Below are 144,179 nucleotides of genomic sequence, written 5' to 3'. Positions count from 1 at the left end.
CAGCAGCAGCAGCAGTATGACTACAACAGAATGAGAAAGAGGGAAGTGTGATAGGTGGTAATTATATAGGTATCCAACCTGACCTAATTACCCAACCCTTTACCTCCTCTTTTAGGGCCTTCAGAGCAGTTTCCCTGCCTCCTTTGTAGAAATAGTCTTGTGATTTGAGTTTGAAGCAAAGGAATATGAGTGAACATGATATGTATAATCCCAGGTGAAGCCCCAAAATACTTCCACTTAGTAACACCCACATACTCCTTCAGGCTTGATACAGAGGAATTAACAAGCTAAGTTACATGCTTGAAAAAGTCAGAGCACAAGATGGCAGAAGCTTGGTTATGAATCATCACTTGGAAGAGAAATTCTCATTCATCCAGGATATCCGTTTTAAATCTGGATGAGTAAGGAATACATCATATTGTGCTAATTCACTAAAATTGGAAATTTCTCTGTCAGAACAGCTATTGCTATCAGAGTTAACACAGATAAGGTTACTGATTAACCAGCAAATTGTGTAGGAAACTTGGGCCATTGTAAAGATCTGGCTCTTTAACTGGAATAAGATAGAAGATCGTCAAAATTGTTAATACAATTTATGTTATGTTTTAAAGGGATTTCCTAGTTTTCAATCTGTTAACTATTATTTCACCATTTGAGTGAGTCCTACCCTTACCGAAATTAAAATCTTCACTTTCTAATCCTTCTTCAGATACCCTTCATCCTCCTGATACTGCTTTAAAATTCTTTTTCCACAGTGTTTTATCAGATTTCAAAATACATTTTTATGTTTGTTTGTATTATCTGTCTCTCCTGAGCAGAGTGTAAGCTCCATAGAAGTAGAAATCTATGTTTCATTGATACATCACAATTGCTGTTCATTATATATATAATCTATTCAGTAACTCTAGAGGAACTGATTAAATGTAAGTTATTAAAAGTAATACACATTAATCTCAGTTTGGGATTAACATATACACTCTGCTATATATAACACAGGTAAACATCAGAGATCTACGTACAGTAGAACACAGGAAACTCTACTCATTACCAAGTAATAACATATAATGGAAAAGATTCTGAAAAAGAATATAAACATATATGTATATAATTTAATTGGTTGTAAATTTGCTATACACTTCAATTAATGTAACATTGTAAATTAACTATACCTCAATTTAAAAATATACTTTACTAAAATAAGGCATTTACTTTTCAGTTCAGTTCAGTTCTGTCACTCAGTCATGTCCCATTCTTTGCAACCCGGTGAATTGCAGCACGCCAGGCCTCCCTGTCCATCACCAACTGCCAGAGTTCACCCAAACTCATGTCCATTGAGTCGGTGATGCCATCCAACCATCTCATCCTCTGTCGTCCCCTTCTCCTCCTGCCCCCAATCCCTCCCAGCATCAGAGTCTTTTCCAATGGGTCAACTCTTCACATGAGCTGGCCAAAGTATTGGAGTTTCAGCTTTAGCATCAGTCCTTCCAATGAACACCCAGGACTGATCTCCTTTAGAATGGACTGATTGGATCTCCTTGCAGTCCAAGGGACTCGCAAGAGTCTTCTCCAACATCATAGTTCAAAAGCATCAATTCTTCAGCTCTCAGCTTTTTTCACAGTCCAACTCTCACATCCATACATGACCACAGGAAAAACCATAGCCTTGACTAGATGGACCTTTGTTGACAAAGTAATGTCTCTGCTTTTGAATATGCTATCTAGGTTGGTCATAACTTTCCTTCCAAGGAGTAAGCATCTTTTAATTGCATGGCTGTAATCACCATCTGCAGTGATTTTGGAGCCCCAGAGAATAAAGTCAGACACTGTTTCCACTGTTTCCCCATCTATTTCCCATGAAGTGATGGGACCAGATGCCATGATCTTAGTTTTCTGAATGTTGAGCTTTAAGCCAACATTTTCACTCTCCTCTTTCACTTTCATCAATAGGCTCTTTAGTTCCTCTTCACTTTCTGCCATAAGGATGGTGTCATCTGCATATCTGAGGTTACTGATATTTCTCCCAGCAATCTTGATTCCAGCATGTGCTTCTTCCAGCCCAGCGTTTCTAATGATGTACTCTGCATATAAGTTAAATAAGCAGGGTGACAATATACAGCCTTGATGTACTCCTTTTCCTATTTGGAACCAGTCTGTTGTTCAATGTCCAGGTCTAACTGTTGCTTCCTGACCTGCATATAGGTTGCTCAAGAGGCAGGTCAGGTGGTCTGGTAGTCCCATTTATTTCAGAATTTTCCACAGTTTATTGTGATCCACACAGTCAAAGGCTTTGGCATAGTTAATAAAGCAGAAATAGATGTTTTTCTGGAACTCTCTTGCTTTTTCCATGATCCAGTGGATGTTTGCAATTTGATCTCTGCTTCCTCTGCCTTTTCTAAAACCAGCTTGTACATCTGGAAGTTCACAGTATCAAACCAAAGTAAAACCAAAGTGAAAACAGAAAACTTGCTGCCTTAAGCAGTGCTCTATTTTCACATATTATGCAAATATATTAAAAACTTGATAGATGGTAAGAAAACCTATAAAATATGCTTTTTTATTTTTATTAGGTGGCTTTACTTTTTACATCAGGTAGACTTAATGCCTAGTCACAAAATTTTTTCACATCACAAAGCACTGAAAATCAAATCATACATATCTTCACTTTCCTTTCTTGAGAAGCAAATAAGTTCTTGAGTTATGGAAAATAAGTTCTTGAGTTAACCCCATTATTTCTTATAGGGTCTTCCTAGGAGGAGCAGTGGGGAAATAATCCACCTGCTAATTCAGGAGATGCAAGAGACATGGGTTCGGTGTCTGAGTTGTGAAGATCCCTTGGAGAAGGAAATGGCAACCCACTCCAATATTGTTGCCTGGAAAATTCCACGGACAGAGGAGCCTGGTGGGCTACAATTCATGAGGTTGCAAAGAATCAGACATGACTGATTTAATGCCTGTGCTCAAAGGAAAGACTGATATCCAAGTATTATTGAAATTTATGACTTAAATTTGAAACTCACTAGAACATATGTTTCTAAAATCATATATTTCAAGAATTTTAAATGTTGTGTTCTGCATTTTTGAAAAGAAATTTTGAGTAAGAGAGTGAAGAGAAATGTTGTAGTTTTCAAAATATTACCTACAGTTGAAGGAGGAGGAGGAGGAAGACAAGCAACTTATAATTGCAGTATATTTCCTAAAGATTGATCCAAACTTATGAAAGAGTGTCAGAAATAGAAAATATTCTCTTAATAATATCTCCAAATTTTTACTTCCAATATTTTTTAAATGCCAGCATTTCCATGTCTTTGTCTTCTATCTATGTAATTTTATTCTCCTCAACATAGCTGTGATAGGAAGAACAGGTTGTTATTTACATGAGGGAAACCAGTAATTTGGGACAAAGATTTAATCTAATTTGCATTGCACACTTAAGCAAGACTGGAGCCTACATCATTTAGCTCCCAGTCTGGGGTCCATCCTATTCCTTTATATGCCTAACTTCTATGACAAAAAGGCTAAGAAATTGGTTGTAAAAAGCCAGGTGTTTAATAGATATTTATGCTGGCACCTATATGAAAGATAGACAGAAAGAAAGATGGAGGAAGGAAGAATGAATGCAGAAAAGAAGGGAGAGAAGAAAGGAAGGTGGAGAGAAAGGAAGGAAAAAGAAAGAAAATAAACATGAAAAAGAAATTGAAAGAAAGCTAAAGAGAATAACATGGAGTCTAGTTAGTATCAAATGATAGAATTATCATAGTATCATAGTATTTCAGGCAATAAGAAAATAGAAGAGACCATAGTTTGTGATCTTTTGTTAGCAAATATAACTTTTTTTTTTTTTTTAGTTTTACCATCTCATCACAATCTTTGCAATTTAAAATATGTCAATGTAGAATACTATAATTATTCATAATTTAAAACTAAAATTTTAAGTGTGGGAATTCATAAATGATTTGGGTAATAGTATTCTCTTTAAAATAAGGTAACTAGTTTTCTATGTCATGAAGAAAAAATATGAATCTATTTCATGTGTGTACCATAGGGTAGCTGGAGAAACCTCAGATGGATTAAAAAAAAAATGATGGAAATAAATTATGATTTTAAGCAATGGTCTTTAATTGGTCAAAATGTGTATGCTAACAGTGCTCAGAAACCATGAATTTTAATCCATGTGCTGTGCTTAGTTGCAAGCGACTCTTTGAGACCCCGTGGACTGCAGCCCACCAGGCTCCTTTGTCCATGGGGATTCTCTGGGCAAGAATACTGGAGTGAGTTGTCATGCCCTCCTCCAAGGGATCTTCCCCACCCAAGGATCGAACCCAGGTCTCCCGCATTGCAGGCGGATTCTTTACCCTCTGAGTGACCAGGGAAGCCCAAGAATACTGGAGTGGGTAGCCTATCCCTGCTCCAGAGGAACTTCTTGTCCCAGAAATCGAACCAGGGGTCTGCAACATTGCAGGTGGCCTCATTACGAGCTGAGCTATCAGGAAAGCCCATCTTAATCCGTAATATTTTCCTAAAGACTTTCTTAGCAGAAGTTTTTATTGACTTCCAAAAGAGAAGCCAGTATAGACTATTTGCCTTCTGAAATACCAATAATTATTTTCATGTATTCAGCTACCAAAATGTTTCCTTTGGATATAAATTTGGGATTTAGGAAATAAGAGAACTGAGTTCTACTCCCAACTACCCCATAGGCTAGCCCTGAGCCTCCAGCCCTTCACTTAACTCCTGTAGACTTAGTTTATCCAATGAGTAAAACAAGTAAGTTATGTTAATTACTATCTCTTGTTGCATGGGTTGACTAAGATAATAGATAGAAAAGTCTGAATTATAATAAATTTTCAATAAATGCTATCTACTGTTAATCACACTGGACCTACCATCTTGAACCTAATTGGTCACAGTTTATGCTTTTTACAAAAATAGGAAAATAGCAATGAAAATTTAAGTGCCACTATTTAACAGTTTGTATTTGAAGTGCTAATGAGTAGTTGGACATTCTTGTGTATAATTTCAAGAACATTGTTTAGTCTTTAGGAGATCACTAGAATGATTGTAGTCTGTGTCAGTAGTGGTCCCCCTAAGTAAGCTCAGCCAAAAGTGGTCTTTAAAACTGATGTGTTAAAAAATAAATTAAAAACACCAGTATGACATCAAAACTCTTTTACAATTCATTTTATATTCTTATTTACTTAGTTAAAATTTCAGAGCTTACAATTACTATAGAATTATGCTGCCCTAGTAATTTCAATCTATACATCTGTAAAATTATTTGCAAAGAGCTTCAAATGGTGCCTGGCATACACAGTACTCTCTCTGTGTGTCTCTTTTGCTCACATTTACACAAACACAATATACATAGCTTATATTATTTATCTAGCTATATACAATAGATGAGTTGATAGGTAATGACAAACATACAAATTTTTTTCTTAATGGGAATATTTACATAAGTAGAAGAACCTGGATTGAGAGGTCTTGATTCTGGTCTCCATAAGAATATAACAATAGCTTATTTCCTGAGCTTGCTTTTGATCCTAGAAAAGACAAATAAAAAGTTCCTTTTCAAGACAGCATATTTCTGTTTCTTGACCTATAAATGGAGACATACACAAATAAAATCACTGAAAAGCAATGAATTTTAGATAGTAAAACTTTTTACTGCCATTTTTTTCTCTTATGAAGTAATATTTTCATTTTAATATATATTATATTTTAAAACTTTTTGTTCTCTTACAAGATAAGTTAAATATTTAACTTTTTTATAGCTTAAATAACATTATGGCAAAAATTTATGAATACTCAGAAAACAACATAAAATGAAAAGATGAAAAAATTATGCCCCCATCTATGAATGCCAGCTTTGTTAACATTTTCCCAATTAATGACACTAGAACACATCTATCTTTCATAATTATTGTTTAATAATGAACAGGATATTTTAACAGAAGTAGTAGGAAGAGCATAATCCTGAAAATTTTGCTTCATGAAAAATTCACCAGAGAGTATTTTTGTTTTTCTTCCCATGCACCTAGCTTTTACCTAGCACTTGAGAAAGACTGGCTTAACTTTTTTCCCCATTTTTAAATACATAGCATAAAGGAAAATTTACCCTAGAAATAACAGAATCTTCATGAGTTCATAATTAAAGGAATGTAAATGAGAGTTATAGAATCTCAGCTAATGAAGATATATTATTGAAAATCTAATATTCCACTTGCTTCCTAAAACTACCATCAACAAGACTTTTTATCATTTCATTTTTTTTCAACAAAATCTAATGTCCACACTCATTTATTTACCCTACTTGTCTTCCTGTTACAATGAGTGATTTGACCCTGACACTCTCTCTAAGGCCAACATTTCCACTGTCCTACAAAATTACCTTCTGTGTCCTGATTTGCAGTTGGCCACCTGTCCTGCAACATCGTTTTCTGTTGGATAGCTCCTATCTTTAGGTAAAATAGTCTAGAGTTTTCTATCTTGAAAAATAGTTCTCTTTACTTCATAACTCTTCAAAATACAGGTGCTGTAGCAGCAGGACTTCACCCAAAAGCTGTCTCCAGTTCCTGCCAGTCTGCAAAGAAACTTCCCAAGGTCCTCACTGAATTATAATAAAGCTCAAATTACTTATGCAGTTTATAAGAGCCTAGTAGTCCCTATGGGTTGTCACACTCATCTTGATGACTCTGGATCCCTCAGTCTATATTCAACAGTACTAATCTTCCAGGTCCTCAAGCAGGCTGACAATTTTTCTTTATGGACCATTTGATTTGCTTTGCCCTCTTTCTAGAGTGTTCAGCTCTCAGACAACAGGATATCATTCAGGTCTCCACTCCAACACCACTCTGCCCTGAGTCCTACAGTACTCAAGCAACTTCAGTAACATTCCCCAGTACATTCACTCCCATCACCTATTTTACTTTCTTCTTACCACTATCTATAACTGACTTCGGCCTTTTTTATAAAGTTTTATTACCACTCTGATACATAAACACCATGAGAGTAGGGACAGGTTTGTTTTATTCACTACTACATCTGGTGTACATAAAACAGTTTCTGGCCCATAGTTGTAGACAATAGTATTTGCTCTTAATACACCCAAATGGTTAATTATGTATCAATGAATACTGCTCACATTCCAACACACTTATATTTTTACAGTTGTATTAATTAGCTTCTGCAGTAGATTCTTGAGATGTGACTGCTTTGTGATTACTCTGATAAGAAATGATACATAATTGCAAATATGATTCTTTATAATTTTCAAATAATTAGAACTTTAAGAAATCATATTGGTTATTGTGACTTGGACTAAAATTAGAGAAATGAGAAAAAGTCTCTAATTTTTACTATGATCAATAAACATCAGATTAAAAATACATTCATAAACATTAACATATTTGAAAATTTAAGAGACAATTTGGATTTTTTTATTGATAAGGGGCAATTTGTAAGATTTCTACTTTTTGAAATCAAGATTGTACCAATAGCTATTTATAGTCTTTCAGGAGCTTTTCCATCACAAATATGCACACAGGCTTAGTGGTAGGTGACTCTAAGATGGTCTACATGATTCCTGCCTCTTGGTTTTCAGGCCTCTTCTTATAGAGAGTATAAATAAAAAGGAAAGATAATAAGTCATTACTTTCATGGTTAGGTTACATAAAATTGTGGTTTCTGTAATGCTAGCAGACCATATTGTTCTCAACATGTTCTCAATAAGGCAAGTTGCCGTGTTGTAGACACCTCCATGCCAGTGCACTGAGGTAGACCTCTGGCTAAAAGCCAGAGGAAGTGTGGGGCTGAATCCTGCCCAAAGACATCAAAAGCAGACCCTTTTCCAGTTGTTTTCAGATGACTTCAGCCTACACTACACCTATGGCAGCCTATGAGACTTCCTGATGTAGAAGAGCCGGAATAGCTGTGCATGAATTCCTAACACAAAATAACTGTAAGATATTTTGACCTGCTAAATTATGAGACAATTTATGACACAGCAATAGATAATTAGACAAGCTCTTTTACATTGAGTCCATTTTAAAATATTCTTAGAGCTTTCACTTTATTATATGGTGCTCATTTTACATGAGTAATTTAAATGTTTTCCTCTGAAAGTTTGCTATTGTTCTAGTTGTTTTGTTTAAATTCTAAACCCATGTTTTCTTCTTTTTACATCTGGTGAAATCATACCATTTTATTTAATAATATAATTATCTGATAAATTTCAAGTTACTACAGGGAGAACTGAACATTATTGACCATCAAACCCTATATGTGCATCTGTTGCTGAACTTTTTGAAATTATAGAAACAGATGCTTGTTGGGGAACGAAGAGGAATGGCACACATTTCAGTGGCATATGGATTGAGGAGGAAGCAGAGCTCGGCATAAATAAATTGGAACTTCTCAAGAGTTGGGAGAGCTTGTCAAAAATAGTTTACCCTAATCATTTATTTTATTATGTTTCTGTCAAGCCATGCACACAGATATTTTTGAAATTGGATGCTGCAATTTGAAATCATCACATCTAGTTGCAAGAGTTAGTGAAATGCAGATGAAAATCAATATAGGCCCTTAAATTCCTGACAGCCAGTTACTCTAGGAAAATACCAGGTTTATTCTTTATAAGCATCTAATAAAGTTCAAGACATCATTTGAGGTGGCACACGGTAGGCATTCACAAATTTTTATACTTGAATTGGCAAGAAATGTTGGACTTCTATTTAAATGCTGTTGAGTTATAGAGGAATATGTGAACCATGAACTTCCAGATGTTCAAGCTCATTTTAGGAAAGGCAGAGGAACCAGAGATCAAATTGCTAACATCCGCTGGATCATCAAAAAAGCAAGAGGGTTCCAGAAAACCATCTATTTCTGCTTTATTGACTATGCCAAAGCATTTGACTGTGTGGATCACAATAAAATGTGGAAAATTCTGAAAGAGATGGGAATACCAGACCACCTGACCTGCCTCTTGAGAAACCTGTATGAAGCAAGAGTCAGAACTGGACATGGAACAACAGACTGATTCCAAATAGGAAAAGGAGTATGTCAAGGCTGTATATTGTCACCCTGCTTATTTAAATTATATGCAGAGTACATCATGAGAGATGCTGGACTGAAGGAAGCACAAGTTGGAATCAAGATTGATGGGAGGAATATCAATAACCTCAGATATGTAGATTACACCATCCTTATGGCAGAAAGTGAAGAAGAACTAGAGAGCCTCTTGATGAAGGTGAAAGAGGACAGTGAAAAAGTTGGCTTAAAGCTCAACATTCAAAAAACTAAGATTATGGCATCCGTTCCTATTACATCATGGCAAATAGATGGGGAAACAATGGAAACAGTGGCTGACTTTATTTTGGAGGGCTCTAATATCAGCAGATGGTGATTGCAGCCATGAAATTAAAAGATGCTTACTCCTTGGAAGAAAAGTTATGACCAACCTAGACAGCATGTTGAAAAGCAGAGACATTACTTTGCCAACAAAGGTCCATCTTGTCAAGGCTATGGTTTTTCAAGTAGTCAAGATAGATGTGATAGTTTGACTATAAAGAAAGCTGAGTGCCAAAGAATTGATGCTTTTGAACTGTTGTGTTGGAGAAGACTCTTGAGAGTCTATTGGACTGCAAGGAGATCCAACTAGTCCATCCTAAAGGAGATTAGTCCTGGGTGTTCATTGGAAGGACTGAGGTTGAAGCTGAAACTCCAATACTTTGGCCACCTGATGTGAAGAGCTGATTCATTTGAAAAGACCCTCATGTTGTGAAAGATTGAGGGTAGGAAGAGAACGGGACGACAGAGGATGACATGGTTGGATGGCATCACCGACTCAATGGACATGGGTTTCGGTGAACTCCAGGAGTAGATGATGGAGAAGGGGGCCTGGCATGCTGCAGTTCATGGGTTGCAAAGAGTTGGACATGACTGAGTGACTGAGCTGAACTGAACTGAGTTATACAGTGTGATAGTTACCATTCTAATTCAATGAAATTTATACTAAAATGTATTTATTTATTTATGTCTGTCTTTCTTGTAATGACAAGGACCATCTATTTTTTAAACACCATGTGTTTTTTATTAAAAAATGAGACAATACAAATACAATGTAGTCAATACATAATTTTTAATTAAAAAGATAAAAATTCCATCACATTTTAATGTTCGTTCTCACATTTATTATTTTTTATATAATGTGAAATTATTTTGATTTTTCTTAATACTCCTGTGTTCAACTTTCATTCCATTCAGTATCCAATCTGATGCTAGATTTCTGGTTTTATTGTTTTCAATATTTATGTGTATCTATGTGTTTAGATATGTGTCTCCAAAATCCAGTATAATCATGAACTTCAAGTATAATTATAACAAATCAATACTAGTGTATAAAATAAGACCTTAATACAACATACAAGTTCTTGCTAGTACAGAGCATGAACATATTGCAGATTTGAATCAAGTAGTTCTGTGAGCGATGCCATGGGCTTCCATTTATCAAATATAAGTGGCATTGGAAATTGTATTTTCTTTATTCTCAATTTCACTATTCATCAAGGTGAAGACAAGATTTCATACCTTGATGTTTATTGAGACGATTGAATGAACTGACATTTGGGAAGAAAGTATTCAGTTACATGATCTATAAAATCAGAGGGTAGCTGCCATCAACAACCTCCTTTCTTATTGACCTCACTTCCTTTTATCCCTCCAACCATGAGTTAAAGACATGCTAGGGTGTTTCACTTCACATAGTATTCTCAAGATCAATAAGTCTCTTTTTCCTATTTCCTCCCTGATAATTTCTAAATCTGTTTTTCAAAAGCATTTCAAATAACATAACGTATAGGTCATCTTCTCTACTATTCCTATAAACCTTACTGTTCTGTACATCTCTTTATTCAATTTTTAAAGTGTCACTTTACATATTATTTTTATCATTAATAAACTGTTAGAATTTCAAAACTGTAAAAAAGTCATATTTTATTTTATATTCTCTGCATTTAGCACAGCTCAAAGTAGGCACTTAATTCATCTGTGAGTAAGTAAATTTAATTAATCACTCAGAACCTATTTCTAGTTACTGAATTTGTGTTGGACATGTACTGCAAATAACAGCAAAATAAACAATTCAACAGCAAAATAAAAAATTCAATTTAAAAGTAAAAAATGCAACAAAATAAACAGTTGTTCACTTGCCATAAAATCAATTATATAAACTAAAAGTAGCAGAAGAGCTACCCTTGGCACAGTGGATTATAGATAATTCTTCTTCAGAAGCTTAATTGTATACATTATTGACTTCTTATCACATAAAAGAAATATAGGTCTCTCTTCTCTGATGGTAAGTTTTGTGTTCTTCTCATGGCCTCTAATTTACCTTCAATTAAATAGTCAAAAGAACAGTTAGATTTAAGGGATTTCTTTCTTGATTAGACCACTTGGCTCTCTCTATCCTTCCATTGGGAGCATTGATACAGTCTTAGATTACTTGGAAAAATTGATAATGAATTATGCTCCTCGAGGCTGTAGTTAATTAAATTGGCTACCCTTTTGTCTTCAGCATGGCAGCTGGGGCACTGGACTGCAGAGGACTAATGAATCCTACTTAAGGTAAGTCCTCAAGGGATTTGAATTCCTGCTGTCATGGAGGAATATGATTTAGATCACAAGGTTCTCCAATCTACTAAGTAGGTCAGACCCTCTATGGGAGAATTTAAAGCAATTTGGGGTCTGTTAAAATCAGAAACTGTACATTTAATCAATTATTATATCCAACAAACTTTAAAAAAATACCACATTGTAAAAAAGTGCTTAGGAAATCCTTTATGTTTAATAGGGAAGCCTTTGGATCAAAGAATAGTTCTGTTGGAAGCCACATGTCTCAGGATTCAAGGACTTTTAGCAAAAGACATATGCCTAAACAGGTCATCAGATTTATACTGAAATTTTTAAAGCACTAGTCAGAGAGGTGATTAAAAATACTGTACCTGATAACAAATTACATTGGATTATGCATTTTTTAAATGCTGTACATGTTATGCGTGCCTACCAGTTTGGTGCTAAGGATAAATAAATATGCTGTGACTTTCTAATTTTTCATTTGTATTTAGTCGATAAATTTTTAGCATAACCTAAGAGCATAGAGCACAATTAGATATTTCCACATGTATTAGTCACTTCAGTGAGAAATAATATTGAACTATTCTAATGTAGATCAAACTAGAAGTGAAAATTTCCGATTAACAGCATTAATGATAATAATGAGTTATTAAGAGCTCTGAAATGGCAGATACTATAATAATCATTTGTTGATTAATTTATTAAATATTTACAAAATGATATATTTTAATTATTATTATTACTATCATTTTAAAAACAAATTTAAAAAAACTGAGGCACAAAGGGAATAAGAAAGTTGGTCAAGGTTATGCAGTTAATCCACCATGAAGCAAGTTTTCAAGTCCATGGTTACAACAGTTCCCACCCTCTAATAGAAAAAGCAACATTGCCTCCCTTTGGCAATGAATTGAAAAGTTTCACAGAGTGATGTATTTTGGATATGGTGGCATGTTAAATAAATATAATATAATAATTTACTATTCAGTATGTACTATGAACCAGCAGCATCAGCATCATCTGGTAGATTGTTAGAACTGTAGAATCTTAGCCACAACCAGACACACTTAACCAGAATATATGTTTTGTCAGATTCCACAGTTGCTTTCAATACAATTTAAATTCAAAAATATGAGAAGCACTGTTCAAGCACAGTGTACACAACCATATGTGTACGCAAGTACAGTGTACACAGCCATATACTCATTTAGAATTACCTGGGAAAGGATATAATTGAGGTTGCCTAGAAATGAAATGAAGAAGGGGTTGAAAGGCCAGACTGTAAATCAGGTATGCCTGGTTTAAAATTTACTTCTGTCACATATTAATTTGTAAGCCTGGGCAAGATACTTATATGTGGCCTGCTTTACAAATCTTCACACCTACACAATAAATTTAATAATGTCAGTTTCATAAAGAGTTGTAAGGATAAAACCAAATGCACATAAATAACCAGAATATCATGTGATTGCTATCCTTGCTTAATCCATTATTTTAGCCAATTACTGACAAGAATGGAATGGGAACTCAAGCCTCTTTTAATTTTTCCCCTATGTCCCAATTGCATCACCTAGTATTAAACTGTATATTTCTAATTAATTTTATTTAGATAGATAGTACTAGTAAATAGAGGGAGCCAAACATATGGTGAGAGAAATGAAGAGTTTGAATTTTTTTCTTATAAGGTTAATTACCCAAATGCTAATTACAGTGGACAGTCTCACTCACAGACATATCTTGCATCTAATTGAAAAGTTTTATCTCTCTGGTTTTTTAAATATATCAGTGGTCAATAGTCCTATTACCACAAATAGAAGAATATTAAAAGGACTTCATAAATAGTATGTTTACTGTTGTTCTCCTTAGCTTTCATTATAAAATTCAACTTTCACCTTAGGTTCCAGAGCTATTTTATAAGCTAATTCCTGCATACCTCTTTTTTTAGGCCTCCTTCATTTCCCTCATACACAATTTTCACCTAAGCTTAAAGAAGGAACTTGAAAATTACTTATATCAAAATTTTATTTGAGCTATGTGGCTCCTTCACATTAATTTTCTACTGCATTTCCTGTTTTCCTTACTGATTCATCCTGTAAACCTGCAGCAGCCTATGTGATTGTCTGGAATGGACTAAGCACTGCATTGTGTTGAGATATATGGTGCACTTTCTATCTTCACAAGTTTTGAGGGAGGAGATCTTTATTATTTTCTTACATTTCCAAAGCTTCTCCAAAGTTTGTTGTATTGTAAACACTCGATAAACATTTGCTTAATGGACAAGGTAACAATGTCCTCCAGAGTGGGATAAACACTTCAAAACCAAGACAAATGAAAATATACAAGTGCCATACTGATAGTGCAAATATGACTTTATATCTGGTTTAATGAATTCAGATTGACTAGAGTTTTCAAAAATGGAGCAGGAAACATTGAAATTTGTAAGTAAAATAAAACTTGAGGTAAATAGCAATGTACTCTGCTCTTAGAAAAGTGAACTATTTCAATCCAATATGAAAAATAATCAAAACAATTTATTAATACATTTTTTGAGGCCAGAACTTTAAGGTGAAATAGTCTCCATGAAAATCACTGGATATGAATAATGAGAATGGAAGATAAAGAAAAATGTGTCTTATACTAATAAACATACTCTATCCTAAATGTGTTTAAAGTACATGAAATGAAAAAAACTTTAAAGGTATTTAAGTAGCAGTTCAAATTCATTTTATTTTAGATGAACATTGCAATTAGGGCAGCCAACAAGGTTATGAGGCAAGAAACATTTTATGAAATTGCAGAGGAAGCTGTGAATCTTGCTGTGCCAAAATAAATGAACCACAAGATAAAAATAACGTGGAAGTAGAACAAGCAAAAGAAACGTAAGACCAACTTTGACAATTGCTTTCCCTCAGGTGAAGCAAGGAGGCCATTTGCAAAGACATAATAGGACAAAAAGTAAATAAAGGAGAATATTAACACTAGCAACATAAATGCAATGTTAAAATATAACCATGAATATGTTCATTCTATTTTTGATCATCAAAAGAAGTAGCTATAACATAAGAGAGCAATTATTGGACTATGAATTGAATGCCTAAAGTATAAATTCATCTCTGAACTTATTGGTTAGGTGACCTTGAACATGGTATTTAACTTCTGAACTTCAGTCAATGAAAATCTCTAATCTGTGTGTGTGTTCACTGAACTAATAGACTTAAAACCCCCAATCCATTGTCTAAATACAGAGTACACTTAACCTACTTCTGTATTTGGCATGCAGTTCAGTTCAGTTCAGTTGCTGAGTTGTGTCCGACTCTGCGACCCCATGGACTGCAGCACACCAGGCCTCCCTGTCCTTCACCAACTCCCGGAGTTGAGTCAAACTCATGGCATTGAAGTATGTAACAAAAAATTTTTCAAATCTGTTTAGTATTTATTTCAGAGATAATAAATCCTTAAAAATGTAGCCCCTTAACAACAAAAAGTTTGCAAATATTAATAGCAGATGCCTGAAACTTTATATTTGAACTGTGATGTTGGAGAAGACTCTTGAGAGTCCCTTGGACTGCAAGAGATCCAACTAGTCCATTCTAAAGGAGATCAGCCCTGGGTGTTCATTGGAAGGACTGATGCTAAAGCTAGAACTCCAATAATTTGGCCACCTCATGCGAAGAGTTGACTCATTGGAAAAGACTCTGAAGCTGGGAGGGATTGGGGGCAGGAGGAGAAGGGGATGACAGAGGATGAAATGGCTGGATGGCATCACTGACTCGATGGACATAAGTTTGAGTGAACTCTGGGAGTTGGTGATGGACAGGAGGCCTGGCGTGCTGCGATTCATGGGGTCGCAGAGTCGGACACGACTGAGCGACTGAACTGAACTGAACTGAAACTTTATCTAGTGAATGTCTCTTTAAATAGTACCCCTTTTTACTTTTTTTCTTGAAAAATATCTACAGTATTGACAATCTTGTGCCACCAAATGAGAAAATTTGGCTTCTACTTCTTTGAAGCTCCTAGGTCTGGCCTCTTACTGAATCTTAGATATTCATTTTCAAGAGCAGTAATATCCTGACCTTCAGGGAAATGCAGAAGCAGCAACATTAAATGTAGTCATCCTCTTGGGGGAGGTGACATGAAAGCCCACTCTCTAAAGATTTTTTCAGCCCTTCTCTCCAGTTTTTACTGTGTGAGGTGCACATACCAAAGTCATCTTTTGCCATTGGTAGTAAAGTAATGCTAAAATTCTCCAAGCCAGGCTTCAGCAATACGTGAATCGTGAACTTCCAGATGTTCAAGCTGGTTTTAGAAAAGGCAGAGGAACCAGAGATCAAATTGCCAACATCTGCTGGATCATGGAAAAAGCAAGAGAGTTCCAGAAAACCATCTATTTCTGCTTTATTGACTATGCCAAAGCCTTTGACTGTGTGGATCACAATAAACTGTGGAAAATTCTGAAAGAGATGGGAATACCAGACCACCTGACCTGCCTCTTGAGAAATCTGTATGCAGGTCAGCAAGCAACAGTTAGAAATGGACATGGAACAGCAGACTGATTCCAAATAGGAAAAGGAGTACGTCAAGGCTGGATATTATCACCCTGCTTATTTAACTTATATGCAGAGTACATCATGAGAAACGCTGGACTGGAAGAAAACAAGCTGGAATCAAGATTGCTGGGAGAAATATCAATAACCTCAGATATGCAGATGACTCCACCATTATGGCAGAAAGTGAAGAGGAACTCAAAAGCCTCTTGATGAAAAGTGAAAGTGGAGAGTGAAAAAGTTGGCTTAAAGCTCAACATTCAGAAAACTAACATCATGGCATCTGGTCCCATCACTTCATGGGAAATAGATGGAGAAACAGTGGAAACAGTGTCAGACTTTATTTTTCTGGGCTCCAAAATCACTGCAGATGGTGACTGCAGCCATGAAATGAAAAGATGCTTACTCCTTGGAAGGAAAGTTATGACCAACCTAGACAGCATATTCAAAAGCAGAGACATTACTTTGCCAACAAAGGTCCGTCTAGTCAAGGCTATGGTTTTTCCTGTGGTCATGTATGGATGTGAGAGTTGGACTGTGAAGAAGGCTGAGTGCCGAAGAACTGATGTTTTTGAATTGTGGTGTTGGAGAAGACTCTTGAGAGTCCCTTGGACTGCAAGGAGATCCAACCAGTCCATTCTGAAGGAGATCAGCCCTGGGATTTCTTTGGAAGGAATGATGCTAAAGCTGAAACTCCAGTACTTTGGCCACCTCATGCAAAGAGCTGACTCATTGGAAAAGACTCTGATGCTGGGAGGGATTGGGGGCAGGAGGAGAAGGGGACGACAGAGGATGAGATGGCTGGATGGCATCACTGACTCGATGGACGTGAGTCTGAGTGAACTCCGGGAGTTGGTGACGGACAGGGAGGCCTGGCGTGCTGCGATTCATGGGGTCGCAAAGAGTTGGACACAACTAAGCGACTGAACTGAACTGAAAATAATTCAGAATCAGTTCTCAAGTCTCACCTTTTGTCCACTCAGCATTTGTAACAAAACAACCAAATTAAGCAAGGGATAGGAAGGGAGTTCATAAACTAAGCATCATCAACATTAACAATAATGAACATCAAAAAAACTTTGACAAGACTAAAATATTTTTAGATACACAGAAAATTATTATTATGTGAATTATTAAAGTAACCAAGCATTCAGATACATGTATTCCTAACAATACTGAATCAACACAGGTACAAATTTAAAATTCAGGATGGGGAACACATGTATACCCATGGTAGATTCATGTCAATATATGGCAAAACCAGTACAATTTTGTAAAGCAAAAAATTAATTAATTAAAAAACTATAAAAATAAAGTTTAAATCTTTGGTCTTTGTGAAAAGTTAAGATTTTCTTAGAAATAATGGAAAATCATTGTCAACAGTTGGACATAGCCTTAATAAATGTAGAATATCAGACTGAATTCATTATCAGTTCAGTTCAGTTCAGTTCATTCACTCAGTCATGTGTGACTCTTTGTGACCCCATGAACCGCAGCACGCCGGGCCTCCCTGTCCATCACCAACTCCCGGAGTTCACTCAGACTCACGTCCATCGAGTCAGTGATGCCATCCAGCCATCTCATCCTCTGTCGTCCCCTTCTCCTCCCACCCTCAATCTTTCCCAGCATCAGAGTCTTTTCCAATGAGTCAGCTCTTCGCATGAGGTGTCCAAAGTATTGGAGTTTCAGCTTCAACATCAGTCCTTCCAATGAACACCCAGGACTGATCTCCTTTAGGATGGGCTGGTTGGATCTCCTTGCAGTCCAAGGGACTCTCAAGAGTGTTTTCCAACACCACAGTTCAAAAGCATCGATTCTTTGGTGCTCAGCTTCCTTTATAGTCCAACTCTCACATCCATACATGATCACTGGAAAAACCACAGCCTTGACTAGGTGGACCTTTGTTGGCAAAGTAATGTCTCTGTTTCTTAATATGCTTTTTAGGTTTGTCATAACTTTCCTTCCAAGGAGAAAGCGTCTTTTAATTTATTGCTGCAATCACCGTCTGCAGTGATTTTGAAGCCCCCCAAAATAAAGTCAGCCTCTGTTTCCACTGTTTCCCCATCTATTTGCCATGAAGTAATAGGATCAGAAGCCATGATCTTAGTTTTCTGAATGTTGAGCTTTAAGCCTACTTTTGCACTCTCCTCTTTCACTTTCATCAACAGGCTCTTTAGTTCTTCTTAACTTTCTGCCATAAGGGTGATGTTATCTGCATATCTGAGGTTAGGGATATTTCTCCCAGCAATCTTGATTCCAGCTTGTGCTTCCTCCAAGCCAGCATTTCTCATGATGTACTCTGCATATAAGTTAAATAAGCAGTGTGACAATATACAGCCTTGACGTACTCCTTTTCCTATTTGGAACCAGTCTGTTGTTCCATGTCCAGTTCTAACTGTTGCTTCCTGACCTCATAAACATATAATTTATGAACCTCCTGCTACAATGATTTTCTATAAAAGTTTGGACACACCATTTTTCAATTTAAGAAAATTCCATTTAGTTAAACAGCCTTAGACCTTGATACTGAATTCTGCCACTATTTCACCAGATGGTTATTTATTATTTGCTTTCCCTTCTCTGAAAACCTTTTTTGTTAATGTACTACTTTATGAGAAAAGAGTATTCTTTTATTCTTAGTACTTGTTCCTGGAATACATTATATACCTTTCCTATGTTATATTTGAAAAACTGAAAGAATAATTGTAATATTGCTTTCAGAACACAGCATTAGAATAATCTTAATTTACTAATTTAATGAACATTTAATAAGCACTTGGGCATCCTAGGCAGTTCAGTGGTAAGGAATCCACCTGCCAATGCAGGAGCTACAAGAAATGTGGGTTTGATCTTTGAGTTGGGAAGATTCCCTGGAGGAGAAAATGGCAACGCACTCCAGTATTCTTATCTGGAAGATCCCACGGACAGAAGAGCCTGATGGGCTACAGTCCATGGGGTCGCAGAGTCTGACACAACTGAATGAACAGGAGCAGGAGGAGGAGGAATAACCACCTACTATTATCTGGGAACTATTTTAGGAGTATAACTGTATATGCTTGGGGGATAGAGGAACAGTTTTTGTTGCTGTTGTTCAGTCACCCAGTTGTGTCCCGAAGAACAAATGAACAGGAAAAAAAAAAAAAAGCAAACATGTCATCAGACAGTTTACCATCTGAGCCACCTGGGAAGCCTCTGTCTTATGTTAGAAAATAATAAATGTGACAGAGCAGAAGAGTCAGAGGAAGAAAATAAGCGTCTGGTAGCAGGGTGGGATGCTATTCACTGAAGCTGCATAATGAGGAGTGACCCAGGATAAATGAGACAGAAGCCACATTGCTTTCTAGGGAACAGTGTTGTAGGTAAAGGAAACAGCAAATGCAGAAACCCGAGTTACAGCCTGAAGCAGTGTGAATGGAGCAAGGGGACAAGAGGGAGAGTGGTAGGGGACAAGGGAAGATTGGTAAGAAAGGAACCAGAGTGAATAAGGACTTGCAGGCTGCTGCAAAGAAGGTCGACTTTTCTCTAAAATGAGAACCATTGGAGGGTTTATCACAGAAGAATGATACGATCTGACATTCATTTTAAAAGAATAGCTCTGATTGCTGCACTGAGTACAGCCTTGGCCTATTAGGAAGTTGTGACCATCTGCTCGGCTTATTGGATGAGTGGAAAGAATGAGAACTCGTCAAACTAGTTTGTTGATGGTCCAATATGTCCTCTGCAGGAAAATGAGGAACCAAGGATGACTCAATGTCATGTTGATGACAAGAGTCAGTGGACTCTTTTCAGTCCATTGATGAAGTCAATGTACACATCCCCCAGCCCCAGTATAGTTCTCGCCTGCACACCAGTTCCCCAGTCCTAGAGAAACACAGTCAAACATTTACTCTCTGCTTTTCCACTTATATGCATGGAAAAGTTCCATTTCTGCTCCCCTCTGATCAGGAAGTCATCATGACGGAGGAAGAACATCTATTGAGCACAAACCATGTGCTATGAATCACAATAAGCATGCTATGTTTGTGAATTCATTAACTTTCATAAAATTCCCATATGATAATTATACTTATAGATATATTTCTATGTAATTTATACTCACACTTTATAAATAAAGGATACAAACTCTATAAAGGGACTATATAATTTACCCAGGGTCTTCAAAATGGATATATTAAAGCTTTGAGTTCAGATCTGTATGCTTTCTGAAAAAGCCAACTAATCTCACTAATTGCATATTGCATGTATGTTCATTTTTAAAAGTGAATTACCAGAAGCTAGCTTTATTTTCAATTATCTGAACATAACACATTGCAGAGTTCTTATATAATTGCCTATATTACTGATGATATGTTAACCTGGAACTACTTATACTAAGCTTTGTTAAGCTCAGAACAGGTCCCAGGCACTGCAGTGAGAGTAAATCCACAGGTGTAGGTGAAGGAGTCCTACCTGGAGATTGTGGGGGACTTAGGGCAAAGGGCAGGAGCTGGATGTGTGTGTCAGAGCTTGTGTGTTTGCATACATATACATGTAAGACTTTGATTTAAATGGTGGACTTGACAAATATCATGTTTCCATTGCTAATTTGGCTTAGTCTTGTATCTAGGCCAAGCTTCAATTTTTCCTGTGATTCCTAGTTAGGTTTCCAAATATATATTTGTTAGCTACAGATCTGTACCATTCCTCTGCATATTTATTTCAACACTAACAATTTTGAATGTTACTGCTGTAGCATTGACTTTTAAAGAAGTACATAGTCAATATATCTTAATCTAGAGTGCCTTTGTTCTACTCTATAGCAGTCATATAGATTAAACACACCCTTAAAAGTGGGGAACAACTTAATATTAGACAATTAGAAGCAACAGTCAACTCCAAATGGAGACATATTTATTGTCTTCAACTTAATCATTAACCACCTTGTAAGCATTTCATTTTTGCTATTTAAATTTAGCACTAGTTTGAGATATTACTCTCTAGTTTTGTATTTTATATGATAATTTATAATACTTCATTTGTATTTATAATCATGGTTAGGATCAGCTGTGAATTCATTATGCATACAAAGTTTAAATAAATAGTTAGAAAATTACCTGAACAAATCAGCAGAACAACCAGGCACTTTGTAGTTTGCAATTAGTGGCAGATAAAGTTCTTAAAATCCAGTTTATTTTGCACAAGAAAAAAATGTATGTAATTATGAGAGCCCTTTCTAAGCTATCTAAATCACCCATGATTGGCAACTTAGTCTTTTGTATACAGTTTTATTTGGTTGATTTTGCATATTCTGTCAATTAAATGTGCAAGGAACTCCTCTCATAGGCACTTTAAATGAATAGCATTATAAAAGAAAGCCAGGCCTTAAACCTTAGGGCAAGAACACCAGTCCTTGTACCATGTTAATTGTTGAGTTTTGTTTGTTTGTTTGTTTTATTGGGGTGTAGTTGCCTTACAATACTGCATTCGTTTCTGTTTTACAACAAAGTGAATCAGCCATATGTATACATGTATCACTACCCCCTGGACCTCCCTCGCACCTTCCCCATCCCACCCTTTGAGGTCATCACAGAGCACCAAGCTGAACTCCTGTGCTTTGCAGCAGGTTCCCACTAGCTGTTTTATACATGGTGGGGTGTATGTCAATCCCAGTCTCCCAATTCATCCTACTCCCTGTTTCCCCCCTCTCCATGTCCACGAGTCCGTTCTCTACATCTGCATCTCTAGCCTTGCCCTGCAAATAGGTTTATCCATACCATTTTTCTAGATTCCATATATGTATTAATAGACAGTATTGCTTTTCTCTTTCTGACTTACTTTAGACATACCCTAGGTCCATCCATGACTCTAAAAGTGACCCAATTTTGTGTTTTACTTCAATTAGGGACTTGAATAGATTGGATTTCTGTTTTGAGTAGAATGTGCATATATTAGCTTACTGATAAAAATATCATAATGGGACAGAAATATCAATTCTGTTTATGGATGTTCAGTGTCTGTTAGACATGCCTTACTTTGCCCACCCTATAATCTCTTCAGCAATCTGCCCTGAGGGCTCCTATATAACAGAAAACTTCCAGGAGCCAATGTGTAACAGAAAGGGGTCAAAAGTAAAAGAATTAAAATCCTTCTAACCTGTCTTACTTAACAATGATGATGTTACTAACAACCTTCATGGCCAAATGCCTCCTCCATTTTAACAACCTTCCCATGAAGCCTATACTAGGTTTAGTTAGACTGTCTCAGGGGGTTAACCACATCACTTGCTGAAGGAAGATCTAAAGAAGAGTGTCATGCTAGTCTCTTCTTTCTATTTTTAATCCCTGCTGAAAGGGAAAACTCTGAAACTGCGCGTGTGTGTGATGGGTGTATATACATATATATGTATACATATGAATCCAAATTACTCAAATTGGAGGGAAAAGATTTTGCATATTACAACAATATGAAAATTATATTTTAAATTTATATACATATATAATGATTATATCCTTTTTTAAAAAATCTCTATGTTTTAAAAAGACACAGAGACTTTGGAAGTTTTATAGTAGTGCTGGGGACCTTACTTTCTGTTCTTATTTGATAAGATATCAAATATCTTCAATATCTATCATTAATATCTATCTACCTATATACAGATAGAGACAGAAATCATTTTAACCTTTAGGCTTCTCTGGTGGTTCAGACAGTAAAGAATCTGCCTATAATACAGGAGATCCAGGTTCAGTTCCTAGGTTGGGAAGATCCCCTGGAGGAGGGCATGGTAACTCACTCCAATATTCTTGCCTAGAGAGTCCCATGGACAGGGGAGCCTGGCGGGCTACAGTCCATGGGTTTGCAGAGTCAGACACAACTGAGTGACTAACACACACACACAGTAATATTAATTGTATATGAGTCAGTACCCAGGAAAGAGAAAAGTCCTGAATATATCTTGGGGGTGGGGAGAGCAGAATAGACACATTTTGAACAGTGACAGTATTAAACAATGAAAACTGAGTACCCAGAAATATGAACATATTAGTGGTTCTGGGGATAGATCTAGAACAAGTAAAGATTCTAAGAGATATCTTAATAAGAAAGACAGGATGAATGCTGCATATTTTATATTGTATTAGGATAGATACAGTTGTTTTGTGTTTGATGTAATAATATAGGCTCAAGGTTCAGATGGAGAAGGAAATGGCAACCCACTCCAGTATTCTAGCCTGGAGAATCCCAGGGACAGAGGAGCCTGGTGGGCTGCCATCTATGGGGTCGCACAGAGTCGGCACGACTGAAGCGACTTAGTAGCAGCAGCAAGGTTCAGAAAACAGCATTATAATGTTGACAGTCTTACTTAACGATCAAACAGGCCATTAAGGTTAGAGTACAAGTCACAGTTCTCACAGCAACACAGAACTAGCACTTTATGTAAAAGTAGAATAGGGACTCATCAATCACAACAATGATATCAGATGAGTTTCTGAAATTTAATATGAGCAAATGGATTGTATTTACTTTATTTTATTTTATTTACTTTATTGTGTTATCTGTAGAGTGAGTGTCTGTTTTATCTGCTCCTTTTTAAGTTGGGCTGACTCAGGAATGAGCCACGCTCCATACCAGCTATTTAAATAAATGTATAAATGCCAGCAGCTATTTCCAAAACTGAGCAGAATTTTCCTACTGCTTTCTATCTCACTCTCTCCTTAACCACTATGATCACAATCACATACAATACACACACACACACACACACACTTGCTCTTGTCCCATTCATGTATTGTCTTGTTCCGTAGGCCATAAAGCTGACTCTATAAATCAATTTTTAATATTAATTTTACTTCCATTCAATTTTGATGACTTTCCACTTCCTATGTCCTCAGAGTTGATTGAACTTCTGAAATTATTATGATTTTGTTCCATCTTTGGTTTCTGTGTCCTGTGTAGTATGTGCATGCCTGCTAAGTCACTAAGTCATGTCCGACTCTTTGCAACACCATGGATGGCAGCCTGCCAGACTCCCCTGTCTGTGGGATTTTCCAGGCAAGATTACTGGAGTGGTTTGTCATTTCCTCCTCCAGGTCCCCTGTAGTACTGTATGAAAGAAAGTGAGTGTTAGTTGTTCAGCTGTGTTGGACTCTTTGTGGTACCAGACCACGGCTTGTTAGGAACTGGGCTGCACAGCAGGAGATGATCAGCAGGCAAAACTAAAACCATCCCCCAGTGTCCCTATCTGTGGAAAAATTGTCTTCCACTAAGCCAGTCCCTGGTGCCAAAAAAGTTGGGGACTGCTACTATAGTTTATTAAATGTGCAATAGCATTATGTTAAATAAAACAATGACATAACTTCACGAATCACCAGTCCAGGTTCGATGCATGATACAGGATGCTTGGGGCTGGTGCACTGGGATGACCCAGAGGGATGGTACAGGGAGAGAGGTGGGAGGGGGTTCAGGATGGGGAACACATGTATACCCGTGGTGGATTCATGTTGATGTATGGCAAAACCAATACAATATTGTAAAGTAATTAGCCTCCAATTAAACTAAATAAATTTATATTAAAAAAATAAAAAATAAAACACTCTATTGCTAAAAAATACTATGATTTGAGTCTAAAGTGAATAATAATTTTTTTTTTCTGGTAGAGAATTTGAGATATTATGCCAATTACCACTGTGACACAGAAACAGGAAATGAGCAAATATTGTTGGAAGAAGGACCCAAACAAACTTGCTTGGCATAGGGTTCCTACAACCTTCAATTTTTACAAAACCAAACCAAATGAGAAAACAACAACAACAATAAAAATAACTGCTGCTCTCCCCCGCCCCACAAAAGAAAGTCCAGTAATATCTGTGAAGCACAATAAAGTGAAATGCAGTAAAATGCAGTTGGTTTGGATGGATAGGAGAACAACAAATGAGAGAACTTAGTGCATTCCAGGAATAGCCAAGTGTGCCTAGAGCCAAATGAACAAGAAGAGTTTTCTGTGTTTGCCATTGAACAATCAGATGACTGTGTATATCATTTTTTTTCCTCTTTGGAAGCCTTTAGTTCTAGTCTTTGTGCTTCATATGCTGAAGTTTCAAAGCAGGATAGTTTTCAATCCAAAAACATTAATCCCTCAATTATTGGGAAATTTGCTTTACAACATATATATACAGTCAACTCTCAGTATCCTCAGAGTTTGGTTCCAGTATCCACAAGTATCAAAACCCGTAGTTACTCAAGCCTCATACAGTTGTTACTGCGTATCCACGGGCTCTGTATCCACAGATTCAACCAAACAGAATCCACCACAGCTGGTTGAATCCAGGGAAGGGGAGGCAGAACCTGCAAATGCTGGGGGCTGACTGTACCGCTTTTAAAGTCTCCTGACCATATACACACTACTATACATAAAATAGACAACGAACAAGGACCTTCTGTACAGCACAATAGGAACTATACCCAATATTTGGTTGGATGGTTGGATGGTGTCACCGACTCAATGGAAACGAGTTTGAGCAGGTTCTGGGAGATAGTGTAAGACAGGAAAGCCTGGTGTGTTGCAGTCCATGGGGTCGCAAAGAGTCGGAACTGACTGAGCCACTGAACGCAAGAAAAAACCAATCTTTTGTAACACCTCTAAGAGAAAATAATCTGATAAAGAATATCTATGTATATATACATATATATATATAACTGAATCACTATTATATACCTGAAACTAATACAATATTGAAAATCAACTATTACTTCCATTAAAAAATCTAATATTATGCTCAATTTTATCTCAGTTATCTTTTTTATTCAATTCTTATTAGACAAATGTTAAATCTCCAATATTTATCCTTCAGTTTTCTTGTTTCTTATTTCCTGTTGTCCATGTTTTTGTATTTTTAATTTCCTGCAAGAATTTTTTTGTTTTAACTTCCAATGTTTTACTCACTATTAGAACATTCTGATTGTATTATCAGCTGCCAGTTATACTTTCTTATTCTCATCTGCTTCCTTTTGTAAAGCATTTCTTTCTTATTTCATTAGGGAAATAGTTTCCATCATCCCTCTGAAACAAAGTTTTTGGAAGTATTTCGCTCCACATTTCAGTCTGGTATTTTATCTCTATTCCATTTTGTGACTGCTGTCCCCAATGTCAGAGCCTCTTTTGTTCACATTTTCTTTGGAATAACCACCTAGTCTTTAGAGTTTGCAACTATATAATCTCTGTTGCCACTATTCTGCTCCATCACTGTAGCATAATAGCAGCCATAGTGAAAGTGAAAGTCGGTCAGTTGTGTCTGACTCTTTGTGACCCCATGGATTGTATAGTCCATGGAATTCTCCAGGCCAGAATACTGGAGTGGGTAGCCTTTCCCTTCTCCAGCGGATCTTCCCAACCCAGGGATTGAACCCAGGTCTCCCGCTTTGCAGCCCTACATACCTGTAGATGTCTGAGAATGGCTATGTTCCAAAATGGTATTTATGTTATGAACACTGAGATTTAAGTTTCATATATATTTTTAACTGTAATTAAAGTTTTCCAGCTCTTAAAAAATAATTAATAGCTTGTGGGTCACACAAAAACAAGCAGCAAGCTGAATTTGACCCACAGATCATAATAAATAATTGCCTACTGACATATAACTAGTTTGCTCCAGGGTTAAGCATAAATCCTTCACATCACAAAAGGCAATTCTCTTTCTATTTTAATTTCTATACGGTCCTACCGAAACCAAACATTTCTCAACTCTCTTTGCAAATCTCTAATTTAGTCTTTTTTTAAGAAGATAGAAATGCCAATGTAGAAGAAGACAGAAAACATCTGAAGCAGTTTTTATTCTTCTTTTGTTCCTTTTCAAAAGCAGTGTCAGTGGTATCCAGATATTGCTCACATTTTCCTGCCCTCTGTTCGAAGGTGAAATTCTTCAAATGTCTGACTGTCCAAAAGCCAACAACTGACAAGTTCACTGGTATAAGAGTACAGGCTGATTTTCTAAGGTAAGAAAATCATTATTTTCTTTTATTAAAAGAGATTTGTAGATATTGTAGTTCACTTTTGCTAAAAATATATGGTCATAAGAGACACAATGTCCTTGGCCTACTATAGTATTTATTACTGCTGTTTGTTAGATATATATACCTTCTTGTCATCTGATAGCATGTTATCCCCAGTTCCCTTGTACTTTGATGGGACCATGTAATCATTCTAGTCAATGAGTTGTGAAGAGAAAGCTAAGTGTGCCACTTCTAGGTTAACATTTAATTGTTTCTATAACACCTTCTGCTATATAACCTTGATCGGAACAAGTGGATATATTTTGGACTGTTGCTTCTCCATCACTTTAGGTCCCACAGTGAAAATGATGACAACATGGAAAGATATTTGGAGTGAACAACACATAAAGCAAATAAGAAATAAGTCTTTGTTGTTTTAGGCAACTAAAGTTTGTCATTGCTGGGGATGGGGTGGGGCGATATTCATTTATTACTGTCACATAAATTTCCCTTTCCTAACTGATGTATTTATTTGGCTTAAGTATAAAATCTGTTAACCCCAGTAGCCTTTGTAAGAAAGACAACCATTTCACAAAGAAAATTATACTGAGGACATTTACTTCCATATGTTATTTTCCAAGTGGATATGCACTATGCACGAGATTATGTTTGGTCTACTATGATCTTCCAGGTCTATTTGATCTACTTTATCATGGATTACCTAGTGGGATAGCCTTTGCTATAAAGAGCAAAGGAAAAGGCTTGAGCATATGATTCTTGATCTTGACTTCACAAGTTAAACTCTGGCAATATTCTTTGTTGGTTTGTAACATTTATTAATACTTGCTTCTTAGAAAGTAGTTTTTTTTTTTCTTTCTTTTTTTTGTACAAATTACAAAAAAAAAAAGTAAATATAAGGCAGACATCAGCTGAAATACTCTGTCTTTTGAGATTCAAATGCAAATGCCTCCCATCCCAAAAGTCATTGGGACGTTCCTCCCACTACTCAGGATGACAGATTATTGTGAGACATTTATATTGAAAATAATATTTGATGTTACCAAGAAGGAATAAGTGCTTTTTGTTGCTTTGTTTTTATTTTAAACATCTGTATAAAAAATCTATGTATGTATCAATTAAAAGCAAGTATCAACAAAGATGACCTGTTTAGATGATAATATGCTGTTAATAAAATCATAGAGTAGAAAAGAGCCACTGAATGCGGAAGTCAAATTTGAAGAGATGCCAAAAAATATAGCTGACATGATTGCAATAAGAAAAAAGGAAGGGTGACTTAGACACGCCTGAAGTATCACAACTAAGAATAGTGGATTTTCAAATAGTGAATGGTTCACATTTTATTCATTTTTGTAGTGTACAAATTAGGCTAGAAACTTTGTTTTTGCTACTGAATATTTAAGACCCTAATGAAAGCAGTCAGATTATGTAAAGTGACTAAATAATTTATGCACATAAGATATCTTTTCATGCCAGAGTTAAATCCCCAAAGCCAGACATGACAGGTAGACTTATGAGATTCCAGTGGGAGAAATTGCACACGATTCTTTCAGAGGTGCATCTGTGAGGTAAGGCATTTACACATGAGAATACAACAAATTCAGTACTGAAATAAAGAAGGAAACCAGTAGACCAGCAGTGACATTAAGCTAAACACTGGCTTAATAAATGTGAGATTATGGCACTACATATCATATGACTGTTCTTTAAATCTTTCTAGATTGTCATTTCCAAAATATTATTATACTCATTATTTTATTTATATTTTAAACATTTTATTAAATATACTTATGATTATATATTTTGTCTTTTGTCACTGGGTTGTAGTTTTAGCATTGTGCTCATGCTCAGTTACTAAGTCATGTTCTACTTTTTTGTGACCCAATGGATTGTAACCTACCAGGCTCCTCTATCCATAGGGTTTTTCCAGCAAGAATACTGGAGTGGGTTGCCATTTCCTCCTCCAGGGAATCTTCCTGACCCAAGAATCTAACCCGCATCTCCTGTATCACCTGCATTGGCAGGTGGGTTCTTTACCACTGAGCCACCATAGTAATAGTAAATACTTCTGTTTGCAGCTATAGAATTCCAGTCATAACATCTACTAACATCAAGAAAGCTTTTAGGGCTCCAAATCAATTTATTTGATTCAACTCAGATATCACACAAAATAAATCTATTATATGTGAATGGTGAGCCAATTATAGCAAGAAACTTGTTAAAAGATATGAAATCTTAAGAATTGGTACTTAAAAGAAAAATAAAAAAGAATTCAAATGTATCAAAATAGCAACAAAGGATGATACCATCTTGCATAAGTGAGGAATAAAATCTACTAGTACCTTTTGAATAATAAGCTTAACAGAAATAAACAGAACTTGTAAAGATATACTATTTTTTATATTCATGAAGCCTTGAAATGACTAAACAGAAACTAAGGGAAAATCATAGATATTTTACATAAGATAATTATTATACTATGCAGGTCATTTTAAAATAATAATACTGTCTCAGTTTCAAAGAAAGTGACCCTGTACTGTCACAAAACCAATACATGAAATTTCACTTTTGTACCTGATTTGTGAACAAATTTGTCCCATAAAAGTTCCCTTACCCATGAAGCTTATTTATGTTAATCCTAAATAAAAAGTCTTTTTCAATCCTAAAGAAAACAGTCATGATGCTTATCAAAATATTTTATAAGCAATTGAAGCATAAGAAACATACATTTAGATATGAAGATACATCTTTATTCTCTTCATATCCCCTTGCACACAGAAGAATGGGTATTTTTAATGGTTCAGGGAGGAAAAGGAATATTGTTTTACCATTAACTCTACCCTAAAATGTCCATTTGAGGAAAAACGACAACAGATAATAAGGAAGAGCAGTAAGAACAAACTTAGAGTCAGCTTTAGTTTGATTTGAATTTAATAGAACACTAATGAAGAAGCTGTGGAGCAAGTGGGAATAAAAACACTTTGAACACATAAACTTTATATGCATGCAAGATAAAAGTGTTTAAAATGTGGCTGATTGAATGCATATTAGTGAGCTTTCATATATTTGACGGAGACTGAAATTGGAGCAAGAAGTAAACTACAGTAGTAGCAACAACGATATCTGCCTTGGTTGGTTATAAATTCAAGAATACACACAAATTATGAGTTAAAAATACCTTTTTTCTGTCCAAACATATTGTAAACCAAACTTGTTGGCTTCTTAGTCGACAAGGAAATTTGTGAACATTGACGTTTTCTTTATATATTCATTAAAAGCTGTTATTGCTGTCAGCTCCTCACCAAAATCAAAGAATCATACAAATTTATCCTTAATTACCAACAAATGTGTTCACTAATGTTATACTTCTTTTGCAAACTTTGTTAGCAACCTATGGTAGGAAATAAAATGTTTTTAAAAAACCATAATATTCGGTTTTCCTTCAAGAAGGTATTTATTATCCCAATCATCAGGTAGATGTAGAGTGAGGCATGCATATATATATATATATATATATGCTGCTGCTGCTGCTGAGTCGCTTCAGTCGTGTCCGACTCTGTGCGACCCCATAGACGGCAGCCAACCAGGCTCCCCAGTCCCTGGGATTCTCCAGGCAAGAACACTGGAGTGGGTTGCCATTTCCTTCTCCAATGCATGAAAGTGAAAAGTGAAGTGAAGTTGTTCAGTCGTGTCCGACCCTTCGCGACCTCACGGACAGCAGCCTACCAGGCTCCTCTGCCCATGGGATTTTCCAGGCAAGAGTAGTGGAGTGGGGTGCCATTGCCTTTTCCGATATATATATATATATATATATATATATATATATATGCAAATAATGATACCAGTCAGGAAAGAGTTGAGTAGATACTGACGATGAAGTCTAATAAATACTAAAAAGCTATTTTCCTTCAGATAATCATTATTGACGATCTACAAATACTAGACTTTCAGGCAGTGTTACACTGTGTCAGTGTTAGTTAGCCCCACAGAGCAGTGAAAAGTTACAGACCCTGCCATACATAACTACTAGTTGTTCTTTAAAACGAAAATCAAAGGTAGACACAAATGATCTCATTGGAAACCAGAATTTATTATGGACAGCTCACCACCATATCAAAGGAATTCTTTTCTAAGATTTTTATCAGATGCTTTAAGAAAAACAAGGCTTTTCACCTATTTTTTAAAATATCAAATAGTTTAAATGATAGTAATTCAATAATTTAAGTGTAATTTATTCAAATAAATGTTGATTATTTGTTTATGAAAATGTTGCCCATTGGCACAAACATTCAATTAATTTTCAAGATTAGAATTATCCTGTTTATAAATTAAGGATTTGAAAACTCTCAAGCATTTATTAAGAATCACATTTATGCAAGCAGGTTTCTTACATTGGTCATTTATTTTTCATTTGGGCTTCCAATTTGTTGAAGAAGTAGGTTAATATAATATGGGAAAGGGATTTATTTGATGAGGTTAAATTTTGTAGGAAAAATATGAAATTAAACAAATATTGCTCATATTTCATGGCCTTAGGCTAAAATTGTAATACTTGAGAACCATCTTAAATCTTTTTCTCTCCCTTAAGTTAACCAGTTATACTATGTATGGGTGAAAAGATGACAAAATTCCATTTTGCATGCCTTATTGACGATAGCTCATTAGTGCAATGCTTAACAGAATACAAACTACTACTTGCATTTTCACATGTTAAAGGAGTTTTCATATGTTAAAAACTATAACTGTATAAAAAGAAACTCTTACATAAGTCAGAACAGCAGAGCGTCTGAGAAGGAGAGAGACATTCAACTTTGCTGGGGTATTAACATTCAGACCCTTGGAAGGAGCAGTATGTTAAAGAACATAGGGGGTTAAGGGAGCATTTGGCAGTAAGGGACTATAATTTGGCAAAGTTGGAGCACAATTCTGCCTGAGCTTGGAGGGAATAGAGGCTGGTTCAAAAGACTGTCTTATGAAGAACATTCTCGATAACTATATTTAGCCCATTAAGTGATAATCCATAAATCACATTTTATCATCGTGCCTTACTCACCTTTCTAGGGCACCAGCCATGAATAGCTGGTAGAATTGTAACTGGGACAAAATGTCCTGCTATTGGAAAGCGTTCAGATCTTGTTTAGAAAGAATATACAGGAGGGGGGACATGAAGCAAGGATTCTCTCTTAGTCTATAGAATAGGGGCTCCCTTGTGAGAAGAGAAAATTTAGAATGTACACAGGTCAAATCTCATTCTAGTGACAACTAGTGAGGGTTATGCCCTCCTTGTATTTGTGTTAAGATACCCAACCAAGGTTTTGGCTGCCTTTGTATTTTTAACCTTAGGAAGATATGAAGAAAGACTGAGAAAGGAAAGAATTTCCTGTGCTGAATAACTTTTGACAATGATTTTCATTCTAAATGATGTTTAAAAGCAGTGTTATTCTTGGCCATTATCTAGGATCCTAAAATACTTTCAGTGTAGTGCACTATTCATTGTAATGATGTTCCTTTTGTAATGAATTTAGAGCTTATTTGGTCAGAAATAGCACCAAATTGGATTGGATAAACACAAATTTTGCTGAAGTTATGAAAAAAGAATCATTATCTTAGAAGTTTCTAGGAGACAAAAAGTGTATCAAAGTGGCAACATAATAGCTTATATTGTTTGCTCCTTGGAAATGTCTCTGCTTTGAAAATTCAATTTAGAGTTTATATTGCCATAAGAAATATTCTGGATGGAATATCACTTGAAGCAAATATTATTTTTCTAGTAATTGTAGAAGAATGGAGGTCCCAAAACCAACTCATAAATGAGGACATATAAATTCAGACCAAGATCCTGTAAAATGTTTCAGTTTTATTACACATCTATGATAACTCATTAAAAATAAAAGAAATACATGTATTTGGGGCTTTCCATATAGAATTTCATTTTACCTCATTTTTATTTGCTATAATTTAATTTTTAGTGTAGCTTTCTTTTTGACTTTCTTTTTAAGGCAATTCTTCTTTTTTTATGTTTGCCCAAAATAATTGTTTTACAAAGAAAACATGTGCCATACCATAATAATGCATAGAAATATGATCCTCTTGTCAGAAATTTGTTTACTGATGAACAATCTCCTTATGTAGAGCCCTTTTATTTTTTAAATTTTATTTATTTATTTTTAATTTAAATGCATTTATTTTAATTGGAGGCTAATTACTTTACAATATTGTATTGGTTCTGCCACACATCAAAATTGTACTCGATAACTCAAACATTTGAACTTACTTCAAATGAAAATTTTTAACTTTAAAGACACTATACCTTAGTCTTACTATTTCATCACATTTCTTTCATTTTTAAACAATTTTATTTCACAATATTCTTCTAAGTGATAGCAAGTTTATCTTCTAATTAGCTAAAACATCATCTGTTGAATGATCTGTTTCATTCTTGTCTTTGAAAGATTAAAATTCTTTTTTTTTCTTTTCAGACAGTAAAATTCTTACCAATAACCTGTTTTTATGGTGTTGACTTAGTTAGTAATACACTGCAGCACTTTATAGTACACTGGACTAGGTGTCTTCCCCTTAAAAGAAAATTTTAAGTAAGGAAAGAGCATATTGCAAGACAATTTTTATCTTTACCACCATTTACATTTATCTTGTAAGCTTTTTATTAAAAAGTATGCTATCTTATTTTACACATTCTACTTTTAGAGCCTTCTACTACTTAGATTAAGTATCTTATTTAAATATATTTCATGTAAAACAAAAAGTTTAATATTCCAAGATTTATCTAGTTTTACACAGACTGCCTTCACATTCATCTCCTAAAATGGGAAGCTCCAGATTGTTGACATTTCATCATTATTTCTTATTTAATTTATTTATTTGTGTTGACCTCTGTGTTTTTTTTAAATATAAATTTATTTATTTTAATTGGAGGTTAATTACTTTACAATATTGTATTGCTTTTGCCATACATCAACATGAATCCGCCACAGGTATATACATGTTCCCCATCCCTAACCCCCTTCCTTCCTCCCTCCCCATACCATCCCTCTGGGTCATCCCTGTGCACCAGCCCCAAGAAACCAGTATCCTGCATCGAGCTTGGACTGCCGATTCTTTTTTATTTATTTATTTTAATTGGAGGCTAATTACTTTACAATATTGTATTGCTTTTGCCATACATCAACATGAATCCGCCACGGGTGTTCACGTGTTCCCACTCCTGAACCCCCCTCCCACCTCCCTCCTCGTACCATCCCTCTGGGTCATCCCAGCACACCAGCCCCAAACATCCTGTATCCTGCATCGAACCTGGACTGGCAATTCATTTCCCATATGATATTATACATGTTTCAATGCCATTCTCCCAAATCATCCCCCCACCCCCACCCACAGAGTCCAAAAGACTGTTCTATACATCTGTGTCTCTTTTGCTGTCTCGTATACAGGGTTATCGTTACCATCTTTCTAAACTCCATATATATGCGTTAGTATATGGGTGTTTTTCTTTCTGGCTTACTTCACTCTGTATAATCGGCTCCAGTTTCATCCACCTCATTAGAACTGACTCAAATGTATTCTTTTCAATGGCTAATACTCCATTGTGTATATGTACCACAGCGTTTTTATCTATTCATCAGCTGACGGACATCTAGGTTGCTTCCATGTCCTGGCTATTATAAACAGTGCTGCGATGAACATTGGGGTACACGTGTCTCTTTCAATTCTGGTTTCCTTGGTGTGTATGCCCAGCAGTGGGATTGCTGGGTCGAATGGCAGTTTGATTCTTATTTTTTATTTTAAAAGATTCTTGAAAGTAAAATGCTTATTCTGCCCGAAAACAATTTTTTCAACTGATTTCCTCATTTTTTACCTGCCCTGTTGATATGTTTTTAACATCAAGTACCAAAGAATCTGGAATCTAAATAACTTACTTCTACTTCTCTATTTTTAAAAGGCAGAGCTGAATTTGATGTTGACAGATCATTTTAGTTTCCTTTCATTGGACTTAACCTGACTGTAGAATACAAAGACTATATATACTATTTATACACAGTATATATAATGTTACATATTGTAAGTCAGAAGCAAATATGTTAACACTTCAATCTCATTAAATAATTAATGTTTTCAACAACTTAAAGTAAGAAATAATTATCCAATATCTCTTCACTGTGAATCCCACATATTTAATGTGGGAATCAAGGTCATTGTTTGCATTTTCTTATTCCACAGGCAATAATGATTATTTTACACAGCACTCAGCTTCTGTCAGACTAGAAGCAGGTTATAAGAAATGAAATACTGTGGAAAACACTTTTTCAAAATTACTGGAGTTCAGTTAAAATCATTTTTTTTCAAAATCACAGGTGTATTTTTTACTGTTGAGCAGAAACTAGTATTGCACAGAATCAATTTAATGGACCTACAAAGCAATGTTAATGACTAGCTTTCTTCAAGAACAAAAAAATTGCTTTTCTTAAAACACGAGCAAGCGCCAGTGACGTCCTAACAGAATTAATAAAACGATTTTTGGTGTACCATTACAACTTCCTTGTTTCAATTAATTGATGTTTTTGTTGTTATTTATACTGCAAACACAGGAGAAAAACACTAACAAGCAAATATTGTGATGTTTTCACAAAAGAAAAAGATGGAACTAGCTCTATATAAAATTGCTTCTATTACTGATTTTTATAAGAATGAGAAATTTTACAAGCTGTTTTTAATAAAATTTCAAAATAAGAATTTGCCAATTTATTTGTTCATTTTAAATATATAAATTCTACACACAACCTTGTTTTGCCATAGATATTATATAATGTATATGAAATATATGCTAATATTTAAAATAGATTAGAAAATTATTTTAAATATTTTAATATTAAATTAAAATATTTTCTTAATATTTTATTTTTTAGAACATTTTTAGATCACAGCAAAATTGAAGGGAAGGTTCAGAGATTTCACATATATTTCTGCCCCAATACATACAAATTCCTTATTTTTAATATCACTGGTTCTCTGGTGGCTCAGAGGTTAAAGTGTCTGCCTGCAATGTGGGAGACCTGGGTTCGATCCCTGGGTCAGGAAGGTCCCCTGGAGAAGGAAATGGCAACCCACTCCAGTATTCTTGCCTGGAGAATCCCATGGACGAAGGAGCCTGGTGGGCTACAGTCCACGGGGTTGAAAAGAGTTGGACATGACTGAGCAACTTCACTTCACAGGAATGATATATTTGTTACCAAGCATGAACCTACACCATACACTGTAATCCACCCAAAGTCCATACATAGTTTTCTTTTGGATTTACTTTTTGTGCTGTTCATTGCATGCTTTGACAAATGAATAATAATAACATGGGGGCTTCCCAGGTGGTGCCACTGGTAAAGAACCTGCCTGCCAATGCAGGAGATATAAGAGATGAGAGTTTGATCCCTGGTTTGGGAAGATCTTCTGGAGGAAAGCATGGCAACTGACTCCAGTATTCTTGCCTGGAGAATCCCATGGACAGAGGAGCCTAGTAGGCTATGTTCATAGGGTCACAGAGTCGAACAGGACTGAAGCGACTTAGCAGCAGCAGCAGCATAACATATATCCATCATTACAGTATTATAGAGATTATTTTCACTGCCCTAAAAATCCCCTATTCATCCCTCCCAAGCCCCCATCCTTGGCAACCAGTCATCTTTTTATTGTTTTCATAGTTTTACCTTTTCCAGAATGTCATATAGTTGAAATCATACAGTATGTAATCTCTTTAGATCAGCTTCTTAGTAAGATGTGATTAAGATTCCTCCATGTCTTCTCATGATTTATTAGCTCATTTCTTTTTCACGTGGAATAGCATTTTATAGTATGGATATACCACTGTTTTATTCATCCATTCACCCACTAAAATCCATTGTGGTTGTTTCCAAGTTTTGGTAATTATGAATAAAACTGTTGATCAGCATCCAAGCTAAGAGTTTCACATGGATGTAAGTTTTCACAAGCCATGCATTTTAAATCAACTTGACAAAATAGTTTGTCATCAAAATACATAAATATTTTATTATTAACTTGTTTGTATAATTGGCTTAAATTTGGGTCATAAAAGGCCAAGGAGAAATGTAAAGGAAATGCAGAAGTGAAGAAATCATCATTCCTTAGAGAATATATGAAGCTACTTGCTTATTTCAAAGAATAAGTAACAACTTGAAACTAATTTACCATTAATATGAGCTAACCATGTCCTATTAACTGAATTTTATTTGTTCTCCTATTTTCAAAGCCCCTGAAGGCACATTATATACAAATACATGTTTAGGTGATTGTCATGGTAATTAACAACAAAGAAAAGAAAACTTTATTCTAGAGATGATAGTCTCACATAACTTTGCATTAGTTTTCCTGGATGTGTAAAAGACTCTATGACTTGGCAGTTTAAAACAATACATATGTGTTATCTTACACTTTCTGAGGGTCAGAAGTCCAGGCACAGATTAGCTAGTTAGTTCTTCTGCTTAGTATTTCACAGGCTGCAGAGCCTCAGCCAAGGCTGTTCTCTCATTTACAGGCAGGGAATAGGAGTCTAGCAACTCCATTTTTGAATACATCTCCAAAGAGAATGAAAAGGCTAATGAAGGGATGCATGTACTCCCCAGTGTACTAGAGCTTTAAGCTCTTTTCACAATAACTAAGACATGGCAACAATCTAAGTGCCTATCAATGGATGAATAGAGAAAGATTGTGTGGTTTTTATATATATATATATATATATATATATATATATATATATATACAAAAACATATACACACAGTGGAATATTACTGAACCACGAGAAAGGAAACCCTGCCATTTGTGACATGGATGGACCTAATGATGTTACGCTAAGTGTGATGTCAGATATAGAAGTACAAATACTTAATGAATCACTTATACATGGAATCCAAAGAGGCAAACTCATACAAACAGAAAGTAAAATATTAATTTCAAAGGGTTGGGTGGTAGGAAAGATGTTGTTTAAGGTAAAAACTTGAAAGGAGTAGTAAATAAGTCCTAGAGAGCTAATGCTTAGTATAGTGAACATAGGCAATATTATATTATAATCATCAAACTTACTAAAATACTAAATTTTAATTATTCCAATGACAATTACATGATGTGATAGAAGTGCTAAGTATAGCTACGATGACAATCATATTACAATATGCTAAGTTGCTTCAGTCATGTCTGACTCTGTGCAATGCAAGGGACTGCAGCCTACCAGGCTTCTCTGTCCATGGGATTCTCCAGGGAGTATACTGGAGTGGGTTGCCATTTCCTTCTCCAGGGGATCTTCCTGACCCAGGGATAGAACCTGCATCTCTCATGTCTCCTTCATTGGCAGGTGGGTTCTTTACCACTAGCACCATCTAAGAAGAACATTACAATATATGAATGTACCAAATCAACATCTTTTCACGTTAAATTTACACAATATAATATCTCAAATACACTTCAACAGAGGTTGGGCAAGGGACGGATACACTTCCCTGGTCTTCGGTTTTATTCAGTTCCTTGTAATTAGATGATTCCTGGAAGCTTCTTCTTAAAAGCCAGATATGAAGGAGACAATCTCTAGATTGTGTCTGATTGCAAGACAGAGTCTTACAAAACATAATGTAATAATGGGAATTAAGTCTTGTCACCCTTGTGATATTTCACATTTAGAAGCAAGCCATAGGCCTTGACCACACTCAAGGAAATAACATGATACAGTGGGAAACACAAGCAGGTGGGGTCAAGGGAGTCCCTACATAAATTGCCTCCCATTCAGAGCCTAACTTAACCAAGCACTGGTAGGAAATGAACAAAACAGAGAGAGAAAGGCTAGCATTAAGTTTCCATCTTCTAGAAAAACATATACATAGTTTCTTAATTTAAAAGTCTGAATCTCACTATTTATTGACATAGAATGGAAAAAAGTTATGTGTCAAATCAAAGGCTATCTTTTGATGAATAATCATAAAAATGCAAGCTAAAAAAATTGTTCAAATAGACTAGACTTCAAACAGAAGTAATCTCTCACATATGTGGATGACATAAATGGTAAAATAAAATGCTATAACTACAACCAACTAGTTTTTAAACATACCAACCAATTTAGCTTTCTTAATCCATATGCTATTTCCTTTTATTTTAAAAGTACGGCATATGCATGGAACAAGATATGAAAATAAATTTTAATAAAGAACTGGAACAGTGGCACACGTTATTTCAGAATAATAAATTTTAATAAAGAACTAGACGATGGCAAAAAATATTTCATAATAATAAATTTTAAATAACCTCTTTCATAATTCTAAAATTGGACTCCAGAAATGCCTTTCTTTAGCTTTCAAATAGAATTATTGCCTTTATCCATATAAGCAAATTAGGTTTTCCATTTTTAATTCAAAGGTCATAGAAGGTATTATATCTAAATTTATTGCTGAATGAAAAATATACCCAGTTAAGATCATCTTTTCCATCTCTTAAGTTTATTAACTTTGAAATTTTTTAAATGATACAATATAAATCCTCTATTTGAAGAAAAAATAAAACACATAAACTTGTTTTCTATTAACTGTCTTCTTCTATTGCTTCCAAAAAAAATCTTTAAAAAAAATAAAACCAGGCAATTTTAGTTTTGAAAAAAAAAAAAAAAGACAATTAAATTAGCCCTTTCTAATAAACTCATGCAGATTAATGAATAAAGATAACATGTAAGAATTTGTTTTGAGTAGCTCAATTCTGTTTAAAATGCTAGCCTTGGCTTCCAACATCTGGTTTCACTCATGTGGCCTATTTAAGCTGTCCCTTACCATATTTTATCTTCTTTTCTGCTTTTTCCTTTTCTACCCTTTCTTTTTCCTTTCTTTGCTTTTATTTAGTGTCTTATTGCTTCCCAACAGAGACTGCTTGGATTCCTTTCAGTACTTTCCTTAGTTTCTAAATATCCTCTCACTACCTAATGTTGCTCTTTTACTAATCACCTCCAGGCTATGTCTCACACTGATTAGTGGTTTTGAAGATGTTACCACTTAACCAGTAAAGAAAGCACAGTTATGGGTAAACTCCTTTCTATATAAAGGCAATGAGAAGAAGTTCAACATGAGAACTTGGTGGAAGGAAAAACAATAATTCCTAAGGAAGATAACTAAACTCCTTAAATAGTTGCAAATTCTATTTATCAGTCTATTAAAAATATAAAATATCATATTATCAGTTGATTAGGTGCTGCTTTTATGGATGCAGTGAAAGCTAACAAATTAGGACTAATAATCCATTATGCAAATGAAGAATAAATAATCCATTCTACAAAAGTGCTGGTTCAGTGATCTGATCCACATCAATCTGGCCAACAGTCAAATGGGGAAAATGAATATTTGATTAGTATTAAGAAAAACACATCATATTGCAAAGCAAGATTTTAAAGAGGATGAATTGGTGAATATAGCTCAGTAAAGGACAAATCTATTCTAACAGTCTTTATAAAACTAATTATTGAATCTTATATGTTTGGAATGCTTTAGGGATATAATTCTGACTCCAGACCAGAAGCAGCGCCCTCTGCTCCATACAGCAACATAGTTGTAGGGATTCATTAAGAGATTAACTCTGGAGCTGCCAGGTGCAGACCCAGATAATTATCTTACTGGCTTACCTAAAGAAAAAGGAAAGTAAAAAGTTCCCTCAAGATGGACAGCATCTTCCAATGTCTATTAAAGAAAGTCTGATTTGTAGTATCTGAGTCATTGAAATAGCAATCTCTTTCTCTCTTCAAAGGAGATAATAATGAGAGTAGAAAAAGAGGTAATAATTCTCTTCGCTCCCCTGAGTTATGCAGTGCATCCTCAGTTGTGTTGACTATTTTCTCACCAGGCTTCTCAGTCCATGGAATTTTCCAGGCAAGAAAACTGAAATGGGCTGCAATTTCCTCCTTCAGGGCAATCTTCCCAATCCAGGCATTAAACCCGTGTCTCTGACATCTCCTGAATTGACAGGCAGATTCTTTACCACTAGTGCTACCTGGGAAGATACAAAAGTTTAAGCAGAAATAACACCTTCCCCAGAGGTTGAGATGTAAGGTAAAGGCAGAAAGTATTTCTTATTACCTATAATGCAAAACAATATTTTCCACCATTCTGGTCCAAGCGAGCAAGAGCAATGAATCTTGGCACTACTTTATAGACACAAGTCATCTCAACTTGAAATTACACATTTAGAACCAGATGACTCTAAAACAAAATGTATGGCACTTTAAGATCTCTTTGTTTCTCAAACTTTTTTATTGAACACAGCTCCTGTCACACCAGGACAAATTTGTTGACATTGTATCAGATTGCAAAAATAATTTTTATGTTGATGGCTTTCATGATAGCCTTGTATATACTCAGCATGTGTCAGTGAATACAGGGTGAATACATGGCTTAGATAAACATTTGAAAAATCATACACTGAATAGTGTGCATCTGTAAGCTCTGTGTGTTTTGTTGTGTTATTTACTTATTTATCTATTATCTTGCCTCATGGTGCTGAACATATGTTTCTTACCTCTCTTTTCACTTTTGCCATGTATTAGATAAGAAAAGCTCAGTTGAAGATCCACTCTTCCAAGAGCTCTGAACTATACTAAAGTTCAATTTACTCAAACTGTTATTGTTCTATACTACTGCAAATTTTCTCCATAAATGCTTTCAATAAATTTATTGAGATGACCCTTATTACTCTGATAACTTTTATAAACCTAAACTTTGATGCAGTGTAGTTTTTAACTGTTGTCTCATTTAATTTCACTTTCAGCACATAGTTACATTTCTGATGTAAAATTTTACAGGGAATTTCAAAAGAACAAAGAGTCCAAATATATGCTTTGCTGCTGCTGCTGCTGCTGCTAAGTCGCTTCAGTCGTGTCCGACTCTCTGCGACCCCATAGACGGCCTCCCACCAGGCTCCCCCGTCCCTGGGATTCTCCAGGCAAGAACACTGGACTGGGTTGCCATTTCCTTCTCCAATGCATGAGAGTGAAAAGCGAAAGGGAAGTCACTCAGCCGTGTCCGACTCAGCGACCTCATGGACTATAGCCCACCAGGCTCCTCCGTCCATGGGATTTTCCAGGCAAGACTACTAAATACATGCTTTAAATTCCCTTAAATATCAGTTTTAGGAACAAACATTATATGTTCCTTAAAGAAAATTGCATTTTAAATTGTTTAAATTGTCATCAATACTTCAATTCAACTAAACATAAAACAAAGTTTTATGAGATATATTTCACATTAATTTTGACCAAGAAAATTATTAAAATCATTTTGTGTTTAAAGTTATTAGAAACATTTATTTTTTCCCTTAGTGGGCATATAAAAATGTGTTGATTAACCACTTGTATACATTTTTAATTGAGAAAAAAACATAGTTAAGCACTTCAAAGCTTATTAAATAATTAACAGTTTTCAACAACAGAAAACAGAGTAATTACCAATATTTTGCTCAGTGAACCTTGCACCCTTTTTCTGAGAAGCAAGGTCATTTACTTATTCTTCAGGCACTGATGATTGCTTTTTATTCAGCACTCAACTTCTTTCCTCAGATTAGAAACACATTGCAAAAGACAATGAGGGCTTCCCTGGTACCTCATCTGACAAAAATTACACCTGGAATGCAGAAGACCCCAGTTCAATTCCTGGGTTGGGAAAATCCCCTGAGGATAGGATAGGCTACCCACTTCAGTATTCTGGCCTGGATAATTCCATGAACTGTATAGTACATGGGGCCCCAAAGACAGAAGACAAGGAGGGAATTATTTTTAAAATATGTAGTGATTGTACCAACACACACTTGAACGTTCTGATAAAGGGAAGATTTTTGTTAATCTGTTTTCTTTATATTCTGACACTATATATATTTTTTATGTTCTAGTGCTTCTAGAACTTATCAGAAATGTTGCTTTGGCATAGGTTTGTTATCCTAAAACAGGATTCTCTGAATAAAAAGTGCTGATTTTATGAGAATACTGTATCTGATAAAATTTTTATGAGAACAATTATCCTTAGCATAGGCGTTCCTGGTGGCTCATATGGTAAAGAGTCTGCCTACAATGTGGGAGACCTGGGTTCGATCCCTGGTTTGGGAAGACTCCATGGAGGAGGGCATGGCAACACACTCCAGTATTCTTTCCTAGAGAATTCCCCATGGACAGAGGAGCTTGCGGAGCTACAGCCCATGGGGTCACAAAGAGTGGTGCATGACTGAGCGACTAAGCACACACATCCTTAACATAGTTGTTTCTGATAGAAATTGTATATACATAAGAATATCAACTGTATTTTTCTCTTTATGGAAGCTGACTATAAAATATTTGACTATGTTTTCAGTCAGAAAAATAAAAAGACTTTTTTTTTTTTTTTGCCATGTAGAGCAACCTGAAAAATATAACAGAAAGATAAAAAGAAATTGTGTGTGTTAAGTCGCTTCAGTCGGTTCCAACTCTTTATGACCTTGTGGACAGTATCCAACCAGGCTCCTCTGTCCGTGGGATTCTCCAGGCAAGAATACTGGGGTTGGGGGGAGGGTGGCGTTGTCATGCCCTTTTCCAGGGGATCTTCCCAAGCCAGGGATTGAACCTGTGTTTCTTAGATGTCTCCTGCATTGGCAGCTGGATTCTTTACCACTAGCGCCACCTGGGAAGCCCCCAAAAGAAATCAAATATAAACAATTATATTTTTTAAATGATACTGTCTTATTAATAAGAAGAAATTAATTTATAGTACAATTCGGTGCAGGGATTAACTCCCTTTTAAGAAGATCATTGTGATTGTCTTCATAAAAATACATGCAAAGAAATTATGTACAGATTATCAGAGCATAAGTAAATTTCTTGGAAGCCCATCCAACCATCCAACTAGTGATTCACTTGGAGTTTGTGGAAGTTGGCCCAGGAAAGACATATTTCCTTTCTCAACACTTGAAATTCATTTTATTCCTCTGTTAGATGGCACACCTTTAGCTAAGTCCTTAACTCATTATTTAAATTACTTGATTCTATTCATAATAAATGACAAGGTATGTAATTATCATACAAATTAATTATTTTAAAGTACTTTTCTAATGATTTTGAAACAATCTAGAAAGAATATATCAATAAGATATTTTGTCATGACTCTATATCCTACATTATTAAATCTAGAGACAATACCCCCCACCCAAAACTGTTAAACTTCTCTTTATTTCATAGATGCTATTTTTCATGAGGATTTAACACTGTTTCTATCTGCTAAAAAAACTAGTACATAGTGCTAACTATTGGATATGAGAAGATAACAGAATGAGATGTAAATGTGTGTGTATGTGTGAGTGTGTGCATGTTCTGTCAAAGAAGAATTTCAAGGGAGTGCAACGTCAGAATCAAAATCTGTTTGGAGGCAGTTGAGCTAGTTTGGATACTATAGAAAACTGAAACATTGACATAGAAAACAAACTAGATGTACTCCTTGAAGAAGGAGAAAAGGTATGTAGCAGAGAACAAGCCTGACTCCATATTGTTTCCATTTCTTTAGCTTTAAACTTTGTGCTCTTTGCTTGTTCTTAGACATGCTGACTCACCTGTATTTCCCCAATTAGTAAAAGACCACTGCCTATACCCTGAAATATACATAATAGCCCTTTCTCATAGCTCTGCCTCCTAGGCTTGACCTTTAAAGCCACAATACTTATCATTCATATAGAGATAAAAAGTTGCAGAACAGAAAATCACACTCATCTTGTTGAAAGTTTACAAAATCACTGTGATCAGATCTATAAGGACAGCTGATAGAACAAAAGATTATCACATTGCCTCGGGGATCTGGCAGCACCAAGAATTCTGCAACAACCAGTCACACCTCCTCATATTTTAGTATAAAAGAAGGCTGAACTCTAACTTGGGTAAGATGGTTCTTTGGGAACCTAGACTTCCATCTTCCTGGTCTTCAGGCTTTTCAAATAAAGTTACTATTCCTTGCCCCAACACCTTGTCCTTTGATTTATTGGTCTATCATGTGGCAAGTATTACGAGCTTAAAGTAACAGTAGTACTCACTCAAAGACGAGATGGAAGAAGACTGTTATAAAGGATGATATATCATATGATTCCATTTTAAGACATCCTCAGAAAGGCAAATCTATAGAAACATAGTAAATTTGTGGTTTCCTGGGGCCAGTAGTTTTGGATAATGAGGGTGAACAGTAAATGGATTCTCAGTTGGTCAATTTAGAAAGTGTTCTAAAACTGATTTGTGGTAATTATTAAAGAACTTCATACCTTTATGAAGTATCATTGAATTATATACATGAAATGGGTGAGCTATATGATATGTGAAATATGTCTCCAAGGACATAAGAGAAAAGGAAATTTATAAGCAAATGAAGTAATACAAATATGAAAGAAGGAGAATGCTGATCTTATGTTCAAATTTATTTTATTCTATATTTTAAAAATGTCTAAAAGATAATAAATAGTAATTGATAAAATAATAAAAGAAGAAAGCTAAGTTGAAAGTACATTAGTTAAGGGATCACTGAATACCTGAAAAATAAATTGTAGACGATTGAATAAAAGAGAAAGAAAAAATTCTGTTGATGTGTAGACAGGGAATAAAAGTGAATTTGGGCACAGAAAACAAAGTGAGACAAAAACCGGGCTAATTCTTTCTTCCAGTGTTAAAAAGACAATAAGTTTGTGGTTTGAGAATTTTGAAAGAATTGTATCATTCAGAAATAAAAAGCCTAATAATTTTCCATATGTGAAATTATTATTTGCTTTAAACATACTAAACTTGAGAAAATACACTACCAAGATATTTTTTTTAGAAATACTATATTTATTCTAGTTCACCATAAAAATTAAAATTCATAATGGGAAATGATTTTTTAAAAATTTTTTCAAATTTTCTGCTGATTATTTTAGAACCAGAACTCAAGAGTTAATTTTTTAGATAGTTTATCAGACAAAGATGCAGTATTATCCTCTATTGCTTCCCTTAATTCTCTTTTTTATGTAGGCATATCTTTTAATTTTTAGATATTTATTTCTTATATAAGATCTGTCACCCTATTTGTTAAATATTTTACTATGTTTCATTTAAACCTGAAAAATAATGACTATCATCCTTTTCCTAATTTTTAAAATCAAATTACATTTATGCCAGAAGAATCAATGAACAAAATAATTCAGTCTCCCTTAGCATAAATATATTGCATTGAGATGACTTTTTAGATGTGAAAAGACTTGAATCACAATTTATTGCCTTTTTAAAAGACATAAAATTACTTTTTTTACTAAGTTGGAAAGCCCAATAAATTCACTAATGATTAATGTCACATTCATATTATAAATTTTATCTTATAACATAGTTGTGTATTATATATATATATATATATATATATATATATATATAAACTGTACAAAAAAGATCTTCACGACCCAGATAATCACGATGGTGTGATCACTGACCTAGAGCCAGACATCCTGAAATGTGAAGTCCAGTGGGCCTTAGAAAGCATCACTATGAACAAAGCTAGTGGAGGTGATGGAATTCCAGTTGAGCTATTTCAAATCCTGAAAGACGATGCTGTGAAAGTGCTGCACTCAATATGCCAGCAAATTTGGAAAACTCAGCAGTGGCCACAGGACTGGAAAAGGTCAGTTTTCATTCCAATCCCAAAGAAAGGCAATGCCAAAGAATGCTCAAACTACCACATAATTGCACTCATCTCACAGGCTAGTAAAGTAATGCTCAAAATTCTCCAAGCCAGGCTTCAGCAATATGTGAACCATGAACTTCCTGATGTTCAAGCTGGTATTAGAAAAGGCAGAGGAACCAGAGATCAAATTGCCAACATCCGCTGGATCATCAAAAAAGCAAGAGAGTTCCAGAAAAACATCTATTTCTGCTTTATCGACTATGCCAAAGCCTTTGACTGTGTGCATCACAATAAACTGTGGAAAATTCTGAAAGACAGGGGAATACCAGACCACCTGATCTGCCTCTTGAGAAATTTGTATGCAGGTCAGGAAGGAACAGTTAGAACTGGACATGGAACAACAGAGTGGTTCCAAATAGGAAAAGGAGTTCGTCAAGGCTGTATATTGTCACCCTGTTTATTTAACTTTTATGCAGAGTACATCATGAGAAACGCTGGACTGAAAGAAGCACAAGCTGGAATCAAGATTGCCAGGAGAAATATCAATAACCTCAGATATGCAGATGACACCACCCTTATGGCAGAAAGTGAAGAGGAACTCAAAAGCCTCTTGATGAAAGTGAAAGTGGAGAGTGAAAAAGTTGGCTTAAAGCTCAACATTCAGAAAACGAAGATCATGGCATCCGGTCCTACCACTTCATGGGAAATAGATGGAGAAACAGTGGAAACAGTGTCAGACTTTATTTTTCTGGGCTCCAAAATCACTACAGATGGTGACTGCAGCCATGAAATTAAAAGACGCTCACTTCTTGGAAGGAAGGTTATGACCAACCTAGATAGCATATTGAAAAGCAGAGACATTACTTTGCCAACAAGGTCCATCTAGTCAAGGCTATGGTTTTTCCTGTGGTCATGTATGGATGTGAGAGTTGGACTGTGAAGAAAGCTGAGCACTGAAGAATTGATGCTTTTGAACTGTAGTGTTGGAGAAGACTCTTGAGAGTCCCTTGGACTGCAAGGAGATCCAACCAGTCCATTCTGAAGGAGATCAGCTCTGGGATTTCTTTGGAAGGAATGATGCTAAAGCTGAAACTCCAGTACTTTGGCCACCTCATGTGAAGAGTTGACTCATTGGAAGAGACTCTGATGCTGAGAGGGATTGGGGGCAGGAGGAGAAGGGGACGACAGAGGATGAGATGGCTGGATGGCATCACTGACTCGAAGGATGTGGGTCTGAGTGAACTCCAGGAGTTGGTGATGGACAGGGAGGCCTGGCGTGCTGCGATTCATGGGGCCACAAAGTGTCGGACACGACTGAGCGACTGATCTCTGATCTGATATATATATATATATATATAGATAGATAGATAGATAGATAGGTAGATATATAGATATATATTCTACGCTCAATTCTCATTGAATATTTATGTGTAAAGTGTGTAAGGAAGTACATTCAAATGTTACAAGTACTCCTGCCTACATGTTAGAGTTCAGTTCAGTTCAGTTGCTCAGTCGTGTCCTACTCTTTGAGACCCCATGAATCACAGCACACCAGGCCTCCCTGTCCATCACCAACTCCTGGAGTTCACTCAAACTCATGTCCGTGGAGTCAGTGATGCCATCCAGCCATCTCATCCTCTGTCGTACACTTTTCCTCCTGCCCGCAATCCCTCCCAGCGTCAGAGTCTTTTCCAGTGAGTCAACTCTTCCAAATATAGGGGTCCCAGAAAAAGAAGAGAAAAAGAAAGGGTATGAAAAAAATTTTGAAGAGATTTTAGTTGAAAATTTCCCCAACAAGGAAAAGAAAATAGTCAATCAAGTCCAAGAGGCACAAAGAGTCCCATAAGGGATAAACCCAAGGAGAAACATGCCAAGACACATACTAATCAAACTAACAAAGACTAAATACAAAGAAAGAATATTAAAAGCAGAAATGGAGAAACAACAAGTAACATACAAGGGAAACCCCAAATGCTTAACAGCTGATCTTTCAGCAGAAACTCTGCAGGCCAGAAAGGAACAGCAGGATATATTTAAAGTATTGAAAGGGAAAACTCTACAACCAAGATTACTGTACCCAAGCAAGAATCTCATTCAAAATTGATGGAGAAATAAAAAGCTTTACAGACAAGCAAAAGTTAAGAGGATTCAATACCACCAAACCAGCTTTACAATAAATGCTAAAGGGACTTATATAGTCAAGAAATACAATAGAAGAAAAAAGACCTACAAAATCAACCCCAAACAATTAAGAAAATGGCAATAGTAACATATATATCAATAATTACTCTAAATGTAAATAAATTAAATGCTCCAAACAAAAGACACAGACTGGCTGAATGGATACAAAACAAGACATATATATATATATATATATATATATACACACATATATATATATAGTCTACTAGACAGCATATTAAAAAGCAGAGACATTACTTTGTCATCAAAGGTCCGTCTAGTCAAGGCTATGGTTTTTCAAGTAGTCATGTATGGATGTGAGAGTTGGACTATAAAGAAAGCTGAGTGCCAAAGAATTGATGCTTTTGAACTGTGGTGTTGGAGAAGACTCTTGAGAGTACCTTGGACTACAAGGAGATCCAACCAGTCCATCCTAAAGCAGATCAGTCCTGGATGTTCACTGGAAGGACTGATGTTGAAGTTGAAACTCCAATAGTTTGGCCACCAGATGTGAAGAGCTGACTCATTTGAAAAGACCCTGATGTTGGGAAAGATTGAAGGCAGAAGGAGAAGGGGACGACAGAGGATGAGATGGTTAGATGACATCATCGACTCCATGGACATGAGTTTGGGTAAACTCCAGGAGTTGGTGATGGACTGGGGGTACTGGAGTGCTGTGGTTCATGGGGTCGCAGAGTTGGACAAGACTGAGCAACTGAACTGAACTGAACAAGAAATTCATTTCAGACCTAAAGACACATACAGACTGAAAGTGAGAGGATGGAAAAGTATATTACATGCAAATGGGAAACAAAAGAAAGCTGGAGCAATAATCCTCAGATCAGACAAAATAGACCTTAAAGAAGATTACAAGAGATAAGAAAGGAGACTACATAATGATCAAGGGATCAATCCAAGAGGAAGACATAACAAATGTAAATACCTATGCACTCAGCATAGCACCACCTCAGTACACAAGACAAACACTAAAAGACATAAAAGGAGGAATTTACAGGAACACAATAATAGTAGGAGACTTTAAAACCCTGATACCAAACCCAGACACAGACAAGACACAAAAAAACTACAGACCAATATCACTGATGACCATAGGCGTGAAAATCCTTAACAAAATTTTAGCAAACAGAATTCAGCAACACATCAAAAAGCTCACACACCGTGATCAAGTTAGGTTTATTCCAGAGATGCAAGATTTCTTCAACATATGCAAATCAAACAATGTGATAACCCATATTAACAAATTGAAAGATAAAAATCATATGATCATCTCAATAGGTGCAGAAAAAGCCTTTGACAAAATTCAGCACACATTTATGATTAAAATTCTTCAAAAAATTGGCATAGAAGGAACCTACCTCAAACATAGTAAAAGCCATATATGATAAGCCTATAGCAAACATTAATCTCAATGTTGAAAACCTGAAAGAATTCCTCTTATGATCAGGAACAAGACAAATGTGTCCACTTTCACCACTATTATTCAGCATAATTCTGGAAGCCCTAGCTAGAGCAATCAGAGAAGAAAAAGAAGTAAAAGGAATTCAGATCAGAAAAAAAGAAGTAAAGCTCTCATTGTTTGCAGATGGCATGATACTGTACATAGAAAACCCTAAAGTTCATATCAGAAAATTACTAGAGCTAATAAGTGAATTTAGAAAGGTGCAGGATACAAAATCAATACACAGAAATCACTTGCATTTCTATATACTAACAATGAAAAACCAGAAAGAGAGTTAAGGAATAAATCCCATTCACCATTGTAACAAAAAGAATTAAATACTTAGGAATAAACTTATCTAAGGAGACAAAAGAACTGTACACAGAAAATTGTAAGACACTGATGAAAGAAATCAAAGATGACATAAACAGATGGAGAGATATTCTATGTAAATATGTAGGAATAATTAAAAACGTGAAAATGACTGTACTACCAAATGTCATCTATAGATTCAGTGTGATCCCTATCAAATTACCAATGGCATTTTTCACAGAACTATAACAAAAAATTTCACTATTCATATGGAAACACAAAAGACCCCGAATACCCAAAGCAGTCTTATGAAAGAAGAATGGAGCTGGAGGAAGCAACCTTCCTGACTTCAGATTATACTACAAAGCTACAGTACTCAAGAAAGTATGGTACTGGCACAGAAACAGAAATATAGACCAGTGGAACAAGATAGAAAGCCCAGAAATAAACCCATGCACCTATGGGTACCTTACTTTTGACAAAGGAGGCAAGAATATACAATAGGGAAAAGACAGCCTCTTCAATAAATGGTGCTGGGAAAACTGGACAGTAACATGTAAAAGAATGAAATTAGAACACTTCCTAACACCATACACAAAGATAAACTCAAAATGGATAAAAGACTCAAATGTAAGACTGGAAACTATAAAACTCTTAAAGGAAAACAGGCAGAACACTCAATGACATAAATCAAAGCAAGATCCTAGAGTAACAGGAATAAAAACAAAAGTAAATAAGTGGGACCTCATTAAACCTAAAAACATTTGCACAGCAAAATAAGTTTTAAGCAAAGTGAAAAGACAACCTTAAGAATGGGAGAAAATAATAGCAAATGAAACAACTGACAATGGATTAATTTCCAAAATATACAAGTATCTCATACAACTCAATGCCAGAAACACAACCCAATCAAAAAGTGGGGAAAAAAGACATAAACAGAAATTTCTCCAAAGAATACATACAGATGGCTAACAAACACATGAAAAGATGCTCAACATCACTCATTATTAGAGAAATGCAAGTCAAAATTACAATGATATATCACCTCACACCAGTCAGAATGGCCATGATCAAAAAGTCTGCAAACAGTAAATGCTGGAGAGGGTGTGGAATGGAGGGAATGCTCTTGCACTGTTGGTGGGAATGTAACTGATACAGCCACTATGGAAGAAGGTATGGAGATTCCTTAAAAACTAGGAACAAAACCACCATATGACCCAACAATCCCACTCCTAGGCATATACCCTGAGGAAAACAAAATTGGAAAAGACACATGTATTACATTTTTCATTGCAGCACTATTTACAATAGCTAGAACATGGTAACTACCTAGATGGCTATCAATAGATGAATGGATAAGGAAGTTATGGTACATATACACAATGAAATATTACTCAGCCTTAAAAAGGAATGTATTTGAGTCAGTTCTGATGAGGTAGATGAACCTAGAACCTATTATACAGAATTAAGTAAGTCAGAAGGAGAAAGATAAATGTCATATTCTAACACAAAGAAAGGCAATGCCAAAGAATGCTCAAACTACCTCACAATTGCACTCATCTCTCATGCTAGTAATGCTCAAAATTCTCCAAGCCAGGCTTCAGCAATATGTGAACCCTGAACTTCCAGATGTTCAAGCTGGTTTTAGAAAAGGCAGAGGAACCAGAGATCAAATTGACAACATCCACTGGATCATGGAAAAAGCAAGAGAGTTCCAGAAAAACATCTATTTCTGCTTTATTGACTATGCCAAAGCCTTTGACTGTGTGGATCACAATAAACTATGGAAAATTCTGAGAGAGATGGGAATAGCAGACCACCTGACCTGCCTCTTGAGAAACCTATATGCAGGTCAGGAAGCAACAGTTAGAACTGGACATGGAACAACAGACTGGTTCCAAATAGGAAAAAGAGCACATCAAGGCTGCATATTGTCACCCTGCTTATTTAACTTATATGCAGAGTACATCATGAGAAATGCTGGGCTGGAAGAAGCACAAACTGGAATCAAGATTGCCAGGAGAAATATCAATAACTTCAGATATGCAGATGACACGACCCTTATGGCAGACAGTGAAGAGGAACTAAAAAGCCTCTTGATGAAAGTGAAAGAGGAGAGTGAAAAAGTTGGCTTAAAGCTCAACATTCAGAAAACGAAGATCATGGCATCTGGTCCCATTACTTCATGGGAAATAGATGGAGAAACAGTGGAAACAGTGTCAGATTTTATTTTGGGGGGCTCTAAATACACTGCAGATGGTGATTGCAGCCATGAAATTAAAAGACGCTTACTCCTTGGAAGGAAAGTTATGACTAACCTAGATAGCTTTTAAAAAGCAGAGACATTACTTTGCCAACAAAGGTCCATCTAGTCAAGGCCATGGTTTTTCCAGTGGTCATGTATGGATGTGAGAATTGGACTGTGAAGAAAGCTGAGTGCCAAAGAATTGACGCTTTTGAACGCTCCTTCTCTGTAAGGAGAAGACTCTTGAGAGTCCGTTGGACTGCAAGGAGATCCAACCAGTCCATTCTGAAGGAGATCAGCCCTGGGATTTCTTCGGAAAGAATGAGGCTAAAGCTGAAACTGCAATACTTTGTCCACCTCACGCAAAAAGTTGACTCATTGGAAAAGATCCTGATGCTGGAAGGTATTGGGGGCATGAGGAGAAGGGGATGATAGAGGATGAGATGGCTGGATGGCATCACCGACTCAATGGACATGAGTTTGAGCTCATGAACTCCGGGAGTTGGTGATGGACAGGGAGGCCTGGCATGCTGCAATACATGTGGTCACAAAGAGTCGGACATGACTGAGCGACTGAACTGAACTGAACGCATATATATGGAATCTAGAAAATTCTACTGAAAAATTTATTTACAGGGCAGCAGTGGAAAAACAGCCATAGAGAATGGACTTTTAGATTTGGAAAGAGGGGAGGAGAAGATGAGATGTATGGAGAGAGTAACATGAAAACTTACATTACCATATGTAAAATAGATGGCCAATGGGAATTGGCTGTATGGCTTGGAAAACTCAAACAGGGGCTCTGTATCAACCTAGAGAGTTGGGCTGGGGAAGAAGAGGGGATGGAGGTTCAAAGTGGAGTAGATATATGTATACCTATGACTGATTCATGTTGAGGTTTGACAGAAAACAACAAAATTCTCTAAAGCAATTTTTTTATCCTTCAATAAAAAAATTAATTAAAAAGAAAAAAATTATATTTCATGAAATATGAATAAAAATATGTGTGTCCTGAATATTACAAAAGTCATACTTATGCTAAAGTTAAATTTGAATTTCACATATCAACAAATAACTTTTAGTATATGTTTTTTGAAACATATTTATAGTAATAAAAATATCCATTGCTTGTTTTAAATGCAAATTTAACATAGTATCCTGTATTCTATCTGCTAACTCTATTCACCATGAGAAAATACACTTAATTTTATTTATAAAAATACAATTCAATTTAGTGCACTTAGATTAATGGATTTGGAAGAAAATGAACAAGTATGGTACATCTATTTCCTTAAGTTCCAAGTTGTAAATGATGCAATATCATTTATTTTTGTAATGAAAAATATTTAGAAATAAAGACTGAAAAGGATCACTAAAGAAATTAGAATATGAATATGAAAAGGCACAACTCATTCTGAAAGAGATCAGCCCTGGGATTTCTTTGGAAGGAATGATGCTAAAGCTGAAACTCCAGTACTTTGGCCACCTCATGCAAAGAGTTGACTCATTGGAAAAGACTCTGATATTGGGAGGGATTAGGGGTAGGAGGAGAAGGGGACGACAGAGGATGAGATGGCTGGATGGCATCACTGACTCGACGGACATGAGTCTGAGTGAACTCCGGGAGCTGGTGACGGACAGAGAGGCCTGGTGTGCTGTGATTCATGGGGTCGCAAAGAGTCGGACATGACTGAGTGAATGAACTGAACTGAACTGAATGGCAGAGAATGAAGAGGAAAGAGCCTCTTGATGAGAGTGAGAGAGAGTGAAAAACCTGGCTTAAACTCAACATTAAAAAAAAAAATTAAGATCGTGGCATCTGGTCCCATGATTTCATGGCAAATAGAAGGGGAAAAAGTGGAAGCGGACAGGGACAGATTTTATTTTCTTGGGCTCTAAAATCACTGCAGAGAGTGACTGCAGCCATGAAATTCACAGACACTTGCTTCTTGGAAGAAAAGCTCTGACCAACCTAGACAGCATACTAAAAAGCAGAGAAAACGCGTTGTGACAGAAATCCATATGGTCAAAGCTACGGTTTTTCCAGTAGTCATATCAGGAAGTGTGAGTTGCACCACAAAGAAGATCAAGAGCCAAAGAATTAATGCTTTTGAATTATGGTGCTGGAGAAGACTCTTCAGAGTCTCTTGGACAGTATGGAGATCAAACCAGTCAATCCTAAAGGAAATCAACGCTGAATATTCATTGGGAAGACTGGTACTGAGTTGAAGCTCCAATACTTTGGCCAATTGATGCAAAGAGCCAACTCATTGGGGAAAAAAACCCTGATGCTGTGAAAGATTGTGGGCAGGAGAAGAAGGGGACAGCAGAGGATGAGTTGGTTAGATTTCATTGCCAACTCAATAGATATGAATTTAAGCAAACTCTGAGAGCTAGTGGAGGACAGAGGAGGCTAGTGTGCTTCAGTTCATGGGTTTGCAAAGAGGTGGACATGACTTAGCAACTGAACAATAACATGGCTATGTCATTATTTCAAAGGATGCGCCCTGTCCCTTTCCCTCTTATTTCAAACACACTAATAAACCACAAGTGAATGGAAGACGGCTAGGAAAAAATCAACAGTTAGTGAAAATTTATCAGGCACAATTAGTTTCTAATTTTTCTCTGTAAATTTTTTGCTCTGGTCTTCACTTACATGATAATTTCCTGTTTGGATAAATAGCTCCATAACAATAATAAGCAAAACTAAAGTTTTAATGATGTCATTGTGGATGACTTAGAAGAATATTACTATCATTAACTCACACTTAAATATACACATATACACAGTGTTCCTCAACTTTTTCTATGAAAACTCTCAAAAATAGATTTTCATGTGTTTTCTCTCTAAAAAGTTTGGATACCTAGGTGATGATAGAAAGCATGTCTTAGATATAATTTATCGATTTAGCTCTTTCCTTTTCTTTTTCCTTTTTTTGGCCTGACCTAACAGCTAGATTAGAAGAGTCTGACTGGCGTCTGAAGGAGAATGAAATCTTCTAAGCATCACAGGTATATGGGTCAGTTTCCCAGGGGAGATAAGCCTAGTTTTCACATCACAGTTAAAAGCATTCTACAGAAAGACTACTGTTAAGAAACCCATTAAGTCTTGACAGTGTGGCTCTTGTACCAAGGTGATTCAAATTTGTGTACTCAAAAGACTTTCTTCTTCTTAAGTAAACCAGGGAAGTTCTGATCATCTCACTCCAATGACTAGAGAGTGCAATGCTGAAATCTACCAGCATCTCCAACAAAGTGAAATGTATGTATGCTTGGCTAGCGCATATAATGCTACAAAAGCAAAGACATCTCAAAAAAATGAAGTGATGACTACATAAGTCTCTAGGATTATGAAATAGTCAAACACATACAGCACAATATTTAAAATAAAAATGGAGCATAAATTTCCAACTAATAAGCACAGCAAAACTTCATTTTGGAAGTTATCAGCTACTAGAAGCAAAGTCTTTTTATTAAAAATGCTAGATAAATTTATCTGTGTGGATAAGGGTGATGTAAAAAGAAACTAATTTCTCATTTTAATGCCTAGTTAAGTGTTTTATTTTATAATTAAGAGTATAACATAATTCAGATAATAAAAGTTCTCCAATTTTCAATTGGGAAAGATTGGGTAGCAGAAATAACTCATAAAATAGGACAGGAAAAAAATTACACATAACTAGGTGATTTTATTTTAGAATAACTTGTTCACAAAATAATCTTTAAAAAGCTTATAATTTTGTTGGCTAGGTACAATGCCAAAATATTGGAGTAAAAAACTTGTTTGATTTCAAGTCTTTTCACTTGGATCCTGGAAACAGCTTTTTTTCTGTTTTTGTTAAATGAAGCTACATATCTATTTCCTACTGTTACTCATAAAGGAAAATATCAGGAATACTTACATTCTATCATAAGGTTAAATTATGCTGCTGTTGTTTTCCCTATTGACTCATGCATTTAAATGATACATTATCCTCCATTACAAAAGGCATGAAGCAACAATTTTTTATGAAGGAGAATTTATTAAATGTTTATTTGAAAAATCATGCCAGACAAAACTATTTAATGAAAACTATTATGAAAGAAATCATTTTTTATTGTCATCTTCATTGTAAGCAGAGAAGGAAAGATTGACTAATCTGAAAGGCACCTATAAAAAATCAACTTTTCTATTAAACAAGTAGACTTTCCCCAGAAGGCAGATGCCCTTGTTTGAAGAAATCCATGAAATACATTGTGCACAATACTGATACAAAAATTACTGCTGAATATAGCTGTTCCTCCTGTCAACAAACACCTGCTGAATACCCACAGCATGAATGACGTGAAACTCCCTTCACTCAGAGCTTGGGAAAGACATAGACAGTTGTTTCAAACTCTCTTTGATTTGAAGGAGTCAATGGCCACACTTAACTAAAAATAATAATTTATAACCCATTATATTATTCTTTTCACTCTTTCTTGTGCCTAAATTGACTAGAAAGTCCACAAAAGAACTTATATCGAGTCTTGCCACAATAATGTTCTATTTCTTTTAAATGGGAGTTGTCCCCCATGTTCTATTAATGGATAGAGTGGCTTTCATCTACATATTAAAAAGTGGGCTTATTGCCAGTTTAGAAAAGCTCTCTGGAAACTTTTACTTCATTATTGTAGGACCTTGGAAAAAGAGCCTAGCTACAGCAGAACAGATAGTGTCTTTCCACAGAAGGAAGAATCAATAGAGGCTACAAAAATGGAAAAAGGCAAAGTACTGTAGGTTCTTAAATGAAAATTGATTTGCACCATTGACCATGGAACAAGCTCATCAGTAGCATCACATTTAGAGGGAATCTAATTGTTTCTTCTTATGGTAGGCTTTGAACTTGGAAGGGAAGTGTAAGAGGGAAATCAATCCTCTGTTATCAAAAGTAGTTTAGTCACAGCATACTGATTTGAGAATATGAGAATATACAATTGCTCAAGAGGCCTTTGTAACCACTCAATGGATTGCTTCGGAAATCCAAGCTGCATTCCTCAAAAACATATGGGTTCAATTTTTAATTCTTTCTTTTTTCAAGACCGTACCTAATCACTAGAGACACTCTGAATTCCTTTCAGTCACATAGTAAACTAAACACAAAAGAAAATGACTAGTGAAAATTCACTAGTAAAATCATGCAAATTGTAGGCCATATTGATGATCACCTCTGTATGTAACAGACAGCATGTTTTATTCACTTATCACTTAAAGCATAATAAGGTTGCAGAACTGACCATGGTTCACAAATCCCTGGTTTTGTGAAGCTTAAATTTTATTTTATATAGGAGTGAGAGAAGTGAAGTTGCTCAGCCGTGTCCTATTCTTTGCGACCCTGTGGACTGTAGCCCACCGGGCTCCTCCATCCATGGGATTCTCCAGGCAAGAATACTGGTGTGGGTTGCCATTTCCTTCTCCAGGGGATCTTCCTGACCCAGGGATTGAACCTAGGTCTCCCGCATTGCAGGCAGACGCTTTAACCTCTGAGCCACCAGGGAAGTCCAGACGGTAAAGCATCATATGAGTGAGAGAGGAGGTAGATATATAAAGAAGTAAAAAAAAAAAAAAAAAAAAGAATGAAGAAAATAATTTCCAATAAGGTAAATAGTAAGACCTGACCTTGAAGGAGAGTACTGCAGGCAAAGGGAATAGCAAAAAGTAGAAGTATGATTTCCATGTCAAGGAACCAAAAGAAGAAAGTCTTGTATGGCTGATCTGAATAAGCTAGAATGGTATTACAAACTGGTATGTGAGGGGTATGACTTCCCAGGTAATGCTGGTGATAAAGAACTTGTCTGCCAATGCAGGAGATGTAAGAGACACAGATTTGATCCCTGGGTCAGAAAGATTTCCTGAAGGAGGAAATGGCAACCCACTCCAATATTCTTGCTTGGAGAATCCCAAGGACAGAGGAGACTGGCAGTCTATGGTCCACTGGATCACAAAGAGTCAGACATGACTGAAGGGACCTAGCACACAGGCACACATGGGAAGTTTATGCAGAAGCATAACCACGCATGACTGATCTCATGTGGCCTCACCTGCAGCAGCTTGAATACGATTTTGGTTTCAAGCCAGAGACAGGTTGGGCAGCAGCAGGAAGAGTGCTGAATCCTAGCCACTAGACCACCAGGGACAGTGGCCAGTGACAAAGCCCAGGTCTATCATCTGGGTAGAAATGAATTTTCACATAGAGACAGGACAGAGTGAAGTGCATAATGCATTTATTAGGAGGGAAAAGAGTCCAGTACTTGTGGATAGACATATGGACAGTACTTGTGGATAGACATATGGACAGGCTCACAGAAAAAGTTATGCTCTCGTCACAGTTTGAACCACTTTTGTGGGGAATTTCTTTTGCGTTTCCTTTGACCAATTATCTTGCTTTGTCTGGTTTTGAGGCTGTATTTAGTATATCTCAGGGTCCTCCCTTCTGTGCATGCACATTTTTTAGCCAAGATGGATTCCAGTGAAGAGGCCTATGGGTAGTTGACATCACTTACTATGAGGTGACATTTACTATCTCTTGACCTCCAAAGAAGATTTCTATGCCTGTGATCACAGAAGTCTCGCTGACTTTGAGAATAAATCTATATGGTCTAGATAGGGCCTAACCTTCTCCATCATCCTGTTTTATGCAGTTTCTGATATTATGAAGTTTCTGTCCATGAGGGAGAAACTGTTCAATCTGAAACCCATCTATTTCCTGTCTCATGGCTATGGAGACCTTGGTAAGCAGCTTTGGTCTCACTGAAAGTAAGTTTGGAAACTGGAAGGTTTGGAGGGGTGGAAGGGGACATTATTTAATTAACACTGTTTGAAAATTCATGCTGGCTTTGTTGTTGTTCAGTTGCTAAGTTGTGTCTGACTCTCTGTGATCCCATGCAGCATGCCAGGCTCCCTGTCCTTCACTATCTCCCAGAATTTGATCAAATTCATATCCATTGAATTGGTGGTGCAATCTAACCATCTCATTCTCTGTCACCCTCTTCTCCTTCTGCCCTCAATCTTTCCCAGCATCGGGGCTTTTCTAATGAGTCAGCTTTTTGCATCAGGTGGCCAAAGTATTGGAGCTTCAGCTTCAGCATCAGTCCTTCCAATGAGAATTCAGGGCTGATTTTGTGCTGGCTGATACAGCAATCAGGCCTTTATACTACTTCAGGGGAGGAACGACTGTGTCTTGGACTATGGCGATAAAAGCTTTTGTTAAAAGTCTCTAGTGTTTTCACTAAAAGCTTTTTTTAAATTTAGCCATCTCTGGCTAGGGCATTGCATAGAAAATCACTGAATGTGGTTTAGTGAGAAGAAAAGTAGAGAGAGCTGTAAATACATCCTCAGAGAGGAATAAGCCACAGAATAGCAAACACCCACAATAAGTAATCAAGCCTTCCAAAAAATCTTGTAATCCATCTGATATGTATGAATACTATGTTGTTATATGTTCAGGTTCTTTTAATTACATAAGGACTACTATCAAGTTACTACCTGTTTCCCTGGCCAATCTCCTTCCCTCATCCTTCATTCAAATATAGTTCATTTGTATTGTGATTTTGTTAGTGTACAGCTATCATTAACACAGTCTCTTTTTGCACAGTGGAAATAGCATTGATTTAAAAGCAGATCGATTCCAGCCCTGATGCTTACTGCCTGTCATGAATTTGGGAAGTTCTTAACCTTTCCAGGTCCTAATCTATACTGTTAGGAGAATAAACCTATCCTATGTTTTATGTGCTTTAGATGTTTCAATTTAATCCACAAAATAATTCTATGAATTAGATGTTACTGTTGTTCTTGCTATTATCATTCCCCTTTAATGGGTAAGAAAATTGAGCCATACAGACAAGGTGATCAGCTTAGTCAAGGTCACCAACTAGTAACTTGCAGAGCCTAAATTTGAACAGTCTTCATGAGCACAGAAACCACATTCTTAAACACTACATTACATCTTTAATGGGCTAACATATCATAGATATTTAATAAAAATTTGTTACCTCTTGCATCTTTTTCTACACTTCCTCACTCATTTCTGGAGAAGGAAATGGCAACCCACTCCAGTGTTCTTGCCTGGAGAATCCAAGGGATAGGGGAGCCTGGTGGGCTGCCGCCTATAGGGTCGCAGAGTCAGACACGAATGAAGTGACTTAGCAGCAGCAGCATTCATTTCAGCTTGTAGTAATTGTATGCTTAGTAATAGTTGTATCTATCAGAATTATGCACCTTTCATAACCTTTGCCTAAATTTGTACCTCCCTCTCTGAATTTGTCTTCTTTTTCAGAAGTCCTGAATAAACTGTCACCCATTATAAAGAAATAAATGTTTATTTCATTTCTCTCTTTACAACTTCCATAGTCATATAACCAAGCTGGTAATGTTAATGGAATTCCAAATCTTTTAGATAATTCCAAATCTTTTCTTCTAAAAGAAAATAATATGTGTAATGTATTTTTAGGGTTCAGGGAAAATGATAAAATTTTCTGAATTTGATAAAGTAACTGATTACAGTTAGGACTTTCTGTAGTCTCACTTTCAAGTAACAGTGAATAATTTTTGATAAACAGAAGCAAGAGAAAATATGAAGAATTAAAAAAGAATCTGAATAATCACACACCTTAAAATTTAAGGAAAGTCACTTCCTATCCAGTTAAAGGTGTATTACTATTGATAAACAGGCTACTGAATAATTGAAGTGGGTTATCAGAAGAAAGTAGTAGATGAAGTATTGGTGCCAAATAGTATTGGGGATAGCATTGAGGATTTGTTTTTAGTTTCAAAAATAGTAATGATGTTCTTCATATAGACCTCATGTTTGGTAACATACAACATTTATATATATGAACAAACATCTTTTCTATGTCCCCTGGGTTCGAGAAAGTCACCATGATTTGGTCAAACATTTTTCATACATAGTTTTTCATTTTACATTGCTTTTATAATAACCTGGGCTTCCCTGGTGGCTTAGAAGTTAAAAAATCCTTTTGCAATGCAGGAGACCCAGGTTCAATCCTTAGGTTGGGAATATACCCTGGAGAAGGGACTGGCTGCCCACTCTAGCATTGGGCTTCCCAAGTGGCACTAGTGGTAAAGAGCCCACCTGCAAATGCAGGAGATGTCAGAGACAATGGGCTTGACCCCTGGGTCAGGAAGATCCCCTGAGGAGGGCATGGCAATCCGCTCCAGTATTCTTGCTGGAGAATCCCATGGACAGAAAAGCCTGGTGGGCTACAGTCCATGGGGTAGCTCAGAGCTGGACACAACTAAGTGACCAACACTATTATAACCTAGAAAAATAGGTAGTAGTGGTGGGGCAGGTTGTATCATCTGCAATGATAGTAGTAACAGTAGAACTATTTTATAGAAGTAGAAATTGAGAAAGAAAAATACAGCTAATAAGAGGTATAACTGGATCATAAACTCACTTCTTTACACACCAAATCTCTGGATTTTCCACTATAAAAAGGCTTTGAACCTAATTTCAGTTTTCATTAGAGTATGTAACTATTTCAGTAGGAAATTTTTATATTTGAAAAATACATTCATAGCTTGGCCTATATAATATGTACATTCTATTTTGGAAGGAAATATTTTAAATAGAATATTGTTCTTTAAATACCTAAGTGGAATAAAAATTATTGAGCATAATGAACTTAAAGAGTAAATACAGTGGAAATAAAATCCCTTTAATGTGTTTAATCTAAATTTATCTGCAATTGATTACATGATATTAAACACTAGTCTCTCTCTCTTTTTTTTTTTTTTTTTTTAAGAAAACAGATTTATTGAGGCCATGTCAGAGCTCTCAACAAAGTTAACAAATCCATTAGTTATTCTAGTTTTAGCTTGCCCATTGTTAACATAAATATCCTTATACAATGAAAATTGTGCTGGTCTCCAAATGTGTGCACAATTTTGCATTACTATATACATATATATATATATATATATATATATATATATATAATACATATTATACATATAATCTTGAAAAATTTAAAAGTTCACCAAGAATCATCACTCAAATAAGAATGGAACTAACAATATTTACTGGATAACCATAGTGCCAAATAAGTGCTAATTGTTTTCACTGTGGCATCTCATTTAATCTTGACAAATCCTTTTCAAGGAATGATTGAAAAATTTTGTCAAAAGAGTAAACTTTAACTGAGAAAGATTAAATAACTTGTCCAAGTCATGCCACTAGTAAATTTCAGTTTATATTTGGTGATGCTAGTAGGGTTCAATCCCTGGGTTGGGAAGATCTTTTGGAGAAGGGAAAGGTTACCCACTCCAGTATTCTGGCCTGAAGAATTCCATGAACTCTATAGTCCATGGGGTTGCCAAGAGTCGGACACAACTTTCACTTTCAGTATTTTTTAGAGACCAGTTAATCCGTAGCAGTAGCTGAAAAATTCTTTTTTAAACAAGAAAAAGAAAATTCATTGACACCAACCACATATTTATTATTATCAATGGTTTAATATTTATTTCTCAGGACAATTCCCTGCTACCATGGCATCAGCTCATACAACTACCAAATAGTAACCACAAAGCAATGACTTTTGGGCTCAACAAGCCTAATCTTACTACTCCTTTGTCACTCTGAAGAGACAATAGATCCATATCTCATTACTTTGTCACCTGTTCCTTTTTGTGTTCTTGTGATACTAACTTGGCACTGTTTCTTTATTTTCTATCAAGCTGTAATACTATATTTACTAGCTTTTACTACATTTCCATTTTAAGTACTTACAACTTCTCAAGATAAATATTTGAGCACTGCAGAAATGAGATAAGGTTTGCCAATTAGCACACAAGAAACTCTTGAACTGATATTATAAACAGACATTCAGTGTTTCTGAAATCTCTCATCTATTTTAATAGTAGAGTTCAATATAAGAGAAATAACAAAGGACATTTTTACCATTGATAACAATCCTAATCCTCTATAATAAATAAATATTATATATTTACTACTTAGGGTAACAGTAACAAATAGATAAAAATTCAAACCTTTGTAAGCAAAGTTTTAGAAAGTTCATGACAACTACAGAAGTATTCCAGGTATTAAGAAAGCCATCTAGATTTTTGCCCATTTATTATTTTAACAGTAAGGCACCAAAAATAAGTGGTCAAAATTAAAAAACCTTAGACACCACAGTTCCTACAGAGCCATGAACTGGAAACAAAGGAGAAGAAATTATGTATCCAAAATATGATTTTACGTATTAAACAATGTTGTATAATTTAGTAATATCTTTCCCAAATGCAATTTACATTATAAAGTTACCTTTAATTGGTAACTCCAATTGAACCCTATTTGGAGAAGGAAATGGAAACCCACTCCAGTATTCTTGCTGGAGAGTCCCAGGAACTGAGGAGCCAGGCAGGCTATAGTCCATGGGATTGCAAGAGTGGGATACAATTTAGCAACCAAACCACCACCATGATCCCCATTATATTTATCAAAGTTCCACTACATTTGACTATAAAGAAAAATTTTAAGCAAATTTCCTATAACTCCCATTTGCAATTAGATTTGACTCAAGTATTAAAAATATTTTGGCAATTAAAAACTTAAATAGCTATATGTTTGCATGCTAAGTTGCTCCACTCCTGTCCGACACTATGCGACCCCATGGACTGTAGCCCAGCAGACTCTTCTGACAGTGGGATTATCAAGACAAGAATTCTGGAGTGGATTTCCATGAGTTCCTCCAGAGGATCTTCTCAACACAAGGATAGAACCCATTGCTTCTGACATCTCCTGTATTGGCAGGTAGGTTCTTTACCACTAGCACCACCAGGGAAGCCCAATACTAGAGTGGGTAGACATTTCCTTCTCCAGGCGATCCTCCCAACCCAGGGATTGAACCTGAGTCTCCTTCATTGCAGGCAGATTCTTTATCATCTGAGTCACTAGGAAAGTTTTTTAAAAGCTAACTTCTTGTTACATCATTAACAGGTTATAATCAGTTGATTTAAACACTTATAACAATGAACAATGAGATGGAGCCAAAGCAAAAACCAAGCCCTGATGTGGATGTGACTGGTGATGGAAGTAAAGTCCAATGCTGTAAAAAACAATATTTCATAAGAATCAGGAAATGTTAGGTCCATGAATCAAGGTAAATTGCAAATGATCAAACAGGAAACGGCAAAAGTGAATATCAACATTTTAGGAATCAGTGAATCATAATGGACCAGAATGGGTGAATTTAATTCAGATGACTGTTTTATCTACCACTGTGGCCAAGAATCGCTTAAAAGAAATGGAATAGCCCTTATAGTCAACAAAAGAGTCAGAAAAGCAGTACATGGATGTAATCTCAAAAATGACAAAATGATTTCTGTTTCCAAGGAAAATCATTTAATATCACAGTAATCCAAGCCTATGCTGCAACGAGTAATGCTGAAGAAGCTGAAGTTAAATGGTTCTATGATTACCTACCAGAATTTCTAGAAATAACACCAAAAAAAGATGTCCTTTTCCTCATAGGGGACTACAATTGAAAAGTATGAAATCAAGAGATACCTGGATTAACAGGAAAGTTTGACCTTGGGAGTGTAAAATGAAGCAGGGCAAAACTAACAGAGTTTTGCAAAGAGAACACACTGGTCATAGCAAACACCCTCTTCCAACAGCACAAAAGACGACTCTACACATGGACATCACCAGATGGTCAACACCGAAATCAGATTGATTATATCCTTTGCAGCCAAAATGGAGACGCTCTATATACAGTCTGCAAAAACAAGACCAGGAGGTGACTGTGGCTCGTATCATGAATGCCTTATTGCAAAATGCAGACTTAAATTGAAGAAAATAGGGAAAACCACTAGAATATTCAGGTATGACCTAAATCAAATCCCTTAAAATTATATAGCAGGAGTGATGAACACTTTCAAGGGATTAGATCTGATAGAATGCCTGAAGAAATATGGACAGGTTTTTTACATGGTACAGGAGGCAGTGATCAAGACCATCAAAAAGAAAAAGAAATGCAAAGCGGCAAAATGGTTGTCTGAGGAGTCCTTACAAATAGCTGAGAAAAGAACAGAAGATAAAGGCAAAGGAGAAAAGGAAAGATATACCCATCTGAATGCAGAATTCCAAAGAATAGCAAAGAGAGATAAGAAAGCCTTCCTTGGTGATCAATGCAAAGAAATAGAGGAAAACAATAGAATGGGAAAGACTAGAGATCTCTTCAAGAAAATAAGAGACACCAAGGGAACACTTCATGCAAAGATGGGCACAATAAAGGACAGAAATGGTTTGAACCTAACAGAAGCAGAAGATATTAAGAAAAGGGGGCAAGAATACATAGAAGAACTACATAAAAAAGATCTTCATGACCCAGATAACCACGTTGGTGTGATCACTCACCTAAAGCCAGACATCCCTGAATGTGAAGTCAAATGGACCTTAGAAAGCATCACTATGAACAAAGCTAGTGGAGGTGATGAAATTCCAGTTGAGCTATTTCAAGTGCTAAAATTTGATGCTGTGAAAGTGTTGCATTCAATATGCCAGCATATTTGGAAAACTCAGCAGTGGCCACAACTGGATAAGGTCAGTTTTCATTCCAATGCCAAAGAATGTTCAGACTACCACACAATTTCACTCATCTCACATGCTAGCAAAGTAATGCTCAAAATTCTCCAAGCCAGGCTTCAACAACACGTGAACCATGAACTTCAAGAAGTTCAAATTTGATTTAGAAAAGGCAGAGGAACCAGAGAGCAAATTGCCAACATCCATTGGATCATCGAAAAAGCAAGAGAGTTCCAGAAAAACATCTACTTCTGCTTCATTGACTACGTCAAAGTCTTTGACTATGCCAAAGTCTTTGACTGTGTGGATCACAACAAACTGTGGAACATTCTTCAAGAGATGGGAATACCAGACCACCTGACCTGCCTCCTGAGAAATCTGTATGCAGGTCAAGAAACAACAGTTGGAACAGGACATGGAACAACGGACTGGTTCCAAATTGGGAAAGGGGTACATCAAGGCTGTATATTGTTAATATGTTTATTTAACTTATATTCAGAGTATGTCATGTTAAATACCAGGCTGCATGGAGGACAGGCTGAAATCAAGATTGCCAGGAGAACTATCAATAACCTAAGATATGCAGATGACACCACATTTATGGCAGAAATTGAAGAGGAACTGAAAAGCCTCTTGACGAAAGTGAAAAAGCTAACTCAACATTCAGATAAACTAAGATAATGGTATCTGGTCCCATCACTTCATGGCAAATAGATGGGGAAACCATGGAGACAGTGACAGACTTTATTTTGGGGGGCTCCAAAATCACTGCAGATGATGACTGCAGCCATGAAATTAAGATCGCTTGCTCCTTGGAAGAAAAGCTATGACCAACACAGATAGCATATTAAAAGCAGAGATATTACTTTGCCAACAAATGTCCATCTTGTCAAAGCTATGGTTTTTCCAGTAGTCTTGTATGAAAGTGAGAATTGGATCATAAAGAAAGCTGAACACTGAAAAATTGATGCTTTTGAATTGTGGTGTTGGAGCAGACTCTTGAGAGTCCTTTGGACTGCAAGGAGATCAATCCAGTCAATACTAAAGGAAATCAGCCCTGACTATTCATTGGAAGGACTGATGCTGAAGTTGAAGCTGCAATACTTTGGCCACCTGATGCGAAGAAGTGACTCATTACAAAAGACCCTGCTGCTTGGTTGGATTGAAGGTTGGATTGAAGGAGGATAAGGGGGCGACAAAGGATGAGATGGTTGGATGGCATCACCAACTCAATGGACATGAGTTTGAGCAATCTTTGGGAGTTGGTGATGCACAGGGAAGCCTGGTGTTCTGTAGTCCATGGGGACACAAAGAGTTGGACACCACTGAACGACTGAACTGAACTGAACAATGAACCTCAGATCTTGTGATATGCTTTTTGTATGACAAATACAACTTCTGCCTAACATCAGTTTTGTAGGAGCATTAGTTTCTGATTCTAAAGATGTCAAGGAAAATATGGATCTGTATCAGGCAATCTATCATCAAAATGAGGAAAAAATTGTAGCAAATTTCTACATTTTAAAAGCACAGTAATGATATGCTTGGTATCTGGGATCTAAATGTCAGATTCTTTGCGAGAAGAATTAAGATAGAAACATTCCAGTTCATAGCTGGCAAATCAGCAGGAAAGCCACAACTTTCCAGAATCTGTAATAAATGTGAATCTGGGATGAAACTGTAATATCTAAAATGTGTAATGTGGAAGATGCGATTTTAAGCAGGCAATTCTGATTATACAGCAAACAGAGTATATAGATTCAACATAATTTTAAAATGACCCATCTGTGATAAAACAAGATCTTAGGCAGAAACTAGGGATACAAGATTCTATTCTTCCAACTAGCCAGAAGCAAATGACAAGCAACATATACAGTTAAGCACAATTAAAGAAAAATATTGTCAGTGTCATGACCCTTGCTTCTAAGAGCTGCCATACCCCCTGCCAGAATCCCAACAATGAGAAATCCAGCTAAATACATATTCTTTGACTAGAATATCACCCCCAAATGCCTAGCTATTCTCCTTAACTGGTAATGTGCATCAGTGAACGCTAGCCAAGTGCCACTTTTAAACTGGGTCCAACTTGATGTCTGCATGATCTTCTCCATAAATCTTGTCTTTAAATAGCAAACATCTTTAAATCTCAAAATGAGAAGTGGGAGTATTTCCTCACTTGTAAAATGGGGCCATCAATAAAACCTTAAACCCTATTGAGGTTGTTTCTATGGCCTTGAGAACTGCATTTTGCCTTATACTCACAGGAGAACTCTCACAAGTGCCTTGAAGGGTATATACTGAGGAGAAAACCTACTGGCTCTTCTCAGGACAAAGTTTCTGAATCTGATGGTAAACTTTAAGCAGGCCACATCACATCACACTGAAAGTGTATAAAAAGTATTCAGTTTTTATAGATACATGCTTTGACTTGTGAAAATCAAATTTAAAGACTTAGTGATCTGAAAAGATTAAAAGCTTCTGGTTAGAGATTAAGTACTATATAAGGTAAGAAATAGATTTCTGGATGGAGACTGAAATCTTCCCAGGTGGCTCAGATAGTAAAGAATCTGCTTGCAGTGTGGGAGATCCAGGTTCGATCCCTGGGTTTGGAAGATCTCCTGGAGAAGGAAATGGCAAGCCACCCCAGTGTTCTTACCTGGAAAATCCCATAGATGGAAGAACCTGGCAGGCTATAGTCCATGGGGTCACAAAGAGTCGGACAAGACTGAGCGACTTCAATTTGAAATACCTTCAGATTTTTTATTTTCATTTAACTTATTCCCATCAGAATGTTTTCTCATACTGTATGTAATGGCAAATACTATGCATTGCAGAATTATGTGAACCTCTATTAAAAAAATTGCTATGAAATTGTGGAAATCCCACTTTTATGATAGGCTTCCTGGGTACTTCAAATGGTAAAGAATCTGCCTGCAGTGCAGGAAAACTGGGTTTGATCCCTGGGTTGGGACGATCCCCTGAAAAAGGGAACGGATACCCACTCCGATATTCTTGTCTGGAGAATCCAATGGAAAGAGTAGCCTGACAGGGCTATAGCCCATGGGGTCACAAAGAGATGGACACTACTGAGTGACTAACACTTTCACTTTTATCATACACACAAACACACGTACACTGTTTCCCTCCGTTTATTTATTGAGTTGTCTAATTCTGCTATTGTTCTAAGTTGAATTTTCTGTCAGCTCTTAGTAGCATGGTAACTGAGTAATACCAGGGCCATTGAAGAAGTGGAAAATCATAGTGTTATTCAGATCTGGCCAGGGTGGGACACAGGACTCTACTAAGGTGCTGAAAATCTTATCTAATCTTTTTGGCAAGAAATGCCTGACTGCATATGCCAAAAGACTTGTGCTTTCTCCTCCCTCTTCCAAAAATTAAACAACAAAATATACTCTCATCCTTCAGAACACATTATTTTGTGACTACACAAAGTTCTGAACCCAAATGAAAAAAAAAAAAAAAAAAATCAGATGCTACACAATGTTACATACAATTCTTTCCAGGAGAAATATATGTGATCTAGATAGTGGACTGGTTTCAGAGTCTATGGCAGCCATATATATATGTATACACACACACACACACACACACACACACACACACACACACACACACATAATGGGGATAATATAAATTTTGGCTTAGCACAATGATGATGAGATAAAGTGAAAATGAGATGTCTTCCAGATCTTTGCTAATCATGTAATAAATTAATGGCCCCCAAAGGACCATTGTTGCATATTATTTGTTCTACAGAGGCACCAGAAAGTCCTGCATTTGGGATCAAGGTCTTTGGCTCAGACTGTTGATGAGGCACCAATCTGAAGACCCCCGAAGCAACCTTATAATAAAGCAGTCATCATGACTCATCACTGAGGAAAATAACAAAAACAGGACATGATTTCCAGGATAAGAATTCTAAAGAATGAGAAAAGCACCAAGAGGCAGAATGTGAGATAGATTAAAATATGGATTGCAGGCAAAGAGATATAATTGATACCAGGATGTCTGTAGCTTATCCTATGCTGAGTCCTGACCAGTAATTGGTTCACAAGGATAAAGATACTGGGTTGAGCCAGGTATTATCAATAAATACATATGACTATACCCTGTATTGTCAATAGTACCACCATATATCATGACTAACCTTCAGAAGATTATTCAAAGTATGTGCCTTATCTCATTTACTTCATGAATTCGGTGAGCCCCATATTATATGTGTAAATCTTGTTTAAGATGAAGAACCTCTATCCACACATTTAGGAAGTTATATATTCCAATGGATCTCATATTTTTTTAAGACAATAACCTATGTAAAACAAGAATTCAGGAATAAAGAAGTTTATATTTGATGATTCTTTTCAATATGCAAGTAAGTTTTCCCTGAGACATTTGAGATAAATTTATGTATTAACAGCAACTATTGAACAAATACTTGGCAGACATGAATTAATTCATGTTCTGTTCTGCATCATCTCATAGTCTAATTCTTTAGCCAAGTCTATGCTAAAATTCAAAGTAACAATATGTTTTTTTAAAGCTATTTTTGAGTAGTGAGGAAATATATACTGAGTGCCTGAAAGGTAAACTGTGTTATATATCATATCCTAAATATGCCAAGGACAAGTGATTTTAATTTGCTCACTTAGTAAACTCTTTGGAATTTCAAATGTATTTTAAACAAGCTGGTGATTGAGAATATGCATTTTATTAGTGTGATTAAATATGACACTTTCATCTATTGCAGTTTCGGCCAGTCCTAGCTTCATGACTCATCTGTAAGAAATGGAATAATTACATATACATATCATGTGCCCTAAACAATTTTTCCTATATCTCATTGAAATTCTGTCACAATTCATCAGTATTTAAATACCATATGGTAATGGTACTCTAAGAGATGTCTTCAAAGAAAAATAAAAAATAGGCTTAACAGCATGTATTCATCCTTGGGGAGCTCCGTATCTCTTTGATTCAAGAAAGAAATACATAAATTTATGGAATGGACTAAAAATTCCATAATTTAAATCATTGGTTACATCATGTGGAAATAAAGTCTAAAGGTATTAAGCTGCTCACAAATCATAGGTATATATTTTATATGGTCTGTCAATATGTTGGTAGTAAATCTTTACATGGAGAGGAATTGATGAGGTGGAAATTAAAAGAAGGCCAAAGATTTCTTGCTATTCTGCAAGTACCTTTGAAATTATGAAAGGCATATTCTTTTGAATATCACTTTTAAAAAGCAGTTATCCACATCTAATCCACATTCTGAAAGCTATTATGGAATTTCTCAGAACAGTCTGGATTCTAGTGCCTTATCATTCCCATCTTTCACTGACAGTAGAGACTTTTGAATAGGAAACTCTGATTTTATTCATTAGTTAAAATTTTCCAGCACTAATTATTCAAGTAATACTAAGTACTAGAAAAAGAATAATTTTTTCTGTTTTAACAATTGAGATTATTTTACTGGAAAAAAGTTTTTAAACTATTGAAATAATTACTTAAATTCATAACCTTTTAATGTGCAGAAATTTGAAAAACAAAAGTCATCAGATCTGAAATGTATTACCAATTTCCTATAATATCATGTACTCTATAATGAACTATACAATGTGCTGTAACTTAATAAAAGAACATTTGGACTTAAGTGTTGATCTAAATGTTTAAAACCATAATTTCCCTTTACAGAGTAGGATTACTGATAAAGTGTGGATTTTTAAAGGCAACAAAAGTAACTTCTTAATGAGATCCAATATAATGAAATTACTCCCATAGCAGAGGTAGCAGAGGTAAAACATTGTCTATATCTAGCATAAATACCTAAATGAAGGTGATGTGCAGTTTTGTCAATAAATGTTGCTCCATTTACAAGCTTATTTAAGAGGGAACACCCATTTTTCTCTCTCACCTATTCTTACAATAATAAAACCCTTTTATTTTCTGACAAGAGTACTTTCTCCACTTTTGATTGGATCTCACCACTTACCCCATTCTCAAAGTCTTCAAGTCTGTTAATCCTGCCTCTCTATATTACTATAATCATAGTGTTATTGGACTCGTCCTAGATTATCAACATCAGCATTAATCTATGATCTATTGTCCCAAACTAATCTCTTCTGTGAAAAACTTTGGATTTGGAAGGGATGGGGAGCATGATTTATATCACTGCTCCTTGTTTTCCTCCTGTTTCTGTGAATTTGTCTGTGTTGCTTACTGCTCTTTCTGCACAAAACCTCCACATATCTGGATTCCCCTGGGTAACAACATGAGCTTACTTCTTTCATCCCTGAAAATTCTAGCCAGTGATATAAAAAGTTTCCCTGAATTTAGAGTTCAACTATCTGCTGAAGTTACCCTCATTAATTTATCCATCACAGAGTCCTCATATTGATGCTTTCTTTGAATGTCTCCATGGTCTTTCCAAAGTGATCAATCTGTTAGCAATTCTATTCATTTTATAGTCAAAATATTTGTTTCACTCATCCTCTGTTACTCATCTTACATTCATAAATTTCGTTCACACCACTATCATCTTTTACATAAATTCTACCAATAGCATCCAAACTTCTATCCCCAGCTCTCTTCATCTTACTTCCCAACATTTTTTCTTCATCTTACTTCCCAATATTTCCCTCATTTCAGGCAGATTCTTTACCGTTTGAGCCACCAGGGAAACCCTGTACCTACAGATTATCATTAGAACTAATAGTGTTAGCCACTCAGTCGTGTCCGACTCTCTGTGACCCCACAGATTGTAATCTGCCAGGCTTCTCTATTCATGGCATTCTCCAGGCAAGAGTACCGGAGTGGGTTGCCATCCCCTTCTCTAGAGGGTCTTACTGACCTAGGGATGAAAAATGGGTTTCCTGTATTGCAAGCAGATTCTTTACCACCTGAGCTACAGGCAAGTCCAACAATTTTTATCCAGTTGCAAAAGGAAGCTTAAGATATATATGTCACCATAATTTTTTTGCAGATTAAGTGTTTTAGTGATTTCTCATTATACTTAGAATCAAGTCATATTACTTATTCTGGTCTGAAAATTCCTGCATAATTTCCCTATCATTCCAACTGTGCTTTAGGCACTCTAATGACTTTGGGATTCTGAAATAAGCCAAGTTCTTTCAGCCTCAGGACACTTGCAAATGGTGCATACCATAACTAGAATGTTCTCTTCATTCCATCATCAAATAGCTAGCATCTTCTAATTCACTTTCTGTCATACCTTATATTTTAACTCTTTGAAAAGCTTGTCATGACCTCTGTCCCTAAAACAGCAGTTCTTTCACCTTGATTATATTCTCTATTGAGTTTTGTTGTTGTTTTATTTTTTTAATTTATTTTTTTTATTTTATTTTTTAACTTTACAATATTGTATTGGTTTTGTTGTTTTAGTTGCTAACTTGTGTCTGACTCTTTTGCAACCCATGAGACTTAGCCCACCAGGCTCCTCTGTCCATGGGATTTCCCAGGCAAGCATATTGGAATGAATTGCCATTTCCTTCCTGACTCAGGGATTGAACCTATGTCTCTTGCACTGAAAACAAATTCTTTAGCACTGACCCACCAGGGAAGCCTATATATACATATTTATCCCCCACTGGACTGTAAGCTTTATTTTGCTGGATACCTGATCTATTTTTGTTATCCATAAAAATCTCAGTCCCTAAGATAGAGTAAGCACAGTATTCTTAGAGTTGTAACTATTTCATTGAAACAGAAATTAAACTATACTTAGAATATTAGCATTTCTTATTATTTATTTACATTATTATTGTTATGTTTGTAAATTCTCATGGATTATGTCAAAACAATCAATAAGCACTTAATACTTTACACATTCAAGCCTATACATTTATGTGGAAAGTATATGATTTTTAGGTATATAAGAAATATGAGCTGTCATATTTTAATAAATACATTTTATGTATTACAAGTTTTGTTAGGATTTGATACAAAAACCTGTCATTTTATAACCTGTTTAGCTAGAAAAGGTATATAGTGTTAGTTATTCACAAAAAGATATTCCATATTAACAAAAAATATTAACTAGGCTATTTTAAGAAGAAAAAGAATATTATCATCTTTATTTCTAGAGTTGCATTTGGATTTTGGAAAATTGTTGTTTCAAGAACTAATATTTTAATTTCTACATTATACTAAAAATGCTGAAGTGATGAATTTTCATGCTTTAGAAAACTCCCCTATCTTTTAACCTCCCGACGTATATTTTCATCTCTGTCAACCTTGTACATTTAAGTTTAAAACACTCTCATTTGGAATAACAATTTATGTTCAATATATATGCATTTTTATGTGCAATATAATTATTTTGCACAATACAATATTATGTGTGTATTTTTGTTGTGTTTAGGATACAATAGACAAAGTAGTGATCCCTGTCTTTGTGGATTTATAATCTTGGGGAAATCTGACAATAAGACACTAACTTTAGAAATGAATTTGTTGCATACTATGTTAGAAGTTTTCACAGCTATTTCACAAATAGCTGTGAAAAGAAGAGAAGCGAAAAGAAAAGAAGAAAAGGAAAGATATAAGCATCTGAATGCAGAGTTACAAAGAAGAGCAAGAAGAGATAAGAAAGCCTTCCTCAGCAATCAATGCAAAGAAATAGAGGAAAACAACAGATCGGGAAATACTAGAGATCTCTTCAAGAAAATTAGAGATACCAAGGGAACATTTCATGCAAAGATGGGCTCTATAAAGGACAGAAATGGTATGGACCTAACAGAAGCAGAAGATATCAAGAAGAGGTGGCAAGAATACACAGAAGAACTGTACAAAATTGATCTTCACGACACAGATAATCACGATGGTGTGATCACTGACTTAGATCCAGACATCCTGGAATGAGAAGTCAAATGGGCCTTAGAAAACATCACTACGAACAAAGCTAGTGGAGGTAATGGAATTCCAGTTGAGTTATTTCAAATCCTGAAAGATGATGTTGTGAAAGTGCTACACTCAATAAGCCAGCAAATTTGGAAAACTCAGCAGTGGCCACAGGACTGGAAAAGGTCAGGTTTCATTCTAATCCCAAAGAAAGGCAATGCCAAAGAATGCTCAAACTACCACACAATTGCACTCATCTCACATGCTAGTAAAGTAATGCTCAAAATTCTCCAAGCCATGCTTCAGCAATATGTGAACCGTGAACTTCCTGATGTTCAAGCTGGTTTTAGAAAAGGCAGAGGAACCACAGATCAAATTGCCAACATCCGCTGGATCATTGAAAAAGCAAGAGAGTTCAGGAAAGCGTCTATTTCTGCTTTATTGACTATGCCAAAGCCTTTGACTGTGTGAATCACAATAAACTGTGGAAAATTCTGAAAGAGATGGGAATAGCAGACCACCTGACCTGCCTCTTGAGAAACCTGTATGCAGGTCAGGAAGCAACAGTTAGAACTGGGCATGGAACAACAGACTAGTTCCAAATAGGAAAAGGAGTACATCAAGGCTGTATATTGTCACCCTGTTTATTTAACTTATATGCAGAGTATATAATGAGAAACGCTGGCCTGGAAGAAGCACAAGCTGGAATCAGGATTGCTGGGAGAAATATCAATCACCTCAGATATGCAGATGACACCACCCTTATGGCAGAGAGTGAAGAGGAACTAAAAAGCCTCTTGATGAAAGTGAAAGTGGACAGTGAAAAAGTTGGCTTAAAGCTCAACATTCAGAAAATGAAGATCATGGCATCCAGTGCCATCACTTCATGGGAAATAGATGGGGAAACAGTGGAAACAGTGTCAGACTTTATTTTTGGGGGCTCCAAAATCACTGCAGATGGTGACTGTAGCCATGAAATTAAAAGACGCTTATTCCTTGAAGGAAAGTTATGTCCAACCTAGATAGCATATTGAAAAGCAGAGACATTACTTTACCAACAAAGGTCCGTCTAGTCAAGGCTATGGTTTTTCCTGTGGTCATGTATGGATGTGAGAGTTGGACTGTGAAGAAGGCTGAGTACCAAAGAATTGATGCTTTTGAACTGTGGTGTTTGAGAAGACTCTTGAGAGTCCATCCAACCAGTCCATTCTGAAGGAGATCAGCCCTGGGATTTCTTTGGAAGGAATGATGCTAAAGCTGAAACTCCAGTACTTTGGCCACCTCATGAGAAAAGTTGACCCCTTGGAAAAGACTCTGATGCTGGGAGGGATTGGGGGCAGGAGGAGAGGGGATGACAGAGGATGAGATGGCTGGATGGCATCACTGACTCCATGGACGTGAGTCTGAGTGAACTCCAGGAGTTTGTAATGAACAGGGAGGCCTGGTGTGCTGCAATTCACAAAGAGCCACGATTGAGCGACTGAACTAAACTGAACTGATGTTAGAAGCTAAGTGTTATGAAAAAATGTACAGAGCTATGAAGAAATATCCCACATCCAAGGTAAGAGAAACCCAAGTAAGACAGTAGGCATTGAGAGAGGGCATCAGAGGGAAGACAAACTGAAACATCACAGACAACTAGCCAATCTGATCACGCAGACTACAGCCTTGTCTAACTCAATGAAACCAAGCCATGCCATGTGGGGCCACTCAAGATGGACGGGTCATGGTGAAGAGATTTGACTTTATGTGGTCCACTGGAGAAGGGAATGGCAAACCATTTCAGTATTCTTGCCTTGAGAACCCCGTGAACAGTATGAAAAGGCAAAATGATAGGACACTGAAAGATGAACTCCCCAGGTGGGTAGGTGCCCAATAAGCTACTGGAGATCAGTGGAGAAATGACTTCAGAAAGAATGAAGAGATGGAGCCAAAGCAAAAAAACACTGAGTTGTGGATGGGACTGGTGATAGAAGCAAGGTTTGATAATGTAAAGAGCAATATTGCATAAAAACCTGGAATGTTAGGTCCATGAATCAAAGCAAATTGGAAGTAGTCAAATAGGAGATGACAAGAGTGAACGTCAACATTCTAGGAATCAGTGAACTAAAATGGACTAGAATGGGTGAATTTAACTCAGATGACCATTATATCTACTACTGTGGGCAGGAATCCCTTAGAAGAAATGGAGTAGCCATCATGGTCAACAAAAGAGTCTGAAATACAGTACTTGGATGCAATCCAAAAATGACAGAATGATCTCTGTTCATTTCCAAGGCAAACCATTCAATATCATGGTAATCCAAGTCTATGCCCCGACCAATATCACTGAAGAAGCTGAAGTTGAACAGTTCTGTGAAGACCTACAAGATCTTCAAGAACTAACACCCAAAAAAGATATCCTTTTCATTATAGGGGAATGGAATGCAAAAGTAGGAAGTCAAGAAACACCCGGAGTAACAGGCAAATTTGGCCATGGAGTACAGAATGAAGCAGGGCAAAGGCTAATAGAGTTCTGCCAAGAGAACGCATTGGTCATAGCAAACACCCTCTTCCAACAACACAAGAGAAGACTCTACACATGGACATCACCAGATGGTCAACACCGAAATCAGACTGATTATATTCTTTGCAGCCAAAGGTGGAGAAGTTCTATACAGTCAGCAAAAACAAGACCAGGAGCTGACTATGGCTCAGATCATGAACTCCTTATTGCCAAATTCAGACTGAAATTGAAGAAAGTGGACAAAACCACTGGACTATTCAGGTATGACCTAAATCTAATCCCTTATGACTATACAATGGAAGTGAAAATAGATTTAAGGGACTAGATCTGATAGACAGAGTGCCTGATGAACTATTGATGGAGGTTCATGACATTGTACAAGAGACAGGGAGCAAAACCATCCCCAAGAAAAAGAAATTCAAAAAAGCAAAATGGCTCTCTGAGGAGGCCTTAAAAATAGCTGTGAAAAGAAGGGAAGCAAAAAGCAAAGGAGAAAAGGAAAGATATACCCATGTGAATGTAGTGTTTCTAAGAATAGCAAGGAGAGATAAGAAAGCCTTCCTCAGTGATCAATGCAAAGAAATAAAGGAAAACAATAGAATGGGAAAGAGTAGAGATCTCTTCAATAAAATTAGAGATAGCAAGTGAACATTTCATACAAAGATGGGCTCAATAAATGACAGAAATGGTAGTGACCTAACAGAAGCAGAAGATATTAAGAAGTGGTGGCAAGAATACACACAAGAACTGTACCAAAAAAGAAAAACCTTCATGATCCAAATAATAATGATGGTGTGATCACTCATTTATAGCCGGACATCTTGGAATGTGATGTCAAGTGGGCCTTAGGAAGCATCACTATGTACAAAGCCAGTGGAGGTGATGGAATTCCAATTGAGCTATATCAAATCCTGGAAGATGATGCTGTGAAAGTGCTGCACTCAATATGCCAGCAAATTTGGAAAACTCAGCAGTGACCACAGGACTGGAAAAGGTCAGTTTTCATTCCAATCCCAAAGAAAGGCAATGCCAAAGAATGCTCAAACTACTGCACAGTTGCACTCATCTCACATGCTAGTAAAGTGAGGCTTAAAATTCTCCAAGCCAGGCTTCAGCAATACTTGATCTGTGAACTTCTAGATGTTCAAGCTGATTTTAGAAAAGGCAAAGGAACCAGAGATCAAATTGCCAACATCCACTGGATCATCGAAAAAGCAAGAGAGTTCCAGAAAAACATCTACTTCTGTTTTATTGACTATGCCAAAGCCTTTGACTGCGTGCATCACAATAAATTGTGGAAAATTCTGAAAGAGATGGGAATACCAGACCACCTGACCTGCCTCTTGAGAAATCTGTATGCAGGTCAGGAAGCAACTGGACATGGAACAACAGACTGGTTTCAAATAGGAAAAGGAGTATGTCAAGGCTGTATATTGTCACCCTGCTTATTTAACTTTTATGCAGAGGACATATCATGAGAAATGCTGGGCTGGAATAAACACAAGCTGGAATCAAGATTGCCGGGAGAAATATCAATAACCTCAGATATGCAGATGACACCACCCTTATGGCAGAACGTGAAGAAGAACTAAAGAGCCTCTTGATGAAGGTGGAAGAGGAGAGTAAAAAAGTTGGCTTAAAGCTCAACATTCAGAAAACTAAGATCATGGCATCTGGTCCCATCACTTCAGGGCAAATAGATGGGGAAACAGTGTCAGACTTTATTTTTCTGGGCTCCAAAAATCACTGCAGATGGTGATTGCAGCCATTAAATTAAAAGACGCTTTCTCCTTGGAAGGAAAGTTATGACCAACTTAGCATATTCAAAAGCAGAGACATTACTTCGCCAACAAAGGTCTGTCTAGTCAAGGCTATGGTTTTTCCAGTGGTCATGTATGGCTGTGAGATTTGGACTATAAAACTGAGTGCAGAAGAATTGATGCTTTTAAACTGTGATATTGGAGAAGACTCTTGAGAGTACTTTGGATTGCAAGGAGATCCAACCACTCCGTTGTAAAGCAGATCAGTCCTGGGTGTTCACTGGAAGGACTGAGGTTGAAGCTGAAACTCCAATATTTTGGCCACCTGATGTGAAGATCTAACTCATTTGAAAAGAGCCTGATGCTGGGAAAGATTGAGGTCAGGAGGAGAAGGGGACGACAGAGGATGAGATGGTTTGATTTCATCACCGACTCAATGGACATGGGTTTGGGTGGACCCTGGGAGTTGGTGATGAACAGGGAGGCCTGGGGTTCTGTGGTTCATGGGATCACAAAGAGTCAGACAGGGCTGAGTGACTGAACTGAACTGAAGTGATATGTACTACAGGATAAGAGGAATCTGGAGAACTAGGCTTGGAGAGAGGAGTGGGTTGATCCTCTTATCTGTTGAGCGTAGTAATCCACTTTGAGAATAAAGATGTACTTTGAACAAATACTTGAAGGAGATAGGGAATTTAAACCTGGAAACATCTGTGGGAAGAGATGTTCATAGAGGTTAGGGAATAGCCAGGTCAAGGCTGAAAGGTAAGAACTAGCTAGGCATACTGACAGAACATGAAGGCCTGTGTGCTTGTGAGATGGGAATCTGGGTTCTTGTCCATGGAGCCGAAGAATGAAACCCAGGAACATGTAACCACTCTTGGTAGCAAGCAAATAAAATTTATTAAAGAGGAGAAAAGTACAAAGCTCTCAGCATAGCCACTGAGAGGGGATAAAGGGTCCCTGAAAGGTGGGGCTTACAGCACTTTTTAAATCCTTAATCCTTTTTAAATTCTTCCTTAAATCAGGTTATCTTCCCTGGTGGCTCAGCTGCTAAAGAATCTGCCTGCAATGCAGGAGATCCTGGCTCAATTCCTGGGTCAGGAAGATCCCCTGGAGAAGGGAAGGCTACCCACTCCAGTATTCTCGTTTGGAGAATTACATGGACTGTATAGCCCATGGGATCACAAAAAGTTGGACATGACTAAGTGACTTTCATTTTCCCTTTACATCAGGTTATTTTTAACCAATCAATTTAAAGGTCAAGATACTTAACATCTTTATGGCTTTTCTTGATCCTTGGATTAAGTCACCACCCTTTTTCATGCCCCCTGGTCATTATACCAAGGACCAGATGTATGGGTTTAAGATTAATGATCACCAGTTGTTTTTCCCTCAGGCACATGGAAGTTAATTACTGCCCTTCCCTGGATCTGAGTGCTGAAAATTTATCAGACCAAGGACACATTCCAGTAAGTCAGGACAATGGAGGGGAATGTTTACTGAAAACAAGACCCAGGTATCAGAGTTCTACACTGCCTAGTAATTTCTGCCTCACTTGGAATGCAGTGACTAAAAGAATTTTAGCAGGTAATTTCAGAGAGAAGTTATAATCAAGGTTCTTAAACATTGTTGTGGACTTTAGCTTTTACTCTGAGTAAATTTGAGAGCTTTTCCAAAAATTTATTGGAGGAGTGACATGATTCTGTGCTGTGTGTGCTTGGTTGCCATCATGTCTGACTCTTTGTGATCCCATGCATTGTAGCCCACCAGACTCCTATGGTCATGGGGATTCTCCAGGCAAGAATCCTAGAGTAGGTTGCCATGCCCTCCTCCAGGGAATCTTCCCAACCCAGGGACTGAACCCAGGTCTTCCACATTGCAGACAGATTTTTTACCATCTAATAATGTTTTTAAAAAATCACTGAACTGCCTAGTTGAGAATGCAGTGGTTGGGGAAAATCAAATAGAATTGGCAGGCCAAATATAAAGTATAACTGTAATCCACACAAGATAGAACTGTTTTTTACAATAGGGAGTTTATAGTGGATGTGAATAAAAGTACTCAGGTTCTGAATATATTTTGTGGTTGTAATGAATAGATTTCAACAGTATTTTCTGATACTAGCATGTTTCCTAGTCTAGAATGTATATAGTACCAGTGTATCAAGTTTTTTATCAAAGTTTTTGATCTGAGTAAGTGGAAGACTAGATTTGCAATAAGTTGAATGTTATGGGAAAGGATGAACGTGGAGAAGTTTTTGTCTGCTTGTGTTGGCAGGGGGAGTGACTTCATCTCATCTTTAGACATGTTGAGTTTGAGATGTCCTATTTGACTGCAGGCATGAAATTAAAAGATGCATGCTCCTTGGAAGAAAAGCAATGACAAACCTAGACAGTGTATTAAAAAGGAGAGACATCACTTTGCTGACAAAGGTGATACAGTCAAAGCTATGGTTTTTCCAGTAGTCACATATGGATATGAGAGTTGGACCATAAAGAAGCCTAAACACCAAAGAATTGATGCTTTCAAACTGTGGTGCTCAACTCTTGAGTCCCAAAACCTAAACAGCAAAGAATTGGTGCTTTCAAACTGTGGTGCTCAACTCTTGAGAGTCCCTTGGACAGTAAAGATATCAAACCAGTCAATCCTAATGGAAATTTACCCTGAATATTCATTGGGAGGACTGATGCTGAAGCTGAAGCTCCAATACTTTGCATCTGATATGGGGAGCTAACTCATTGGGAAAAACCCTGACACTTGGCAAGAAAGAAGACAGGAGGAGAAGGGGATGGCAGAGGATGAGGTGGTTGGATGGCATCGTTTATTCAATTGACATGAGTTTGGGCAAACTCCAGGATACAGTGAAGGACATGGAAGCTTGACGTGCTTCAGTCCATGGGGTTGCAAAGAGTTGGACATGACTGAGCAACTGAACTGAGTGAGCCTAAATTGATACCTGATATATAATAAGCACTAAATAAATGTTTATTACTTTTAAGTTGAATTATCGGTTTCTAAACAATGAATGTCAACTCGCTATAAAATTGTTGCTGCTGTTCAGTTGCTCAGTCCAATTTAATCTGGAAATTCTCCAGTTTGTTTTTGTAAGAATGAGAGCTATATCCTCCTGCCAATTTCTATATCCTCTGCAGGAACCCTCTTTATTCTTAAAATACTGGATATTTTCCTAAATAAAGTTCTATTTAAAATTTTGCTTATTAGTTATCCATCATTCTGATTTTTTGTGTTTTGTTCTCCCCCACCTCTAACAAATGGTACAGATGAAAAAATATAGTCATCTTCATCTTTCTAAGCAAAGTCCACAAATATTGCCTCAAGAGAAAAGAATATTGGAGTTATGAGTTTAATTTTCAGAAGAACTTATACCCAAAATAGGCAAAAGTGGTTACTTTGTGGGGTCCACTGAAATAATAGACTTTGTTTCACTTTTTATTTTTATTGTTTTGTAGGGATTGATTCTTTTAACATTGTGTATTATTACCACATTAGACTGACCAGGGGATCTAATTGAAAGTGAAAAACAACAAGTTATGAGTGAGGTAAAGCCAGAGAATTGATGCTTTTGAACTGGGGTGTTGGAGAAGACTCTTGAGAGTCTCTTGGACTGCAAGGAGATCCAACCGGTCCATCCTAAAGGAGATCAGTCCTGGGTGTTCTCTGGAAGGACTGATGCTAAAGCTGAAACTCCAATATACTTTGGCCACCTCATGAGAAGAGTTGACTCATTGGAAAAGACTCTGATGCTGGGAGGGATTGGGGGCAGGAGGAGAAAGGGACGACAGAGGATGAGATGGCTGTATGGCATCACCAACTCAATGGACATGAGATTGAGTGAACTCCAGGAGTTGGTGATGGACAGGGAGACCTGGCGTGCTGCAATTCATGGGGTCGCAAAGAGTCGGACATAACTGAGCAATTGAACTGAACTGAAAGCAAGGTCTGAGGATTTACAGAAAAAAGAGACAACCTCTGAGTTTTCCCAGGGTTAAAATCCAATTAGCAGAGGCAACAAGATAGAGTAATATCAATAATCATGAAATAAAACTAAATAGATTATTCAAGGATCAGTCAGAGAAAGCTTCAAATAAGAACATGAACTTAAAATGTACCATTTTATTATGTTTCTCATCTCTGTCTCCAATATAATACTGCATAATATGGTAACAGCTATCTGCATAATGCAGGTTTGGGCACAAGTATTTTAGCGTAAGCTAGGGGAAAAATTGTTGCTATTGATTTGTCATTTCATGATACTTATAACCTTAAAATACATGAATTTTTGAACATATATATAAAATTTGCTGACAATGATAATTGTCTTTCACATCTATATTGAAAATTATTACCATGAGCATGTTACTATAGATTTAAGTTGTTAGGCAATAAGATGTACTGTGTGTCTATTTTATAAGTAGTCATGCTGGATCAATTGACCTAAAGTACTTATGAATAATGAACATATATGGGAATAACTAAATCACTCTACAACTGAAACTAACACAACATTGCTAATCAACTGTACACCAGTATAAAATAAAAAGTTAAAAAAAAATAATGAATCAAGATATTGTTTTTTCATCAACACTATAAGATACTAGAGGTAATTATTTTCAGCCTTGAAAATTGCTAGCAAAACTAAATCAATGACACATCTCTACTTTTTAATAAAGCAGAAATTAGTGCAGCCTCTATATAAATACTTTTTTTTATGATTACTTACACATTTAAGTAAGGAAAGGAACTATCAAACAAGAAGCACAAAGGTGATAGGTATTGCACACGAAATTGAAATAACCATCAAATAATGTATTATATACCAATTCTATTTATAACATTTTAGCTTATACTAGAAACACTAATTCATCAATGTTGTACACTATTTGAGAGCTCTGGCAGAGTCAGCAAATGATTAGAAAGCACATGTAGTCTTACTGGATGAGAATTGAGAATGTGATATTTATGTTAAAATAAAGTATAACAGTTTATAGTGTCTAGTTTTATAACATGTATGTTCATAATTATAATAAAAGCTATTTGTTTGAGTCATTAGACTTCACATAAATTGGTTGCAACCTGGGGACCAAAATTTTATGACTTGCTTGAATTATTATTCTATAGTTAGTACTGACTGCTTAAATGAATCAGTGAATCATAAAAATGTAGGGCTGGGAGCCATCTCAAAGTCACCTTTTCCAACCGTGCAGAAGCAATCGAAACAAATGGAGTCTATCTCATGGCTATCTGTCTTGTCATTAAAAATTTCCCTTAAGAGAAATTTACCAATCTCCCTGGGTACATGGCTCTGAGGTCTGATTGGCCTGATTACCTTGAAACTAAGTCTGCTTTTTGACTAAAAAAATGTCAAAAATATTTAAAAGCTTTTTGGAAAGCTTATTTCTTTACTCTTTATATTCAGTATAACACTGGAAATAAAAAAGAGAATGGAGCACACAGGATGTTTAGGGCAGTGAAAATACTCTGTACAATACTGGAATCATGGGTGCATGTCATTAGAATTTTGTCCAAACCCACAGAATGTACAACACCAAGAATGAGCCTTAAGGCAAACTACAGATTGTAGGTGGTTAGGATGTTCATCAATTGTGACAAATATACTTCTCTGGTAAGTGATATTGATAACAGAGGAGGCTCTTCATGTGTGGAGGCTGGGGGTACAGAAACCTCTGTAGCTTCTTTTAAATTTTGCCAAAAACCTAAAACTGTTCTAAAAATTGTCTTTTTAAAAATGAGAGAGACTTTTTGTCTTTGCTTAAGGTCATCTCCATGTATATACACCGTGCCCTCCATTCAATTCTTTCCTCCTTTCTCTCACACTGTATCTCTCCCCAAATTCCTTCCAATCACACTTTCTTCTCTGGCTATTTTATAGTCAAGTTTTTCTAGTCCCCAAAACAAATTTTCCTTAACCTATGGTAACCATTAAAGCTATAAGTCCTATCTATACTTTCAAGTTAATCACACCTTCATTTACTAAATTTTTCTAGAGATTGTTCAACTCTTGGCGGCCCCATAGACTGAAACCTGCCAGGCTACTCTACCCATGGGATTTCCCAGGCAAGAATACTGGAGTGGCCATTTCCTTCTCTAGGTGATCTTCCTGATCCAGGGTTAAAATCAACGACTCTTGCATCTCCTGCATTGGCAGGCTGCATTCATGTCCCTAATATCCATCCTAATTCTTAATTCTTTATTTTGATCATTATTCACTCATAAAACAATCCTTTCTGAATTTTATTAAGTTCCAAAAACCAACGGTGGCTGGAAGAAAAATGAGATAATCACAGGTGGGAGGTAGCAAAAACAAGGCTTGTTGTCATGATTCTGTTACAATTTTTTTCTTTAAAGATCATTGATAATAGTGTAATTGTTATGTCTAACAGGTTTTATTCAGTGCACTGACTTGCTCTTTTTGGAATGTGTGACCCAATTGACTCTTTCTTGACAATTTTTCCTGCCTTGGCTTCCATGAATGTAAATCTTGCATGGACCACAGGAAGCATTTTGGCACACTGCATGCATGAAACAAAAATAAAGTAGCTAATACAAAACACTTTAACTCAATTCCTTATCTGTACTGCTTTTGACATCTAGATTTTTTTGCAAAATGACAACATCAGATGGTCTTTCTGCCTCTTGACACAACTCTACTGCGTAGACAAGCTCTCAACTTGAATCTCAAATGATCCCCTTTATATTTTTATGATACTTCACAATTTAAACTTGTCTGTCGTTCTTTGATCTGATGAATCTCTAGGACACATGGCCACAGAATTACCTTTAAAGACATTAGTGGTCATGTCATTTACTTGCCTAACATTTAAATATCTTCCCAGTACCAAGAGGCTGTACTGCTGTCATTCTGTTCTGGATGAGATACTGAGAGATGCCAGACAACTGAAACATTGGCCCCACTGTTGTGTAAAGACTCCATAATCTTCAATGCATACTCATATATTTTTATTCTTTATAACTTTAGGAGAATTTGTGAAGGCAAAAAGTAGTAAACAGAACCAGATTAAGAATGTGGTTAATGAGCTCTTAATGAGAGGTCATAATAAAAACTTGCAAGTTAAACAGAAAAAAAATGACTCTCTCTATATAATTTTTCCCATTCTGACTTAAAATTACATATTTTCACCTCTCTTCACACCCTCAGTAAACAGAGAGAATGTTGCTATGCACAAACATATACATGCTAACACACACAAACAATAGCTCAGTGACAACAAGGATAAAGTCTTGTTCACTCCTCTGTACCAAGACATAGCCCCATGGTTGGCATGTATTAAATGATTATTGGCTTTAGATTTCATGGATATATAAAGGAAACAAATGATGTTATTGCATATATCTTCTCAGTACTTTAAGAAAAGATAGTTTAGAAGAATGCTATCTATACAGCCCCTAGCTTGTATAGAATATCAGATGTTATCTATGCAACTGAGTACTATTAATGTTGCTCATATGCAGGTCCAAACTAGAAACAGAGTTCTTATTTAAATTCTCTTGGCTGAAGTAAAAATCAGACTCAAGATCAGACAATATTCCAATTATTCTGTTCAATGGCATTGATAAGTTTTATTTATACATGAGCTATCCACCCTCCCCTTTCCAGTCAAATTATTAGTTGTGATTTCTTTGGTATTTTCAGTTCCAGCTCACATGTCCTCACTCAACTGTCTCTTTAGATCACTCCTATGGAATTTTGTTTTTGCCTGTGTTGTAGAGAAACGAATAGCTGCTTGAATTTGCAAAGACATTTTTTTTTTCCCTAGCTTCATCACTTCTTAGTTGTGTTAATATAAAAAATACTTTTTTAAACCATATTTTTATCTGCAAATTTGAATATTTCCTTCTCTAGGTAAGAGTGATCGCAGGTGTTTTTGATTGACAGTCTGCATGTGGATGCTTGGGGTGCTGTGCAGGGGAGAAAACTGTGCCATGTGGTTTCCAGATTATTGTTAAAAATATATCTTCAAAATCTCTTCTTTCCCAAAACTATGAGAAATAGTATTGATAATGACATTCCTAAACTTCTGCAAGTACTGTAGCTTTGAACACAAAAATGTATGCAAATAGATTTTGCACAGAAAGGTCTATTTTGGGCATCTGCTCTCATCTCCAAGAGCTGACCATTTTCATTGATAAGGATGCATCAGGAGAAAGCCTACACAATATCTTAACAATGGAAATTACATCAAACATGTACTTAAACTAAGTTTTTCCATTACCAAATTGTATCTTAAGAGTATGAATCAAAGAGATAAGAATCAAAGATGACTGTGAAAAAAGTTAAATAAATTCTTTTACTGCACTTATGCTCTAGAGTCTGTGATGGGGTATCTTTCCATGACTTCATATAATGTAGCACTTACATATCACATCAGAATAAGTTCCTTTCAAGCATACATTTGAAGAACAGGTCATGGATTCAGAAACTTTTTTTTTTGAGGATGTTGTGCACATCAATTTGAAGGCATTTCTAAAACAAGAAAACAGCTTTGAGCTCTTACCTACATGTTCAGTATGTCAGATCTACTTTCCAGCTAGGTGTTTGAACAGGTGTGTATGTATGTGTTTGATATTATAATACGAGAGAGTATTGTGTCAACATCTGAAAACAGACTCAGAAGAGTAAACAAAATGTTATATGTATATATACACACACATATATGTATGTGTAATATTATCAGTGAATGATGAAGGTACAGTTATTTTATAGTTGCGTTATTATTAAAATATTATAGTTTTAACTGAAAATTAATATGTATTCCATTTAAAAAAATAAGTGGGATGATTTACATATATTCCTTTGCAGTCTGGATTTTCAAAGAGAAACTAAAAAGAAAACAAGAAAAGAATGAATAACAGAAGGAATCTTCCCAATCCAGGGATTGAACCTGGGTCTCCTGCATTGGAGGCTGATTCTTTACCATTTCAGCCACCAGGAAAGTCAACAGAAACAGACAAGAGGTAAAATTATGAAAGCAGAGAAGAATATTCTCTCACATTTTTAGTGTTAACTTTAAGATTTATTTTAGGTATTTCTGTAAACCCTGGCCTTTTCCCCAAAGACTATAATTTATTTCTCTAAATTTTCATGGTATTATTGTTAACCAAGTTAAAACATAAGGATTGACAAAGCAATTGTAAGCTTAAAGCTTCTGTGCTCTAAAAATTTAACTGCAAAAAAATTTATGCATCAGAGCAAACACACATGCAATGCTATTTGTCCACATCTACTTAATTCCTTGTGCATCTTCCCAAGTGATTCTTTGAGGCAATAACTTAAAGAAGCCATGGGAGGGACTTACCTGGTGTTCCAGAGGTTAAGAATCTGTTTCCCAGTGCAGGGGACTTGAGTAAAATCCCTGGCCCAAGAACTAAGATCCTACATACTGTGAGGCAACTAAGTGCTACAATTACTGAGCCCTCAGACTGTAATTAGAGAGTCCAGGTGCCATAAAAAAGATCCTGTGTGCTTCAACTAGACCCAACACAGCCAAAAATAAATACATATTTTATAAAACCATGGAAGGATATCTATTATCTATTTGTGTGTTATGTATGTATTCATACACATATGCATGTGTATCTCTCTTTATGTATGTATATAGGTATGCCAGTATGTCTGTGTGTACAAATCTATCTCCTGAAGAAGGAAACAGCAACCCACTCCAGTATTCTTGCCTGGAGAAACTCACGAACAGAGGAGCCTGGTGGGCAACAGTCCATGGGGTCACAAAAAGTCAGACATGACTGAGTGACTGAGCACAAATACATGTATATGGATATAGATTATTCATTTCAGTTCAGTCTCAGTTTTGTCAGACTCCTTGCGACCCCATGAACTGCAGCACGCTAGGCCTCCCTGTCCATCACCAACTCTAAGAGTTTACCCAAACTCACGTCCATTGAGTCAGTGATGCCATCTAACCATCTCATCCTCTGTCGTCCCCTTCTCTTCCTGCCATCAATCTTTCCCAACATCAAGGTCTTTTCAAATGAGTCAGCTCTTCACATCAGGTGGCCAAAATATTGGAGTTTCAGCTTCAACATCGGTCCTTCCAATGAACACCCAGGACTGATTTCCTTTAGAATGGTTGGATCTCCTTGCAGTCCAAGGGACTCTCAAGAGTCTTCTCCAACACCACAGTTCAAAGCATGAATTCTTTGGTGCTCAGCTTTCTTTATAGTACAACTCTCACATCCATACACGACTACTGGAAAAACCACAGCCTTGACTAGATGGATCTTTGTTGGTAAAGTAATGTCTCTGCTTTTTAATATGCTGTCTAGGTTTACTTTCCTGTCTAGGTTTCCTTTCCTTTTAAGGAGTAAGAGTCTTCTAATTTCATGGCTGCAATCACCATCTGCAATGATTTTGGAGCCCAGAAAAATAAAGTCAGCCACTGTTTCCACTGTTTCCACATCTGCTTGCCATGAAGTGATGGGACCGGATGCCATGATCTTTGTTTTCTGAATGTTGAGCGTTAAGCCAACTTTTTCACACTCTTCTTTCACTGTCATCAAGAGGCTGTTTAGTTCCTCTTCACTTTCTGCCATAATGGTGGTGTCATCTGCATATCTGAGGTTATTGATATTTCTCCCGGCAATCTTGATACTAGCCTGTGCTTCTTCCAGCCCAGCATTTCTCATGATGTACTCTGCATAAAAGTTAAATAAGCAGGGTGACAATATACAGCCTTGACGTACTCCTTTTCCTATTTGGAACCAGTTTGTTGTTCCATGTCCAGTTCTAACTGTTGCTTCCTGTCCTTCATACAGGTTTCTCAAGAGTCAGGTCAGGTGGTCTGGTATTCCCATCTCTTTCAGAATTTTCCACAGTTTATTGTGATCCACACAGTCAAAGGCTTTAGCATAGTCAATAAAGCAGAAATAGATGTTTTTTTTGAACTCTCTTGCTTTTTCAGTGATCCAGCAAATGTTGGCAATTTGTAGAATCTCTATTTTTTTCTAAAATCTTATCTGAAACAACTTTTTAACTCTACTTAACTTTTCTTCAAGTTTTCCTTTTACCTTATCAACTTCTGTCTGTAATTTACATGCAGGCTCAACTCACAAATAATTTTCATTTTTTTCCACAGTGAATAAATACAAACAAAATCTAACCAGTCAAGGAATAAGGTTTTTAGTTTGGGAGGTAAGTGGGTATGTGGCTATGAAATGTCAGTATGAGGTATCCTGTGGGGATGGAAATGTTTTGTATCTTGAATGTATCAAAGTCTATATCTTGGTTGTGTTTTTTCCAATACTTCTGCCAGATATTGCTTTGGGAGGACCTCCATAAAGTGTATAGGGATCTCCCCATACTACTTCTTAACACTGCAAGTGAATCTACAAGAATTTTAAAAGTTTCCAAAAAATAAAAAAAAGAGCTGCTATAATACTATGATACTGCCACATAGTTCCCCTTAAAACATAGTTGGTTTGCATCATTTATTAACTGAGTCATCTTCTCCTTACCATGTAGAAGCTAAAAACATACTAGCATACACACATGCATTTATTTCTGGGTTTTCTAATTAACCCCATAGATCTGCCTGTCTATCTTGTTATTGATGTCCTATTTAGTTTTTCATTACAACTTACATATTGTGTTAAATATAGGAGTAATGGAACTTGTTTCCAACTTTAAATTTTTGTTGTGCTTAATTATATAAGTACTTTAAACTATCTTTTAGAAATTGTTATTGGAATATAGTTGATTTATAATGTTGTGTTAGTTTCTGCTGTATAGCAAAGTGAGTCAGTTATGCATAATCATATATATCCACTCTGTTAAAAATTCCATTCCCATATAGGACATTACAGAATGTTGAATAGAATCCTCTTTGCGATTCAGCAGGTTCTTATTAGTTATCTATTTTATATATAGTAGTGTGTTTATTTCAATCCCAGTCTCCCACTTTATCCCTCCTCTCCTTTCCCCTTGGTAACCATAAGCTTGTTTTCTACATGTATACACTTCAATAATGATAACTAATATTTCTGATCCAGATTACCCATGCATATATTCTGAGTAAGTTTCAGTTCAGTTCAGTTGCTCAGTTGTGTCCAACTCTTTGCGACCCCATGAACCACTGAGTAAGGTTAATAACAATAAATATTAAAAGCATTCATTCTATGTGCCTGCAAATGCATCTGGAATCTGGATCATAAACACCTTTCCTGATTCTTTCTTTCCTTGAAAATTATTGTTCCTTTTTCCTGTGGACTTGTGTTGAGAGAATAAAAATCTAGAATGGTGCTGGGCATAAGTGATACAGAAATGATTGGGATGTGGTTTCTATAAATAATTTAACATGTTCTAGTGTGAGACAGTCATGCTAACAAATAAGTGCCAAAAAGTTCCTCAGTCCCTGGTATTGATAGCAAGTATTTAGGAGGAAGTAAGAACACAGAGCAGAGAAGGCAATGACACCCCACTCCAGTACTCTTGCCTGGAAAATCCCATGGACGGAGGAGCCTGGAATGCTGCAGTCCATGGGGTCACTGAGGGTCGGACACGACTGAGCGACTTCACTTTCACTTTTCACTTTCATGCATTGGAGAAGGAAATGGCAACCCACTCCAGTGTTCTTGCCTAGAGAACCCCAGGGATTGGGGAGCCTGGTAGGTTGCCATCTATGGGGTCGCAGAGTCAGACATGACTAAAGCAACTTAGCAGCAGCAGCAGCAGTAAGAACACAGATAGGTGGAAATTAAATTAGACTTAATCTTGATGGGGATGAAAAGGCTTTATAAAGGACACCCATACACTGAACAAACATACTGTTAACTTGCTCAGTATCATGCACTGTTTTAGCTACTACCTGTGCAAAGACAAAGGTGTATGTCTGTTTTAAGAGATTTATTGCTTGGTGGAAGAGTCAAAAAGTAACTTTAACTAAGTGCTGTGATAAGAGCAGACACAAGGCTGTGTGTGAAAGATAGATAAATATTTAGGAAGCAGAATTTTCAAGACTTGGTATCAACTAGAATGAAGGAATAGAGAAAAAAGGAGTTTAAGATGAGTATCTTTTCTGGTTTAGATGATTAGAAGAATGGAAAGGGTGCTAAGTTGCTGTCCAACTTAGTCATATCCAACTTCTTTGTGATCATATAGACTGTAACCCACCAGGTTCCTCTGTCCATGGGATTCTCTAGGCAAGAATACTGGAGTGGATTGCCATTTCCTTCTCCGGAGATCTTCCTGATCCAGGGATCAAACCCATGTCTCTTATGTCTCCTGCATTGGCAGGCAGGTTCTTTACCACTAGCACCATATGAATAGCAGTGCCATTTAAAAGGAAAAATACAAGTAATCGGATCTAGGTTTAGAGCTCAGAAGAGAGATCAGGGCTTGTGATAAGGATTTTTCTAGCGTAACCATACAGATGTTTCCCCAAAGTCCCATATTTTCCCCTACTCCCTTTCTTTCACACTCAAGGCAGATATAAAGACATCAATTATTCCTACTGATCAGGAACATAGAATAAAAATCCTTAGTCTTAGCCCTCCAGATAACACTATGAAATTATTAAATTTGACAGATAAGATAAAACCAATTATTTTTCCCTTTTCAAGGTAAAGGAATGATTTTAATAACTGTTGGGCAAATATAACTAGTGGAAATGTCAGAGAACCTAAATCAAAATTTAAAGCATAGTAAAATTAGAGTTGTGAGGTAAGGGAGAAGTACTATAGATCAAAAATAAGTGAAAGCACAGACTTGACTCATATTGTTATAATATGAATCATTATACACTGTAGTTAAAATCAAATCATGCAATCTTAGTATTATGAGAAAAAATATTAAGACAGGTGTCAGTACTGTTTTGTGACTATATTCTTTTAACAAGATTACATTCTACTTAAAAAACATGATGCCTTGTATATTGCAAAAATTAAGAAGGTAATTTTTCTAACAAAGAAGAATGCTTTTACTGAGCACCATAAATAACACTGCGTTAGTTAAGGTTCTTCAGAGAAACTGAACCTGTGACATCTACATCTACAACCGTGCATGCTGTCACTTCAGTCATGTGCAAATCTTGTCGACCCTATGGACTGTAACCTGCCAGGCTCTTCTGTCCATGGGATTCTTCAGGCAAGAATACTGGAGTGTGTGGCTTTGCCCTCCTCCAGAGGGTCTTCTCGACCCAGGGATCAAACCCACTTCTCTTATGTCTCCTGAATTGGCAGGCAGGTTCTTGACCATTAGTGCCACCTGAGAAGCCCCATCTACATCCGTATCTGTGTCTATATGTACAATAAAGAGATCTGTTTCAAGGAATCAGGCGATTATGGAGAATGACAAAGGACATGTCAGTAGATTGGAAACTTTCAGACAGGAGCTAATGCTGCAAACATGAGAAAGAATTTCTCTTCCTTCAGAACAAAAAACAAACAAAAAAGCAACTCAGTTTTTGCTTATTAAGACTTTCAGACAATTGGATGAAGCCCACTTACATTATCTAACCAGATACATGGTCCAGAGCAGACCAAATATAGCTCCCAGATGAAATGAGGATCAATACTCTCCTTCCCAGTTGAACCCTTTCTTCTGCAGAGTTGGAAAAAGTCAGCGGTAAGAACTGGTTTGCTTTTCCCAAGCCCCACACCAATTTCTACAGAGGGAAAATGGAAGAGCTGAGATGGAGCCATGTCTGAACTCAGAAGCACAAACTTTTAAAGATGTTTGGCTTTTTCTAATGCCTCACAGACATAATCTGTTTTTTTTTTTTTTTCCTTCTATTCTGATGGCTATTTCATTAAATATAAACACTGTTTTATTTCTTAAGTTGAAAAATACTGCTAAAATTGAGCACAAGTCAGTACAAAGTGTTTCTATAAAGATACAACATTTATCTGTGTTAAAGATTTTGAACTGTTTTAAGAGTATCCCAAAGGAAGATAGGAAACAGGAAGGGTAATAGAAAGAATGGAGAAGGCAACGCAGAAAGAAAAGCTATATATTTCCAGCTAATTGAATTTGTTCAATTCTCTTTATAACTTTCAAAGCTATAATCAAAGAGCAAATGCTATGTGTCTTGGCATAGTGCTTAAGTTATTGAGAAGAGGAGAAAACTGTTTTTCATCTTGTTAATTGAGAAATTTATTGTTTAAATAATTCTCTCAGGATTAAAAAAATATATAAAATATTTTACATTAACTAGGTAGGATAAAGGGAATAGATTAGAACAGGCGACAAGAAGGAAAAAGACTAAAAATGAAAACTGAGGCACTAATAATCATAATAAACATTTTAATTACTCTATCATGTTGAATAATTGAATATCTTAGCACACTTGGCACATTTTATATCAACAAAAGTGATACATATTATCCATATTTCTAAGCATTCCATGGAACACCTTAAAGAAACATTCCTTTCTAGGGAAGTTTGACCACCTACATATTTCATACAAACAACACAAAACCTCCAAACAAAAACTGCTATAAAACTGACACCATTAGAAATTCCATATTTGACTTAAAAAACAGTATGAAGTATCCACAAGTTAATGTTTCTACATCATTTATGTAAGTTACTTTATAGCATTTGAACCTATATAATAAACCATTCATAAATGGCAACCCACTCCAGTACTCTTGCCTGGAAAATTCCATGGGTGGAGGAGGCTCCTGGTGGGCTGCAGTCTATGGGGTCTCTAAAAGTCTGACGCGACTGAGCGACTTCACTTTCACTTTTCACTTTCATAAATTGGAGAAGGAAATGGCAACCCACTCCAGTGTTCTTGCCTGTAGAATACCAGGGACGGGGGAGCCTGGTGGGCTGCCATCTATGGGGTCGCACAGAGTCGGACAAGACTGAAGTGACTTAGCAGCAGCAGCAACATACATCAAGCAGGATGTAATAAATAATTGTTGAGGATTTTAAGAACAACTAAACCAACTGTATTTTATAAAATTTTATAAAGCCAAAACAAACTACAGGGAGAACTTAATTTCTAGTTGGTTTTTACAAACTAATTCTTAAAATATACTTATTTTTGGTAGATTTCAGTATCACTTTGAGGATGATGTAAAATTAACACTTTGACAATATCGAAGAGAGAATATTTGCATTTTGTGCTAAAGAAATATACTTGAAGAAGTCTTGCAATTCAAAATTTATATAATTCAAAGCTTATTTTTCTCCAGAGGAATGAAATATATGAGAGCATATGAGTCCATATTCTTTCTGTATGCATGTGGGAATTAAATACGCCAGAGCACATGAATCCACACTATTTCTGTGCTGATAATGGTGTGGACCTTGCATCCATATTACCAGATTTTTTAAACATTCTTGCCTGCTTACATATAGGTTTTAAAATTATAAGTATTTCTGCTGTAATGTCCTTTTTAAAAAATGTTGCATTACCTCAACATTTTGTAAAGTATCCAATTCCAAATTAATCTCAGAGTGTGGCACATTATTTATTTGAGCTTTTAAAAATTTTTGGCAGATTTTGTCATATCTAATGATTTTAGGAATAATTTTTATTAGTGATGCTAACAATAATAAATAAAGAATGCTTGGATAACATTAAGGAAGGATGTGAAGATATTTTAAATTGTAAAAAATAGGTAAGAGTAAAATAACTTCACAATAGGCATGGAAAATTACTCAGAAAAAAAAAAAAAAACAGTGCATTTAATAGAAAAATTGTAGTCAAGATACTGAAGTTGCTGTAGATATGTGTTTTCCTGGAATAAGTAGATCTGCCACCTGGACATGGCTAAAACAAAATTCTTTTTTCATCGACTTTGAAGTTATGCAATTCTTGAATTTTTATAATTTGCATGTCTTATATTATTTCCTTAATTGTGCATTAAATGGAATTGTTAGGTAGTTAGAATAAGAAAAAGGAGTCCAAAATAGCGGTGGCTAAAAGACAAAGAAAGGAAAAGCCTGCAAAAATAGAATAAAGGAAGGTCCGAAAACCAGATTGAGAACCTCAGGTGAAAAAAACAGCCCTCCTGGCTAGCCCAATTTACACAGGGCAGGCTCAAGGAGAGGAGAAAAAAAGTATAAAAAGAGAAGCCAAAATTGGGCCTCTGGCCTCTCTTCTCTTCAGGTTCTTTTGGGTCGGCCTTCATGCCTAAGGATGTATTTTCCTTTGCTTGACAAATAAAACTGTGCTGTAACTCTGGTCCATCCATCGCTTCAAATTTTTGCTGTGCTGAGACAGAACCAAGGAAATCACAAACTCCCTCGACATATATGGTGCTGTTTCTCGGATTTAACCTGGCTGAAACAACCTGGGCTCCGCCTCCATGAGGGAGAGGCCAAGCCCAACAGAAGCCCAACTGTGCAAAAGTTCCCATGGTGGAAGATGAACACGAAGAAAACCCAGCCCAGTGGAAGTGACAGGAAGCCCAGCGTGCTGGAAACCAAGACAGCAAAAACAAACTTGACAGAAAGCTCATGTGGCTCAGTTTCAGATACCAGAAGACATCCGGTTAAGGTGGGATGTCCTCTCTTCTATGACTGAAAGGACATATGGCTAACAAAATCTTAATTCCTTTACAATCTCTCGTTTCTTGTTTCCTGAACTTCCGGCAAACAGGTGAGCAGCAGTGGGTGCAATTGAAGGACTCTGGCAGGGGCTACTTAGTAGCTGTTGCCCAAGCAGGTGGGGGTTCTTCTGACCTTAATCTTCTTTGTGCCAACGATCAGGCCAACGAAAACTGTGAACACAGGTCAGGTATTTAGCAGATTTTCTGGCAGGTTATGAAGGGGATTCCTGGGAATGTTTTTCCCACTGCTTTTTCCTCCCATCCTTCACCTTCTCTCTCCCAGAACTTGAGCCCTGCCAAAGCCCACAGTGCCTGACTTCAGGTCTAATGAAGCTCAGGCTTTTGATGTCTTATTGCAAAAATTCAGTGAGAGACACAGCAATAGGTAAGAGGTGGATTTGTTTAGATTCAAAGAGAGGCACACTTCAAGAAAGTGTGGGCCATCACAGAGGGGAGTGCATGGGCCATGGAATGTGGTGAGGTTAGTTTTCCCTAGCTGGGTAAAATCATATGCTAATGAGGAGGATCATTCCAACAATTGGGGAGCCACCCACTCTACTTCTCAGTCTTTTGACAGTGCCTTGGAACTGTCCTGGCACCTCTAGGTGTGTCATTTAGTTTACAGATTGAGGATCAAGGTTTAGTTGAATTTGACATATCATCTTGGACCCATTTGATTTTAATTGGTTTATGTTATGTCCTTGGGCAATGTCATTCTTTCAAAAGTTGTGCCCTGCTCCCTTCCCTTCTGTTTCATGCTCTTTTCCTAAGCCTTGTTGGGCCCACAATGTTGCCCCTATAATCTTCCAGAGGGACAACCAGAAAATAGCTGGCCCTCGGGAGAGAAATACTGTATAATATCCAATTTCTCTAGATATTCAGGCCTTCATCTTCCATGTTTCCTACAACTGTTCAATAACAGCATCTCTCAGTGAACCTGCTAGGGCAGGTGACAGGCACACAATGCTTGTTAGAAGTCCATCTGTTGGTGTCATCCCTTCAAGGGCAACTGGGCTTCCAGGGATAATATTTGCCACTTTGGAAGTTAGCCCTGCAGGCTGTTTGGGCCCAAACCCTTAACACGCTTCTCCTAAAGTTACAAACATACCCCTGGATCAAATCACCACTCCACTTTTATGGAACATCTGGTCTGTTGCCCCTTATCATGTTCTTAAGCTACTTACTAACTCCTACAACCAGGACCCTGCCCCCTTGTAGGCAACATTGCTTTACCCCACTTATGATTAAATAATAAGAGTATTATTAAAATACTCTTAATGCCTCTAACGGACTTCCCTAGTGGCTCAGACGGTAAAGCACCTGTCTACAATGCGAGAGACCTGGGTTTGATCCCTCCAGTACTCTTGCCTTGAAAATCCCATGAACGGAGGAGTTTGGTGCAGGCTACTGTCCATGGGGTCGCAGAGTCAGGCACGACTGAGCGACTTCACTTTCTTTCACTAATACCTCTAACAGGACCTGATAACCCACTCCTTTGTCATTACTTCTGCTATTACTGAAAGTGGGTCTATGACAATGAAATGTTTTCCATTGGAAACACCCTAAACTGCTCTTATGGAGAACCAGGAGAGGAAAATCAGTGACTTACATTCCTTCAGAGCAATAACAGGATAAGTCTTATGGCTGTTTCACCAGGTTCCCAGTCTCAGGGCACAGACTTGGATTGCTTTACATCATGATACCTTTCCATCCATGGTAGACAAATCAGCAATGAATTAAGATTACAACCCCTTAATCCTACCCAGCACTGGTCACGCTGGAGACCTTGGGGATGCCCAACTCCAAGCGTGAGGGTCCTAGGAGGTCAACCTGCCTCAACTTGCTTAGGGATCTTGTCCCTAGGAGGTTGTCCTACCTCCATCTTCTCAGGGATCTGCCAGTGTGGGGGTCCCAGGAGGTTGACCTGCCTTGACCTGCCTAGGGATCTTGTCCTTGGAAGGTTGTCACACCTCAACATGCTCGAGGTCCACCAGTCCAGGGGTCCCAGGAGGTCGACATGCCTTGACCTGCCCAGGGACCAAATTCTTGGGAGATTGACCTGCCTTGACTTGCCTGGGGATTCAATCTCCAGGAGGCTGTCATGCCTCAGGCTGCCTGGGGATCTGCACCCTGACCCAGAGACACCCAGCTTTCAGATTGCAACAGTACTGGGTAGAATAAGCTTCAGAAAGACTTATCCTTAAGGAAGTCCACCCATTAAAAATAGAAGGAAGCCTATTAGTTGTGGGAATATGCCCAGGTCTCAGCAAAACTTAGGAGCCCAAAAAGAACTCCATTGCCTTTCTGTAAAGGCTAAAAGAGGCCTTCCAAAAGCTTACCAGTCTGGACTTAGACTCTTACGAGAGACAGGTGATTTTAAAGGATAAATTCCTGTCCCAATGTGCATCAGACATCGAGATAAAGTTGCAACAGCTACAGCAGCAGGACCCTGCTGCCTCTTTAGATGAGATGGTCTAGACAGCCACCAATACCTTTTATAACAGAGAACAGGAGAGGGAAGCCAAGGCCCAGGAAATGGAGAAAAGGTACAAGACAAGTCTTGCCCCAATGCTGGCCACCCTCCATGGAAGCCCTATGGCAAACCCCGAGTCCTTGAAAGACAAGGTATGAGGCAAAATGCCTAATCTGTAGACAGGTGAGGCATTGGGCCATAGAGTGTCCAAACCATAACAAGTGTCCTAAAATGGCTTGCAACAAATGCTATCAATTGGGACATTTGGTGGCACTTTGCCCTGGGGACCTAAGAGCTTCAAGGTCAAGCACCAAACCTTCCCTTGGAATGGTTTAACAGAACTGAAGCGGCCCACTCCAGCCAGCCTGCCTGTCACGGGACTGGAGACAAGGGTGCAACTGGATATGGCAGGTAGGTCCGAGAATTTCTTGGTTGACACAGGGGCTACTTACTCCGTACCAATCTCCTACTCTGGAGCCTTCTCCTCCCAAACCTGTACCATTCTGTGTGCTACAGGAAAAACAATTACAAAAAGATTCACCTGAGCACGTCTTTGTTGCTGGGGTGGATAAATATTTTCCCACCAGTTTCTGGTGTTCCCTGAGGGTCCTACTCCCTTACTGGGAAGAGATATACCCACTAAACTGGTGACCACCCTTGTGATAGGAAGCTTTTCAGCCCTAGAGCCCTACAACTTCTGGGTACTGCTGAGGAACCCAGTACGCCCTCTCCAATAGGAAGAACCAAAAACTATGGGAGGACAAAATTAACCCTCAGTTGTGGGACCAGGGACTCCTGGATGAGCCCATCAAGCTGTACCGAGATCCCACTTGGTTTCCAAACTGGAAATAATACCCCCTCAGGAGAGAAGCTCTGGAAGTACTACAGCCTCTATTAAATAAATTCCTTGCCTGTGGGCTATTGGTCCCCACCAATTTGCCATGTAACACCCCAATTCTCCCTATAAAGAAAAAGGACCTGGTGAAAGTTTCAAGATCTCCAGATCATAAATGAAGCTGTAGTTCCCCTCCATCCCACAGTAGCCAATCCGTATGTAATCTTGGGAGAAATCCCACCCAGTGTCAAATGGTTTACAGTCCTGGATCTCAAAAATGCATTCTTTTGCATACCACTGGTTAAAGAATCCCAATATCCACTTGTGAGGTTCTTAAACCAGCCATCTTCCTGCTTACCTCCAAGGGCTCTCTCCCCTTTAACTCTTGCCTAGAAAACTGGGACCACTGGACAAAATCCCAAGAGGGATTGTCAGAAGATCCTCTGACCAATCCTGAAGAAATCTGGTACACTGATGGAAGCAGCTGTGTCTTGGATGGAAAAAGAAGAGATGGATATGCAGTAGTCTCAAATTTTGAGACCATAGAGGTTAAACCTTTGCCATCAGGTGCTTCAGCCCAATTAGCTGAGCGCATAGCCCTGACTTGAGCTTTAGAGCTGGGAAAAGGAAAAAGAGTAGCCATTTACATTGATTCCAACTATGTCTTTCTGGTGCCACATGCATATGCTTCTATTTGGAAACAGGCCACTTCACCACCTGCGGATCCCCAATCAAACATAGTGATCAAATCTTTAGGATCTTGGAGGCAGTCCATCTGCCCACTGAGGTTTCAGTCTCCCATTGTAAAGGACACCAAAAAGGGAGCACAGAAGTGGCACGAGGAAACCAAGCAGCTGTTCAGGCAGGTAAGAGAGTAGCATTACAGAACAATGACTTAATAGGGGTTGAGATCTTAGTTCCACACGCTAATTTGCCAGAAATTCCTTAAATGGCAACCCACTCTTGCTTGGAAAATCCAATGGACAGAGGAGCCTGGTAGGCAATAGTCCATGGGATCACAAAGAGTTAGACATGACTAAGTGAGTTCACTTTCTTTCTTTCCTTCATATACTGAAGATGATATTCTTAAAGCTAAAAGTGAGGGCTTTCAAGATCATATGGGGGTGGTTCCAAAAGGAGGAACTCCTTTTTCTGCCTGGGAACTTCATTGGAAGTTAACTCCCTACAGGCCTCCACTCATTTAGGGGAGAAGGCCCTCCAAAGATTACTAGAAACGTACTTCGGAGGAACTGGCCTCCAAATGACTATAAAGCAAGTGGTCTCCTCTTGTTCCACTTGTCAATTAAACAACACCCAAGGAGCCTGAAGACCCCAGCTGGCCCAGCCTGTCCAACGACATGGGACCTGCCCAGGAGAGGAAAAGCAGATAGACTTCACCCAGATGCCAGTTTCTCAGGGGTATAAATACCTTGAGATTTTATACTATATTTTCACTATGTTTTAGTCATGATAGATATACTCACAGGATGGATTGAAGGCTTTCCCACGGGGACTGAGAAGGCTGAGGAGGTGATTTAAAAAACTGCTCAATAAAATCATTCCAAGATTTGGCCTGCCCAGGTCACTACAAAGTGACAATGGGACATCATTTACTTCTAAGGTCACCAAGGGGTCTCTAAAGCATTGGGCATTACTTATTATCTCTATCGTGCCTGGAGGCCTCAGTCTTCAGGAAAAGTAGAAAGAGCCAACCAATTCTTAAAATCAGCGATAAAAAAGATAACCCGTGAAATCTCCCTGGGAAGGAAGGAGGCTTTACCAATATCTCTCCTCCGCACCCATATTGCCCCTAAGGAACAGATTGGTCTTAGTCCTTATGAGATGCCATATGGGAGACTTTTTGTTTATGCCAATGATCTCTACTTAGATCCAGAGGCTCAGACCCTCTGGTCTTATACCATGGCCATTAGACAATTCCAACAAGACATACGCTTGTGAGGTGTCAACCAGGACTCAAAAGATTCTAAAGAGCCACCACTATATGCTCCAGAGATTCAAGTCCTAATTAAAGTCTGGAAAGATGGGTCCCCAAAGGCTCAACTCCAGCCCATATGGAAGGGATCCTACTCTGTAATACTTTCTACCCCCAGAGCAGTTATAACAGGACACAACTCCTGGATTCACTACTCATGAGTCAAGCCATGGAAGAAAACAAAAGAGGGCACTCAATACATCTGTGAGCCCCTGGGAGGTCTCAGATACCTACTCAAGACTACAAACGAGTGCCATTCTAATGAACACCCCCAAAATTAAGTTTCTGGGGATAAGATTTCTCAGGATAGCTCTAAAGAGCCAACACAGTTTGGCAGGGGGTGTACTCCAAAATTGACAGGAGATAGATCTCCTGATCCCTGAAAAAGGAGGGACTTGAGCCATCTTGAATGAGACATGTTGTTTCTGGGTAAATACATCCAGTTACATTAAAGAAAGTCTCACAGTCTTCCAGAAAATCATTCAGATCCTACAGGATATCAAAGAATAAGTTGGGGCATTCTCAAGCTGGCTAAAATCTCTATTTGGAAGATCCTTCTCCTGGCCAGTGGGAATTTGGAGTTGGCTAACCCCACATCCAAGGAGCGGTGGCTGCGCAGGTGCAGGAGGGCTTAGAGGAGCCACTCCACGTTCAAAGTCAGGGGGGTTGGCGGTGAGGAGATATCCCTCATCCAAAATAAGGAGCAGCAGCTGCGCTTTGCTGGAGGAGCCATGAAGAGATACCCCACGTCCAAGGTAAAACAAACCCAAGTAAGATGGAAAGTGTTGCGAGAAGGCATCAGAGGGAAGACACACTGAAACCATAATCACAGAAAACTAGTCAATCTAATCACATGGACCACAGCCTGGTCTAACTCAATGAAACTAAGCCATGCCCTGTGAGGCAACCCAAGATGGGCGGGTCATGGTGGAGAGATCTGACAGAATGTGGTCCACTGGAGAAGGAAATGGCAAACCACTTCAGTATTCTTACCTTGAGAACCCCATGAACAGTAGGAAAAGGCAAAATGTAGGATACTGAAAGAGGAACTCCCCAGGTTGGTAGGTGCCCAATCTGCTACTGGAGATCAGTGGAGAAATAACTCCAAAAAGAATGAAGGGATGGAGCCAAAGCAAAAACAATACCCAGTTGTGGATGTGACTGGTGATAGAAGTAAGGTCCAATGCTGTAAAGACCAATATTGCATAGGGACATGGAATGTAGGGTCCATGAATCAAGGCAAATTGGAAGTGGTCAAACAGGAGATGGCAAGACTGAACGTCGACATTCTAGGAATCAGCGAACTAAAATGGACTAGAATGGGTGAATTTAACTCAGAAGACCATTATATCTACTACTGCAGGCAGGAATCCCTTAGAAGAAATGGAGTAGCTATCATGGTCAACAAAACAGTCCGAAATGCAGTACTTGGATGCAATCTCAAAAATGACAGAGTGATCTCTGTTCATTTTCAAGGCAAACTATTCAATATCCCAGTTATCCAAGTCTATGCCCCAACCAGTAACACTGAAGAAGCTGAAGTTGAATGGTTCTTTGAAGACCTACAAGATGTTTTAGAACTAATACCCAAAAAAGATGTCCTTTTCATTATAGGGGACTAGAATGCAAAAGTAGAAAGTCAAGAAACATCTGGAGTAACAGGCAAATTTGGCTTTGAAATACAGAATGAAGCAGGGAAAAGGCTAATAGAATTTTGCCAAGAGAACTCACTGGTCATAACACCCTCTTCCAACAACACAAGAGAAGGCTCTACACATGGACATCACCAGATGATCAACACCAAAATGAGATTGATTATATTCTTTGCAGCCAAAGATGGAGAAGCTCTATACGGTCAGCAAAAACAAGACCGGGAGCTGACTGTGGCTCAGATCATGAGCTCCTTATTTTAAAATTCAGACTGAAATTGAAGAAAGTAGGGAAAACCACTATACCACATTCAGGTGTGACCTAAATCAAATCCCTTATGATTGTACCATGGAAGCGAGAAATAGATTTAAGGAACTAGATCTGATAGATAGAGTGCCTGATGAACTATGGAGGGAGGTTCGTGACATTCTACAGGAGATAGGGATCAAGACCATCCCCATGGAAAAGAAATGCAAAAGACAAAATGGCTGTTTGGGGAGGCCTTACAACTAGCTATGAAAAGAAGAGAAGTGAAAAGCAAAGGAGAAAAGGAAAGATATAAACATCTGAATGCAGAGTTCCAAAGAATAGCAAGAAGAGATGAGAAAGCCTTTCTCAGCGATCAATGCAAAGAAATAGAAGAAAACAACAGAATGGGAAAGACTAGAGATCTCTTCAAGAAAATTAGAGATACCAAGGGAACATTTCATGCAAAGATGGGCTCGATAAAGGACAGAAATGGTATGGACCTAACAGAAGCAGAAGTTATTAAGAAGAGGTGGCAAGAATACACAGAAGAACTGTACAAAAAAGATCTTCATGACCCAGATAATCATGATGGTGTGATCACTCACCTAGAGCCAGACATCCTGGAATGTGAAGTCAAGTGGGCCTTAGAAAGCATCACTATGAACAAAGCTAGTGGAGGTGATGGAACTCCAGTTGAGCTAGTTCAAGTCATGAAAGATGATGCTGTGAAAGTGCTGCACTCAATATGCCAGCAACTTTTGAAAACTCAGCAGTGGCCACAGGACTGGAAAAGGTCTGTTTTTATTCCAATCTCAAAGAAAGGCAATGCCAAAGAGTGCTCAAACGACTGCACAATTGCACTCATCTCAAATGTAGTAAAGTAATGCTCAAAATTCTCCAAGCCAGGCTTCAGCAATATGTGAACCCTGAACTTCCAGATGTTCAAGCTGGTTTTAGAAAAGGCAGAGGAACCAGAAATCAAATTGCCAACATCCGCTGGATCATCAAAAAAGCAAGAGAGTTCCAGAAAAACATCTATTTCTGCTTTATTGACTATGCCAAAGCCTTTGACTGTGTGGATCACAATAAACTGTGGAAAATTCTGAAAGAGATGGGAATACCAGACCACCTGACCTGCCTCTTGAGAAATTTGTGTGCAGGTCAGGAAGCAACGGAACTGGACATTGAACAACAGACTGGTTCCAAACAGGAAAAGGAGTATGTCAGTTTCACCCTGCTTATTTAACGTCTATGCAGAGTACATCATGAGAAACGCTGGGGTGGAAAAGCACAAGCTGGAATCAGAATTGCTGGGAGAAATATCAATAACCTCAGATATGCAGATGACACCACTCTTATGGCAGAAAGTGAAGAGGAACTAAAGAGGCTCTTGATGAAAGTGAAGGAGGAGAGTGAAAAAGTTGACTTAAAACTCAAAATTCATAAAACGAAGATCATGATATCTGGTCCCACCACTTCATGGCAAATAGATAGGGAAACAGTGGAAATAGTGTCAGGCTTTATTTTTGGGGGGGCTCCAAAACCACTGCAGATGGTGATTGCAGCCATGAAATTAAAAGACGCTTACTCCTTGGAAGGCAAGTTATGACCAACCTAGATAGCATATTGAAAAGCACAGACATTACTTTGCCCACAAAGGTCTGTCTAGTCAAGGCTATGGTTTTTCCAGTGGTCATGTATGGATGTGAGAGTTGGACTGTGAAGAAAGCTGAGCACCAAAGAATTGGTGCTTTTGAACTGTGGTGTTGGAGAAGACTCTTGAGAGTCCCTTGGACTGCGAGGAGATCCAACCAGTCCATTCTAAAGGAGATCAGTCCTGGGTGTTCTTTGGAAAAAATGATGGTAAAGCTGAAACTCCAGTATACTGGCCACCTCATGTGAAGAGTTGACTCATTGGAAAAAACTCTGATGCTGGGAGGGATGGGGGCAGGAGGAGAAGGGGACAACAGAAGATGAGATGGCTGGGTGGCATCACCAACTCGATGGATGTGAGTTTGAATGAACTCCGGGAATTGGTGATGTGCAGGGAGGCCTGGAGTGCTGCGATTCTTGGGGTCGCAAACAGTCGGATATGACTGAGCGACTGAACTGAACTGAACTGAACTGAATGCTCCTACTAATCCTTGTTATCACCATGTTGATGCTGCTTCTGATTACTCCATATATTATCAATTGTCTAACCCATTTTGTCTCTGCCAGGTAAACAAGCTACAACATGCAGCACCAGTTCAACAAGGATATATAAAAGTACCCCCGACCATGAAAAATATCACTCACCCTTCAGTCAGTTCAGTTCGGTTCAGTCGCTCAGTCGTCCATCGAGTCAGTGATGCCACCCAGCCATCTCATCCTCTGTCATCCCCTTTTCCTCCTGCCCCCAATCCTTCCCAGCATCAGAGTCATTTCCAATGAGTCAACTCTTCACATGAGGTGGCCAAAGTAATGGAGTTTCAGCTTTAGCATCGTTCCTTCCTAAGAACACCCAGGACTGATCTCCTTCAGAATGGACTGGTTGGATCTCCTTGCAGTCCATGGGACTCTCAAGAGTCTTCTCCAACACCACAGTTCAAAAGCATCAATTCTTTGGCGCTCAGCTTTCTTCACAGTCCAACTCTCACATCCATACATGACCACTGGCAGAATCATAGCCTTGACTAGATGGACGTTTCTTGGCAAAGTAATGTCTCTGTTTTTCAATATACTATCTAAGTTGGTCATAACTTTTCTTCCAAGGAGTAAGCGTCTTTTAATTTCATGGCTGCAGCCACCATCTGCAGTGATTTTGGAGCCCCCAAAAATAAAGTCTGACATAGATGGACACTATTAGAAGGACTCTGAGTCTAGATAACTTATATGCAGCGTACATCATGAGAAACGCGGGGCTGGAAGAACCACAAGCTGGAATCAAGATTGCCGGGAGAAATATCAGTAACCTCAGATATGCAGATGACACCTTCCTTATGGCAGAAAGTGAAGAGGACTAAAAAGCCTCTTGATGATATTGAAAGTGGAGATTGAAAAAGTTGTTGCTAAGTCACTTCAGTCGTGTCCAACTCTGTGTGACCCCAGAGACGGCAGCCCACCAGGCTCCCCCGTCCCTGGGATTCTCCAGGCAAGAACACTGGAGTGGGTTGCCATTTCCTTCTCCAATGCATGAAAGTGAAACGTGAAAGGGAAGTCGCTCAGTCGTGTCCGACTCTTTGCGACCCCATGGACTGCAGCCTACCAGGCTCCTCCGCCCATGGGATTTTCCAGGCAAGACTACTGGAGTGGAAAGCTTAATATTCAGAAAATGAAGATCATGGCATCTGGTCCCACCACTTCATGGCAAATAGATGGGGAAACAGTGGAAACAGTGTCAGACTTTATTTTTGGGGCCACAAAATCACTGCATATAGTGACTGCAGCCATGAAATTAAAAGACGCTTACTCCTTGGAAGAAAAGTTATGACCAACCTAGATAGCATATTGAAAAGCAGAGACATTACTTTGCCAACAAAGGTCCGTCTAGTCAAGGCTATAGTTTTTCCTGTGGTCATGTATGGATGTGAGAGTTGGACTGTGAAGAAAGCTGAGCACCGAAGAATTGATGCTTTTGAACTGTGGTGTTGGAGAAGACTCTGGAGAGTCCCTTGGACTGCAAGGAGATCCAACCAGTCCATTCTGAAGGAGATCAGCCCTTTGATTTCTTTGGAGGGAATGATGCGAAGCTGAAACTCCAGTACTTTGACCACCTCATGCGAAGAGTTGACTCATTGGAAAAGACTCTGATGCTGGGAAGGATTGGGGTCAGGAGGAGAAGGGGACGACAGAGGATGAGATGGCTGGATGGCATCACTGACTCGATGGACGTGAGTCTGAGTGAACTCTGGGAGTTGGTGATGGACAGGGAGGCCTGGCATGCTGTGATTCATGGGGTGGCAAAGAGTCAGACATGACTGAGTGACTAACTGAACTGAGTCTACATATTAGTAAAAGGGGGAGGCCCAATGCTCCTGGCCATCCTAGGTCAACAGGAAGTAGCCAGCAATACCTTGATGCCCATATTCCCAAAGAATATGGGCCTTCCATCTCTTGAGGGGGGAATGGTAGGTAGATAGAATAGGAAAAAGGAGTGCAAAATAGCGGTGCCTAAAAGACAAAGAAGGGAAAAGCCTGCAAAAATAGAACAAAGGAAGGTTCAAGGACCAGATTGAGAACCTCAGGTGAAACAAACAGCCCTCCTGGCTAGGCCAATTTAAATAGGCCAGGCTCAGGGGGATGAGAAAAATCATATCAAAAGAGGAGCCAATATTTGGCCTCTGGCCTCTCTTCTCTTAGGGTCCTTTGGGTCAGCTGGCACTCATGTCTTGAGAATGTATTTTCCTTTGCTTGACAAATAAAACTGAGCTGTATCACTGGTGTATCCGTCGCTTCAAATTTTTGTTGTGGTGAGAATAAACTGAGGAAATTACAAACTCTCCTGATAGAATCTTTATTAATACTTTAAAAATTATATAAATTCTCCAAACTTTTAGACCTAGTTCTTAGAGACCTAAATTTTGTGTCTAGATTTTCATTAATTTAAAATTGCTGCAAATTACTAAAGTTATGTCATGATTGCGTTTGTGCTATAATGTTGGGCTCTGCTATTGTCTCAGGACATGAGAGCACCTCCTTTTAGTTTCCCAATGCTATTTACTTAAGGTTTCTATTTAATAAATTTTTATGATTGGTTCAGGGGTGGACTTCAGTTGGGGTAAATTATTTCTCAAGTACTCTCAATCCACTGGGCTTTTGAGTGAGGAGAGATTCAGCAGACTGCAGGCAGCTTTCTCACAAAGCTGAGAAGTCATGCCTGCAAATGGAGATGTAAAGGTGACTCAAGGACATGGGCCAAATGCAGACTGAATCCATACAATGAATAATCAGCCTGAAAACACTTAACAAACACATGAATCAAATGGAAAAATTGTGCAATATTAAACGGCCAGCACTAGAAATGCAAATTGTTTTTTTAAATTGAATTATTTAAGAACTAAAGGAAAAAATTCTTAGGCAATGATGCCTGCTCATTTAAATATAAGAAATATCAATTTTAAATAAGTTTTCCTTCTCTCCAAGTTTTAATTTATGAATTTTCTCAAGTGATATTTGTGTATCGATTATTCAATTTAATAAATTGTAAGAAAAATAAATAAATATTATTTTGCCTCTTTCTTTTCAAAGGTTTATATCTTTGAAACTAAACAGTAAGCTTGTGTTTATGTAACATAGGGTTACATACACAGATATTGGAGTCAAAGACACCTGGACTACTAACTCTGTAACTTAGACATTTTGTAGCCTGGGACACATTACTTAGTTTCTCTGACACTCCATTTCCCTGTCAGAAAAATAAAGACAATACTTACCCCTCAAGATTGCTTTAGGGATTAAGTGAAGTGAGATACATAAAAGTGTGCAATACCTAGAACATGGAAAGCATTTACAGCACCCTCAGTTCAGTACAGTTCAGTCACTCAGTCATGTCTTACTCTTTGCGACTCCATGAATTGCAGCACGCCAGGCCTCCCTGTCCATCACCAACTACTGGAGCTCACCCTAGCTAAGTTCAAATAATTTGAGTAACGTGGATTTGTAAACACGTTTCAATAAAATCATCTATGATCTCTAAGTTTTCAGAAAAAATAGGATTTAGGCAAGTAAATGAAGATTTACCCACTAATAATGACAGAGTTTCTGAAGGCCCCCCATCCCTTGCTAAGATAGTGTTACTAGATCTGATCTCTCCCAATGAGCCTATAGTTAGCCAAAGAAGCCCCCATGTAATCATAGGCTCAAAGTTTTATAGATCACATCTCATGAAAATTCATTGCTTAGGTTTCAGAAGTTTTAACTGTTTTAAGAAAACATTAGACATAGAGTCATCTCTAAAGCAGAATTTCTCCAGAGTTGAAAGAGACATGTGTACCCCAATGTTCATCACAGCACTGTTTATAATAGCCAGGACATGGAAGCAACCTAGATGTCCATCAGCAGATGAATGGATAAGAAAGCTGTGGTACATATACGCAATGGAGTATTACTCGGCCATTAAAAAGAATACATTTGAATCAGTCCTAATGAGGTGGATGAAACTGAAGCCTATTATACAGAGTGAAGTAAGCCAGAAAGAAAAACACCAATACAGTATACTAATGCATATATATGGAATTTAAAAGATGGTAACAATAACCCTGTATATGAGACAGCAAAAGAGACACTGATGTATAGAACAGTCTTTTGGATTGTGTGGGAGAAGGAGAGGGTGGGATGATTTGGGAGAATGGCATTGAAACATGAATAATATCATATATGAAATGAGTCGTCAGTCCAGGTTCGATGCATGATACTGGATGCTTGGGGCTAGTGCACTAGGATGACCCAGAGGGATGGTACAAGGAGGGAGGAGGAGGAGGGTTCAGGATGGGGAACATGTGTATACCTGTGGTGGATTCATGTTGATATATGGCAAAACCAATACAATATTGTAAAGTGAAAAAATAAAATAAAATAAAAAAATAAAGCAGAGTTTCTTTCTGGCATGGGTTAGAGCCTATGCAAATGTTATCTTTCCTCATTTCCTATTTCAAGCAGGCTCAGCAAGTTGTCTGCTTCATGGATCACAGCCTTGTTGTTGCAAAGGGGCTTGTGTAACTTCAGTAAAGGCATGAGCCATGCCATGCAGGGCCACCCAAGATGGACAGGTCATAGTGGAGAGTTCTGACAAAACTTGGTCCACTGGAGAAGGAAATGGCAAATCATTCCAGTATTGTTGCTTCAAGAACCCTACAAATAGTATGAAAAGGCAAAAAGTTACGACTGCCAGGTTGGAAGGTGTCCAAAATGTTACTGGAGAAGAGCAGAGGGCAATTCTCCAGAAAGAATGAAAAGGCTGGGTCAAAGTGGAACCAATGTTCAGTTGTGACTGTGTATGGTAGTGAAAGTAAAGTTTGATGCTGTAGAGAACAATATTGAACAGGAACCTGGAATGTTAGGTCTGTGAATCAAGGTAAATTGGATGGGGTCAAGCAGGAGATGGCAAAAGTGAACATCAACATCTTATGTATCAGCGAACTAAAACGGATGGGAATGAGTGAATTTAATTCAGATAACCATTATATCTACTACTGTTGGCAAAAATCACTTAGAATAAATGGAGTATTCCTCATAGTCAACAAAAGTCTGAAATTCAGTAGTTGGATGTAATCTCAAAAACAGCAGAACGATCTCGGGTTGTTTCCAAGGCAAACCATTCAACATCATAGTAATCAAAGTCTATGCCTCTACCACTAATGCCGAAAAGGCTGAAGTTGAACAGTTCTATGAAGAACTGCAAGACCTTCTAGAACTAACACAAAAAAAGATGCCTTTTTCATCATAAGGAACTGAAATGCAGAAGTAGGAAGTCAAGAGATACCTTGAATAACAGGCAAGTTTAGCCTTGGATTAAAAATTAAGCAGGGCAAAGGCTAACAGAGTTTTGTTAAGAAAACACACTGGTCATAGCAAATACCCTCTTCCAATAACACAAGAGATGTCTCTACACTTGGACATCACCAGATGGTCAATATTTAAATCAGATTGATTATATTTTTTGCAGCTGAAGATGGAAAAGCTCTATATAGTCAGCAAAAACAAGACCTGGAGCTGACTTGGGCTCCAAAATTACTGTGGATGGTGACTGTAGACATAAAATTAAAAGATTCCAGCTTCTTGGAAGGAAAGAAAGAAAAGAAAGTGAAGTCACTCAGTTGTGTCTGACTTTTTGCGACCCCATGGACTGTAGCCCACCAGGCTCCTCCATCCATGGAATTTTCTAGGCAAGAGTACTGGAATGGGTTGCCTTTTCCTTCTCCAGGGGATATTCCTGACCCAGGGATCAAACCCAGGTCTCCCACATTGCAGGCAGATGCTTTACTGTCTGAGCCACCAGGGAATCCCTCTTGGAAAGAATGTTATGACAAACCTAGACAGTGTATTAAAAAGCAAAGACATCACTTTGAAATGTCCACACAGTAAAAGCTATGTTTTTCCCAGTAGTCACATATGGATGTGAAAGTTGGTCTATAAAGAAGGCTGAGCGCCGAAGAATCAATGTTTTTGAACTATGTTGCTGGAGAAGACTCTTGAGAGTCCCATGGACAGCAAGGAGATCAAACCAGTCAATCCTAAAGGAAATAAACCCTGAATATTCATTGGAAGGACTGATGCTGAAGCTAAAATTGCAATACTTTGGCAACCTGATATGAAGAGCTGACTCACTGGGGAAAAAAAATCTGATGCTGGGAAAGATTGAAGGCAGGAAAAGGAGATGGAGAGAATGTGATGGTTAGATAGCATCACTGACTCAATGGATATAAATTTGAGGAAACTCCAGGAGATAGAGAAAGACAAGGAGGCCTGGTGTGCTGCAGTCCATAGGGTCACAAAGAGTCAGACATGACTTAGCAACTGAATAACCATAGTGAGCTGTAGCCACATAGCTTACACATTCCAGAGATAAGTAGTATCACCAATTTTGTGCCTTGCTTTTAACTTATTTGTTAATCTCCCTAGACAAGTATAAACCTAAAGTCTAGCCTACCATCGCCTCAGGATCTACTTTGAGAAATTAATTAAATTCCCAATGCCCTAGTCCCCATCAATAAAAATAATAATATTAAAATTTACCTAATAATTATGTTAATGATTAATACAGGTAGGTAAACCCCTTAGAAGAAAAGCCTAACTTATAGTAAGCTTCTGAAAGTATTTTATTTAAGCAATTTTTATAATTATTATTTCCTATTAAATTTCTAATTCGTTATGGCCTACAGCTCAGAAATCTTTAATTGAATGTACTACATGTGTCATTCATATAAGCTAACTTTTTAGAGTGAATATTGATTTCAATATATCTTTAAAAAATAATTTGCGATTTACTGTGTATTAGCTCTTTAAATCAGACATTTCTGTCTATAGTATTATATACTGGTATTTTTGTATTAAAAACATTGGTCTAGGTTTTCCCAATCTGCTGTAAATTCTTCAAGGCTTCTCTATCCCAGGGTGTACTTTATAGAAATCATTTTTATCATACAACTTCAAATAGATTGCCTATCTGTCACTGGCTCCTGCTAAGTCTGACTTATGGGAAAACCCAGAAGCTTTTTCCTCCTAACCTATGATAGGAATTCTGCCCATGGAATTCTCCTTTATCTATGGAATTCTCCAGTCAAGAATACTACAGTGGGTAGCCATTTCCTTCTTCAGGGGATCTTTCCTACCCAGGGATCAAACCCAGGTCTCCTGCATTGCAGGTAAATTGTTTACCATCTGAGCCACCAGGGAAGCTCTTATATTCTATCTATCTTTGGCTTCTGCAAAGGCTGACTTTAGAAAAAGAAGTACGTCAAGGCTGTATATTGTCACCCTGCTTATTTAACTTATATGCAGAGTACATCATAAGAAATGCTGGGCTGGAAGAAGCACAAGCTGGAATCAAGATTGTCGGGAGAAATATCAATAACTTCAGATATGAAGATGACACCACCCTTATGGCAGGGGGTGAAGAGGAACTAAAAAGCCTGTTCATGAAAGTGAAAGAGGAGAGTGAAAAAGTTGTCTTGAAGCTCAACATTCAGAAAACGAAGATCATGGCATCTGGTCCCATCACTTCATGGGAAATAGATGGGGAAACAGTGGAAACAGTGTCAGACTTTATTTTGGGGGGTTCCAAAATCACTGCAGATGGTGATTGCAGCCATGAAATTAAAAGAAGTTTACTCCTTGAAAGGAAAGTTATGACCAACCTAGATAGCATATTCAAAAACAGAGACATTACTTTGCCAACAAAGGTCCGTCTAGTCAAGGCTATGGTTTTTCCAGTAGTCATGTATGGATGTGAGAATTGGACTGGGAAGAAAACTGAGTGCCGAAGAATTGATGCTTTTGAACTGTGGTGTTGGAGAAGACTCTTGAGAGTTCCTTGGACTGCAAGGAGATCCAACCAGTCCATTCTAAAGGAGATCAGTCCTGGGTGTTCTTTGGAAGGACTGATACTAAAGCTGAAACTGCAATACTCTGGCCACCTCATACAAAGAGTTGACTCATTGAAAAAGACTCTGATGCTGAGAGGGATTGGGGGCAGGAGGAGAAGGGGACGACAGAGGATGAGATGGCTGGATGGCATCACCGACTTGGTGGACATGAGTTTGAGTGAACTCTGGAAGTTGGTGATGGACAGGGAGGCCTGGCGTGCTGCGATTCATGGAGTCGCAAAGAGTCACACACGACTGAGCGACTGAACTGAACTGAACTGAATGCTGAATTATGGCAAAACCCTGCAGTTTGTTCCTGCTAACCTATGAAGAGATCTGTCTCTGAAGTGTATCTTTCCTAGCTTAATTAAATGATATAAATATTGGCAAGCACCATACAAAAAAAAAAAGTGTTACTTGTTGCACCATTAAAACTAAAAGATCATGAAATTGCCATTACTCACCTTCCTCCAGTTGGTACTTTGGATGTTGCAAGTTCTGACAGCAGTCTCAGATGCTGAATATTAAAATGCTTTGAATGGAATAAGAAGCAGGTATCCTTTTCTTAGAAAGAATAATATTGCAATACAACTGTGCTAAGGTACAAGGGTTTGTATACCTTGATCTTTTATGAAGTTCAATAAAGTGCTAATAGCCACAAAGTATTGGAATCAGGGATTTAGGCTTCATTATAGTGGGACCAAAATGGCATGCAGGAAACCCTAATAGTCCTGTTCAGTATTGAAATACCTGGCATACCTTGCAGATGGTTTCCAGGAACTCATGTAATAGAAAATTGAGGAAGAATACAGCAGAGAGCAAAGTAATAAACATATTGAAATTCTTTTTTTCTCAAAATTTAAAAAATATTCAAGTACTCTTTAAGAATCTCTTGAAATTGTTGTCATAGAACTGAAACAAATTAAAATCAACCCTTACCTAAGCTCTGTTATATTTAAATTTTTTCAAAGTAAAACATCAATAGAAGAATATAAGAATATCCTTGAAAATATTACAAATCTGCCTGTCTAGCTAATAATGAATTAATATTTTGAAGTCAAATTATTCAAGACCTAAAGCCAAGAATATCTAAATAAAACTTTAACAAAATTCCCTATAGAATTTGTAAAGCATCAATATAAATATACCACAATCCCCTTGTGAGTCATAACTTTGATCAATATATCTTTGAGAGCATAAATATGTATAAAGCTTGTATAGGATTATGAAATTAAAAGCTTGTGCTACTGGAATAAAATTGCCTCTGCTTCTCCCAAGAGAAGCCCAGGAATCCCCAGACCCATTTGATTTTATATTCCTTGTGAACACTGCTTAGTATCTCTGGCTTAGTTGTAAAGAATCTGCCTACAATGTAGGAGACTACCTGCAATGCAGGAGACATGGGCTCGATCCCTGCATCAGGAGAATCCCTGGAGAAGGAAATGGCAACCCACACCAGTATTCTTGCCTGGAGAATCCCATGGACAGAGGAGCCTGGCAGTCCATGGGGTCACAGGAGTCAGACTTGACATAGCGGCTAAATCACCACCTTGACCCATATTGTTCATTAGAAATGTAATGTGAACTGTAAATGAAAGGCAAAAATATATGTTAAAATTTCTATAAACCACCTTAAAAATTTTAAAAATAAAAATAAAATTGATTTTAAAATATAGTTATACTTAGACCAACCTATCCAACAAAATAAACTATTAGGAAGATATTTTATATAACTTTTCATACTATTTGCTTAAAATCTGGTGTGCAATTACACTTACAGTGCAATTCAGTTTGGAATAACCACATATAAAGTAGCCACATTACTATATCAGATAGCTAATTCTAAGTTTTTAGGTGCCAGCTTGATATGGCCACTTACATGAAGCATGGGCAACGCAAACCAAACTGGTCTCAAACCTATGAGTATTCAATATACATAAAAGTGTATGTACATATTCCTGCTCCTCCATTGGTTGTCAACATTATGATAAACAGTTGTGCATTTCTAGGTTCATTCTCCATGTCCTCTTTCTCCTGGTCTGATTCTGTCAATATCTGATACCAATGTGAAAAAGCAGGAGGAATCAGGGGAGAGTCAACGTGTCTGTCATTCCCATAGCCACTGCTCCTTGGCAGTTTGTGCTCTGACAGTGACTGAAATCTACCTAAAACAATGGTTCCTTCTTGGCTGCCTGTCTCATAGTTAGAGATTCAGCAGCACACCATCTTTCCTTACCCTTCAGGAGGGCAATATTGACTTTATGTGGTGCTAGTAGCCAGGTACTTTACGATCTCTTATCAGATTCCTTTACCTTGCCCACATCCCTGTAAATAGCTTCTTTAGTATACTCTCTGCAACTAATCTTTTGTATTTACCATCTGTTTCTTATTGTGACTCTAATTGAGATAATGGTGCAATAATTTATCTAATGTTACTTACGCTGTAAAACTAACAGCGTTTTTGCCTCCTTTCTGCCAAATTAGCGGGCTATTTGACCATTAGTGGCTTTCTCCTGTTACTTTCCATATTTTCACCTTGGACCCAATCACTTTCTAATATAATTGGTCAAAATCTTCTTTTACCTCTTCATTTAGCTAAAAGCTGGATGGGTTTTCCCTTAAGATACCACTTTTAACTATCTTTTTTTCATACTCATATAATAGGATCAAAGGCAAAGTCTACATTTTTATTTTTCATTTTCCACTTTATTTATCATTCTTTGATTTATTCTTCCAGCTTTCATTTAACAAATATTTATCAAGTACTAACTATATGTGTGGCAGAGTTTAAGAGTAAAGAAAAATCTATGACCAATGATGTAAAATTATCTGCTCTTATGACCTTATATACTCTTAGGAAAGACACATAGTTAACAAGATAAATAATTATAGTATATTATGCTAAAGAGCGATACTGCCACTTACATATTATTTCACTTCAACAATGCATGAACTTCCTCTTTTGAGGGTAGTACCATCTAAATGAGAACATATAACAATTTATGACAGTTTTACCCTATTCTTTTCCATGACATTTTTGGCCTTGAACTCATAGTCTTCATCTTCCTACTCCAATTATTATTCTCAGAGACCAAGTTCAATCCATGGGCCAGGAAGATCCCCTGGAGGAGGGAATAGCTACCACTCAAGTATTATTCCCTGGAGAATTCCATGGACAGAGGAACATAGTGGGCTATAGTCAATGGGGTTGCAAGGAGTAGGAAATGACTGAGTAGCTAAAACTTTCACTTTCACATTGTCCATATTAATATGTAAAAGCTGACATACACTCCACACTCAGAGTTCTTTCACCTTCTTAAAATCCCCCTTCTTTAGATCAATCCCTCTATGACAACCAAACTCCATGGGTATACGGAGTTATGTCACAGAAGCACAAGTTCCATGTCTGGTCTATTCATACAACCTAACACCCTCTTACCTAAATTACTGTCATTCTATGATATCAACAGCCTTATTGTCACTACAGTTTTCTTTATAACCAAAACTTTAGAACATCTATATTCCTATGGGCCATCGACCACGTACTGTTTTTAATTACTTCTCTGTCCAGCATGGACTGTACATTTCCCTTTGCAAGCTTTCTAACTGGCACTTTTAACTTTATCAACCCGGCACCACAGTGTAAACTTCTAAACCTTAATGAACCAAGATTAAATGCTTTCTTTGCCTGAACAGCCAGATTTATGCAGACACACAAACATAGATGTGCAAATACAAAACAGCAACCACAATCCTGCATATTTATTGTTAACCAAAATTTCATAAATGGACACCTGGCTGAAATAAAGAGGTGTCTATTTGAGGTTTATTAAAACTACAGACCAAGGGATACAGATTGAAGAAACGCTTGAATTGCATTCTACTGGTCCACAAAATGCAGGAAGCTTATAAAAGGAAAACCTGCAAAGCTGCAATTATATGGATTGCTTATCAAGAATTATAACTGGGGTACATACTAGGAGTAGGCAATTAAGAGGTACAGACAGGTATAAAATAAGCTATAATGATACATTGTACCACACAGGGAATATAGCCAATATTTTATAGTTCTTATAACTAGAATATAATCTTTAAAATTGTGAATCACTTTACTGTGTATCTGTAACATATAACATTGTACATCAACTACACTTCAATAAAATAAATTCTGATTGAAGCTGACAAGAAGTAAGGGTGCTTGTTAAACAAGGATTTTTTGGAGTCCGAGATGGTTACACAGTTACGGGGGTGGGGGGGTGTGACCTTGAGACCATAAGATTGCAGCTAGCATACATTGCTTTAAAAATAACTGGTGTCCTCTGGGTTTGATACAGTCACAGAAAGTTCAAGTTCTCAGTGTCTCAGCAGTGCAGGGACATGCCTGAGACCAGATCCTCAATGGCCACCAGACCCCATTTTGCATGCCTGAACTATGATTATTATGATTTCAATCTTTCATCATTTCAAATCACAAACTTAATACTGCCTGTTTGTTTCTGTACATGGTTTTAGTTGATGCATGAAATATTCAAGTAGTCTAGTCTTTTATCTCTCATAATCCTCCTTGCTCACCTCTAATAATGACTTTCTACCCAACAGGAGCTGACACAAATATATATAAACTGCCTCACTTCTTCCCCAGTGACTTACATGCCTTAGGCCTATGCTTACCTTCTCATCTCCTGTCTCTAAAGAGTAGACAGCTCCATTGGCTACTTCATCATTGTGCATCTTAGATACCATTACTTCATTTCTTATCTTCTGCTTCAAGCCTTCCTTTTCCTTCAAATATCCATTTTCCCTCCTCTAATCTTCTAATGGACATTGTGCTAAACATGTAACAGAGTTCAATGTTGTTCCACTCAAACACAAACAGGACATGAGCAAATAAGTCAAGTAAGAAAATGAAATAAACAACTTCTTATGTCTCATTTTTTTCTGTGCCATATTTCTGGAATTCATCAGTAACAAAAAAGAGGGGAGAGGAGTTAGAGGAGTCAATACAAGGTAGCAGGAGAAAACCTTCTTTTTCTATCATTGTCTAAATAAAAGTCTGGTTCCATATGAGTTAGGAACAAATTCCAGCTCCATCACTCACAGTCGTGTAAAATTAGGGAGAAGCTGATTAATTTCTCTAGACTTTCTTCTGGTCTTCTTATTGGAAAATGGGAAGAAAATGTAGCTAAATAATCATGATGATTATTCACTACATTAATGTGTAGGACAATATATATCATATCTTAGTAATCAATGAATGTCATCTATCACTTCACCCAGAGAATACTATTGAATATGATCATAGCATTTATAACATTTAAGAAAATAATCTGGAAGCCTCCCTCTTCCTGCTTTTTATAAATTAATAAATTACATTAAATAACTACTTATCATTTAGTCCATAAATCTATCCCATTTAGGCATTAACAATTCAATCTCAATTGCAACATTTTTATTAAAAAAAACAGGTTGAATATATTTTCTAAAATTAAATGCCATATTTTGTGTCAAAAATTGCCTAATGGTAAGTTTTTGATTATGTGTTTAGATTTGATAATCAGTGGTACTCAATCCCTGTGATTAAAGATGACAGAAAGACGGCTTTGATTTGCCTTGTAAGGATTTTTCAGTCTGAGAGAATACTGCAAAAACATCTAAAATCAACATACTTATTTCCAGTGATTGATAGATAAAACAATAGGTGATAGGAATTACCTTGAGGCACTAGTTTATTTAAAACATATCATTGCAATTGGCATGACCTTGGAGGGCCCTGAACACTGTTTCCTTTAACCAACTAGAAAATAGGAGCCAAAAATGGTCTTTTAGTAAATGTCAATCCTGCCACACCTCTCTGATGAGTTTCACTTAGAGTGTCACAAGAGGACATGCTACTACTACTACTAAGTCGCTTCCGTCGTGTCCGACTCTGTGCGACCCCACAGATGGCAGCCCACCAGGCTCCCCCGTCCCTGGGATTCTCCAGGCAAGAACACTGGAGTGGGTTGCCATTTCCTTCTCCAATGCATGAAAGTGAAAAGGGAAACTGAAGTCGCTCAGTCTTGTCTGACTCTTCACGACCCCATGGACTGCAGCCTACCAGGCTCCTCCTTCATCCATGGGATTTTCCAGGCAAGAGTACTGGAGTAGGGTGCCATTGCCTTCTCCAAGAGGATATGAGAAGCCCCTAAAAAAACCTTTGCTGTGATCTTCTATTGATAATAGAAGAAATGCAAGTCTGCCAAAAACCTTGATTTTAGCCCATGAGATTAATTTCAAACTTGTGATCTATAGAACAATAAGATAATAATAAATGTGCATTGTTTGAAGCCACTATTTTGTGGTGAACTGTTAACAGAAGCAATATGAAACTAAGAAACTGCTCAAAAGAAATGTATAGTCAATAAATTATATTGACAAATTACTCAATAATTACAATACAATATCTAGAATATAATAAAGCTTTATTGACACCAGTGGAAGTACAGAGGAAAGGCATCAAACTTTCACTGATTATGGAAGACTTTCTGAATAAGTGATTATTGTTAATTTTGAACTGTGAATATAAATTAACTAATATCCTTAGGCAGTATCACTACTTGTTCTTGAAACATGCCACTCCCAATGCCATTTTTTTTAAATAAAAATCTGATCACATTATTCCCACACTTCTCCCTCAGTAGATTCCCATTACTTATAGTTCTGTACTTTTTTTAATAAACAAATTCCCTTCAATTTATCTGTCTAATCTCTCACTTTACTAAACAATAGGGAAGAAAATAAAATAAAGGCACCACCTTCAACGCTTTGCTTGAATATCTCCTTTGCTGTATAATCAACTCTACCACTTATCAATTTTGCTTTGTACATAACTGTAGGAGACATTTTCCCTAAGTTGTCAATGAGTATGAAACATGAATCCATAGCCTCTAGTTTCCAATAATGTGTTCCTCTGAGTCCTTAGTAGTAACAAACTATAGTCTTCTACTAACAGCCTTTTTCAAGGTGATTTAGGCTTTCTCTACCATGCTCCTCAAAGACCCTCAAGCCTCCATCCATTTGCAAGTCCCAAAGCCTCTCTGACACTTGTAGGTATTCATTATAGAAGCACCCTACTTCTGGGACAAAAACTGATGCCAGTTTTCTATTGCTTAGCAACAAATTAACTCAAATATAGTGACTTCAAAGAGCACACATTTGTTATTACTTAGATTTTATATGTAATCTGTCAAAGCTTGGCTGCACCTTCTGCTAAGGATCTCTCAAGGCTACAACCAAAGTATTTGTGCTTCCATCTGAAGGCTGGATTGGAAAATAATCTGCTTTCAGACTCATTCAAATTGTTGGCAGAATGCGTTTCCTTTCAGCTAGCTGTGGGCTAGAGGTTGGCTTGAGGCCAACAATAGTTTCATGTCTTGTGGAATTTCTCAACATGGACACTTATTTTACCAAGCAAATAAAAAGAATTTCATGCTCCAATCAGTTAACATGAAAGTTTATATAACATAACATAATCCTGGGGACAATACTTCATCACTTTTCCTATATTCTACTGCTTCGAAGCCACAGCTTTTTGCCGACAATCGGAGGGAGGGTATTATACCACATATTGACACAACATTCCTTAAGATTCCTTGGACTGACTTTCTCTCAAGTGTCAACAAAATGATTCCCCATCATGCTGTTTTTTTAATTGCCAAAAATGCTTTTGAACTGTGGTGTTAGAGAAAACTCTTGAGAGTCCCTTGGACTGCAAGGAGATCCAACCAGTCCATCCTAAAGGAGATCGGTCCTGGGTGTTCACTGAAAGGGCTGATGTTGAAGCTGAAACTCCGATACTCTGGCCACCTGATGCAAAAAGCTGACTCATTTGAAAAGACCCTGATGTTGGGAAAGATTGAGAGCAGGAGGAGAAGGGGATGACAGAGGATGAGATAGTTGGATGACGTCACCAACTCGATGGACATGGGTTTGGGTGAACTCTGGGAGTTGGTGATGGACAGGGAGGCTTGGCGTGCTGCGATTCATGGGGTTGCAAAGAGTCAGACATGACTGAGCGACTGAACTGAACTGAACTGTTTAACTTAGATTCCTCAATATTTCCATTAACAATTTTGATGTTAGATGAGTATATGTGTGTTCTTTAGTGTATGGTGGCAAAGTAATGTGGTAGACATAGCTTGGATTATGAATTATTATGTGGATTACTGACTTGTCTATAGCTTCTTTTCATATTCTTATATACCATGAGCCAAACCATTTTAAGTCTCTGAGCCTAAGTTTCTTCATTGGTATAATCAGGGTAATAATCAACAAGTATTGAAAAGTTCTATGTATGTGTGTCTATATGTATATATATATATGTATGTATGTATATGTGTGTGATATATAGCCATACATATGCATATATAATGTATATACATATATTAATACACATATCCTTTGTAAACTGTAAAGTTCTATGTGGATATTGATTCAAATAATATTTGTAATCATGATATTACATGTGAATGCTGTGTTAGTTGCTATAGTCTCAGGAAATTCTAAACAGACAATCTAGCAAAGTCCTTAGTTTCATTACTTTATTATTATTATTATTCTGTCTCATTACTTTTCAAAAAGATTCCATTCCATAATCATCTGTTTTGTACAAACGTATTTCATCTAAACACAATGCCTCCTCTGAGTCTTTTGCCCAACATCTTTTGGTTTTCTCTGATTTTCTCCTAAATATGCAGTGATACTAATGATCCTATTCTCTCTAAATGGTAATTTACTTTAATAGAACTGGTTTATAGATACTCAAGTAAAAATATTTTTTCTTTTATCAGCCTTTTCATTCAACCTTATCTTCAGTCTTTATGTGTTTTGTTTAATCATTAGTTATATTCTTTGTCTTAGAATAGATTTTTTTTTTCTGTTTAGCTCTTCAACTCAAGCCCATTGTCTGGAGTTAAAATCCCTATGGGTATTTAGTTGATAGTACTATAGGTTCAACTATCTTCAACTTTCCATTACTTTATTATAATTAAATAATAACTATACACATACTAAAAAACACATATTTTTTATTTTTATTTTAAAGAGTGCTATCTGAAAGAATTGCCACAGCAAAAAATGATTCCAGATGGCATAAAATCAGATTTTTATTGTCACACAGAATAAGTCAATTAATTTCTAATGAGTAAAAATTTAGCCACCAAGAAAATGGAACTTTTCAGAAAGTAAAATGGTAGGTCTCAAGAGGTATAGGTATTTTTATCCAAATTAATGGATTTTACAAAAGCAATACCTGAAGTAATTTTAAAATTTCATTTATAGACATTAATAGTTTATTTTATAATAAAATTAAAAACATGACTCTGGAGTTCTTATTTGTTTAATTGAAATGTATAGTCAATTCCCTCTTAAAGTCTATTTTTGGCCTTTCTAAATATATAATTTCATTTCTGTGTTAATAGGAATTCTTGTAATTTATTCTCATTTATTTAGTATTCTAATTTTGTTATTTCTTTTCATTATTATATTTAGCCCAGAAATCTACTTAAAATATAAAATGTATATAAATAGTAGAACTAACATTACTTTCTCCCCTTATTTTTATTTTCTGATTTGAAAAATATCAAAGAAAAATATATAATTTTGATACCTTTGCATACAAGTCATTGACCTCTCTATGAATTTCTAAGGAATAATGACAAGAAAAAGTACTAGTAAATATTTAGATTCTGAACTCTTTCAACTCTAGATGTTAATATAAGTATTTTTTGTAGAAAATGACAAGTGTTTTAAAATTATATGGCCCTTGTAAGATACTGTAATGATTATTGATGACTTTTGGACCTCTTCAAATAGTGGGGAATTCTTCACATTAAAGTTTTAATCTTAATATGTCAAATGCTTTCCAAAACATTTTTCTCTTGTTTAACATTTATGGGACACCTGTTAACCTTCAGGCAGTTAGGAAATCAGTTCACTTGTAAGACAGGAAATAAATCAAAAGATAAAAAAGCTACAAATGAAATGGTGGACTCAGAATAGAACTAGTAATAATCAGCTAATTTTTCCACTTATACTGTTACTTAATATTTATTAGCAGGTATTTATTCCTTAGGTATTATCAGCTAATTGTTCCACTTATATTTTTAACAATAAGATATCTTTTTGTCAATTTAGTATATTTGATTATAGAATATGTCAAGTGGTAAATCAGTAAATATGTATTTATTTAACAAATATTTGAAGAGATGCAAACAATAAGATCAGAAGTAAAGATCACTTCATGGCAAATAGATGGGGAAACAGTGGAAACAGTAGCTGGCTTCATTTTTCTGGGCTCCAAAATCACTGCAGATGGTGATTGCAGCCATGAAATTAAAAAAACAATTACTCCTTGGAAGGGAAGTTATGACCAACCTAGATAACATATTCAAAAGCAGAGACATTACTTTGTCAACAAAGGTCCGTCTAGTCAAGGCTATGGTTTTTCCAGTGGTCATGTATGGATGTGAGAGTTGGACTACAAAGAAAGTTGAGCACCGAAGAACTGATGCTTTTGAACTGTGATGTTGGAGAAGACTCTTGAGAGTCTCTTGGACTGCAAGGAGATCCAACCAGTCCATTCTAAAGGAGATCAGTCTTGGGTGTTCATTGAAAGGACTGATGTTGAAGTTTAAACTCCAATACTTTGGCCACCTGATGCAAAAAGCTGACTTATTTGAAAAGACCCTGATGTTGGGAAAGATTGAGGGCAGGAGGAGAAGGGAACAACAGAGGATGAGATGGTTGATGGTATCACTGACTCAATGGACAAGGGTTTTGGTGGACTCTGGGAGTTTGTACTGGACAGGGAGGCCTGACGTGCTGCAGTTCATGGGGTTGCAAAGAGTCAGACACAACTGAGCGACTGAACTGAACTGAACAGAACAGAAAGATGAATAATATTCAGTATATGCTCTCAAGGGATATGTAGCCTAGTTCTGAAGACATCTATGCATAATTACAATAAACATCAAAATACCATTAGTATGGTGGTGGTTTGTGGTGGTTTAGTCATTAAGTCATGCCTGACTCTTGGGAGCCCATGAACTGTAGCCTGCCAGGTTCCTCTGTCCATGGGATTTTCCACACAAAAATACTGGAGTGGGCTGCCATTTCCTTCTCCAGGGGATCTTCCTGACCCAGGGATTGAACCCGGGTCTCTTGCATTGCAGGCAGATCCTGTATTGAGTAAGTAGAACTTACTAAAAAAATAAAACTAAATTGATATAAATAAAATCATGGTCATTTAAAAAGAGGGACAAAAAATGTGTTTTTTTGCCCAAAATCAGAGAAATCTTCTTGAGAAAGGTGGCATTCAGTTTTGCTTTGCATAGTAATAATGTTGTTCTTTTAGACAAATGTCAAGTGTTGACGTGACCAGCTATAATGTCAGAGTTTGTGTAAAATAGGAAAGAGAGCTGACACTTACTGAGTATCTTCAATGCACCAAATGCTGTTTTGAGCTTTTTATTTGTTTTCTTTTTCTTATTATTATTGTGGTATAACTAATTATCACAAATGTAGTGTCCTGAAGTACATTTTACAAATGTACTACCTCACAATTCTTTTGGTCAATAGTCCAACTTGGTGGCTGGGTTTCTCTTAGGATATCACAAGGCAGAAATCAAAGTGATAACTGGGCTGGGTTCTTATTTGTAGGCTCTGTAAAGAATCTTGTAAGCTTATTCAGACAGGATATGGGCAAATCTGAAGTCCCTGTTTCTTTGCAGCAATCAGTCAGAGGCCACTTTCTGCTCTTCTGTACAGAGACCTTCTGTATTCCTTCTCATGTGGCCCCCTCCAAATTCAAAGCAGAAACAGGGTACTGAATCCTTCTCATGTTTTAAATCTCTGACAGCCCTCTCCACTGTATCTGTTTTCCTTTTCTGTCTTAGTCTTCTGCCATCATCCAGAGAAATTTCTTTAATTAATGGCCTATGTGATTAATTTAGACCCTTCTGGATAATTTCTGCTTTATTCAGATAAATGGTGCCATGTAACATAACCTAATTATCACCTTTACAGGTACTGAGAATGAGGACTTGTCAGATTCCAATGTTCAGGTTTGAAATTCCACTGCCTATAAATTAGTCACGTTCAGGGATGTGAAAATTATGTAAACCTCATACTTACCAAGTCAGAAACACTGCAGTTATTAAATAAACTGCTTCAAAAGAAAATTGTGTTTCTTAGCTCCAATTTAAAAGTATCTGATGATAACACAGTGAAGAAACTATCAAGAGAGAGACACATCAAGTAGAAAATGGGCACTCAACGGGGTTTATGCTAGACCTACCAATGAAGCCCTCTGTTACCCAGAAAAACAGAGGGGCACCAAGGATCCCACACAGGCAGTTACAGCATGAACACGATACCAGAAGACCTAGTTGATCACAATTTCAGGACCTTTGATAACCATAATGGCCCCAGAGAATCTTTAATCAGGCCTTTATCAGCTTGGATGATTCCAGAATAAACTTGATACCACACGATCCAACTTGTCTCACATCAAAAAGAATAAAATATTTAAGAATAAACTAAACTCCACAAAAGAAGTGAAAGATTTGTACAGTAGAGACAATAAAATGTTGCTGAAATAAATTAGAGAAGGTACAATTAAGTGGAAAGATATCCCGTGCCCATGGATTGGAAGACTTAATATTATTAAGATGTCAATACCACTCAAAGAAATATACAGATTTAATGCAATCCCCTTAAAAGTCTCAATAGTGTTTTTTTGTTTTTTTTCCAGAAATAGAAAACTCCATCTAAAAATTCTTGGGCTCTCAGGAGACCCATAATAGCCAAAACAATCTGTAAAACAGCAAAGTTAGAATTATCATACTTCCTGATTTCAAAATTTAGTACAAAGGTACAGTAGTCAGACAAAATGGTATTGGCATAAAGATGGGCATATAGAACAATAGGGAAAAATAGAGAGCCCAGATATATGGCCTCACATATATGGTCAAATATTTTTTGACAGAGGTGCCAAGACAGTTCAATTGAAAAAACTGTATCTTAAAAAAATAGTGTTGGGAAAACTGGATATCAATGTGTGAAAGAATGAATTGGATTCTTACTTTAAAATATGTAATAAAAATTAACTCAAAATGAATTAAACACAAATATCACCTCTAAATCAATAAAACTCTTAGTAGAAAACATAAAAAATGTTTCATGACACTGACTTTGGCAATGATTTCTTAGTGATATAACCAAAAGCACTGGTAACAAAAGTAAATATAAATAAGTTGGACTTCATTAAAATTAAAAGGATTCAATTAATAGAGCAAAAGGGCAACCAACATAATGGGAGAAAATATTTTCAGATTATTTTATATAGGTTAATATCCAGAATATATAAAGAACTCCTATATCTCAACAAAAACAAAAACACAAATAACACAATTAAAAGGTCCATATAGTCAAAGCTATGGTTTTTTAGTAGTCATGTATGGATGTGAGAGTTGGACCAAAAAGAAGGCTGAGCACCAAATAATTGATGCTTTCAAACTGTGGTGCTACAGAAGACTCTTGAGAGCAAGACGACATCAAGAAGATTAAATCAGTCAATCCTAAAGGACAACGACCCTGAATATTCTCTGGAATGACTGATGCTGACACTGAAGCTTCAATCCTTTGGCCACCTGATGCAAAGAGCCGACTCATTGGAAAATACCCTGATGCTGGGAAAGTTTGAAGGCATGATAACAAGGGGGCAAAAGAGGATGAACTGGATGGATGGCATCATCAACTCAGTGAACAAGAGTTTGAGCAGACTCCGGAAGAGAGTGAAGGACAAGGAAGCCTGAGGTGCTGGGATTGCAAAGATTTGGATTCGACTAGGTGAATGAACAACAAAAAGCTCTTGAGTAAATGTTTCTGCAAAGAAGATATAAAAATGTAAAGTTTAAAAATAAAATAAAATTTAAAAAAAAATGGCCAACAAGCCCATGAAAAGATGTTCCACTTCACTAACCATCAGAGAAATGCAAATGAAAATCAAAATGAAATAACATCACATACCCAATAAGATGGAAACTATTACAAGAACAGAAATAAAGAGGGTTAGTGGGGATATGGAAAAATTGGAACACTTGTGCAGTATTGATACAAATGAAAAGAAGTGCAGTCACCATGAAAACAGTACAGTGGTAATTCAAAAAATGAAAAGTAGAACTTCCATATGACCCAAAAATTCCATTTCTGGCTATATACACAAAAGAATTGAACACAGGAACTTGAACAGATTTTTACATATTCATAGCAGCAAAGAATCTGCCTGCAATGCAGGAGACCCTGGTTTGATTCCTAGGTTGGGAAGATCTCTGGAGAAGAGATAGGCTAACCACTCCAGTATTCTCGGGCTTCCCTTGTGGTTCAGCTGGTAAAGAATCTGCCCGCAATGTGGGAGACCTGGGTTCGATCCCTGGATTGGAGAGATTCCCTGCAGAAGAGAAAGGCTACCCACTCCAGTAGTCTGGCTCAGAGAATTGCAAATAGTCAGACAGGACTGAGCGACTTTCACTTTCATAGCAGCATTGTTCGCAATAGCCAAAATTTGGATACAACTTAAGTATTCATCAGCTAATGAATGGATACACAAAATGTGGCATATACATACAGTGGAATAGTATTCAGCCTTACAAAGAAAGGAAACTCTGCTATACATTACAATATGGATGAAATTTGAGAAAATTGTTCTATATAAGTAAGTCACAAATAAGGCAAATACTGTGTGAATTTACCCAGAGTAGTGTGATTGATGGAGACAGAAAGTAGAAGGGTGGTTGTCAAGGGAGATGTGGATTAGTTGTTTAATTGGTGCAGAGTTTCAGTTTCACAATATGAATGGTGTTCTGCAGATTAGTTACAAACAATGTGAATATAGTTAATACTACTGAACTGTATGTTTAAAAACTGGTTAAGATAGCAAAGCTTATGTATTTTGCCACAATTGAAAAATATATGTGATCGCAAAAGCAGTCCTTGAAGATTTTTAAGTAGAATTTATCCACTATTATTCTATTGTTTGAGGAAATGTGCCCATACACACAGAAGAGTTGAATATGAAGTGTAAAAATCAAGGAGAAACCTATTCTTAGCTTATAAAAGTATCTGAAAATGTTTGAGTGAAAGTCAAAGTTAAATTTATTCAATATTGCTTTCATATAAGCTACCTATTGATTTATATAAACATCATGCAAATGTTTACTCACGTGGTACCAAACACCTGCGTATTTGAAAGCATGCTACAGACATTTTTTTTTTTTTCTCACTCTCCTTGGATCGATAGGTACACAAAGCACATTTCAATTTTCTCTGCAAGATTTTGCCAAATTGTAGTAGGAGACCTATATTCAGAGTATTTACATTATATTTAAATGCAATGAACCTATTTCTTTTAATAAAAGGTTATTTATCCTTAAGAAGATGTAATTCTGAACCAAACTAATTTTCATTCAAGGACAGAATGGATGTGTACATAAGTTTTAGATGCATTAAATTATTGGATAGGATACTGTAATTTATAATTATTTAACATTGATTATCTCAAGAGAAAGACACTGAAAATGTTGGATTGGGATAAATAAGGCATATATTCTTCATGTTTTCATTATATACCTTTGTTATTATTATTGAGTATTAACATTTTAAAGAATCCATCACAATATGGAAAAAAATCGTATTCATAGTGTCCTTTCATCAACACTATACTTCTTTTTGATAACAATGTCAATATTTTCTGGAAGAAAAACTTGTGTTTAATTCAAATGCAGAAATCCCTCAACAAAACCTTTATAAGTAGAAGACTTACATAATTTTTATACTTTGGGTTATTCTTCTACAAATGAATTGGATCTGTTGCTATTGTAGTGGCCTTCAACAAACTATTTAATTTGAAACTCAAGAAAGCTCAAATGTATCAGTAAGTAGAAATTCTGAGAGTAGTTAACAGCTGTTTATGCCTCCCTAGTGGCTTAGTTGATAAAGAATCCGCCTGCAATGCAGGAGACCCGGGTTTGACCCCTGGGTTGGGAAGATTCCCTGGAGAAGGAAATGGAACCCACTCCAGCACTCTTGCCTGGAGAACTCCATGGACAAAGGAGTCGGGCAGGCTACAGTCCATGGGATCCCAAAGTCGGACACGACTGTGTGAATAACTTTTGCTTTCAATAATTGTTCTGGCCTTAATTTTAGCAAGACTAAGGGCACCACAAATCTAGTCATTAATAACAACAACAGTATTGTATTTCTGAACCACTTTAAACTTTACAGAGTTATTTTTACTGTGTGTATAAAGTGATTCATGGAGTTTCTGTCATCTGTGTCTCCATGATGAAAGAAATGATAATAAGATGTTGGATAATTTGCCAAAAGTCAAAGCTAATGTGTGGCAAGGTTGAGAAGAAACTCAGAGGTATCTGAATCTAATTTTAGTTTCTGTTACTTATTTCTGTCATATTTCAAAACTGTGTAGGTAGCCATTTGTTGAGTTCCTGTAACAGTCTCTAATTTGCCAGTCTTTCCCTGATACTCTCTCTGGCCCAGAAAAGGAAAGTTGCTCTTTTTTCTGACAAGGTGGCATGCTGCCATTACAACATCCTTTAATAAATAAACACATCTATTCAATGTCACAACAAATTAGAAAGTACTTATTTCTGTTCAGTGAGCCGGATGAAATCAATAATCACCAGGGAGTTGCCACTATAATTCATTAGAGCCATTCAATGGGCCTCAGTAATCAGCTCAGAGAATGGAGCCAAAGTCTGGATTCATTGGGGAGACAAGGTTAGGATCAAATGTCTCAGCTCAAGTGAAAAATAGTATCTAGTAATCATTGCATTACAGCCTTTTACACTTCAAAGAACTGAACTTCCTTCTCAATAATGGAAGAAATGGTCTCAGAATCGCCCATTAATTTTGAGAATGCAACATAGCATTTTAAAAAACAAAAGAAGTAATGAATAACCTCAGATATGCAGATGACACTACCCTTATGGCAGAAAGTGAAGAGGAACTAAAAAGCCTCTTGATGAAAGTGAAAGAGGAGAGTGAAAAAGCTGGCTTAAAGCTCAACATTCAGAAAACTAAGATCATGGCATCTGGTCCCATCACTTCATGGGCAATAGATGGGGAAACAGTGGAAACAGTGTCAGACTTTATTTTGGGGGGCTCCAAAATCACTGCAGATGGTGATTGCAGCCATGAAATTAAAAGACGCTTACTCCTTGGAAGGAAAGTTATTACCAACCTAGATAGCATATTCAAAAGCAGAGACATTACTTTGCCCACAAAGGTCCGTCTAGTCAAGGCTATGGTTTTTCCAATAGTCATGTATAGATGTGAGAGTTGGACTGTGAAGAGGGCTGAGTGCTGAAGAATTTATGCTTTTGAACTGTAGTGTTGGAGAAGACTCTTGAGAGTCCCTTGGTCTACAAGGAGATCCAACCAGTCCATTCTAAAGGAAATCAGCCCTGGGTGTTCTTTGGAAGGAATGATGCTAAAGCTGAAACTCCAGTACTTTGGCTACCTCATGCGAAGAGTTGACTCATTGGAAAAAACTCTGATGCTGGGAGGGATTGGGGTCAGGAGGAGAAGGGGATGACAGAGGATGAGATGGCTGGATGGCATCACTGACTCAATGGACATGAGTTTGAGTGAACTCGGAGAGTTGGTGATGGACAGGGAGGCCTGGCGTGCTGTGATTCATGGGGTCACAAAGAGTCGGACATGACTGAGCAACTGAACTGAACAGAACTGAACTGAATGTAAGCCAAAATAAATCATTGCAGTGATTTTTGAGAAGTGTTATATGACATTCTGATCTTTTTGGTTCCCCAAGGTCACATCAAAAAAAAAAAAACAACAACAACAACTCACCAGCTCCTCACTTGTGTATTTCATGACTTACTACAATCAGTTTCCTGCCTCAAAGTCCCCTTATCTCTTCTACCTCAATCTTGGAGACTGCAAGACACATCCTTGTTTATCTTGTCCTCTCTATATTAAAATTTATTTTTCTAGTGATATTATTCAGTTTCCCAGCTTTAAATAACTTTCAAACCTCCAGGAACCCTGGATTTATGTGTCTACCCTAAATTGTTTGCTGAGCTCTTGACTCAGATATTCAATTTGACACAACAAATAGGCAACTCCATTTGGACATCTAAGAAACTATTTTAACTCTTCACATCCAGACCGGAATCCCTCATTTCCTTCCTAAAACCACTCTGTTCAACCCACCTTGTTTGACAGAAATTCGGTTGTTCAGTTGCTCCATCTCTCAAATTTGAAGTCATACTTCATTTCCCACTTTTTCTTAGACGTGATGTCTATCCCAGGAAACTGTATAATCCTTTGAAAATAAAAATCAGATAAAGTGAGTACTCTGTTTAAAATCTTGCAGTGGTTTACATAGGATAAAAGCCAAGGTCCCAAAAATGCAAAATCCTGTAGGATTTGGCCCACATTTACCTTCTTATTCACTTTCCTCCACATCCGGGCCTGCATGAATGCACTGCAACTCCATGGCCTCCTGCAACTCCATGAATGCACCAGGCCTCCTTCTGCCTCAGAGCCTCTGCCCTGGCTGCTCCCTCTGCTTGCTGTGTCCTTTCTCCTCCTATCTAGAAGGCCATCTCCTTCAAATCTTCATTCAACTCTCATATGCTCAGAGACCCTTTTTTAAATCAGCTTGTCATCCAGCAAACTCCACTAATCTAGTTTCATTTTCCCCCATATTTTATATCATCTTCTAAGTCAATTCAGTTGAGTCATTCAGTCATGTCTGACTATTTGCGACCACATGGACTGCAGCACACCAGGCTTCCCTGTCTATCACCAGCTCCCGGAGCTTGCTCAAACTCATGTCCATCAAGTGGGTGATGCCATCTAACAATCTCATCCTCTGTTATTCCCCTCTCCTTCCTCCTTCAATCTTTGCCAGCATCAGGGTCTTTTCCAGTGAGTCAGTTCTTCACATCAGGTGTCCAAAGTATTGGAGTTTCAGCTTCAGCATCAATCCTTCCAATGAATATTCAGGACTGATTTCCTTTACGATTGACTGGTTGGATCTCCTTGAAGTCCAAGAGACTCTCAAGAGTCTTCTCCAACACCACAGTTCAAAATCATCAATTCTTTGGTATTTAGCTCTCTTTATAGCCCAACTCTCACATCCATACATGAATACTGGAAAAACCATAGCTTTGACTATATGGACCTTTGTAGGCAAAGTAATCTCTCTGCTTTTTAATATGCTGTCTAGGTTGGCCATAGATTTTCTTCCAAGAAGCAAGCGTCTTTTAATTTCATGGCTGTAGTCACCATCTGCAGCAATTTTGGAGCCCAAGAAAATAAAGTCTGTCACTGTTTCCATTGTTTCCCCATCTATTTTCCATGAAGTGATGGGACCAGAGGCCGTGATCATAGTTTTCTGCATGTTGAGTTTTAAGCCAACTTTTTCACTCTCCTCTTTTACTTTCATCAAGAGGCTCTTTAGTTCTTCTTTGCCTTCTGTCATAAGGGTGTTGTTATTTTTATATCTGAGGTTATTGATATTTCTCCTGGCAATCTTGATTCCAGCTTGTTCTTCATCCAGCACAGCATTTTGCATGATGTACTCTGTACATAATTTAAATGAGCAGGGTGACAATATACAGCCTTGTAATACTATTTTCCCAATTTGGAACCATCTGTTGCTCCATGTCCAGTTATAACTGTTGCTTCTTGACCTGCATATAGAATTCTCAGCATGAAGGTTAGGTGGTCTGTTATTCCCATCTCTTTAAGAATTTTCCACAGTTTTTCAAATCATCTTCTAATTTATTATAAAATCTACTTGATTATTGTTGTTCAGTCACTAAGACAAGTCCATCTGTTGCAACCCCATGGACTGTATCATGCCAGGCTTCCCTGTCATTCACCATCTCCTAGAGTTTACTCAAACTCATGTCCATTGAGCTGCTGATGCATCCAACCACCTCATCCTCTGTTGTCCCCTTCTCTTCCTGCTTTCCATTTTCTCAGCATCAGGGTCTTTTCCAGTGATTCAGCTCTTCACATCAGCTATGATCGTATTTGCTGTCTATCTTTTTCTGTTAGAATGTAAGCTCCAAGAGGGATTGGATCATTACTTTGTTCACAGTTGTGTAGTAGCCACCTAAAGTGTCTGACAGATAACAGACACTCAGCCATGTGGTAAATAAAGACTTAATTTTTTTATTTTTAATTTGGCTGAGCCAGGATCTTTAGTTTCAGCATGAGAACTCTTATTAGTTGCAGCATGTGGGATCTAGTTCTCTGATTTGGAATCAAACCCAGGCCCCCTGCATTGGTATTGTGGAGTCTTAACTACTGGACCACCAGAGAAGTCCCAGTAAATACTTTTTCTAAAGAAAGTGTTCTCTTTAAATTGTCACAATAAGTGTTTATCTATATGTCCTGTAAAAAAATGTATGCATATATACATACCAATGAAATATATGTGTATGTTTACATTCTTTATTTCTAATATTTTAAAAATATATGATTTTGTCACCATCTTGAGTAAAATCAGCCAGTGACCAAAGCATATAGTAGTTCACAGAACTAACCCATCTCATATCATTCATCAGGTTCATTATTCAGTAACAGTGACAAAGGCTTTTGGTAAACACAATAATGGCATCACCAGTGTTTGCATTCTAATCTCAGAAACCTATGAATATGTTGCCCTACATGGAAAGGGGATATTACAGATATGAAAATGTTAAAGGTCTGGTGATGAGGAGATTATCTAGATGTGATCATAGACTAAGTCCATGCACCACAAGTATTGAGCCTATGCTCTAGAGCCCAGGAATTGCAACTATTGAGCTTATGTGCCACAATTACTGAAGAATGTGCACCCTAGAGCCAGTGCTCCACAGTAGGAGAAGCCACCACAGTGGGAAGCCAGCACACTATAATGAGGAGTAGCCCCTCTGGCCACAAATAGAGAAAAGGCCTGCACAAGACTGAAGACCCAGCATTGCCAAAATAAATAAAACTATTAAAAAAAAAGGAAAGAAAAAATACTTATTTAAAAAAAAAAAAAAAAGAGTCTTATAGGAGGGAGACAGGAAGGTCAAAGTTACAGAAGGGAATGTGACACTGAAGGCAGAGATATTTTCATCCTGGTCTCCAGAAGTTGTGAATGCTGCTGCCGAAAGGGAACTGTGGAAAGGTGATTATATTAAGGATCTTGAGATGACAGGATTATCCTGGGGACCCAGGTAGGTCCAAGTAATCAAACAGGTTTTTATAACAGGGACTCAGGAGGAGCCAGAGGAGAAGCAGATGTGATGATGGGAGCAGAAACTGGAGTGACCCACTTTGAATATGGAGGAAGGGGCCACAAGGCAAGGATACAGGCAGCCATTAGAAGCTGAAAAAGACAAGGAAAGATATTCATCCCTGAGAGACTCTGGAAGGAACAAGCCAATGCTTTAGCTCAACAAAACTGATTGTAAACGTCTGACCTCCAAAACTATAAAAATAAACTTGTGTTGTTTCAAGCCACTAAATGCATGATAATTTGTTACAGCAGCAATGGAAAATTAATACAATATGTAGAGAAAGAAAAGCATTTGCCAAATCAAGAACTATGTAATAGGTGCCAGAGAATGTATGTATTTGTTTTTACACCAATATCTTTTCTGCTACAGCAGTTGCAATGCAAGTCACCCGCTCATAAAGTTTATAATTATCAATGGTTCATTTTTCTTCTACACAGGCCAAACTAGTGAGCTAAGGGGGCATGTAGTAGCATGTGTGCTAAGTCGCTTCAGTTGTGTCTGACTGTTCAATCCTATGGGCTGCAGCCTGCGAGGCTCCTCTGTCCATGGGCTTCTTCAGGCAAGAATACTGGAGTGGATTGCCATGTACTCCTCCAGGGGATCTTCCAGATCCAGGATTGAACCCATGTCTCCTGCATCGGGTTCTTTACTACCAGCGCCACTCGGGAAGCCTTTTTCTTACTATAAAAGCCCTTAATTCAAAGGTTAGGGAATCAAATGGGAAGATTTCACTCATTGTCCACTATGTCCCTTTCAATTTTACATCTGGAACTGAGGAAATAACCACAGAATGTGTTCAGAGACCTACTGAGTACAGTAGGCTTAACTAGAGCCCAAACTCCGTTGGTCACCTGACCATCAGCCTCTACTCTAACTAGTAGTCACTATTCTAACAGTGAGTTTGGGTCTCTAGGACTTAATTTAATTTCTTATCCAGCATTTTGCAATCTAAAATGTCAGATTATGCTCCCTTCCTTAATTTACAGTTATACTAGAAAATGGCTACAGTTCTCTTTAAAGAAGGCAGGGAGGAAAATTAACAGTATAAATTTTTGACAGTGTACCAGAATTCTTCCTCAAGAGGACCTAGGGTTACATTTCATTCAGGGAGCTCTAAGTCTGTAAATTGGTTCAGATTTGGGAATTAAATGAATGAGGGCCCATTGTTCTTTGACTTGGTTACTCCAGTCACTCTGTTCACTAGACCTAAAGCTTTTCCATTTATACAAATCAGGTAAGACTGTAGTTTCTACTCATCTACTTCACTCTAGGGACACCAAAGACCAACCAGCCAACACCATATCTCTGCAGGTCAGAACATTCAGATGACTGCTTTGGCTTTCCTGTTCATTGCAGTAACTATGTGCAGCATCTTGTCTTTGGCTATTAAGTGCTGCCACTTGGCCCTGTACCCTGGGATTCTATCATCCTCTTTGAATTTAGGGAATCCCAGTTCCATGGTAGCAGTTCTCACTATAATGTCTGACCCCAGAGAAGAGTAACAATAGAGCTTTTCAGTGATGCTGAGGCTCTTTTCACAATTGAATTCTTACAGGTATGGTGAAGAACATATCCTCTGGATTTCAATGAAGGCAGATTGGCAAGTCTTGTGTAATAGATGCTCTCTAGCAGTTTAACCTCCCTAAGTCTTCTGACACCTCGATCAATAGTACAACAAAGAAGTTCTGGCATATTGATTTTATTGGTATAAGACATCTTTGTGGTTGTATCTGTCTTTAGTGAGTGTAAGGCATATTTGGATCTTTATTGTGGATGTGACTGGTGATAGAAGCAAGGTCCGATGCTGTAAAGAGCAATATTGCATAGGAACCTGGAATGTCAGGTCCATGAATCAAGGAAAATTGGAAGTGGTCAAACAAGAGATGGCAAGAGTGAATGTCGACATTCTAGGAATCAGCAAACTGAAATGGACTGGAATGGGTGAATTTAACTCAGATGACCATTATATCTACTACTGCAGGCAGGAATCCCTCAGAAGAAATGGAGTGGTCATCATGGTCAACAAAAGAGTCCAAAATGCAGTACTTGGATGCAATCTCAAAAACAACAGAATAAACTCTGTTTGTTTGCAGGGCAAACCATTCAATATCACAGTAATCCAACCAGTAATGCTGAAGAAGCTGAAGTTGAATGGTTCTATGAAGACCTACAAGACTTTTAGAACTAACACCCAAAAAAGATGTCCTTTTCATTATAGGGGACTGCAATGCAAAAGTAGGAAGTCAAGAAACACCTGGAGTAACAGGCAAATTTGGCCTTGGAATACGGAATGAAGCAGGGCAAAGACTAATAGAGTTTTGCCAAGAAAATGCACTGGTCATAACAAACACCCTCTTCCAACAACACAAGAGAAGACTCTACACATGGACATCACCAGATGGTCAACACTGAAATCAGATTGATTATATTCTTTGCAGCCAAAGATGGAGAAGCTCTATACAGTCAGCAAAAACAAGACCAGGAGCTGACTGTGGCTCAGACCATGAATTCCTTATTGCCAAATTCAGACTGAAATTGAAGAAAGTAGGGAAAACCACTAGACCATTCAAGTATGACCTAAATCAAATCCCCTATGATTACACAGTGGAAGTGAGAAATAGATTTAAGGGCCTAGATCTGATAGATAGAGTGCCTGATGAACTATGGAATGAGGTTCGTGACATTGTACAGAAGACAGGGATCAAGACCATCCCCATGGAAAACAAATACAAAAAAGCAAAATGGCTGTCTGGGGAGGCCTTACAAATAGCTGTGAAAAGAAGAGAAGTGAAAAGCAAAGGAGAAAAGAAAAGATATAAACATCTGAATGCAGAGTTCCAAAGAATAGCAAGAAGAGATAAGAAAGTCTTCTTCATCGATCAATGCAAAGAAATAGAGGAAAACAACAGAATGGGAAAATCTAGAGATCTCTTCAAGAAAATCAGAGATACCAAGGGAACATTTCATGCAAAGATGGGCTCGATAAAGGACAGAAATGGTATGGACCTAACAGAAGCAGAAGATATTAAGAAGAGATGGCAAGAATACACAGAAGAACTGTACAAAAACGATCTTCACAACCCAGATAATCACGATGGTGTGATCACTGAGCTAGAGCCAGACATCCTGGAATGTGAAGTCAAGTGGGCCTTAGAAAGCATCACTACGAACAAAGCTAGTGGAGGTGACGGAACTCCAGTTGAGCTACTCCAAACCCTGAAAGATGATGCTGTGAAAGTGCTACACTCAATATGCCAGCAAATTTGGAAAACTCAGCAGTGGCCACAGGACTGGAAAAGGTCCGTTTTCATTCCAATCCCAAAGAAAGGCAATGCCAAAGAATGCTCAAACTACCACACAATTGCACTCATCTCACAGGCTAGTAAAGTAATGCTCAAAATTCTCCAACCCAGGCTTCAGCAATATGTGAACCGTGAACTTCCTGATGTTCAAGCTGGTTTTAGAAAAGGCAGAGGAACCAGAGACCAAATTGCCAACATCCGCTGGATGATGGAAAAAGCAAGAGAGTTCCAGAAAAAATATCTATTTCTGCTTTATTGACTATGCCAAAGCCTTTGACTGTGTGGGTCACAATAAATTGTGGAAAATTCTGAAAGAGATGGAAATACCAGACCACCTGATCTGCTCTTGAGAAATCTGTATGCAGGTCAGGAAGCAACAGTTAGAACTGGACATGGAACAACAAACTGGTTCCAAACAGGAAACGGAGTACGTCAAGGCTGTATATTGTCACCCTGTTTATTTAACTTCTATGCAAAGTACATCATGAGAAACGCTGGACTGGACGAAACACAAGCTGGAATCAAGATTACCGGGGAAAATATTAATAACCTCAGTTATGCAGATGACACCACCCTTATGGCAGAAAGTGAAGAGGAACTAAAAAGCCTCTTGATGAAAGTGAAAGAGGAGAGCGAAAAAGTTGGCTTAAAGCTCAACATTCAGAAAACTAAGATCATGGCATCTGGTCCCATCACTTCATGGGAAATAGATGGGGAAACAGTGGAAACAGTGTCAGACTTTATTTTTCTGGGCTCCAAAATCACTGCAGATGGTGACTGCAGCCATGAAATTAAAAGACACTTACTCCTTGGAAGGAAAGTTATTACCAACCTAGATAGCATATTCAAAAGCAGAGACATTACTTTGCCAACAAAGGTTCGTCTAGTCAAGGCTATGGTTTTTCCTGTGGTCATGTATGGATGTGAGAGTTGGACTGTGAAGAAGGCTGAGCGCCGAAGAATTGATGCTTTTGAACTGTGGTGTTGGAGAAGACTCTGGAGAGTCCCTTGGACTGCAAGGAGATCCAACCAGTCCATTCTGAAGGAGATCAGCCCCGGGATTTCTTTGGAAGAAATGATGCTAAAGCTGAAACTCCAGTACTTTGGCCACCTCATGTGAAGAGTTAACTCTTTGGAAAAGACTCTGATGCTGGGAGGGATTGGGGGCAAGAGGAGAAGGGGATGACAGAGCATGAGATGGCTGGATGCCATCACTGACTCAATGGACGTGAGTCTCAGTGAACTCTGGAAGTTGGTGATGGACAGGGTTGCCTGGCGTGCTGCGATTCATGGGGTCGCAAATAGTCGAACACGACTGAGCAACTGATCTGATCTGATCTGATCTGATTTCAGTCAACCAACCAAGCAAACTATTAGAGTCATTATTAACCTTCTCAAGTTAAAACATTGATTCTGAAGCACAGCTTCATATTTCTTCAGCCTATACCCTCTTCTCTTAAGCTTCATGGTTGTTTTTCAGTTGCTAAATCATGTCCAACTCTGTGACAACATGGACTGCAGCACATCAGGATTCCCTATCCTTCACTATCTCCTGGAGTTTGCTCAAACTCATCTCCACATAGTTGATGTTGCTATTCAACTATCTCATCCCCTTTTGTACCCTGATTCTCCTGCCCTCAATCTTTCCCAGCATCAGGGTCTTTTCCAATCAGTCAGCTCTTTGCATCAGGTGGCCAAAGTATTGGAGTTTCAGCTTCAGCATCAGTTCTTCCAGAGAATATTCAGGGTTGATTTCCTTTAGGATTGACTGGTTTGATCTCCTTGCTCTTCAAAGGACACTCAAGTATCTTCTCTGGCACCACATTTCAAATGCATCAATTCTTCAGGGCTCAGCCTTCTTTATGGTCCAACTCTCATACCTGTACATGCATACACGCAAGTGTGCTAAGTCATTTCAGTTGTGTCCAACTCTTTGTGACCCTATGGACTGTAGTCCACGAGGCTCTTCTGTCTATGAGATTCTCCAGGCAAGAAGGCTGGAGTGGATTGCCATGCTCTCTTCCACGTGATATTCCAGGCACAGGGATCGAATGTGTATCTCCTGTGATTCTTGCATTGCAGGCGGATTCTTCCCAGGTGCGTTACAGCCATTAGGGAAGCCCCATCATTCCTGCCTACTGGAAAAACCATAGCTTTGACTATACAGACCTTTGTTAGCAAAGTGATGTCTCTGATTTTTAAAATACTGTTTAGGTTTGTCATAACTTTTCATCCAAGGAGCAAGCATCTTTTAATTTTGTTGTTGCAGTTACCATCTGCAGTAATTTTGAAGCCCAAGAAAATGAAATCTGTCACTGTTTCAAATTTTTCCCCATCTATTTGCCATGAAATCATGGGAATGGATACCATGATGTTTGTTTTTTGAATGTTGTGTTTTAAGCCAGTTTTTTTGCTCCTCTCTTTCACCCTCATCAAGAGGTTCTTTAGTTCCTCTTTACTTTCTGCCATTAAAGTGGTATCATCTTCATATCTGAAGTTGTTGATATTTCTCCTGGCACTCTTGATTCTAGCTTGTGAGTTATCCAGCCCAGCATTTCACATGATGTACTCTGCATGTAAGTTAAATAAGTTGGGTGAGTATATGTAGCCTTGTCATATTCCTTTCCTAACTTTGAACTAGCTTATTGTTAAATGTCTGGTTCTAATCGTTGTTTCTTGTCCTGACTACAGGTTTCTCAGGAGACAGGTAAGGCGGTCTGGTATTTTCGTCTTTTTAAAAATTTTCCACAGTTTGTTGTGATCTATGCAGTCAAAGGTTTTAGTATAGTCAACAAAATTAGATCGTTTTGGGGATCCCTTTGCTTTTTCTATGATCCATCAGATGTTGGCAATTTGATCTCTGCTTCCTCAGCCTTTTGTAAATCTGGCAAGTTCTCAGTTCACATACTATTGAAGCCTAGCTTGAAGGTTTCTGAGCATTACCTTGCTAGCATGTGAGATGATTGCAGTTGATTGAGCATTCTTTGGCATTGCCTTTCTTTGAGATTGGAAGGAAAACTGACCTTTTCACACATATTCCCAAGGCTTCAGTTGATACATATTGGTAAAATTGTGCAATTATTTTAGTATGCCTCATTCTTCCTGTGGGCCACACTTTGTAACTCAGATCCTTTGGGGTCTGAGAGAACTTGAATCTGGGTATGAATCTGGACATGAATATAGGTGATAGGGAAAGGCCCTGAGGAGGAATCATTGGTGTTTTACAAGGCAACTGCCTCACTGGAACAATTTATATTGAAGAGCTTTTTCAGGAAAGGGAGGTTAGTCTTCTCAAGCTGAGCTGATTCTACAGAAGACACAAAATAATTTAGGTATTCAGGGTTTTCAACCTCATTGGAATCTGCCCATATGCCCTCATGCCAAATTTTACTATTGCATTCCTTCTGAAGTGTTGTTCCAGCTTTATTGAAAGTGATCATGAGCCATCAAGAATTCAATTTATATTATTATTCAGTCATCTATAGGGTTAGACATTGAGTGTGGTTTTCAAAAATCCTGGTTCTGCAGATATGAAAGATATAGGCTTCCTTCAGGGGAATCAGAGAAGTTTTCAATTTCCTTGAACTGAGAATTTAAAGTGTTATCTTACTGTACTATTTTCTAAATTATTCAGTGTGGTAAGGAGCAAAACAACTAACTCCATCTTACTCTTTTTACTGTCACTTAAATATTTATAGCAGTAAATAATGTGTTGTTCAGTGCCTTACTTTTTATAGATAATTGATTATAGTTATCTATAGATGATAATCTGAGTGACCACTTGCCATACATGCCATAAATTACCCAGGGCCTACTTCACCACTAGAAACTTAAACATTAATGCCTTTAAAGCAAATACAATCAGAGAGCCAGTTTCAAGAAACTCACTGAAGAAACTGATGCTGAAGTTGAAGCTCCATTATTTCAATCTGATGTGAACTGCCAACTCATTGGAAAAGTCTCTAATACTGGGAAATATTGAGGGCAGAAGGAAAAGAAGGTGTCAGAGGATGAGATGTTTTGCATCACCTATTTAATGATCATGGACTTGGGCAAACTCCAGGAGATGGTGAGGGGCAGGGAGGCCTGGTGTGCTGCGGTTGATGGAGTCGCAAAGACTTGGACAAGATTGGGCAACTGAACAACAACAATTTGTATGTATAGTCCTGCATTGACAGACATTTTCTTTATATACATCCCAAAAAAATTGATTTAAAATATTACAATAATAAAATGTAAAATACTATATGTAAAAACATAACTATTTTAATGTTATGTAAAAACATTTTCATGACTGATATGTGAATAGATGGAAATGTATCTTATTAAAATTTTTAGTGTTTATTTGAAAATTGAAGCTCATAGTGGATATGCAGCAAAATAGCAAAAATAAAATTTGTTTTGAATTAAAACACCTATATTAAAAACTTTGCTTCATTCTGTCAACTAAATGACATGCATTCCTTCAGATAATTTTGTATTCATATGTCAATATATCCACTTGAAGAAATTTTGTCGTACAGATAATGACAAGTTCAAATCCAGCCTTGCCTTTTCTCAAATTCTCACATTTCAGTTTTCAAAAATGGTCTGAATTAATGAGTCATTTTTATGATAAAACTCTGAAAGAAACATTAAAATGATGAATATGTCACAAACTTAGAGAACGGGTGTCATAAAAAGAACTTCATACTTCTAATAATAAATAATTCTCTCAACTGCTGAATTTTCAGTTCAATACCTTCTCAGGAAGATGTCAGAATGAAGCATTAAAGGTTTCTCTGCTCCATCAGAATGGGAATAGAGTGGCAATACTGAGGAGAAAGGAACTGGAAGAATCAATAAAGCTCCACAGGATGACTCCACAGAGAGCTGAATGGAATTAGTAGTATGAGCACTTAGGACAGACCAGATGTTTTTAACT

This window comes from Bos javanicus, chromosome 6 (assembly GCF_032452875.1).
Source record: "Bos javanicus breed banteng chromosome 6, ARS-OSU_banteng_1.0, whole genome shotgun sequence".
Lineage (NCBI taxonomy): Eukaryota > Metazoa > Chordata > Mammalia > Artiodactyla > Bovidae > Bos > Bos javanicus.
The sequence above is the reverse complement of the archived record's forward strand: the minus strand, read 5'-3'. Positions refer to the sequence as shown.